The sequence below is a fragment of the Podarcis vaucheri genome (assembly GCF_965113315.1).
Source record: "Podarcis vaucheri genome assembly, chromosome: 10".
Lineage (NCBI taxonomy): Eukaryota > Metazoa > Chordata > Lepidosauria > Squamata > Lacertidae > Podarcis > Podarcis vaucheri.
In genome coordinates this window covers 70,617,132-70,735,630 of record NC_138748.1, presented here as the reverse complement: position 1 = coordinate 70,735,630, position 118,499 = coordinate 70,617,132, and the positions used below count along the sequence as shown (strand labels likewise).

Below are 118,499 nucleotides of genomic sequence, written 5' to 3'. Positions count from 1 at the left end.
AAGAGACCAGCATGAGTTTGACCCAACTGCGGGAGGCAGTGGAAGACAGGTGTACCTGGCGTGCTCTGGTCCAGGGGGTCACGAAGAGTAACAAGTAACAAACAGAAACAACAAACCATAAAAGCCGTAGATTGTTTGATTAGTCTGTGGTTAAGCAAACTAAGGCCCAGGGGCTGGATCCAGCGCAATCGCCTTCTAAATCTGGCCTGCGGACGGTCCGGGAATCAGCGTGTTTTTACAGGAGTAGAATGTGTCCTTTTATTTAAAATGCATCTCTGAGTTATTTGTGGGGTATAGGAATTCGTTCATTGGTTGTTTTTTTCCAAAATACAGTCATACCTCAGGTTGAATATGCTTCATGTTGAGCACGTTGGAGTTGCGCTCCGTGGCAAACCGGAAATAACGGAGCACGTTACTTCCGGGTTTCGCCGCTCGCGCATGCGCAGACGCTCAAAATGACATCACGCACATGCACGGAAGCAGCGAAAAGTGACGCGCCCGTGCACAGATGTGCCATCGCTAGTTACGTTTGCTTCTGGATGCGAATGGGGCTCCGGAACGGATCCCGTTCGTATCCAGAGGTACTAATGTATAGCCCGCTCCCCACAAGATCTGAGGGACAGTGGACCGGCCCCCCGCTGAAAAAGTTTGCTGACCCTTGCAAAGGCCTGTGAGAAGAGGAGTGTTTCTCGCTTGGCACCTAAAGAGATATAGCTGAGACTCCCTGGGGAGAGCATCTCACTTACGGGGAACCACCACCAAAAAGGCCCTGTTCTCGTGTTGCCAACCTCCTGGCCTCTCAAGGAGGGGGAACGCCAAAAAGGTCCTCCAAAGATGATCTCAGGGTCCGGGTCGGTTCATATGGTGAGAGGGTTGCGGTTCTGAGCCATTTGAGCCTTTGTAGGTCAACACCAGCACTTTGAATCGGACCCAGAAACTAAGAAGCAGCCAACGCAGTCGGGCCAAGATCGGTGTAATACACTCAAGCCATCTTGCCCCTGTGAGCAACCTGGCCGCCAAATTCTGCACCGGCTGAACTTTCCAAATTGCTCTGAGTCTGGTGCCCTCCAGATGTTTTGGGTAATAATAATAATAATTTATTATTTATACGCCGCCCATCTGGCTGAGTTTCCCCAGCCACTCTGGGCAGCTTCCAACAGAATATTAAAATACAATAACCTATTAAACATGAAAAGCTTCCCTAAAGAGGGCTGCCTTCAGATGTCTTCTAAAAGTCTGGTAGTTGTTTTTCTCTTTGACATCTGTGGGAGGGCGTTCCACAGGGAGGGTGCCACCACCGAGAAGGCCCTGTGCCTGGTTCTCTGTAAACTCACTTAGCGCAGTGAGGGAACCGCCAGAAGGCCCTCGGAGCTGGACCTCAGTGTCCGGGCAGAACCATGGAGGTGGAGACACTCCTTCAGGTATACTGGACCGAGGCCGTTTAGGGCTTTAAAGGTCAGCACCAACACTTTAAATTGTGCTCGGAAACGGACTGGGAGCCAGTGTAGGTCTTTCAAGACCAGTGGTATATGGTCTTGGGGGCCACTCCCAGTCACCAGTCTGGCTGCCGCATTCTGGATTAGTTGTAGTTTCTGGGTCACCTTCAAAGGTAGCCCCACGTAGAGAGCATTGCAGTAGTCCAAGCGGGAGATAACCAGAGCATGCACCACTCTGGCGAGACAGTCTGCGGGCAGGGAGGGTCTCATCCTGCGTACCAGGTGGAGCTGGTAGACAGCCACCCTGGATACAGAATTAACCTGCGCCTCCATGGACAGCTGTGTGTCCAAAATGACTCCCAGGCTGCACACCTGGTCCTTCAGGGGCACAGTTACCCCATTCAGGACCAGGGAGTCCCCCACACCCGCTCGCCCCCTGTCCCCCCAAAACAGTACTTCTGTCTTGTCAGGATTCAACCTCAATCTTGTAGCCGCCATCCGTCCTCCAACCGCCTCCAGACACTCACACAGGACACTTCTCCACCTTCACTGGTTCTGATTTGAAAGAGGTAGAGCTAGGTATCATCCACACATTGATGAACACCCAGACCTAACAATTCCCATCATGGAGTTGTAGTCTAAAATGTCCAGGTTGCTGGAGGCAGTGCTGTAATAGGGTTCAAGGGCGAGCAAGAAGGGGGTCTACTGCAGGCATTTTTTCCCAAGGGACCCCACGAACTGAAGCTGACGCTGCTCTTGATTTTAATAAAATAATAATAGTAATAGTAGTAGTAGTAGTAGTAGTAGTAATAATAATAATAATAATAATAATAATAATAATAATAATAATAGCAGCAGCAGCAGTTTTAATGAGGCTGCTTTTTGGAACATCCTACTATTTCACTTTGCGCTTGAATGAACGGAATGGGTGGCGCTGTGGGATGCGGGTGGCGCTATGGGTTAAACCACTGAGCCTAGGGCTTGCCGATCAGAAGGTTGGTGGTTCGAATCCCCACGACGGGGTGAGCTCCCGTTGCTCAGTCCCTGCTCCTGCCAACCTAGCAGTTCGAAAGCACGTCAAAGCGCAAGTAGATAAATAGGTACCGCTCTGGCAGGAAGGTAAACGGCGTTTCCGTGCGCTGCTCTGGTTCGCCAGAAGCGGCTTAGTCATGCTGGCCACATGACCCGGAAGCTGTCTGCGGACAAATGCCGACTCCCTCGGCCTATAGAACGAGATGAGCGTGCAACCCCAGAGTCGGTCACGACTGGACCTAATGATCAGGGGTCCCTTTACCTTTACTAGTTCATTTTGCGCTTGAATGAACGGAATGGTTGCAAAAATAAAAATAAAAAGAGCTGTTCCATTTTTCAGGTGTAGACTCATGTTGCTTTCCCCCACCCCTTAAACTCTCTATATTACTATCCTTGTCAAATCTGCAAGCGTTACGAGTCTGCAAAACAAGCAGTTCAACAATAATCAAAATGCCTCAGTGTTTACATGTGATTCCTAGGTTACAGGGAAATGTGTCTGTTTTGATCTCAAAAGTTTGTGTTTTTGTAGCAAGGGATTTGAGAGCCCCGGAACAGAGCCTTATTCTATTGCTCTCTTCAGCAGCATGAAGGCATGACTGTAAAGACGCAGGGAGCGGCCTTCAGCCAAATTAAATCCTTTGTCCATCTGGCTCCACATTGTCTCTGTTCAAGACACAGGTTTTTCCCAGCCCTTCTCCAAAGATGTCAGGATTTTTGCATAAAGCAAGAAAACCTGGCACTTTTGCCAAAGGTCAGAGCACAAGGGGGAAAATCCCAGCCACACAGAACATAGGAAACAGCCTGCATCTCTGCTGCTGCCGGAATGTCGTTTTAAAACTGTGTTTTTAAACTGTCACAAACCACCTTGCAAGCCCCCTTCTGTTAAAAGCCGGTCTATAAATATCAAGCGAGGAAAAAAGCAATACGTTTTTTAAAAATCTACAGCTCCAGAACTATTGGGTCTGGCTCACCAAGCCTACTTTGATAAAATTGGCTTCGGAGAGTCTTTTTGCAGACGGCATCTTGCCAAGAAGAAAGTCGATCGGGGCTGGTTTCAAGAGGTCTGAAATCACCTTTCCTCATTTACTCAGAAGGATGCCCTCCTGGGGAGTCACTCCAAAGCAACTGATTCCCGGAGAGCCATACTACAAGTTTTGCAGAATGAGGTGGTGGCATCAGACTGCACCCAGAGGGTGGCATGACTGGGCATTTGCCCAGCTGGCCCCCAGCAGAGGACCAGCTCCTTTCCTTTTTTAAAAAATATTTTTTTATTGTTTTCCATTTTAGCAATCCAATCAAGTCACATTAATTATTCCAAATTATACAAGCACATATCATAAAGTCCAAATATTTTGCCAAATTATAAATTTTTGTTGGGGGTTCCCATGCTTTGAGTTCAGTGGGGTCCAATCATCTCATATTTCTGCTGCTTTTAGTGTTCACCAGTCCCATCTTTCGATCTTCTTGTTATTATCCTTCTTATTAATAGCCTCTGAGTTGTTTCCACAGGCGAGTTAAACTAAACAATATTATGCTTCTGTGTGAACTTTGTATGACTCTCCCTTTTTTTATAGCTGGTAAGTCTTTTGTTTGCAATAAATCCTCACACGCTGGTATTTATACCGAATCCATCCAAAAATCCTCCTCGGGTGGCAGACGCCATCTTTTCTCAGTTCCGATGAAATAGAATCGAGGCGTTTGCTCATTAATTTTCCCAGACAGGTTGCACCATAAATCAGTCTTTCCAGGGGAGGATTTGCCAAGTCGAACTTAGAATACAATCATGATAACAGAGCAATGGCTCGCCTCCCCCTATGACTATCAATCTCTGCAATGGCAACAGGGTGAGCTCCCAGCTCCTGCCAACCTAGCAGTTCGAAAGCACACCAGTGCAAGTAGATAAATAGGTACCGCTGTGGCGGGAAGGTAAACGGCGTTTCCATGCACTCTGGTTTCTGTCACGGTCCTTCGTGCGCCAGAAGCGGCTTAGTCCTGCTGGCCACATGACCCGGAAAGTTGTCTGCTGACAAACGCTGGCTCCCTCGGCCTGAAAGGAGGAGGAGACTCTTAAGAGTCCCATGGACTGCAAGAAGATCAAACTTCTCCATTCTGAAGGAAATCAGCCCTGAGTGCTCACTGGAAGGACAGATCCTGAAGCTGAGGCTCCAAGACTTTGGCCACCTCATGAGAAGAGAAGACTCCCTGGAAAAGACCCTGATGTTGGGAAAGATGGAGGGCACAAGGAGAAGGGGACGACAGAGGACGAGATGGTGGGACAGTGTTCTCGAAGAGACCAGCATGAGTTTGACCAAACTGCGGGAGGCAGTGGAAGACAGGAGGGCCTGGTGTGCTCTGGTCTAGGGGGTCACAAAGAGTGGGACACGACTAAACGACTAAACAACAAAACAACAACAATTTTAAAGTAAGTGATAAAATGTGAAGATTTTTATGGTAAAAGTAAGAGTGATTTTAAAAAATGGTTAAAAATTATGATATATGTAACCTGCTAAAGATGAGGTAAAATGAAAATCAGATAGGGGGGCCTGGGGGAAGCCCACCTAACAATGTTTAGAAAAAATAAGGATAAGACAAGAATTTGTTTGTATTGTTTGTTTTTCTGTTTGTGTTGTTTAGTTGTGTTATAAAATGAATAAAAAAAATTGGGGGGGATTCCTGCATTTTAGGGCGTTGGACTAGATGACCCCTGGGATCCCTTCCAACTCTACAATCCTATGATTTACTGAAATTTCAAAGAATGCAGCCCAGCGCAGGACATGAAGACAGAAGAGGGCCTTTCGGACAAAAGCCGTGCTGGAGATTTGTGAGTTGGTTTGATGGACGGCATCTGCCTTTGCACGGGAGACGAGCTCCATCTGGTGTAGATCTGCTCAATTTGCAACGGTGTCAAGACCACGAGGCGCACTCCTGCCTCCAGATCCTTTTCCAGTGCTTTGCTTTCACGCGGGTGGCGCTGTAGACTAAACCACAGAGCCTAGGACTTGCCGATCAGAAGGTCGGCAGTTCAAATCCCCGCGACGGGGTGAGCTCGGTCCCAGCTCCTGCCAACCTAGCAGTTCGAAAACACCTCAAAGTGCAAGTAGATAAATAGGTACCACTCCGTTGGGAAGGTAAATGGTGTTTCCGTGCACTGCTCTGGTTTGCCAGAAGCGGCTTAGTCCTGCTGGCCACATGACCCGGAAGCTGTACGCCGGCTTCCTCAGCCAGTAAAGCGAGATGAGCGCCACAACCCCAGAGTCATCCACAACTGGACCTAATGGTCAGGGGTCCCTTTACCTTTACCTTTAACCTGAAAAAGCAGAATGCGGGTGGCGCTGTGGGTTAAACCACAGAGCCTTTTGGGCTTGCTGATCAGAAGGGCGGAGGTTCGAATCCCCGCGACGGGGTGAGCTCCCGTTGCTCGGTCCCTGCTCCTGCCAACCTAGCAGTTCGAAAGCACATCAAAGTGCAAGTAGACGAATAGGCACCGCTCCGGCAGGAAGGTAAACAGCGTTTCCGTGCGCTGCTCTGGTTCTCCAGAAGCGGCTTCGTCATGCTGGCCACATGACCCGGAAGCTGTATGCCGGCTCCCTTGGCCAAAAAAGCGAGGTGAGCGCCGCAACCCCAGAGTCGTCCGCGACTGGACTTAACAGTCAGGGGTCCCTTTACCTTTACAAGGCCGCGATGTGCACTCCGACCTCCAGATCATTTTCCGGTGCTTTGCTCTCACAACTGCTGGGGATCTCAGAGGTTGCAGCAAGAAGAGGCAGCAGTGCCTAGCGGTCAAAGCTCGGTTAAAAAAAAAACGGGGAAGTACCAGTTGGCCTCCTCTGAACCTCAAACTGTCCTGAGGCTGTCCCACCGTCTTGCCTGGCTGGCGTCCCTCCCTGCGCCAGCCCTTCGAGGCTGACCCCATCCCCGGTCCCCATGGATTGCTCGAGCCCCGGGCAGAATCGCCACATATAGACTCGCCACCTGCCGCTTCGGGGACACGTGGCGCCCTCCGTACAGTGTCCACGCTATTTATAGCAGCATTCTGCACAGATTAACACTCGCTCGACGAGAAGGAGCTGGGTTATGGGCCTATAAATACATCAAAAGGCCGGTGAGCGAACTGGGGAGGAAGAAACCAAGTGTTGTGGGAGGAGAGGGGCGCATCCGGGGACAAAGGGGAGACCCTTCGCAGAATTGTGGACTTTTGGTTGGGATCCCCAGAGGTCATCTAGCCCAACCCCCTTGTGCGTTTGGAATGGGGCCAGAAGATCAATTACAAAGCCAAAACCATCTACACTAGAATATTACCGTATTGGCCCAAATATAAGCCGCAGTCCCCCCCCCCTAAATTCCGACCGTGAGAAGTTAAAGCGCAGCTTAAATTCGCGACCATGTCCAGAGGCAGCTGCAGGACCGGCTTGAGGGCATTTATATTTTTCAAAATATAGTCCGGCCCCCCACAAGGTCTGAGGGACAGGGGACCGGCCCCCTGATGAAAAAGTTTGCTGCTGGTGGACCTGTGATAAGGTTAAAAAAAATTGGGAATCAATTTATAATGAACTCAAAAAAAATATTTCGGTATACTTTTCCCAAAAGACTGGAAGCGTGTCTATTAGGTTTAATAGGAATGGAAATCAAAATGGGAGACCCAAATCTGTTCATGTATGCTACGGCCGCCGCAAGAACCCTCCTGACCCAAAGATGGAAAACACAAGACCATCCAGAAGTGGCAGGTGAAGTTGACAGAATACGCAGAACTTGCCAAATTGTCAGGAAGGATCTGCGACCAGGAAGACCAAAGATACCAAAATAATTGGTAGATACCAAAATAACAATGCCTTATGAGGAACGGCTAAGGGAGCTGGGCATGTTTAGCCTGGAGAAGAGGAGGTTAAGGGGTGATATGATAGCCATGTTCAAATATATAAAGGGATGTCACATGGAGGAGGGAGAAAGGTTGTTTTCTGCTGCTCCAGAGAAGCGGACACGGAGCAATGGATCCAAACTACAAGAAAGAAGATTCCACCTAAACATTAGGAAGAACTTCCTGACAGTAAGAGCTGTTTGACAGTGGAATTTGCTGCTCAGGAGTGTGGTGGAGTCTCCTACTTTGGAGGTCTTTAAGCAGAGGCTTGACAACCATATGTCAGGAGTGCTCTGATGGTGTTTCCTGCTTGGCAGGGGGTTGGACTCGATGGCCCTTGTGGTCTCTTCCAACTCTATGATTCTATGAATTGGAGTAAATTTATTGAATATTTAAAGGAGAATTGTAAAGAGGTCATGACACTAGCAGGATTGACATAATAACTTCAATGTATAATAGTATTATTATGAGAATGATGTGTGCGATAGAAAGGGGTTAAATATACCGATTGCAGGGGGGGGGAGTCACGACTCGGCAGAGTCAAAGGAAATGTATGGCATTAATATGGTTTGTTGGAAAAGAATATGTAAGGAAAACAATAAAAATTTACTTGAAAAAAGAAAGAAAGAAAAGGTTTGCTGACCCCTGCTCTAGACTTCTCTTAGAATCATAGAGTTGGAAGAGACCACAAGGGCCATCGAGTCCAACCCCCTGCCAAGCAGGAAACACCATCAGAGCACTCCTGACATATGGTTGTCAAGCCTCTGCTTAAAGACCTCCAAAGGAGGAGACTCCACCACACTCCTTGGCAGCAAATTCCACTGTCAAACAGCTCTTACTGTCAGGAAGTTCTTCCTAATGTTTAGGTGGAATCTTCTTTCTTGTAGTTTGGATCCATTGCTCCGTGTCCACTTCTCTGGAGCAGCAGAAAACAACCTTTCTCCCTCCTCTAGGTGACATCCTTTTATATATTTGAACATGGCTATCATATCACCCCTTAACCTCCTCTTCTCCAGGCTAAACATGCCCAGCTCCCTTAGCCGTTCCTCATAAGGCATCGTTTCCAGGCCTTTGACCATCTTAGAGCGGGGACACAAAAAGGGCCTCAAATGACGACCACTTCCCGTGGGGAGGAAGCGGCTGGGCAAGAGACTCTCCCCCTCCAGTGATATATCCCACTGCTGACACCAATGAAGTCCCCCACCAATGTGCCTGAGCTCTCACGGAAGGGGGAAACGGCTTCCGAGACACAACGGAGGAATTTTAGACCAAATCAAACCCTGGCAACATTTATGCCCTTTAGAATCTCCTCTCAGCCCCTCGACCTCAGAAACACGGCTGGTAGCAACACAAGACAGAGCCTTTTCCGCGGCTGCTCCCATATTGAGGAGAGATTAGAGTCTTTCCCTCTTTATTATCTTTCCATCGGCAGACTAAGACCTTCCTGTTCAGCCAGGTCTTTGGAAACCTATGTCTAGACAACGCTGATGCCTGGGCTGCTGTCAGAGTAAATTATATTTTCAGTTCCTGCTTTGAGGCATTTTAGCGATCGTTTTCAACTAGCTTGTTTTTCTTACTTTGCATTTATCATCACCAGCATCAAACTTATTCCATGCTCTCCACCAGTCGGTCCCAGGGAAGGTTATAACAATTTAAAATTCAGAATTGTAAACAGGCTTGGGCTCCATGAACCACTCTCCATCCCTGGCTGGTTCCAACAAGAACCTTAACTGTTAAGAACAGATGCCTAAGTTTGCATATATATTTTTCCTTCTCCAACCCCATTCCTTTTTCCTTATGTGCTGTGTCTTTTTGGCTTACCGCTATTTTCTAGCAGAGTTTTCAAATGTCAGGAGCTGCCTTGAAACCCAGCTCGGGAAAATGTGGCATATTTAGACACTAAATAAAATTGCAGTAAATCAGTAAACCAATTCATTACACACAAACAAACAAACAAACACAAAGGCCAGGACTGACCTTGTAGTCTCTGAATCTGCTTCGTGAAGGTTTCTGCCTGCTGTGCACTGGCAAGTCTCTCGTCTTCCAGCAACCCTGCCGCAGGGAGAAAAAGCAGAATAAACTGTTGACCTCTTGAGGAGGCAGCCACAAATTCAAGAGCCAGGAGTTCCCTCTCTTCAGCTTCTCAAAAGCAACATGCAGATCACCTTCCTTGCTATGGCTCCTCTGTGTTACACAGCTGTCTCTCCGAAACCCTGGCTTCTGTTACAGAAGCAAAGTGAAATCTTGGCTGGGGAACCAAGGCTGAGCTTGGCAGTCCCTGCGCAATGTTGCTTAAAAGCTGCCTGCACCTTTACCATTTACAGTGGTGCCTTGGTACTCAAACTTAATCCGTTCCGGAAGTCCGTTCCAAAAGCAGCCGTGTGCCTCCTGGCTGGGGAACCAAGGCTGAGCTTGGCAGACCCTGCGCAATGTTGCTTAAAAGCTGCCTGCACCTTTACCATTTACAGTGGTGCCTTGGTTCTCAAACTTAATCCGTTCCGGAAGTCCGTTCCAAAAGCAGGCGTGTGCCTCCTGGCTGGGGAACCAAGGCTGAGCTTGGCAGACCCTGCGCAATGTTGCTTAAAAGCTGCCTGCACCTTTACCATTTACAGTGGTACCTTCGTCCTCAAACTTAATCCATTTCGGAAATCCGTTCCAAAACCAAAGCGTTCCAAAACCAAGGCGCACTTTCCCATAGAAAGTAATGCAAAATGGATTAATCCGTTCCAGACTTAAAAACAACCCCTAAAACAGCAAATTACCATGCATTTTACTATCTAACAAGACCACTGATCCATAAAATGAAAGCAATAAACAATGTACTGCAGTCACACAATCAATCAGTAGCTGAACTGGGTTCCACACAGTCACAAAAACCACTGGCGGAGGAAAGGGGGTGCGTGGGGTGAGGTCCACCCTGGGTGTCATCCCTGGGGGGGTGATATTGCCACGGGCGCCAACCCCCCGGGACGCTAGCCCCTCGCCCTGCCCCCATGGGCGGCTAGCCCTGCCCGCAGGAGCACAGCATGTCTGCCCCTCTGGGTGCCAGAGCAGCTAGCTCCGCCTCTGAGAAGACCAAAACTTAAAAAGCTGCAAAAACACAAAATAAATAGCAAAAGCAGACAGATCTCAGCGTAACACTCAAAACAGAAGTGTGGCACTCAGATCGGAAGTGTGGCACTCAAAACGGAGCACGTTCGGCTTCTGAAAAAAGTTCGCAAACCGGAAGACTTACTTCCAGGTTTGCAGGGTTTGGGTTCCTAGCTGTTTGTGTACCAAGGCGTTTGAGAACCAAGGTACCACTGTATTAAATTCTACTTGCTGGCTTGTGGGATAAATTCTGAGGGAAAAGAGGCTCAGGAGAAATTCCAACACAAACCCAGAGTGGAGTCCCTAAGGCGGCTGGATGGCACCTTGTTAGAGTTGCCATACATCCAGAATTTCCCAGACATACCCGGAATACTGCAGATGAAAGCAGTGTCCGAGCTGAAATTGGCTAAAGTCTTCTGTCAGGATTTTCACAATAAGAAACCAAACAAACCCCTCTGTTGCAAAGAGAACGTCAGCAATGTCTAGGCAACACGATGACCATGTACATACGCAATAGACAATCTTTTATAGAATTCCTTCAAACCATAACAAGTCCAAAATGAAATCTTTAGTCTCAAAGTCTCTGGAAATCTTTAAAAGAAGCGAGGTACCAGGCTTTGTACGGTGAAAGACTGTTAGGATATTTCCGTTCCACCTTAAAAGGGAGCAGGACGTTTGTGTCACAGCCTGCGTATTTCCTGTTCACAGGATGTTTATGTTTTCTATTGCTTTCATTTCTCTCTCTGTCGGAGACACTGACGCAGGCAGTCATGTCTTTCTCTGTTCTGATCAACGCTGAATAAAGCTTGTAAATAATGCTCTCCTGAGTGCGACTTTTGGCTGTGCAATTATCTGCTGATAAGAGTGTGCATGAGCTCTAGAATGTGGCAAAATATTTTCTAGAGACTCATGTCGCTAATCGATGATACTGCGTGCCTACGGGAGATCGATGGATCGTCCGGCAAACGGCTTGGGGCCATGATGGACTTTATCTCCCTGGCAGTATCCCAACAAAGACAAGCTGTGAAGCTTTGTGTATTCAGCAAATATGATGTCCAACGCTGAACAGTGATTCTGGATAATGACTACTGTTTCATAGAATTCTTCGTCAGTGTAGTGGGAGGGTAGAGAATTGCTTCATAAACCCATCTTATTTCGAATGAATGTATGTAAATGAAAATATCAAATGCTGTGGAAATAATGTAGTCACAGCGAAGCAGAGTGGGGGGGGGTCTTGTCATCTGGGCAGCCCAAGACCCCCATATATACGCCCCAGTCTTGAGGCCTGGGGCGGTCCCTTCGGCCACCACACATAACTCCTGGCAAGGGCCTTCATTCTCACTACCCCTGGGTGTGTCTCGTGTAGGGCTGTGAGGACCCTTTTGCGGAGGGGCTGGGGAACAACGACCCTGCTTCCCCATAACAGGCACCCCTTGTGGGCTGACAGTTCATGTTTGCGGGTTGTGTAGCCGGCGAATTCTGGCCTGGGGCTGCTGCTGGGCCATCCCCTCCACACCCAGTCCAGGACCCGGGAGATGACCCTATCTTTCTTGGAATGGTGTGCAACTTCTTGTGCCTGAATGGGGCGGTCGGGAAGCAGCTCCAGGCTCATAACCTCTTGTGCAGGTGCTGGGTCGGGGCCTGTTTCCGGTAGTGGTAGCCTGCTGAGGCCGTCCGCATGGCCCATCGCCTTCCCCGGGCAGTGAATCAGTGCATACTGGTAGCTGGCAAGGAAAATTGACCACCTGAGGACGCGAGGAGACAGCACTTGGGGGGTCTGCTTTTCGGGGGCAAACAAGCCAAGCAACGGCTTGTGGTCAGTCACCACGGTGAAGGGCCGCCCGTACAAGAAATCATGGAATTTTTTTACTCCCTTCACGATTGCCAGACCCTCCTTGTCGATTTGCGAGTAGTTCCGCTCGGTTGCGTTGAGTGTCTGGGAAAAGTACGCCACCGGTACCTCTTTTCCATCGACTTTGTTGAATTAATTAAGCTAAAAAGTATTGATTGTGCAACGAACTGTGACTGTTTTATTGTGTTATTCTCTTCCTTAGAGAGTCGGGCAAACCGCTATACTACCACCCATTTTCAGAACCATAAGCCAATCTGTGCGAACGCATACCAAAGAGCAGATATATAATCTAACTTTTTTGCATAAGATTTGTGCAAGCAGATCGTTCCACAGGTGGGTCGTCTGGAGGAAACTGACACGACCTGAAAAAAGTGGCAGGTTCCAGGGACCCCGCAGCCCTGAGGCAAGACACCCACCTTGCAATTCGAGGGAATCCCCTTCGTGCTTGAGGGCCACCTCCCGGACTTCTTCCAGCTCGTCCAGCAAACGCATCACCTGGGCTCTCAACTCCCGCTGCTTCTCCTCGTCCAGCTCATTCTCGTCGTCCGAAGAGTCCAAGTTCCTGACCTCCACCTCATCATCCTCGTCCTCCTCCTCCTCCTCCTCTTCATCTTCCTCATCTTCCTCCTCCAACTCGTTTATTTCGACATTGGGGGTCTCCACCTCACCTGGGAGGAAACATGCCTCTGTCAGCAAAAGGCAGAACGGGAGAGGAGAATCGTAGAGTTTGGAGGGACACCCAGGGGTCATCTAGTCCAACCCCCTTAGAGCACTGAATCCCTTGCAGTTGTCTGTCCAACCTCTGCTTATAAATCTCTAAGGAAGGAGAGTCGGCCGCCCGCCATGTTAACACAAGCAGCTTTCGCCATCTTCTGGCAGACAAGCAGAACTTCAGCAGGAGGCAGGTGTGTGGGAATGTTCAGAGAGGCAGGAGAAGATATATTGTTTATCAATATCCTTCCTAACTTGAGCTAGCAAGTTCCTTTACTTAGCAAAGTTTCACATTCCCCTTTTAAACGCACAGCGGATAACTGGTTGCATGCTTGTGTAACCCTCTCACTATCAGGTTCCTGGTAAGTTCCCTTAAAGGTAAAGGTAAAGGGACCCCTGACCATTAGGTCCAGTTGTGGCCGACTCTGGGGTTGCGACGCTCCTCTCGCTTTACTGGCCGAGGGAGCCGACGTACAGCTTCCGGGTCATGTGGCCAGCATGACTAAGCCGCTTCTGGAGAACCAGAGCAGCACACGGAAACGCCCTTTACTTTCCCGCCGGAGTGGTACCTATTTATCTACTTGCACTCTGGTGTGCTTTTGAACTGCTAGGTTGGCAGGAGCAGGGACCGAGCTACAGGAGCTCACCCTGTCGCGGGGATTCGAACCGCTGACCTTCTGATCGGCAAGTCCTAGGCTCTGTGGTTTAACCCACAACGCCACCCGCGTGCCTCTTAAAAGAATAAACACACCACAATCTTGTGTAAAGTATATAAAAGAAGTTTACTCACATCATCAGTTCACAGTTGGATCCCTGAAGGCAGACTTAGTTACAAAGTATATACATGGGGATCTATCCCATATGGGGATAACCCCAGTGTCCTCTGTTGGCTGGAAGCAGGAGGGGGAGAAACCTGGAAGCAGGATCTGACCATAAGAACACCCCCCTCCCCTCCTGGGGTTTCCAGCAACAGGAGGGTGCCTCAGACTCTTGGTCTATCCAGCCCAGTATTGTCTGCACTGGCCAACAGCAGCTGTCCTAGTTTCAGATTGAAGGCATTCCCAGTCCTACCTGGAGGTGACAGGAATCGAACTCAGAACCTTCTGCAGATCCTCTACCTCTGAGATACTGCTCTTCCCCATCTACACTGTCATTCTGCCGGCTTTTAAAATCACCCCCTCCATTTACGCAGGCTTTTCCCTCGAGTTCTCCAACCCAGACTTCTGTTTTAATTACCGTGTTGCTCTAACGGAATTACTTCCTTGCCCATTTTAATTATGGGTGCCTATACTGTAATAATTCTAATGGAATAGCTTTATCGTGCATTTTAATTACGGGTGTTTATATTTTAATATTCGTGCAATTGGTTTTTGCGCTTGCAAAGCTATCCTGGCTTTATGCTTTATATAAATTAACGCATCAGCAACAATTTCTCATGGATTTGCACTCCGTTCTGCAAACCTCTGAGCGGCAGCTGCGTCACAGGCCCAATTTTAAAGTTAGAAATAAAAGAAAGGGGATCTTGTTATCTCCCGCTTGGACTACTGCAATGTGCTCTACGTGGGGCTACCTTTGAAGGTGACCAGGAAACTACAACTAATCCTGAATGCGCCAGCCAGACTGGTGACTGGGAGCGGCCGCCAAGACCACATAACACCGGTTCTGAGAAATCTGCATTGGCTTCCAGTACGTTTCCGAGCACAATTCAAAGTGTTGGTGCTGACCTTGAAAGCCCTAAACGGCCTTGGTCCAGTATCCCTGAAGGAGCGTCTCCACCCCCATCGTTCAGCCTGGACACTGAGGTCCAGCGCCGAGGGCCTTTTGGCGGTTCCCTCACTGCAAGAAGCCAAGTTAGAGGGAACCAGGCAGAGGGCCTTCTTGGTAGTGGCGCCCGCCCTGTGGAACGCCCTCCCATCAGATGTCAAGGAAATAAGCAGCTATCCCATTTTTAAAAGACATCTGAAGGCAGCTCTCTTTAGGGAAGTTTTTAACATTTAATGCTGTATTGTTTTTAACACTCGATTGGGAGCCACCCAGAGTGGCTGCGGAAACTCAGCCAGATGGGCGGGGTATAAATAATAATCACAGTGGTACCTCTGGTTACATACTTAATTCGTTCCGGAGGTCCGTTCTTAACCTGAAACTGTTCTTAACCTGAAGCACCACTTTAGCGAATGGGGCCTCCTGCTGCTGCCGCGCAGCTGGAGCACAATTTCTGTTGTTTCCGGGTCACCTTCAAAGGTAGCCCCACGGAGAGCGCGTTGCAGTAGTCCAAGCGGGAGATAACCAGCGCATGCACCACTCTGGCCAGACAGTCTGCGGGCAGATAGGGTCTCATCCTGCGTACCAGGTGGAGCTGGCAGACAGTTGCCCTGGACACAGAATGGACCTGTGTCTCCATGGACAGCTGAGTCCAAAATGACCTGGTCCACCTGTCCTGGATGCTTGAGCTGAGATTCCTGCGTTTCAGGGGGTTGGACTAGATGACCCCTGGGGGTCCCTTTCAACTCTCCAATTCAATGATTCCAAGACAAGCCGCCTGGATCAGGCCAACAGCCCATCGAGTCAAGAACTCTCTTCTCTTGGATGCGACCACAAGAGCCCTCTTCCCTCCCGCAGCTGACATTCAGAAGCTTGGCTGCCTGTCTAAACCTCTTCACCTCCTCCACGAATTTGCCTAACCTCCTTTGAAATCCCTGTGGCAGGGAGTTCCACAGGTTAACAGCACTGCGTGAAGAAGGGCTTTCCTGTATCTGTCCCTTGAACTTCTGCCTGCTGCAGTGTCTGCAGGGTGGGGCAATCTGGGGCGAGGCTGGGGAGGGCCGGGCAGCCCCCTAGCCCCACCGGGGTTCTGTTATGGGGCACAGACCACCCAACGCATGTATCCCTTATTGGGATACATTCTTCCTAAGGCCTCCACAACCCCACAAGTCTCCGAAGATCGCATCCTCGCTTCTTTCTTGGAGGGTTATGTAACTGGGTCAGTTGGGGGGGGGGAGAGAAATCGGGTGGGCAGCTGGAGGGGTGCGGAGAGAGAGATGCAATTCCCCTTGGACAAAGAGAAGCCCTTTTCTCGCTGCAGCCCTTTTAGACACAATTTCAAGGGGGTGGGGTCCAGATGGAACCGGGGAAGGGGGGCAGGAAAACGGACTAACTCCTCAATGATCAAAAGGATGGAGCGTCCAGAACCTCTGTGTGTGTGTGTGTGTGTGTGTGTGTGTGTGTGTGTGTGTGTGTGTGTGTGTTAGAGACACACAATTCAGCCGCATTTCCAGAAAACCCACTTTCCCCTACCCCAAACACTCTCCAGAAAACTCCCGTTTTGCATTCCTTTTTCTCCACCGGTTTCCCCCCAAATCCTGTTCTCCAAACGGGGCCGGGACTCCTCAAGAGGTGTATATTTGGGGAAAGGGTCTCGGGTAGCAAAGAGACTGGACTTTCCACCACATACCCTCCTCGCCCGCCGGATGACATAACCACCGCCCGTGATGTCATCAGCGCAAGGTGTGACTCTATATTTTTTTTGCAAAGAGAGAGATGGGTGGGGAAGGGTCTCAGAGGGGGAGGGCTGCGCGTGCCCCTGAAGGTGGGCACAGGACGGGGGGTGGGGGGAAGGGCAGCCACAGGTGGAAAGTGGAGAGGGGGAGGGGGAGAGGGGGGTGGGACGGGGAAGGAGGGGAGGAGGGAAAGACCCCGGAGAGGTGAAGGCGCTTGGAAGGGAGACGGATGGAGGGGACGCAACGGAAAGGCTGCGGTGATGCAAGGGGAGGGGAGCAGGGGGGTTGCGGGGGTCCTTGCGGGAGTTGGAGCTGCGCCCCCCTCCTCTCCATCAAACCGCCCCCCATCACTGACCTGCTCTCTCCGTCCGCCTCCCAAGCAGCTGCGTCTCAGCTGCTTCCATGGCCGTTTCTGGAGCGAAAAAGCAGACGGAGGGGGGGAGGGGAAGCAGGAGGCGGGGGAGGAGGGGGAGGGGGAGGAGGCAAGGCCCACCCCCAGGCTGGCGGAAGGCGCACACACAGAGAGAGACAGAGGGCTGGCGCTACCCGGAGCCCATCCTCACAACCCGGGCTGGCGCAACTCAAACGCAACACCTCTTTGGCGCGCTCGCGCCGGTACCCAAAGATGCTTTCTGTTGCGCGCTGGAAATCGGTACCCAGGAGCGCGCAGCCGAGCTTTTGGCCGCCCGGGTGCCCAGCGGGAAACATCGGAGGCGTCTCCGGCTCGCCATTCCGCGCGCGTAACCGCTGTGGAGGGCTCGCAACCAAGCGCAAAACGCGCACATAAATGGACACCCGGCCGTGGCGTTTCTGGCGAGGCCTGCTCTTTAGCCAAAGGTTAAAACCTCACAACTTCAGAGCCACCGACACGCTTGTGCATTTGCAGGGGCCAGCGCATACACTCGCACATTCTGGCAGATGGCCCGAGCCGGGGAGCATCAGCGCGTGGCTCTCCCCCCAGGCTCCCGGCACTCAGACATGCCCCCAGACACGCGCGGAGCGCTCGAAATGCGCATTCCCATATGGCGAGCTCTGCTATTCCCAAGCGCAAGCGCTCGAATCGACGCGCAGCAAGGAGCAGGCGGGGTTGTCCGCTTGGCACGCAACGGTAGGGGGCAAGCTCAGCACCAGCCGAGACCCACAGCCCAGCCCCACATCCTGGCAAATAGAAGGGGAAGAAATGGAGGCAGTGGTAGATTTTACTTTCTTGGGCTCCATGAACAGTGCAGATGGTGACGAAATTAAAGCCTGCTTCTTGGGAGAAAAGCAATGACAAACCTAGACAGTATCTTAAAAAGCAGAGACATCACCTTGCCCACATAGGTCCGTATAGTTCAAGCTATGGTTTTCCCAGTAGTGATGTATGGAAGTGAGAGCTGGACCATAAAGAAGGCTGATCGCTGAAGAATTGATGCTTTTGAATTCTGGTGCTGGAGGAGACTCTTGAGAGTCCCATGGACTGCAAGAAGATCCAACCGATCCATTATGAAGGAAATCAGCCCTGAGTGCTCACTGGAAGGACAGATCGTGGAGCTGAGGCTCCAATACTTTGGCCACCTTATGAGAAGAGAAGACTCCCTAGAAAAGACCCTGATGTTGGGAAAGATGGAGGGCACAAGGAGAAGGGGACGACGGAGGACAAGATGGTTGGACAGTGTTCTCGAAGCTACAAACATGAGTTTGACCAAACTGCGGAAGGCAGTGGAAGACAGAAGTGCCTGGCGTGCTCTGGTCCAGGGGGTCACGAAGAGTCAGACACGACTAAACGACTAAACAACAACAACAACGGGCACACACAAACACCCAGCACACAAACTTGAAGCACCTGCGCGGAGCTCCTGGGAGAGGTTCAAATCCACCTGGCTGGTGGTGACCTGGGGGGGCAGTCTCTGCCTCATAATAATAATAATAATAATAATAATAATAATAATAATAATAATAAATTTTATTTATATCCCGCCCTCCCCAGCCGAAGCCAGGCTCAAGGCGGCTAACAACAATAAAACAGTATAAAAGTATAGCATAAACAACACTCTAAAATCATTCATTATAAAATTAATTAATTCAGGCCACTGGCAACCATTGGGCCAGAGCTCCGCGAAGATTGCCGAGGGAGGGAGTCAGGCTGTGCCCTGGCCAAAGGCCTGGTGGAACAGCTCTGTCTTGCAGGCCCTGCAGAAAGATGTCAAGTCCCACAGGGCCCTGGTCTCTTGTGACAGAGTGTTCCACCAGATCGGAGCCACAGCCGAAAAAGCCCTGGCTCTAGCCTAACTTCTCTTTGGCCTGGGACCTTCAAGATGTTTTTATTTGAAGACCGTAAGTTTCTCTGTAGGGCATACCAGGAGAGGCGGTCCCGTAGGTACGAGGGTCCTAGGCTGTATAGGGCTTTAAAGGTTAAAACCAGCACCTTAAACCTGATCCTGTACTCCACCGGGAGCCAGCGCAGCTGGTATAGCACTGGGTGAATGTGATCTCGCAGCGAAGACCTCGTAAGGAGTCTCGCTGCAGCATTCTGCACCCGCTGGAGTTTCTGGGTCAGTCTCAAGGGCAGCCCCATGTAGAGCGAGTTACAATAATCCAGTCTGGAGGTGACCATCGCGTGGATCACAGTGGCTAGGTCAGGGCGGGAGAGGTAAGGAGCCAACTGCTTAGCTTGGCGGAGATGGAAAAATGCCACCTTTGTTATAGCTGCAATCTGCGCCTCCATGGAAAGGGAGGCGTCGAAGATTACACCCAAACTCTTAACGGATGGTGCTGGCACTAATTGCACCCCCACAAGAGATGGGAGTTGCCCCCTCAATCCCATATCGTCCCGCCCCAGCCAGAGGACCTCTGTCTTCAAAGGATTTAACTTCAACCGGCTCCCACGTAACCATCCAGCCACAGCTTCCAGACATCTGGTCAGTGTGTCTGGGGCCGAGTCAGGATGGCCATCCATCAACAGATAGAGTTGGGTGTCATCAGCATACTGATGGCAACCCAGCCCAAAACTCCGAACAAGCTGGGCGAGGGGGCGCATAAAGATGCTGAAAAGCATCGGTTTCCTAGTCTAAACTAGGATGGCAGCCTCGAACTAGTGACTGTAGTGAAGATCTACATCAGGAACAAAGTGTGGGAGGAGCCCCTACTGATCCTGCCGCCTGAGGCAGTGGGCCGGCCCTTTGTTGTTGTTGTTGTTGTTTAGTTGTGTCCACCTCTTCGTGACCCCCTGGACCAGAGCACACCAGGCACTCCTGTCTTCCACTGCCTCCCAGTTTGGTCAAACTCATGCTGGTAGCTTCAAGAACACTGTCCCACCATCTCGTCCTCTGTCTCAGCCTCAGCTTCAGGATCTGTCTTTCCAATGAGCACTCAGGGCTGATTTCCTTCAGAATGAAGAGGTTTGACCTTCTTGCAGTCCATGGGACTCTCAAGAGTCTCATCCAGCACCAGAATTCAAAAGCATCAATTCTTATGCAATATTTTTCTTTACAGCATTGGACTTTCACTTCCAGGCATATCCGCAACTGAGCGACCTTTCGGCTTTGGCCCAGCCGCTTCATCAGCTCTGAATCTACTTGTACTTGTCCTCCACTCTTCCTCAGTAGCATGTTGGACACCTTCCGACCTGAGAGGCTCATCTTCCAGCGTCATAACTTTTATATGCCTGTTGTCTTTGTCCATGGAGTTTTCTTGGCAGGGATACTGGAGTGGCTTGCCGGTTCCTGCTCCAGGTGGATCACATTTGGTCAAAACTCTCCACTCTGACCTGTCCATCTTGGGTGGCCCTGCACGGCATAGCTCATAGCTTCTCTGAGTTATTCAAGCCCCTTCGCCACGGCAAGGCAGTGATCCAGGACCTGTGTCCTATACAGCGGCGTAGCGTGAGTTGTCAGCACCCGGGGCAAGGCAAGTAATTTGCGCCCCCTAACCCCTAACCTGCCGCGTCAGGTGATCTGAGGCGAGTTGCCGCTGGCGCTGCCGCCCAAATGACGCCGCTTGCCCGGAGGAGGAGGGGGGCAGAGAGGCAAGGAAAATGCAACATGGCCCAGCAGCTGCAGCAGCAGCAGCGGGGCTGTGAGGAGGGGCTGCCTGGCGCGCCCTCCGCAGCCCTGACGCGCGGGGACCGCGGCGAGCGCTGAGAGCCGCTGCCAGCTTGTCAGTTCCGCGAGACATGGGGCTCTGCTACAGCCTGCGCCCGAGGCTCTTCGGCGACTCCGGAGTCGGCGAGCGCGCCCCCCCCCCAGATGCTGTGCCCGGTGCGGCCGGCCCCCCCTGCACCCCCCACACTACGCCACTGGTCTTATAGGGATGACTGTCTGACTGCAGTCCGGGACTATGTCTGCGTTTGCCACTGTGTCCAGCAGGGGGCAGCAGAGATCATGCGACAGCGGCTGGAGGCGGCAAACACATCTTTTCAGAGGTGCAAAACAAACTTAAAGAGCATTTCAGCTCTGAGCCTGCAGGAGACACAAAATCTGGGCCTACCCCAGGGGTAGGCAACCTATGGCCCAATCGCCTTCTCAATCCATCCCGCAGACGGTCCAGGAATCAGTGTGTTTTTACATGAGTAGAATGTGTCCTTTTATTTAAAATGCATCTCTGGGTTATTTGTGGGGCATAGGAATTCGTTATTCCCCCCCCAAAAAAAAAAATATAGTCCGGGCCCCCACATGGTCTGAGGGACGGTGGACCGGCCCATGGCTGAAAAAGGTTGCTGACCCCTGGCCTACCCGATGCCCTTTTAAACGTGTTGTGAGAAGGGGTGTTCCTGGCTTGTCTTTGTTCTTATTTTTATTACAGTGGTACCTTGGGTTACAGACGCTTCAGGTTACAGACTCCGCTAACCCAGTAATAGTACTGCAGGTTAAGAACTTTGCTTATGCTTCAGGTTACATATGCTTCAGGTTACATACTCCGCTAAACCACAAATAGTGCTTCAGGTTAAGAACTTTGCTTCAGGATGAGAACAGAAATTGCGCGGCGGCGTGGCAGCAGTGGGAGGCCCCATTAGCTAAAGTGGTACTTCAGGATAAGAACAGTTTCAGGTTAAGAACAGACCTCCAGAATGAATTAAGTTCTTAACCCAAGGTAAAAGGTAAAGGTAAAGGGACCCCTGACCATTAGGTCCAGTCGTGGCCGACTCTGGAGTTGCGGCTCTCATCTCGCTTTACTGGCCGAGGGAGCCAGTGTACAGCTTCCGGGTCATGTGGCCAGCAGGACTAAGCCGCTTCTGGCGAACCAGAGCAGCGCACGGAAACACCGTTTACCTTCCCGCCCCAGTGGTACCTATTTATCTACTTGCACTTTGACATGCTTTTGAACTGCTAGGTTGGCAGGAGCAGGGGCCGAGCAACGGGAGCTCACCCCGTCATGGGGATTTGAACCGCCGACCTTCTGATCAGCAAGTCCTACGCTCTGTGGTTTAACCCACAGCCCCACCCGCTTCCCTTAACCCAAGGTACTTAATTATTTATTTTGTGGTTTTGGTGTTGCAATTTTACATATGAACCACCCTGAGATCTACAGGTATAGGGTAGTATACAAATTCAATTCATCACCATCGTCAGTGTCTATGGCACCTCTCTCCAAACACAATCCCCTCTCTCTCTCCCTCTCCCTCTCTGACCTTCAAAGCACACCCCTCTTCCTTACTGTCTGGAGGCTGCTCCATCAGCGGATTTTCAGTTCCCGGGCCAAATCTGAGATGATTCAGAAGCTCTGGCACCCTGGTCCAGAAGGTCACATTCTGAACACCTTCCCCTGTTCTCCCGCACCCCAGCACAGGCAGCCTCATAGACAAGCTGGAGGCACACTTGCACAGAGCATCCTTCTCACCTGAGATGCCGCTCAGAGTTCTAGATTCTGCGTCTCCCTGGCAACGGACCACACAGCATCCCTGAGGGGAAGCGGGGTTTCTGCACGCCTCACTGCCTCGGTAGCTGCAGAGAGGTCCAGCGTAACAAGGAATGGTCCATAATGAAGGAATATCTCAAAGGGTACTGCAATAATAAATGCTTTCTGGCTGATATTGAATGAGCCATGCAGTAAAAAGTATTTGTTAGATAAAGTTAAATTAAGTTAACGAAAAACAACTTCACACAACTGTGTAAATAATAGATTAATTGTAAATTAGTACAATGGGCATAGTCGGAAATTCCTTTTCTTTGCTGATTTAAGCGGTGGATAACATTATGTCTTTGCCTTTATTCACACTTTCATTCTTCTTCTTTCTCTTTGTTTTTTCTTTCTTCTGTTCTTTTCCGTTCTTTTCTTTTTATATTTACAGTGATGGTTTCTGGGGGTTTTCCTGTTATTATTCTGTCTCTCACAGCTACAATAAAGCTACCATTAAAATTATGGACTGGTCATTTCTTCGTCAGAGGGCAAACGGGCAAATTTAGCAGGGGATCAAATACTTGTATATTCTTTATAATCTTTATAACATAGTGAATGTTATTTTGTTCGTATTGCATGTGTTTTAAGAACCTGTTTGTCTAATAAACTCTTTTTTTAAAAAAAGGGGGGATGTGAAAAGGAGTACTTTAAATTGCAAAACAGAAAACTCAATAAAAATTATATACAGAGAGAGAGAGAGAACTCGCTCGTCGTTCTCAAGAAGAAGAAGAAGAAGAAGAAGAAGAAGAAGAAGAAGAAGAAGAAGAAGAAGAAGAGTTTGGATTTGATATCCCACTTTATCACTACCCTAAGGAGTCTCAAAGCGGCTAACATTCTCCTTTCCCTTCCTCCCCCACAACAAACACTCTGTGAGGTGAGTGGGGCTGAGAGACTTCAGAGAAGTGTGACTGGCCCAAGGTCACCCAGCAGCTGCATGTGGAGGAGTGGGGAAGCGAACCCGGTTCCCCAGATTACGAGACTAACGTTCTTAACCACTACAAGCACCTGCTGTTTCTGCTGTTATTAAATGCTTAGCTTTGGGGCACACGATGGCTGGAAATCTACCCTTTCAGACTGATGGAGCAGCTCTAGGATGCTGGAAACGGGGGACCCTGCCAGGACTTCGGACCATGACACCCAATGGGGCTGGCAGACCCCCAACTGTGCCCCATTACAGTGGTACCTCGGGTTACATAACGCTTCAGGTTACATATGCTTCAGGTTACAGACTCCGCTAACCCAGAAATAGTGTTTCAGGTTAAGAACTTTGCTTCAGGATGAGAACAGAAATTGTGCTCCGGCGACACAGCAGCAGCAGGAGGCCCCATTAGCTAAAGTGGTGCTTCAGGTTAAGAACAGTTTCAGGTTAAGAACGGACCTCCGGAACGAATTAAGTACTTAACCCGAGGTACCACTGTATAGGTTTGTGTTCTTCTCATGTATACTTCCAATTTCTCCTCCGGAGAAAGCCTGAGGTATCTGTTGAGAATCCCTTTTTCGCGACTGGAGAAATACCAACGAAAGAACAATGGCAAGAGAAGTTGATGAACTATGCAGAACTGGCAAAAATGATAGATAGACTAAGAGAAAAAGAAAACGGATACTTTGAAAAAGATCGGGAACCATCCATATTATTTTTGCAGAAGCAAAGAAAGTCAATAGACTTGATGGCAGGATTTAAATAAACATTCACATCATTAGCATTAGAAAATGTTTAGAAGATAGCAAAAGGTGATGGTGTACTCACTGTTATTTTTACGTCTTTAGGTTTGATGTTATGTTATTAATAACTTTTTTCTGTTAAGAGATAGCAAAATGGGTGAAAATAGAAACGAACCAGAATCAGAAGTTGGGGGAAGCCTTGGAGGGGAGGGAGGGAGGGAGGAATACCATATTTTTGGCTCTATAAGACTCACTTTTTCCCTCCTAAAAAGTAAGGGGAAATGTGTGTGTGTCTTATGGAGCGAATGCAGCTATCCCAGAAGCCAGAACAGCAAGAGGGATTGCTGCTTTCACTGCGCAGCAATCCCTCTTGCTGTTCCGGCTTCTGAGATTCAGAATATTTTTTTTCTTGTTTTCCTCCTCCAAAAACTAGGTGCGTCTTGTGGTCTGGTGCGTCTTATAGAGCGAAAAATACGGTATATTTGCTGAAGCAAAGAAAGTTAATAGACTTGATGGCGGGATTAAAATAAACATTCACATTATTAGCATTAGAAGACAGTGAAAGATGATGGTGTACTTACTGTTATTTTTACGTCTTTAGGTTTGATGTTATGTTATGAATAACTTTTTCTGTTAAGAGATAGCAAAGTGGGTGAAAAGATAAACGAACCAAAAGCAGAAGTTGGGGAAAACCTTGGAGAGAAGGAATATATAGTGAATGTTAAGAAACTGAGATGTGTGTAATGAATGAAAAAGAAAAATGAATAAAAATTTAAAAAGAGAGAGAATCAGGAAGAGTGGAATAAATGTAATGATTATTTAGTAAAATATGTTAAGTTAAACTAACTGAAAATAGCTTGCAGATACTTAATGGGCTTAGGATTTTATTTGTGTTAAGTGATGAATTAATATGTTTAATTCCATAAGGTGAAGATCTAAGGATGTTAATGTTTAAGTTAAATTTCATAAAAATTGGGATTTGGAAAACGGTTAAAAGGACATGCAATGAAATTCAACCAAGGGGAAGCGAGGAAGTCACTTAACAAAGTTAATAACTGCAATTTTCAATAAGGCTATGATTTATGTTTGTTTGTCTTGTGTTTTTGTTTGCTTGTTTATAATATTGTAAAACTAATAAAAAAATGGGGGGAGAGAGAAAAACCCTTTTTCTCTCGGAGATTGGGGTGCGCGCAATCGTAGATTCACACAGCTGGCAAGGGAGAAAACCAGCCAGCGTCGCGTCCAGGATCAGGCCCTGCCAGGGCAGAGAGCGTCCCATTATCCAACGAGAGCAAGGGCAGTGGAGGAGAGTTTGGGGTAATCACTTTGTCCTTAATCCCTTCTCTATCCCCCACCCCTGGGTCAGGGGGCTGGACCGATCTGCCTTAAGCCGCTTTCCACCTGCTCATCCTTCCTGGGGAGGGGGCTGGCCTGCCTCCCTGCCCTAGACGGCCCCCCGCCTCCATCTATGGGGACAAGATCCAGGAGTCTGGAAATGCCTGGGACTTTTTAGTGTAGACCAGATTCATAGAAAGGGAATCCCCAAGGGCCATCTAGTCCAACCGTCAGCAGATTTTTTCTGCAGGGGGCCGGTCCACTGTCCCTCAGACCTTGTGGGGGGGGGGGCGGATTTTATATATATATAACCGAAAAAAAAGAAAAATTACAAACATCAATTCAACATCCATATTCATTTTCTAACTTAAACCGATTACACAACTAAATTAAGATCTACCTAATTGCTCTAAACTTCTCTTTGCTGTATACAAATACAACACAGTTAGAAATTTCATATTAAAGCTTTTATATTATAAATAATATTTCAAATTCCCCTATACCCCCCGTTCCCCTTCACCCAGGTGTGATCTTATTTTATTTTTACTGCTTCCATCTTGTTGTATTGTTGTAATTTAATCATTGTTCAGCTGATTCTTTTATTATTTCCTTGCTTACCCCTGAACGTTTTACACGCCAGACTATATTTTTTTGGGGGGGTGAGGGGGAAATGAACAAATTCCTTTGCCCCACAAATAACCCAGAGATGCATTTGAAATAAAAGGACACATTCTACTCATGTAAAAACACACTGATTCCCAGACTGTCCGTGGGCCAGACTGAGAAGGTGATTGAGCCGGATCCGGCCCCCAGGCTTTAGGTTGCCTACGCATGGTGTAGAGCAGGCATGTCCAAAGTCCGTTTCGGGGGCCTAATCTGGCCCGCCGGTCTGTTTAATCCAGCCCCTGTGGCAGTTGTTTATTTTCTGAGATAAAATCCTAAAAAAAAAGTTCAAGAAATTCAATCCTATAAAAAAGGTCAACAAATTTGGTCGGCCCTTCAGTTCATCAAATCTGGCCCTCCTTGAAAAAGGTTCGGACACCGCTGAGGAAAGGAGAGTAAAAAGGCAACAGGATGGGGGCTTATAAAATTATGCATGCATGGAAAAAGTTGAGATTCCTGAATTGCGGAGGGTTGGACTAGATGGCCCTTGGGGCAACACAATGACCAAATACAATGATGCGATATCAATATACAGTGGTACCTCTGGTTACGTACTTAATTCGTTCCGGAGGTCCGTTCTTAACCTGAAACTGTTCTTAACCTGAAGCACCACTTTAGCTAATGGGGCCTCCCGCTGCCACCGCGCCGCCGGAGCACAATTTCTGTTCTCATCCTGAAGCAAAGTTCTTAACCTGGAGCACTATTTGTGGTTTAGCGGAGTATGTAACCTGAAACATATGTAACCTGAAGCATATGTAACCCGAGGTACCACTGTACACTCTTTATATAATATGAAATATATGAAATCACATAAACAGAAAACTTATGAATCTCTGAAACTCACAAAATATGCACTCTTAATGGATTCTCTTGAAAACATAAAGCCAAATAAAGATAAGTCTTTCAAAGGTTCATAAGTTTTCTGTTTATGTGATTCCATATATTTCATATTATATAAAGAGTGTATATTGATATCGTATCAAAAGGGAAATTGGGCCTGGGCAATTGGTTGCCCGACAGGTTGGTAAAGGTAAAGGGACCCCTGACCATTAGGTCCAGTTGCGAACGACTCTGGGGTTGCGGCGCTCATCTCGCTTTATTGGCCGAGGGAGCCGGCGTACAGCTTCCGGGTCATGTGGCCAGCATGACTAAGCAGCTTCTGGCGAACCAGAGCAGCGCACGGAAACGCCGTTTACCTTCCCGCCGGAGCGGTACCTACTTATCTACTTGCACTTTGATGTTCTTTCGAACTGCTAGGATGGCAGGAGCAGGGACCGAGCAACGGGAGCTCACCCCATCGCGGGGATTCGAACCGCCGACCTTCTGATCGGCAAGTTGTAGGCTCTGTGGTTTAACCCACAGCGCCACCCGCGTCCCTATACCCATCAGGTATACGTCTCCTTTAAAAAATGGCACCCCTCGAATAATCCTGTCTTTTCTCAGGCACTCGAAGAAGGCCAGAAGGAACCCCACAGCTTGCTTAACACACACAAGCACACATAACGGTGGTTGTGAAAGAGGAATCTGGCACCATTTGCAGTGCCCCTGACCTCCTTACCCACTGGTGGGAAGCCGCCCAAGGATCGGAAATGGGATTGACCCAATTGGATTACGAGGCCAATGTTTCCTCCCTGGACATCCTACCTCATGCAGCTTCTCTGGGGCTTCCTGCCACCGTGTGCCCCTTTCTCAGGGGCACAGAAATGGGGGCACCTTTGCCAGCTGGCAGCTGGCAGCTCCCTCAACCTGCCTTTGTCCCCCAAGGTGCTCCCAGACTCTCGTGCGGGATGGAGATTGTAGGTTTGCCCAGTTAGAGGGGATAAAACAGGCTCTGTGTCAGAGAGACAGCAAATCCATTTCAAAGAAAGAAAGAAAGAAAGAAAGAAAGAAAGAAAGAAAGAAAGAAAGAGTGTTTTTGGAATTCGGAAAGCGATGGAGAAATGCAATGAAGGGTGTGTGGGAACAAACGATTAACAGAAAGGTGTGTAAACCAAATTGGAATGAACGCTCTGTAAATAGGCTTCCTGGAGCAGCCAAGAAATAACATACCCTCTAACATTTCTCTGAACGTCTTATATTACATTTTCTCATTTCTCTGGGACGTCTTATATTACAGCCAAACCTCATTTCTAGAACTCCTCCGTTTTGGAACGTCTCAGCTCCCAAACACTGAAAACCTGGAAGTAAATGTTCTGGTTTTCGAACGCTTTTCAGAACTCAAATGGCTTCCGAAGCGTGTTTCTCTTTTTCCTCCATTGAAATTTCTGACAGCCCTTTGATTTTCGGCTTTCGAATGCTTCAGAAGTCGAACGGTCTTCCGGAACGGATTACGTTCATAAACCGAGGTTCTACTTTATTACAGTGGATGCTCGGGTTGCGAACATGATCCGTGCGGGAAGCACCTTCGCAACCTGCAGTGCTGTGTCTGCGCACGCACAGATCATGATTTGGCGCTTCTGCGCATGCGCAAAGTGCGATTTAGCACTTCTGAGCATGCACAGTTCTGAGTAACCAGTTCTGGTACTTCCAGGTTCAGCGCAGTGCGCAACCCAAAATTGCGCAACCAGGAGCGTCTGTAACCTGAGCTTTGACTATTATTATTATTATTATTATTATTATTATTATTATTATTATTATTATTGCCCTGCCCATCTGACTGGGTTGCCCCAGCCACTCTGGGTGGCTTCCAACATATATAAAAACATAATGAAGTATTAAACATTTTTTTAAAAAACCTTCCCTATCCAGGGCTGCCTTCAGATGTCCTCTAAAGGTTGTATAGTTGCTTATCTCCTTGACTCGGGGATCACATAACTCCATCCCCTCCAACATTTCTCCGATGGAAATAGGGACCTCCGTGGAAAAGTGGAACATTCTGGGATAAAATCAGAAACCGGGATGGCTTCTGTAAGTCCCGGACTGTCCCTGGAAAATAGGGTCTGAAATTATCCTGCGGAACTCACCGCCCCAAGGCTGAAGAGTGGGCAGCAGATTGCTGGGTGGGTGCAGCTGGCCACAGCGGGCAGGTTTTGCTGGCCCCCGGAAACCCCAAGCCGGATATGGGCACAAGATCCTGGCTGAAAATTTGCCCACTTTATCCTCCACAGCCACGAACATTTTTCTCTATCTCTGCATGTTCCTTGTCCACGACCTACATTCAGTTCCCAACTATGTGAACAAATCGCTGGAGGAAGTTTTTGGCAGAAAGGCAACCACGGCGTCTGGTACGCAGTAGAAATTTCCTGCAGGATCCTGGGCTTACAGGTGTTATGGCTCCCCTGGGGGAGCGAGAGAGGCAGGTAGACCTGGAGAGCTGAGCACTACTTGGCCCTCGCTTGACACCTGATTCCCCATGCCAGTCTGATGCCTGTTTATATCCCCTTTGGCATTCATAAGAACATGAGGAGGTAAAGCTAAAGGACTCCTGGACAGTTAAGTCCAGTCAAAGGTGACTATGGGGTTGTGGTGCTCATCTCGCTTTCAGGCTGAAGTAGTGGCATACATGTTGTTGTTGTTTAGTTGTTTAGCCGTGTCCGACTCTTCGTGACCCCCTGGACCAGAGCACGCCAGGCACTCCTCTCTTCCACTCAAACTCATGCTGGTCTCTTCGAGAACACTGTCCCACCATCTCATCCTCTGTCGTCCCCTTCTCCTTCTGCCCTCCATCTTTCCCAACATCAGGGTCTTTTCCAGGGAGTCTTCTCTTCTCATGAGGTGGCCAAAGTATTGGAGCCTCAGCTTCAGGATCTGTCCTTCCAGTGAGCACTCAGGGCTGATTTCCTTCCGAATGGAGAGGTTTGAGCTTCTTGCAGTCCATGGGACTCTCAAGAGTCTCCTCCAGCACCAGAATTCAAAAGCATCCATTCTTTGGTGATCAGCCTTCTTTATGGTCCAGCTCTCACTTCCATACATCACTACTGGGAAAACCATAGCTTGAACTATACGGACCTTTGTCGGCAAGGTGACGTCTCTGCTTTTTAAGATGCTGTCTAAGTTTGTCCTTGCTTTTCTCCCAAGTGGCATACAGAAGTAACCTTTATTGACACCTGGGAATTTCTGTCTGAACCCAACAAAAAGAACTCTAGGTGGTTGTTTTTTTTTGGGGGGGGGGTACTTTTAAACATTTTTTTCAATTCCTTATGGATTACTTCCTGATACTCTTTTACCCTTTTAAAAGTCCACTACATTTTAAAGGGCCTTCGTATGCCAGCTGTCCTCGCTGAAGATTATCTTTGCCATCCATTTATTTGTAGGTTGCCTTTCCCTGGTTAAAGCCATGCTGGAGGCCACTTAGAGCATAAAAATCATTGGAAAGGTTTAAAAAAAGGTAAAGGACCCCTGGATGGTTAAGTCCAGTCAAAGGTGACTATGGGGTTGCAGCACTCATCTTGCTTTCAGGCCGAGGGAGCCGGCGTTTGTCCACAGGCAGTTTTCCTGGTCATGTGTCTAGCAGGACTAAACCACTTCTGGTGCAATGGGACACCTTGATGGAAACCAGAGCACACGGAAACACCATTTACCTTCCTGCCGAAGCGGTACCTATTTATCCACTTGCACTTTGACGTGCTTTTGAGCTGCCGTGTGACGCGGCAGCTAAAAAAGCCAATGCAATTCTGGGCTGCATCAATAGGAGTATAGCATCTAGATCAAGGGAAGTAATAGTGCCACTGTATTCTGCTCTGGTCAGACCTCACCTGGAGTACTGTGTCCAGTTCTGGGCACCACAGTTCAAGAAGGACACTGACAAACTGGAACGTGTCCAGAGGAGGGCAACCAAAATGGTCAAAGGCCTGGAAACGATGCCTTATGAGGAACGGCTAAGGGAGCTGGGCATGTTTAGCCTGGAGAAGAGGAGGTTAAGGGGTGATATGATAGCCATGTTCAAATATATAAAAGGATGTCATATAGAGGAGGGAGAAAGGTTGTTTTCTGCTGCTCCAGAGAAGCGGACACAGAGCAATGGATCCAAACTACAAGACAGAAGATTCCACCTAAACATTAGGAAGAACTTCCTGACAGTAAGGGCTGTTCGACAGTGGAATTTGCTGCCAAGGAGTGTGGTGGAGTCTCCTATTTTGGAGGTCTTTAAGCAGAGGCTTGACAACCATATGTCAGGAGTGCTCTGATGGTGTTTCCTGCTTGGCAGGGGGTTGGACTCGATGGCCCTTGTGGGCTCTTCCAACTCTAGGATTCTATGATTCTATGATATGATTCTATGATTCTATGATAGGTTGGCAGGAGCAGGGACCGAGCAACGGGAGCTCACCCCGTCGCGGGGATTCGAACCGCCGACCTTCTGATCGGCAAATCCTAGGCTCTCTGGTTTAACCCACAGCACCACCCGCATCCCTATCCTGCAAGGTAAAGGTAAAGGGACCCCTGACCATTAGGTCCAGTCGCGGCCGACTCTGGGGTTGCGGCGCTAATCTCACTTTATTGGCCAAGGGAGCCAGCGTACAGCTTCCGGGTCATGTGGCCAGCATGACTAAGCCGCTTCTGGCGAACCAGAGCAGCGCACGGAAACGCCGTTTACCTTCCCGCCGGAGCGGTACCTATTTATCTACTTGAACATCTTGCTTTCGAACTACTAGGTTGGCAGGAACAGGGACCGAGCAACGGGAGCTCACCCCGTTGCAGGGATTCGAACCGCTGACCTTCTGATCGGCAAGTCCTAGGCTCTCTGGTTTAACCCGCAGCGCCAACAGCGTCCCTATCCTGTGAGGTGGGCTGGTGTTATTATCCCCGCATGGCAGGTGGTTTACTGGGGTTGGGAGAAAACGACCACCTTGTGAGTTCCATAGCAGAGGAACGACCCAAAGTGGTTCTGTATCCAAGGGCTACAGTTCTGCAGGCTGTTTAAATAGAGTTGCTGTATCTCCAAAAGTGAAAATCAGGTCAGAGTTGTTAAGCTCCCGCTGCCCCCAAGTTGTTGAGTTTCTGTTATTTATTTCTTTATTTGGGAACCAGAGTTGTTGAGCTTCCATATCCCTAACTGCCCGATGTGCACAGTTCTCCTCCTGCTCTAAAATTATATCTCAACCCATTTCCAAACATCTTACTTCAGCCCACATAAGCTGAAAAAGTTACCTGGGGCTCGTCCGGGATTTGAACCCGGGACCTCTCGCACCCTAAGCGAGAATCATACCCCTAGACCAACAAGCCAGCTGCCGCTGTGGCCTGCCAGATGTTGCCATTTGAAAAGACGAAGCACGGCAAGCCGAGAAACCACAAAGCATCCTATATTTACGTGTGTGAGGTTTGGAAACCATATCCCTGCAAACAGAAATAGTGAGAGGATTAAGGCCTCATGGCCTGTTTGCTGAGTCTTCTTCTGGAGGGAGACCACCCTGGTCTATTTAATGAGCATCTGTTCCGATTTGCTAAAGCCCACCCCAAAACAGAGACAGTCTGACTGTGAAATATACTCGGAGTTGAGTGTGGATGTCATGCTCTTTATTCAGCTCATAGTGGTGAGGAGGAATGGAAGTTCCCCCGAAATATCTGCTTTATATACATTATTTACACAGTGGGCCCCACGTGATTGGCTAATTCCAGGATTCACCTGTAGGCCAATCAGGTTGCGGATTCACTTCCACCTGGAGCTGGATTGGGTGGCTCCTGTGAACCAATCAGACTGCTGCATTCTGGACCCTATTGTTCTTGGACCAGTCAGACTGCTGCCTTTTGGATCCTATTCAACTCAGTACATAACACCCTGGAAGCCAATCTTTTCTAAAAGTCAAAATTTGCTAAACACACTTCATGCGGCGCATGGTTAACCTGTGGAACTCCTTCCCACAGGAGCAAGTGAGGGCCACCAACCTTCAAAAGAGGATGGGACAAATTCATGGAGGAGGAGATCATCTGTGAGCTTTTTTTTTTTTTTTTAAGGAACATCTCCCCCCAAAATTACATTTTTCTTTGATTTTTTTAAGCCTCCCCCCCACAAAATAAATCACTCTACTTGCAATATGTCCAGCTTTTCCCAACCGACATCCACACAGCAAAATGCCAGGCTGCTCCCCTTGTTTTAATGCAGTTTAATGAAAGGCTCGTGATTCATAGACTCATAGAACTATAGAGCTGGAAGGAACCCAAAGGTCATCTAGTCCAACCCCCGGCAGTGCAGGAATCACAGCTAATAATGGGTCCAGAAAAAAGCACCGTTGGACTGGTGTAGCATCCAGACCAGAACTGCCCACTCCAGTCTGTTAACGGAGAAATCTGAGGGCTCCCTTGGACAAAAAACAAGGACACCAGCCAGGAATCCCAGAGCAAAACAGCAGCCAGGAGGCTTGGTCTTTATTGAAGCCTGTCGCGAAAGGACTCCCACCTGCCACCAAGTGGAACAAGATGGAAGCCCAGAACAAAAGAAGACCCCAACTTTTATTAGTTGCTAATCCCCCGAACTACATCCCTAAGACTACATCACAACTACATCACAAAAAAGGTTGAGGGAGGAGTTGTGGAGGTAACCTGAATATCTTGTCACCTGGCTGGTCCCCCCTTTCCCCCTCCCATGAGTCATTTCCAGAGGACAAAGGGGAGCTGGCAGTTTCCTGCCCCCAGAGGGAAGAGCTGATCATTGTCCTTTGTTCCAGTCCATGCTGAATCCACTCCCATATGCAAGTCCTTTGTGACCTGGATGGTCTTCGGTCTGGGACCATCAAGTTTGGCATGCCAACTGGGATGGGCTCCTGAGGACTACGCTTCAGGGATTATGGCTGTCCTGTATCAAACCACCCCCTTTGATAGTCCTTTCTTCATGGAGCAAAATAAAAGGGGACCGGTGTAGATCCGATGTACGGTTGTTTTTCTATGAATTTATAACAGAAACGTCGAGTGTCGTGCTTGTACAAACTGAATGATTGGGGGGGGGGGTTCCTGCAACAAGTCTTACCCAACCTTGGTGATGTTGGGATACTGCCAGGGAGACAAAGTCCATCATGGCCCCAAGCCGTCTGCCGGACGATCCATCTGAGGCATCTAATCATAAGCCTGCATTTTATTAATGTTTGATCAGGTTCCTAAATTAAATGGGCTTAGATTTTCAAATGTTTCATGCCAGGCAAGAAGACTAGCTGTTTAGAGAACACTGGCAATGTTTTCCTCCTAGACAAGGGGCCCCTTGATTGATAGCAGAAAACAATTCTCAAAGTCGTAAAAGCTGGAATTACAGACTGAGAGTGAGGACACTGACCCTACATGTTACAGAAGATAAAAAAGGCAGAGATAAACATAATTAGGAATGAGTAAATAGTAAAATAATACCAATGTGCCTCCCAGTAAAATGAGCCAGATCTTCTTTCTAAGGTTAAAAGGCCAAGACCAAATGGAGAAGCATCTAGCTGGCAGAGAGAGAGCATTTTTGGGAAGTCTTTTTTTAAAGCTGTTTCTTTCTTAAACTGAGAGAGTTAGAGGGCAATAAATGTTGGGAAGAGCTAATGGGAAAAGCAGCTGGCTGAAGGGGGGGGTGTAAACTGAAGAGGCTTCTTTTGAAACTGTTTTAAACTGAGTTCCTTTTTCTACTTTACAAAGGCCTTTTTCCTTTTAAGAGGCTACCTGTGTTGTGTATTAAATATATTGGCTTAAATGTAATTATGCAAAGGATTTAAGAAATGCTAGATTCTTATTTCATATAGTTGTAAGAGTTGTATTTATCCTGAAATTAAGTCAGCCACCAGCCTAGCCCCCCTGCCAGACAGGAAGACGCCATCCAAGCAGTCCTGATATATAGTGGTCAGGCATTTGTTTGGAAACCTTCAAATGAAGGAGATCTTTCAATGTTGATGTGAAACTCAAGATCCTTGACATATGTTTAAGATAAAAATTTAAGATTAACCATTTGTTTTAGAAGGCAATAGGGCAAGGAGGGCAAGAGGTGAGCTGGTAATTAAGATTCCTTGTTGAGACACATGTTAGATATATTACTACTTATTTGTCATTTATAGATGTAACAATATATAGCTCTTTGTGTTCCATATAAGGACAGGAGGATATGGGTGTATCTTTTAGGATTGGTTATAGCAATCAGCCAATAGGAAATTCAACCAGGCTGATTGGACAGAGGCAGCCAAAGGAGGAGCAAAGGGGGCTGGATTAAGGGAATATAAGTGCTGGCCATAATGGCAGGAGGCCAGGCCAGAGCTTGGTAACCATATACCACTGTGCCTCTCATTTATTTGTCTGACAAATAAAGTATTATTTTAATTTCTCTATTGCTGCGTTGAATATTTCATTCCAGCTAAGCGTTAACCACAAGCAGGGTGCTACACATCGATCTCCCGTAGGCACGCAGTATCAGCAATTAGCGACATGAGTTTCCTGAAATAGCTTGCCACATTCCGGAGCTCATGCACACTCTTTATCAGCAGATAATGCACAGCCAAAAGTTGCACTCAGGAGAGCATTATTTACAAGTTTTTATTCAGCGTTGATCAGAACAAAGAAAGACATGACTGCCTGCATCAGCGTCTCCAGACAGAGAGAGAAAACGAAAGCAACAGAAACATAAACATCCTGTGAACAGGAAATACGCAGGCTGTGACACAAACATCCTGCTCCCTTTTAAGGTGGAACGGAAATATCCTAACAGGTGACACCCGGCATGTCCAGAAATTATGGGAGTTGTAGTATGACAAATGTGGAGGGCACCAGGTTTGGGAAGCCTGACCCGCTCTGACTGGCAGTTTCCAGAAAGGTTTTCTGCTGAAACGAAAATTCAGACAGATCTCTTCTCTGTGGCCTGTGGTCCTTTCCCTCAGGGGTGGTAAATGGTTGTTTTTTTCCCCTAGCAGAAGGTCCACATTCCCTCCTGCACAACTTTTTGGGGGCCACATGCTTGTGGAAGCAAAATCAGGAAGAGCAAACCAATGTAAATCAGATGCCAGTGGGAAACCTGCCATCAGGATTCGAACACAAGACCGCTCTCCTCTCCTGTGGTTTCCAGCAACCGGTAATTTCAGAAGCATTTCTGCCTCCCAACTGTGGAGGCAAAGCATAATAATAATAATAATAATAATAATAATAATAATAATAATAATTTATTATTTATACCCCACCCATCTGGCTGGGCTTCCCCAGCCACTCTGGGCGGCTTCCAACAAACATTAAAATATAGTAACCTATTAAACATTAAAAGCTTCCCTAAAGAGGGCTGCATTCAGATGTCTTCTAAAAGTCTGGTAGTTATTTTTCTCTTTGACATCTGGTGGGAGGGTGTTCCACAGGGCGGGCACCACCACCGAGAAGGCCCTCTGCCTGGTTCCCTGTAACTTCGCTTTTCGCTTGGAGGGAACCGCCAGAAGGCCTTTGGCGCTGGACCTCAGTGTCTGGGAAGAACGATGGGGGTGGAGACGCTCCTTCAGGTATACGGGATTGAGGCCGTTTAGGGCTTTCAAGGTCAGCACCAACACTTTGAATTGCGCTCGGACACGTACTGGGAGCCAGTGTAGGTCTTTCAAGACCGGTGTTATATGCAGTGGCGTAGCATGGGGGATGCAGGGGGGGGCCGGCCGCACCGGGCACAACATCTGGGGGTTAGGGTTAGGGGGCGCAAATCCACGGGTTAGGGGGCACAAATCCACAGGTTAGGGGGCGCAAATTACTTGCCTTGCCCCGGGTGCTGACAACCCACGCTACGCCACTGGTTATATGGTCTTGGCGGCCGCCCCCAGTCACCAGTCTAGCTGCCACATTCTGGATTAGCTGTAGTTTCTGTTTCACCTTCAAAGGTAGCCCCACATAGAGCGCTTTGCAGTAGTCCAAGTGGGAGATAACCAGAGCATGCACCACTCTGGCGAGGCAGTCTGTGGGCAGGTAGCTTCTATTATTTTTCTAATCCAATATTTAAGATACTGGATTTTAAATCAGGTGTGGCCAAACTTGGCCCTCCAGATGTTTTGAGACTACAATTCCCATCATCCCTGACCACTGGTCCTGCTAGCCAGGGATGATGGGAGTTGTAGTCCCAAAACATCTGGAGGGCCAGGTTTGGCCCTTCCTGTTTTAAATTGTAGCAATCCGCCCCTGGGACCTGGTGTCGAAGGGCCAATAACAAATCCAATTCTTGGTGACCAGGGAGAAGAGTCGGTGGAGGAAGACTGGAAGAAATTTAAGGACTACTTGCAGAAGCACTGTAAAATTAAGGAATGTTAAAACGATGTCTGATGGAAAATAAGTGGTATTGGTAAAAAGATTTCTAAGAAAATGTAAATAGGGATTTATAATTGGAAAATTGATACTTATAATAGGTTAATATCTTGAGTGAGGATAAATGCTAGAGGGTAAGGATTTGCTGAATTTAATATCTGAACTGGAATACAAAATGGGAGGTGAGAGGAGGTCAAGAAACTAGTGAATGAAGTATAAGATATGAAAATACTAATCTATTTTCTGTTTTGTTATTTGGTTCTTCTTTTTGTTCTTTTTTTCCTTCTTTTCTTTTGTTAACTGTTTTCGATTGTGTATTTTCTATGTGTTTTGTTTTTGTATTTTTATATCTTTGTAGTTTTTCTTATGTTTAAATTTTGGAATTTTTTATTGTTTGTGAAACTTTAAGAAACATTATTATTAAAAAAAACAAAAAAAACAAATCCAATTCTTGAATTGTCAAGATTCGAACTGGGACTTCTTGATCTGTAGCTCTGTTTCGTCCAAAGAGAGCCCCATCCTTACACGGGAGTAAATAACTCCCACTGATCTGGATAGGAAAAATGGCCACGAAAAAACACCCATGGCAAGATGGCAGCTGCAACGGATACTTTATGTGAATAAGTTAGCAAAAAATCCAGATAATTTCCCCCAGGTTAGAAGAAGTCTCAGCGCATCTTCCTCTCACTTTCCTTGATACAACCCCCCCCCCTTAATCTTTCTAATTAGAATGCAATCTAATTAAAATCTCAAAGAGGAATGGAACTGTGTAGAAGAATACATGGCCAAAAGATGCTCCAACATGAATTTATTGATCTGCATAGACTGATTTCACAAAGTTAAGCTAAGCTAAGCAGATATATAAGACCAAACTTTCAATTATTAAGACACAAAAAATTACAATCTCAATAATAAAGTTACAAAATAATAACAAGGAAGTCACGCACAGGGCAAGGAATAAGAAATGGATCAATGTTAGTACATAATGGAATGTTAAATTTACGAATATAATGTAGATGTATCATCATGTAAAGATTTCATATATCGCATTGCAACATTAAAAATAAATAAATAAACTCTTAATCTTTTGGAGAAGCGGGTTTGTTGCACAAGTCTCCCTAATCAACTTTAATTGCACAACCTGAATTTGCCGGCAAGCGATTGGATTGTGGCCAAAAGGGGAGGCCGGCCATAAATGATTGCCCCCGGGTGATCTGCACTGGTAAATCTGGATTTTCAGAAAAGGTAATTGCATTTGTGGTTTCAACTTGTCTTCTCCTTTGCCTAGTCGGAGTTCAAAAAGTAGGGCTCGTCCGGGATTTGAACCCGGGACCTCTCGCACCCTAAGCGAGAATCATACCCCTAGACCAACGAGCCAGCTGCTTGCAGTCCTTCCAGATGTTCTTTTCAGTCCGGCTGGTAATTTGCAGGCTCAAATTACCTTCTCTCTGCATGTGGCAGGCAAGGAACAGGGTGATGTGCCACATTCCCATATGGCGCTCACATGCTCATGTCCACGTTGCTCGGGAGCAAAGCTCTTAACCCCTTTGGCGCCGGGGAGAATTGGGCAGAACGGATTCCGCAAAGTAAATGGGAATTTAACACACATCTTAAGCCACATTTACCCCTCTGCCCTTAAAGGGGGGGAAGTCCCATTTATTCGGGGTGGGGGAAAGGGGTGGAGGAATAAGCAGAGCATGAGGCCAAAATCCCAAGCAAGCTCGCTACCACTTGGGTTGCCAACTTTCTAACCAGCCTCTGTTGCTGTGCTTTTAATGAGGCAGTTTAGTACGCCAACATTCATTCGGTTCGCAAGTTATAATACAGTGGTACCTCGGTTCTCTTTACTTTCTGTGGGAAAGTAAAGAGCATTACTGTGCATTACTTTCTGTGGGAAAGCGCGCCTCGGTTTTGGAAAGCTTTGGTTTCGGAACGGATTAAGTTTGAGAATCATAGAATCATAGAATCCTAGAGTTGGAAGAGACCACAAGGGCCATCGAGTCCAACCCCCTGCTAAGCAGGAAACACCATCAGAGCACTCCTGACATATGGTTGTCAAGCCTCTGCTTAAAGACCTCCAAAGTAGGAAACTCCACCACACTCCTTGGCAGCAAATTCCACTGTCGAACAGCTCTTACTGTCAGGAAGTTCTTCCTAATGTTTAGGTGGAATCTTCTTTCTTGTAGTTTGGATCCATTGCTCCGTGTCCGCTTCTCTGGAGCAGCAGAAAACAACCTTTCTCCCTCCTCTATGTGACATCCTTTTCTATATTTGAACATGGCTATCATATCACCCCTTAACCTCCTCTTCTCCAGGCTAAACATGCCTAGCTCCCTTAGCCGTTCCTCATAAGGCATCGTTTCCAGGCCTTTGACCATTTTGGTTGCCCTCCTCTGGACACGTTCCAGTTTGTCAGTGTCCTTCTTGAACTGTGGTGCCCAGAACTGGACACAGTACTCCAGGTGAGGTCTGACCAGAGCAGAATACAGTGGCACTATTACATCAAGGGAAGTTGCAATTCGGCACTTCTGCGCATGCATAAAGCACAATTCGGCACTTCTGTGCATACGCAAAGCGCGATTTAGCGCTTCTGCAAATGCACAAACGCCCAAACCCGGAAGTGACCATTCCAGTACTTCCGGGTTCGGCACGGTGCGCAACCCAAAATCACACAACCCAAAGTGTCTGTAACCCAAGGTATGACTGTACTCGGAGGGAAATAATGTGTGCTTCAAATGTACGGCGTGTGCATTGATAAAGTCGAAGGAATTCAGTTTCCAGTAGTGGGGTGGAGAGTGAATGGGGAGAGAGAGAGAAGACCGTTGAGGAAGTTGGGTTTATTTGGCCTGGGGAAGAGAAGGGGATACGAAAGCAAAAGGCACAACTGTCCCATTTCAAGCGGGACACCCCAAATTTACAGAAGCCGCCCCAGCTTCTGATCCCAATTCTGGATGTCCCATTTTGGGTTCCTATGCTATAGCTGCGATTCTCTCTCTCTCTCTCTCTCTCTCTCTCTCTCTCTCTCAAATTCAGTTTTACATATAACAATTAAAATCACATGTAAATCATAATAAAAAATACATAGGATTCTCTGAATCCCTTGACGTCCCTCCATGGGTTCCATAGTTATTTTTTGCCGACTGCATCGTATAACATTCTCCATATTTCCTGAACGCTCAGTTCTCACCATAGTTCTTGTCACACTGCAAGCGGTTTTTTTTAAAATCCTGCCAACGTTTTTAATTGTTTACAGTGTTCTTTTTTTTAGTAAGAACCATCCTTTACTAAATTTATTATCGTCTTGGTTTCTGATCTTCCCGGTCATTTCCGCTCCAGCTGCGATTCTCCGCATCGCAAGGGGGTTGGGATAGATGACCGCTGAGGGTCCCTGACTCTACGATTCTACAAAGTGCTTCCTGGGAAGCGAACGGGGGAAATACGGCTCTGCGTCACCTTGCCCTCTGCCATCCCGAAGAGTCCCTCGCAATCGGCTCCGATCTGGACAGCAAACGAGATTATCCCCTGAGAGGGGCTTAAGGGACAGCAGGTAAGGGTCTTAGATGCCCTCAATCCTCCAGTTTGCCTCTGGGATGATCAGGATTAGTGCCTGATCCCAGGCCGAGCCTCTAAGTGGATTGCCCCCTCCGTCCTCCTATAACAGGAGGGCAGGGGCCGCTCGGGCAGATCTCGGTCCCCGCGGCGCCACCAGGGACGATGTCCGGCGAAGAAGACTTCTACCTCTTTGAGAACATCTCCAAGGTGGGTCCTTGGGATGGACCCCAGTACCACATCGCCCCAATGTGGGCCTTCTACTTCCAGACGGCCTTCATGGGCTTCGTCTTCTTCGCCGGGACGCCCCTCAACGCCATCATCCTGGTGGTCACCGTCAAATACAAGAAGCTCCGCCAGCCGCTGAACTACATCCTGGTCAACATCTCCTTCGCCGGGTTCCTCTTCTGTGTCTTCTCTGTCTTCACCGTCTTCCTGGCCAGCTCGCAGGGCTACTTCTTCTTCGGCAGGCACATCTGCGCCCTGGAGGCCTTCCTGGGCTCGGTGGCAGGTAAAAGCCCCAGAGGAGGAGCGGAGTAGAATAGAGTTGCAGTGTCGGTTGGGTCCCCCAAAGGTCATCCAGCCGAACCTGCAGGGAATGGCAGCGGAAGAACGCCTGGCCTTTGTTGGGGATTCTGGTTCACGCCTCCTCTTCCTTGCCTTTTCAGTACACTTAAAGGACTCCCAATCGCAGAATAATAATAATAATAATAATAATAATAATAATAATAATAATAATTTGTTGTTCATACCCTGCCCATCGGCTGGGTTACCCCAGCCACTCTGGGCGGCTCCCAACAAAAGATTTAAAATACATTAAAACATCAGACATTAAAAACTGCCTTCAGATGTCTTAGAAGACATCTGAAATGTCAGATAGTTGTTTATTTCCCATCTGGTGGGAGGGCGTTCCACAGGGTGGGTGCCACCACCGAGAAGGCCCTCTGCCTGGTTCCCTGTAACCTCACTTCTCACAGGGAGGGAACCGCCAGAAGGCCCTCAGAGCTGGACCTCAGTGTCCAGGCTGAATGATGGGGGTGGAGACGCTCCTTCAGGTATATCAGAATAAAAGACTTGGAGACTTGTGAGGGAGCTCCAAGGTTCATCTAGCCCAGCCCAGAGAATCCCCAAATAACCCCCGACAGCACTACGCTGCAACCCACTGGAATGCACAAGGACTGTAATTCCTCCCCTTGCGTTTTTCCTTCTCCCTCCCCGTCCCTTTTTCCTTGCGTGTCGTGCCCTTGGGGGCCTGGCCGGCTGCCGATCTTCACCAACCCTTGTCTTTTTCTGTCTTCCCACCCACCCCAGGGCTGGTTACCGGCTGGTCCTTGGCCTTCCTCGCCTTCGAACGCTACATCGTCATCTGCAAGCCCTTCGGGAACTTCCGCTTCAACTCCAAGCACGCTCTTCTGGTGGTGGCAGCGACTTGGTTCATTGGCATCGGAGTCTCAATCCCACCCTTTTTTGGGTGGAGCAGGTGAGGTGGAAAAGGAGGGAGTCTTCCAAAGCCCAAATTGGGGAGAAGGTCCATAGACTGGAAGCCTGTCTCTCTCTCTCTCTCTCTCTCTCTCTCTCTCTCTCTGTGTGTGTGTGTGTGTTTGTGTGTGTGTGATTTTTATTGGTTTTACATCTGATCACAGTCAAAATAAATTAAAATATTTTAAAAAATTGTCCAGTAATAACAGTACATAATAATAATTTATTATTTCTACTCCACCCATCTGGCTGGATTTCCCCAGCCACTCTGGGCAGCTTCCAACAGAACACTAAAATACAGTAACCTATTATACATTAAAAGCTTCCCTAAACTGGGCTGCCTTTAGATGTCTTCTAAAAGTCTGGTAGTTGTTGTTCTCTTTGACATCTGGTGGGAGGGCGTTCCACAGGGTGGGCGCCGCCACCGAGAAGGCCCTCTGCCTGGTTCCCTGTAACTTGGCTTCTCGCAATGAGGGAACCACCAGAAGGCCCTCGGAGCTGGACCTCAGTGTCCAGGCTGAATGATGGGGGTGGAGACGCTCCTTCAGGTATACTGGGCTGAGACCATCTAGGGCTTTAAAGGTCAGCACCAACACTTTGAATTGTGCTTGGAAACGTACTTGGAGCCAATGTAGGTCTTTCAAGGCCGGTGTTATGTGGTCTCGGCATTCTCTCCCAGTCCCCAGTCCAGCTGCCGCATTCTGGATTAGTTCTAGTTTCCGGGTCATCTTCAAAGATAGCCCCATGTAGAGTGCATGGCAGTAGTCCAAGCGGGAGATAACTAGAGCATGCACCACTCTGGTGAGACAGTCCGTGGGCAGGGAGGGTCTCATCCTGCGTATCAGATGGAGCTGGTAGACAGCTGCCCTGGAGACAGAACTGACCTGCACCTCCATGGACAGCCGTGAGTCCAAAATGATTCCCAGGCTACGCACCTGATCCATCAGTGGCACAGTTGCCCCATTCAGGACCAGGGAGTCCTCCACACACACACACACCCTGTCCCCCAAAACCTGTCCCCCCAAAAACAGTACCAACTAAGTTTGCTCCTGGATAGTTTTTTTGCTTATTTATTTATTTATTTCGACTGCATCAGGCCAACATGGCTACCTACCTGAATATACCGTATTTTTCGCTCTATAACACGCACCCAACCATAACACGCACGTAGTTTTTAGAGGAGGAAAATCCGTAGGCATGCCACCTGTAGGCATTCCCTCCATAACACGCACAGACATTTCCCCTTACTTTTTAGGCCAGGGGTCTGCAACCTTTAAGACAAAAAGAGCCACTTGGACCCGTTTCCGAAGGAAAAAAAAACTGGGAGCCGCAAAACTCGTCATTATAAAAATAACTTTTTTCTCACTTTTTTATTATTTCTTTGTTTGACCCCTCAGAATTACTCCTCCTCATAGAAATAAACATTAAATTAACAAGTTACCTTTTTGTGTGTGTGTGTTCTTCACTCCCCTTCAAAACAGTGACCAGCGTACATGCCCCCTTTCAATGCAGTGACCAGCGTACATGCCCCTTACAATGTAGCGGGCGGGAAGGTGACGTTGGGACAGTGCATGACTAACGCATGCACCGCCCCCATACGATGTCACAGCCAGTACAGCGCCCGCCACAGTGGGGAGTGTTGGGGCGCACAATGCGCCTCCTCCCCTCGCTAGTATCCGCCCTGGAGCCGCGGCAAAGGTGTAAAAGAGCCACATGCGGCTCCGGAGCCGCGGGTTGCAGACCCCTGTTCTAGGAGGAAAAATATGAGTGTTATGGTGCAAAAAATACGGTAATCACATTGCGTAACATCATACCTTCTTATTTTATCTCTTTGGCTCGTCTTAGCCTAACGACTTCCCTCCCTCCCGTCTGATGGTTCACAAAACTAAACTTTGCATCTTTACATTTCGCCTCGTTTCCTACCCTTGTATCACCATTGCCTAAAACACTATATTACTCCAGCTGAATAGGTAGCAATTTTATCTTACAAATCTTCAGATAACCCTGCCAGTGATGTTAATTGCTTCCAGTTGTCTTTCAAGTATAACATAAATTTGTTCCAGTCCTTTTGGAATGCTTGGTCTCACTGGTTCCAGATTCTTCCCGTCGGTTTTGCCAGTTCTGCAAAATCCATCAGCCTCATCCGCCTTATTTTGCGGGTAACTCCTGTTGTTTCCATCTTTGGGCTAACAAAATTCTTGCCGCAGTTGTTACTCATAATTTTTTATCTTGTCTCGGTATCTCTCTACCCACTATAGCCAATAAAAAACGCTTCTGGTTTTTTAACAAAAGTGTTTTTGAACATTTTCTTTAGCTCATTATATATCATTTCCCAGAAAGCTTTTACCTCTTTACATATCCACCACGTATGGTAAAAAGTACTCTCCTTTTCTTTTATCAGAGCTAAATGATCAGACAACAGCAAAGTTTGCTAGGTTTATCGAGGGTGCAATGAGATTAAGGGCCACTATCTGAACAATAATATTGGTCATTTGATTGCCCTTTTTACCCATTTCTGTCTTTTTATTTGTATATATTGCTTGTTTTCTGTTGCCATGGCCGTTGGCTAATGCGAATAAAGTCTATTATTATTAAAATTACCCTCCTTTTCCTTACATTTCCAACATTCAGTTTTAGTTCTGTACATTTAACTGGTGTTAACACCACCTATACATCATTTCCGCAACTTTTTCCTGAAGCATCCTGCATGCTGTAAAATTAACACCTTCATTCCACAACCTCTCCCGTTCTTCTAACTGTATATTACGGTCTGTGCAGGAGTGACTGAAAGTAGTCAGCAAGCTTCTGAGTCACACAGGACGCTTCTTCTTCAGGGTCTACTCTAGAGGGAAAGGCTGCTAGTTATGACACGTCTATGGACCGGTTGTGAGTTTGCTCCTGGTGCAAAGGTTGCAAATGCTGTTCTTCCTTGGAACGCTGTTTGGATCTGCCTCTAGCACTGAACAGATCACCCAGATCCCTTGCTGGGAGTTCTCCCCTGAGCAGGGCTGCCATATTTCAAAAAGTGAAAAGTGTTTGAGCTGCTTTTATGAGAAATTGGCAAAAACAGCACTGCCAACATGGGCTGCCATGTCCGGATTTTTCTGGATGTTTTCCGATATCCAGCCGGACACTTCTGCAGACTGAAATACTCCAGATATGTCCGGGATATTCCGGACGGATGGGAACCCCACTCCTCAGTTCTTTCAATGCCATCTCCTCATCCTAAACACATAGGATGGGGACCCCTGGCTTACTAGCAGTACACGGGGGAAAAATCTAGGGGTCTTGGTGGAGCGCAAGCTCTACATGAGCCAACCATGCGATGCAGCAGCAAAAAAAACTATTGCGATTCTCGGCTGCATCAACAGAAGTCTAGTGTCCAGGTCAAGGGAAGTCATAGTCCCATTCTAATCTTCCTTGGTCAGATCCCTCCTGGAATACTGTGTCCAGTTCTGGGCACCACAATATAAGAAGGATATTGGCAAGGTGGAAGGTGTGTAGAGGAGGGTGACAAAGATGGTCAAGAGCCTGGAAATGACGAAGCTGTTGTTGTTGTTGTTTAGTCATTTGGTCGTATCCGACTCTTTGTGACCCCCTGGACCAGAGCACTCCTGTCTTCCACTGCCTCCCGCAGTTTGGTCAAACTCATGCTGGTAGCTTTGAGAACACTGTCCAACCATCTCGTCCTCCGTCGTCCCCTTCTCCTTGTGCCCTCCATCTTTCCCAACATCAGGGTCTTTTCCAGGGAGTCTTCTCTTCTCCTGAGGTGGCCAAAGTCTTGGAGCCTCAGCTTCAGAATCTGTCCCTCCAGTGAGCACTCAGGGCTGATTTCCTTCAGGATGGAGAGGTTTGATCTTCTTGCAGTCCATGGGGCTCTCAAGAGTCTCCTCCAGCACCATAATTCAAAAGGCGATCAGCCTTCTTTATGGTCCAGCTCTCACTTCCATACCTCACTACTGGGAAAACCATATTTTGGAAATATGCTCCTACAAAGCCAATGTCCTCCCCTGACCCCTGCTCCTCTGCCTTTCAGGTTCATCCCTGAAGGCCTGCAGTGCTCCTGCGGCCCCGACTGGTACACAGTTGGCACCAAGTACAAGAGCGAATACTACACCTGGTTTCTCTTCATCTTCTGCTTCATCGTGCCCCTCACCCTCATCGTCTTCTCCTACTCACAGCTCCTGGGTGCCCTCCGTGCCGTAAGTACCTCCTGCCCAGCTCCTCCGACCCCTTTCACAACAGCCTTGCGAAGTAGGGTGAGGCGAACAGGGAGCGGTGAGTGTCCAAGGTCGCCCGGGGAGCTGGCCATGTGGAGATTCGAACCCTGGTCTCTCCCAGGTCCTAATCCGTCACTCTAACTACTACACCCCTCTTCCCAAGAGTTTCCAGGTACATCAGGAAAGCCCTGATGGACCTCAGGTGGATGTTGGCATCCCAGGGGCGCAGTTTCTTAGGAGACGCTAAAGAGACAAGGGCCACTGCGACTGGATCAAACCCAGGACAGTGGTACCTCGGGTTACAGACGCTTCAGGTTACAGACTCCACTAACCCAGAAATAGTACCTCAGGTTAAGAACTTTGCTTCAGGATGAGAACAGAAATCGTGCAGCGGTGGCAGCAGGAGGCCCCATTAGCTAAAGTGGTGCTTTAGGTTAAGAACAGTTTCAGGTTAAGAACGGACCTCCAGAACGAGTTAAGTTCTTAACCCGAGTTACCACTGTTCTCGCTGTGTGCAAACAACCATCTAAATGGGCAGCCTGTAATTAATAATAATAATAATAATAATAATAATAATAATAATAATAATTTATTTATTTATACCCCGCCAATGTGGCTGAGTTTCCCTAGCCACTCTAGGCGGCTCCCAATCAAGTGTTAAAAACAGTATAGTGTTAAATATTAAAAACTTCCCTAAACAGAGCTGCCTTCAGATGTCTTTTAAAGATAAGATGGCTGCTTATTTCCTTGACATCTGACGGGAGGGCGTTCCACAGGGCGGGTGCCACCACCGAGAAGGCCCTCCGCCTGGTTCCCTGTAACTTGGCTTTTCGCAGGGAGGGAACTGCCAGAAGGCCCTCAGCGCTGGACCTCAGTGTCCGGGCAGAACGATGGGGGTGGAGACGCTCCTTCTGGTATACTGGACCGAGGCCATTTAGGGCTTTAAAGGTCAGCACCAACACTTTGAATTGTGCTCAGAAACGTACTGGGAGCCAATGTAGGTCTTTCAAGAGTTATGTGGTCTCGGCGGCCGCTCCAAGTCACCAGTCTAGCTGCCACATTCTGGATTAATTGCAGTTTCCGGGTCACCTTCAAAGGTAGCCCCATGTAGAGCGCATGGCAGTAGTCTAAGCGGGAGATAACTAGCAAGCAAATGATGAAATTGTATAAATGCATGGGGAATAGAAATTTTTTCGGGATGAGAATTGCAGATACCTTTCCTCAAGTCTCCAATTCACCCAGCCTCTGTTGGCATCATGCTTTCAGCAGATTAGGAAATCAAACTACCGTATTTTTCGCCCTATAAGACACACTTTTTCCCCTCCAAAAATGAAGGGGAAATGTGTGTGCGTCCTATGGGGTGAATGCAGGCTTTCGCTGAAGCCTGGAGAGCGAGGGGGGTCGGTGCGCACCAACCCTTCTCGCTCTCCAGGCTTCAGGAGACCCCGCCGCCAGCCCCGCAAGCTCCGGGGACAGTGGGGAGGCGCAGCGGATCTTCCTGCTGTCCCCGGACCTGATCTCAAGACGGGCGGCAGGGAGAAGAGCGCTTCTCCCCGCTGCCTGCCCCGCAAGCTCCGGGGACAGCGGGGAGGCGCAGCGCATCTCCCCGCTGCCCCCGGACCTGATCTGAAGGCGGGCTGCGGGGAGAAGAGCGCTTCTCCCCGCTGCCGGCCCCCCAAAAAAACTTCATGCGTCCTATGGGCCGGTGCGTCCTATGGGGTGAAAAATACGGTTATCCCGTTTTGACAACACACCAGTAACTACCAGGATAACTTTTTTTTGCTGCCATTTCCAGAAGCCCTCTACTCTTCCCGAATTTGTCTAATCCTCTTTCAAAGCCAGATAGGTTGGCAGCCACTCCTGTGGCAGGGAGTTCCGCCGTCAGCTGTCTGATAGAACCACCCCCAAGGCGCTAGGCCGCACCCCACCCTACGGTGCTCCTGCCTGGCCGGCGATAGCCACCGAGCGAACGCCTCTGCGTAGTTCTGGGGGCATCGGCCACCCGTTCACTGCCGAGCGAGCATTGCAGCGGGTCAGGCTGGATGGCCTTTGGGGAGCCCCTTCCAATTGCTACAGTGCTACAGCTCTGGGAAAACGACACGTTCCGGGTCCCTGCCCTCCTTCTCCAGGTAGCCGCTCAGCAGCAGGAGTCAGCCACGACCCAGAAGGCCGAGCGGGAGGTCTCTCGGATGGTGGTGGTGATGGTGGGGTCGTTCTGCCTCTGCTACGTCCCGTACGCCGCACTCGCCATGTACATGGTCAACAACCGGGACCACGGCTTGGACCTGCGATTAGTCACCATCCCCGCCTTCTTCTCCAAGTCCGCCTGCGTCTACAACCCCATCATTTACTGCTTCATGAACAAACAGGTGAGTCGCCAGCCAGCCGCTCCGCAGGCAGGGAAAGGGGTGCAAAAACGTGGCGGGGCTGCAAGGTTGCGATTCACTGCCGGCATCCCAGAGACAATGGAGTGTGCTTTCAGGGGTCAAATCGCTGTGGAATCGCAACTCTGTTTATACCCCATCCATCTGATTGGCTTGCCCCAGCCACTCTGGGCGGCTTCGAACAACAACAACAACAACAACAACAACAACAACAATTTATTTATACCCCGCCCATCTGGCTGGGTTTCCCCAGCCACTCTGGGCGGCTTCCAAGAGAACACTAAAATACAATAACCTGTTGTTGTTGTTGTTTAGTCGTTTAGTCGTGTCCGACTCTTCGTGACCCCCTGGACCAGAGCATGCCAGGCACTTCTGTCTTCCACTGCCTCCCGCAGTTTGGTCAAACTCCTGCTGGTAGCTTCAAGAACGCTGTCCCACCATCTCGTCCTCTGTCGTCCCCTTCTCCTTGTGCCCTCCATCTTTCCCAACATCAGGGTCTTTTCCAGAGAGTCTTCTCTTCTCAGGAGGTGGCCAAAGTCTTGGCGCCTCAGCTTCAGGATCTGTCCTTCCAGTGAGCACTCAGGGCTGATTTCCTTCAGAATGGAGAGGTCTGATCTTCTTGCAGTCCATGGGACTCTCAAGAGTCTCCTCCAGCACCAGAATTCAAAAGCATCCATTCTTCGGCGATCAGCCTTCTTTATGGTCCAGCTCTCACTTCCATACATCACTACTGGGAAAACCATGGCTTTAACTATACGGATACAATAACCTATTAAACATTAAAAGCTTCCCTAAACAGGGCTGCCTTCAGATGTCTTCTAAAAGTCTGGTAGTTATTTATCGCTTTGACATCTGATGGGAGGGTGTTGCACAGGGCAGGAGCCACCACCGAGAAGGCCCTCTGCCTGCTTCTCTGTAGCTTTGCTTCTCACAGAGAGGGAACCGCCAGAAGGCCCTCGGAACTGGACCTCAGTGTCCGGGCAGAACGATGGGGGTGGAGACGCTCCTTCAGGTATACTGGACCGAGGCCGTTTAGGGCTTTCAAGGTCAGTACCAACACTTTGAATTGTGCTCGGAAACGTACTGGGAGCCAATTAAGGTCTTTCAGGACCGGTGTTATATGGTTTCGGCGGCCACTCCCAGTTACAGTCATGTTGCCGCATTCTGGATTAGTTGTAGTTTCCAGGTCACCTTCAAAGGTAGCCCCACGTAGAGCGCATTGCAGTAGTCCAAGCACGAGATAACCAGAGCATGCACCACTCTGGCAAGACAGTCTGCGGGCAGGTAGGGTCTCATCCTGCGTCCCAAATGGAGCTGATATAAAAACACAATAAAATGTTAAAAAAAAAAATTTAAAAAAATCGCAGTCCAGGTGTCTTTCAGATGTCTTCTAAGTTGTCTCTTTGACTTGGGGATCGCATAACTCCATACCCTCCAATATTTTCTGATATTTCCCACTTAAGGAAAAGTGGGACATTCCAGGATCAAATCCCTGGAAAATAGGGACAGGGACACACACACACACACACACACACACACACAAAATATTTTCTGTTTTACAATTTAGAATATTCATTTAAACAACCTTAAAATATCAATGATTTCCCTTCTTCTCTTTCCATGGTTCATTTTGCATAACATAAATCCCTGCATGTTTTACAAAAGCTATACCATTCAGTATTCCATTATTACATCCATCAAAACGTATTTACACTGTTGAATTTATCTGAATGCTGCCAACGTTTTCAAGTGCACACAGTTTGCCCCCATGTTGTTGTTGTTGTTTAGTCATTTGTCGTGTCCTACTCTTCGTGACCCCCTGGACCAGAGCATGCCAGGCATTCCTGTCTTCCACTGCCTCCCGCAGTTTGGTTAAATTGCCCCCATATCTTCAATAAACATTTTCTAATCTCCTTTAAACGTATTTTCTTCTTGCTCTCTTATTCTATATGCTAGATGCGCAAGCTGCACATATTCCATCAGTTTAAGCTGCCTTTATTCTTTGTTAAGGACGCGGGTGGCGCTGTGGGTTAAACCACAGAGCCTAGGACTTGCCGATCAGAAGGTCTGCAGTTCGAATCCCCGCAACGGGGTGAGCTCCCGTTGCTCAGTCCCTGCTCCTGCCAACTTAGCGGTTTGAAAGCACGTCAAAGGGCAAGTAGATAAATAGGTACCACTCCGGCGGGAAGGTAAACGGCGTTTCCGTGCGCTGCTCTGGTTCGCCAGAAGCGGCTTAGTCATGCTGGCCACATGACCTGGAAGCTGTACGCCGGCTCCCTCGGCCAGTAAAGCGAGATGAGTGCCGCAACCCCAGAGTCAGCCACGACTGGACCTTTTTATTCTTTGTTTGATACCTCGCTCGTTTTCCGTTTTTGAGCTAACATCAACTTCCTTTCCTCGCCAGTTCCGGGCTTGCATCATGGAGACCGTTTGTGGCAAACCCATGACCGACGAGTCCGATGTGTCCAGCTCAGCCCAGAAGACAGAGGTGTCCTCGGTTTCCTCCAGCCAGGTCAGCCCCAGCTAAGGAGAGCGTGCCGGGGGTCCCGAGAAGGCGAGAGACCCTCCCCAGCCCCCCACAGCCGGGCCCAGGATGTCCAGGGGGGAGAGAGGGCCGAAAGGGTTCCTCCACGGTTCGGACGCAGGGCAAAGGCCCGGGACTTCAATACCCAGATAATTTGGTCTCTCATAGTTTCACACGGGCAAAACGGACTGGCTCAATCAAGCAAAAAAAGGACAGCTACGGTCAGATCGTGTCTCCGGGGGTTACTGGTGCAGAGTCGTCGGGCAGAACCACTCTCATTTCCTTCTGAATTTGGAGATGTTCCAGAAACTAAACCGCCAGATTTATTTAAGACGATTTCAACCCTTAAAAATTGCTGTTGCGCTCAGGTTAAGTTGTGGGAAACGGCACGTTCAAAGAGCCAACTTGGGGAGGGGGGCGGCAGGAAGATGGCGGGCATTAAAAGTTAAGAGGGGCCAGCTGTGGGAATTTATCCGAAGGAATTAAAACTAGGAAGCAGAAGGCGGTGTGAAGCCAGCCTGCTGAAACCCTCATGGAATTGCCATGTCCCCTTCAGGGTTTTTCGGCAGCACCTTTCAAAGCAGCAAGCATGAGGCCTAGAAACTTGCTTTTGCAAAGCGAGCCGCCGCACGGAAGCAGAGAGCCCTGAAGTGTACGGTCAGCTCACAAACTGCCCTGCGTGTAATGACCGCAACTCCTGTCTACGCATCTAGGGCCAGAATGTTTAGATGCCAGACCCAGAACCCCACAAATGACAACCAGGAGGATAGAGAGAAAGAGGTTTGGGAATGAGTGGTGGTGAGGACAGGCATTGAAGGGGGGTTGGACTAGATGACCCTCTGGGTCCCTCTACGATTCTTTGATGGGGCAGATGGCAGCGAAGTAGCTGGGAAGACTTTAAGAACTGGAGCTGGGGGGCAGGAGCTGTTTGATGGCTGCTTTCAGGACAGGCAGAGGCAATATTGGGAGCAAGAGTCCTCCTTAAGCCATAACCAGGGGGTGCAATCATATTGTCACCCCCAGGAGCTGTGAAAACTGGACGCCCTTTAGTTTATTGCGATATTGTGCCCGGGCGGGGGGAGAGCTTTTTGGATCTCCTGCTTCAGAGACCAAAGCATTCCTTAGGAGCATCCATGCTCACTGTTCCAGAAGGAAAATGGGACCAGTCTTATCTGATGGGGGAGGCAAAATGACTGATGGGTTGACAAGGAAAGCCCAGTAGAAGCAAAGGAGGAGGAGATGAGGACCAGAAGCGCGAAACTGCTTGTTTGAGAAGAGTATTTTCAGAGCATCCCAGCTTGAATCCCCAGCCCAGCTAATTAAAACTTTCTAATTAAAAGTGGAAGGTCTGGGAAGAAACTCTCACTGCCTGAGCTTCTCTCCCAGATAGCGTCTCTCTATCACACACGTGCAGACAAACGCACTCATCCCTTTTGCAAAGGATCTGTAGAAAGAGCCCATGGAATTCAGGCAGATCCGCTTGGAAGCGCGTTCTTTTTTAATAGATGTGAGCTGCGATTTGACAGTGGTTTGGGGCTCTCTTGCTCAAGATGATGATCCGTAGGAAGGCTCAGTGGCAGAAGCCCTCAAGAACGCAGCGGCACCACGTTGGCAAACCTAATAATAATAATAATAATAATAATAATAATAATAATAATAATAATAATAATTTATTATTTATACCCCACCCATCTGGCTGGGCTTCCCCAGCCACTCTGGGCGGCTTCCAACAACATATTAAAATACTGTAATACATCAAACATTAAAAGCTTCCCTAAACAGGGCTGCCTTCAGATGTCTTCTAAAAGTTTGGTAGTTGTTCTCTTTGACATCTGGTGGGAGGGTGTTCCACAGGGCAGGCGCCACCACCGAGAAGTCCCTCTGCCTGGTTCCCTGTAACTTGGCTTCTCGCAGTGAGGGAACTGCCAGAAGGCCATCGGTGCTGGACCTCAGCGTCCGGGCAGAACGATGGGGATGGAGACGCTCATTCAGGGATACTGGACTGAGGCCGTTTAGGGCTTTAAAGGTCAGCACCAACACTTTGAATTGTGCTCGGAAACGTACTGGGAACCAACGTAGGTCTTTCAAGACCGGTGTTATGTGGTCTCGGCGACTGCTCCCAGCCACCAGTCTGGCTGCCGCGTTCTGGATTAGTTGTAGTTTCCAGGTCACCTTCAAAGGTAGCCCCATGTAGAGCGCATTACAGTAGTCCAAGCGGGAGATAACCAGAGCATGCACCACTCTGGCAAGACAGTCCGCAGGCAGATAGGGTCTCATCCTGCATACCAGATGGAGCTGGTAAACAGCTGCCCTGGACACAGAATTGACCTGTGCCTCCATGGACAGCTGTGAGTCCAAAATGACTCCCAGGCTGCGCACCTGGTCCTTCAGGGGCACAGTTAGCCCATTCAGGACCAGGGAATCCTCCACACCTGCCCACCCCCTGTCCCCCCAGAACAGTACTTCTGTCTTGTCAGGATTCAACCTCAATCTGTTAGCCGCCATCCATCCTCCAACCGTCTCCAAACTCCCAACTCTTTCCCATTAAGCTTGGAGCTCCTTTCCCGCCAGGGTCCTCAGCTCTGAAGCCCCATTTCCACACTGGCAGAGCCCTCCTAAAATTGCATGCTCTCCGCTAGAAAGCAGGCTGGTTGTTACGCCAGCCAGTGCAAGCCCTGTGACTTCACCTTCTCAAAATACCGCTGTGATGTTTCCGGAGCAAAGAGTGGCAGTCGTTGGGTGCTCGACACTCCTTGTGAGCTTTGCGAAAGGATCAGTTCATCAGAAGCTGCCTTGCACTGACTGGAAGCAATGTCTAGGCAACACAACGACCATGTACATATGCAATAGACAATCTTTATAGAATTCCTTCAAACCATAACAAGTCCAAAATGAAATCTTTAGTCTCGAAATCTTTAAATGAAGCGAGGCACCAGACTTTGTACAATGAAAGACAAGCTGTGAAGCTTTGTGTATTCAGCAAATATGATGTCCAACATTGAACAGTGATTCCGGATATTGACTACTGTTTCGTAGATCTTCGTCAGCGTGGTGGGAGAATATAGAATTGCCTCATAAACCCATCTTATTTCGAATGAATGTACGTAAATGAAAACATCAAATGCAGTGACTACGTTATTACATAAGCACCACTGTTCCACGTAGAATTCTGCAAAACAGTAATCAATATCCAGAATCTTGAACATTTTTAAGGATTGTACGAAATGTATGTTTGTATGTTTGTATATGTGTATTAATGATGAATTCAAATTTCTAATAAAAATTTTTTTAAAAAAATCAATATCCAGAATCACTGTTCAGTGTTGGACATCACATTTGCTGAATACACAAAGCTTCACAGCTTGTCTTTCATCTTATGAAGTCTGGTACTTCGCTTCATTTAAAGATTTCCAGAGACTTTGAGACTAAAGATTTCATTTTGCACTTGTTATGGTTTGAAGGAATTCTATAAAGACTGTCTATTGCGTATGTATGTGGTCATCATGTTGCCTGGACATTGCTGACGTCCTCTTTGCAACACAGGGGTTGGTTTGGTTACTTATTGTCGCACAAACTGGCAGCATCTCTTCCGGTGAGCGTTGCTCCCAGCCCTACATTGGAAATGTTGGGGGCTGAGGCTGCGCCCTTCTGCATGCAGTGCAGCTGTTCTGCCACTGAGCTTTGACCCACAAGTAGAAACCCAGGACGCTTGCCTCTGGCGAGTCAGACCAAGTGGTCCATCTCAACAGCGTTGTCTGCACAGACTGGCAGCATCTCTCCCAAAATTTCAGGGGAAGTTAGAGTTGCCTTCAGGGATCAAACCTGCAACCTTCTGCATGCAGAGCAAACGCTCTCCTCTGCTGAGCCACACCCCTACTCGCAAGGAATATGGGCAATACCCGCTCTGCACATGGCTGGGGTAGGAAAATGATCCACAGAGGAAAATCTTGGGAGAAGGGTCCAGGGCAGGGAATGAGTTGGACGCAGGCTTGGGTTCGAATCCCAGCTCTGGCATAAGCCTGGGCACATCAGTTTCCCCTTTGTAAAGAGAGCACGATCCTGGTCTACCTCGCAGGGATGTGACTATCAGCTCTGTGTTGAGAGAGTTGAATCCCAAGCACTAACAAGATCAATACACCTAGTTTCCAGAAAACTTTCAACTCTTTAAATTATTTGGCAGTTTGGTGGATGGGAGCGTCTAAAGGGTGATGCAAGATTTGGTAAGAATACTTTTATTACTGTCAGTAACCCCGTCACTTATCGTGCGTTGCAAGGGGTTGGACTAGACAATTCTGTGATTTGAACCCAGCACAACGTCCTGCGTGTTATTATCCTGGTACCCAGGATGCAAAGTAGACGAGTAAGTTACAAAAGACTGACGAATCCGAGGCCTCGATTATAATCTCCCGATAATGGACAGAATCTGTTCTTTCCTCCCAATGCAGAAGATATTTTTTAAAAAATATATAAATATACAAAGCATGTATAAAATTCACAACGGAACCTACCACGGCTTGTATACCTGCCTTTCCACTTCTGTGACTTTGCTTTGAAATAGAAGAACAAGGACCTGAGACAATAAATCCAATGCAAACGTTTCAACGCAATGCAACTTGGGAAAGGAGTTGTGGTGTCCTTCATAAGGTGGCTGAGACACACACAAAACACACACACACACACACACACACACACACACACAACATACACACACACACACACACACACACACACACGAGACCTGCAAAGAACAGGGAAATGGCCGGGTTTATGCTTTCCGATAATCAGGGGGTTGCAGTTACACATTCTCAGGCTCCAAATTTCACAGGACACCTACTTAAATCACACAGCAGGTAGATCTGTGTGGCTATTAAATCAAAAGGACACAACAGGGTACTGGATTAGGCCAATGGCCCACCCTGAGAACAGCACCCTGTTCTCACATTGGCCAACCAGCAGGTCTAGGAACATGGGTGGCGCTGTGGTCTAAACCAGTGTTTCCCAGCCTTTTTTGGGCAAAGGCACACTTGTTTCATGAAAAAAATCTCGAGGCACACCACCATTACAGCCCCGTGACGTCAGCGCGCAGCGTCACACCGGGAGGGACATGAATTGCTAGCAAATAACATAATCACCTCCTTGAGGGCTGGCTCATCTTCTCCGAAGGCAGAACCCCATTAATTAACAGCACAGACTCACACCATAGCCAAGACGAGGGGGGAAAACCACAGTCATGCACATGTGGGGGCTAAATGAGGACGAAGACCGGGCAGAGAGCAGGGTTCAAATCACCCCACCTGGCCAGGACAATCCCTGGGTGCTCCCTTGGGCCACTCGCCTGACCCACCTCGCAGGGCTGTTGTTGCGAGGATAACACGGGGAGAACCACGCGCGCCCCCGGGAGCTCCTTGGAGGAGAAAGCGGGCGATGAATACAATGCACGAAATATATGAGAGGCGACCAGGTTTTGCAGGTGAGGGGCCCCCGCCAGCCTCCGCTTCCAACACTCGGCGCAACGACGCCGAAGTTTCCCCCCGGGCTCGGCTCGGGGAGCAGCGCGGCTCCCCCCCGGCTCCCCTTCGCCCTCCCGGCTCTCTCTGCCGCCCACTGGGGACCCCCCTCACCTGCCAGGTCCGGAGCGCCGGTGGAAGTTGCATGCATGCATGCAGGGCGCCGCGTTGCCATTGCATTGCACTGCACTCCATGCAACGCCTGCATGCATGCATTGCCTTGCACCGCCCGCCAAGGGGTCTCCCCGCGGTCCGATGCGTCCCCTCCGGCGCGGATGCAGCATTGCAAAAATAAAAAACCCCCGACGCATCCCTACCTGGGGGGCAGCCTCCGCCTCCGCCGCTCCGCCTCCGCGGGGATCCCCGGGCTCCATCCTGCCGCCCAATCTCCGCGGAGGCGCAGGCAGGCTGCGCGGGGTCTGCGCGGAAGAGCCCCTGCCCGCCCGGCCGCCGCTGCCGCGCTCATTCCATGGCCGGGAGAAGAGCGCTTCAAACAAAACGCCCGGCCCGCCAGGCCACGCTGGGAAACGTAGTTTGTGCACCCCGCGCGGGCGCGGAGCCCAAGGGTGAGGGGACTACGGATCCCGGCAGCCCCCGCGCCGGGGACGGAGGGGGAGAGGCCAGGTGCAGGGATGGAGGGACGGGTGGGCGAGCGAGTGAGTGAGTGGCAGCCGCCAAGCCTTGGCCGAGAGCCAGGAAGGGCCTCCCCGGAGGAGGAGGAGGGAGGCGCAGAGAGGGAGAGAGGGAGGGAACCCCAGGGGTCATCTAGTGACGGCGCCCCAATCGAAAATTTGACTTAAAAAAAAAAAATCTTTCGAATTTTTTTATTTTTCCCGCGGCACACCAGGCAACATCTCGCGGCACACTAGTGTGCCGCAGAACAGTGGTTGGGAAACACTGGTCTAAACCACTGAGTCTCTTGGGTTTGCTGACTGGAAGGTTGGCGGTTCAAATCCCTGCGACGGGTGAGCTCCCGTTGCTCTGTCCCAGCTCCTTCCAACCTAGCAGTTAGAAAGCAAGTAGTTAAACAGGTACCGCTGCGGCAGGAAGGTAAAACAACATTTCTGTGTGCTCTGGTTTCCGTCACGGTGTTTCATTGCGCCAGAAGTGGTTTAGTCATGATCTGGAAAGCTGTCTGTGGACAAACGCCGGCTCCCTCGGCCTGAAAGCGAGAGGAGCACACCAACCCCATCGTCGCCTTTGAGTGAACTCAACCGCCCAGGGGTCCTTTCTTTTTATACAGCTCTATCATGCGAATTCTTACCTTCTCGATTGAGCCAGTCCATTTTGCTCACCTTTTCTCTGAATGAGGAAGCTGCAAATACAGCAACATTTCCCCGTAGCAGAGCCAGTGCATCTAGGAGACACATCACCAAAAGTCAACTACCGAAGGAGCGTTGTGCTGCTTGGGAAAGCTCTGCATCCCACTCACTGAACATCCTATTAGGAATGAAGATCTCTCCTCCCTGCTATCCAGATTTTGTCCCCAAGCTAGATTTTACCAGAGTTCAGGCTTTCTCAGTAACATCTTCACTATATATCTATATATCTATATCATATATCTATATATCTATATATCTATAGCTAGCTAGCTATAGATATATCTATATATATATAATCTCTTATCCAAATTTTATCTTCCTTGCAAGAGAAACTTTAAAGTTTCTTTTTCAAGTATTGAAATTTAGTGAGGTTACAAAGCAGCAGACAAGTTAATGAATAGCTCAATTAGTTAGAGGGACGTGGGTGGCGCTGTGGGTCAAACCACAGAGCCTAGGACTTGTCGATCAGAAGGTCGGCGGTTCGAATCCCCGCAACGGGGTGAGCTCCCATTGCTCGGTCCCTGCTCCTGCCAACCTAGCAGTTCGAAAGCACATCAAAGTGCAAGTAGATAAATAGGTACCGCTCCGGTGGGAAGGTAAAGGGCGTTTCCGTCCGCTGCTCTGGTTCTCCAGAAGCGGCTTAGTCATGCTGGCCACATGACCTGGAAGCTGTACGCCGGCTCCCTCGGCCTGTAAAGCGAGATGAGTGCCACAACCCCAGAGTCGGCCACGACTGGACCTAACGGTCAGGGGTCCCTTTACCTTTTACAATTGGTAAAAGTTCCCTGCCCTGGGTAGATCACTGCTAGTTTTTTAATAGTGGGAGTAGATTGCAGTTTCTTGGGAGTTGGACATGTGCAGACTAGATGATCCCCAGGGTGCCTCCCCTTGTATAATTCTACGACTTAAAAATAAAGAGAGGACTAGTTGTGTTTAAAGAAGAGGGGGTCTGTCAACCACCAGGAACCATGCTAGTCAAAGAGAACCTCTCGTAGTTGGGAGATGAACAACGCAGACGTGCTTCTTCGAGCTGGGAGAGGGATTTTGAGCGAGAGGCGGCTTGGGCCTGAAGCGCAGCCCAGAGTTCGTAAGCAAAGGAGGGAAGATTCTTGAAGCCCACACGACAGCACCAGCAAAGATACAGAGCCGCGAGGGATGTAAACAGTTTTTATTAAGACACCATCTTTATGTTGTACATTATATAAAACTCCATTTACACTCTACCAAAAAAAAGTCTCCTAAAAAGGTGGACCATGAAGAGCTTTGGGGCATGCGAGTAACGAGTTTCTGTGGCCACCAGGTTCATATATTTGCTTTGATAATAAAGATTGTGCAAGGAGGTAACACGGCGGAGTATAAAAATCAAGATACACGTGGCAGAAAGCCCCGACTTAGACAGAATTCTGCTTCAGCCATTTTTTTCCTGCGGTGGGGATGAAGTTTTTTGTGTGTGTTTTTGTTTTTCACAGCACACATCTGCACAGCAGCGCCCCTGAAACTTTGGCTCATCAGTGCTAAAAAGAAGCATCACAGGCATACGTCCCCAAAGGTACCTGCTCCCGATATCGGTCACGCCAACAGAGCTAGGTAGGTTGCATGCACACACAAGCAAACACCCCCCCCTCGCTGCCAAATCTGCAGGTCAGAATTTCCGGGGTGGGGTGGGACATAGGCTACAGGGGAGAGGAGAGGGCTTTTGCTTCAGAGTGAAAAAATGCAAGCGTGGGAAGGAAATTGCAATTGCAGTGCACCTTCGTTAGTGTTCAACAAAGAAGCTGGGACGCCAACAATGGCAACAGCTCCCTTTCCCCACTCAAGTCTTCACGTCTGGGCAAGGAGAAGCAATGTTTCATTAACTCGCCGCCCCTCTCCATTCTCTGTGGCGAAGCAAATGGGACCGAGATCCTCTACACGGGCGTTTCGTTCTCCCACCGTCTGGCACTTTGCTGGACCAGGATGCACCTCCTTCCCCGAAACTGGGAAATGGGGAATGCCCTGCTGTTTCGTTATGAGCGGAAGCCCAGGCTCACGACACGCTCATCTTACGAAATCCTGGATTCTTTCAGCGCCTGGTTTCATGAGCACTGCTTTCCTGTTCCCGGCACCAAGTTTATTAACTAAAAGGAAGTGGTTAGTTGGAATTGACAGGTAGTGTTTTGAAGATTTCTGCCCTTGGAGCTGTCCTGGCTCAAAGGAAATTTGGGGGCGGAGGAACTTTACCAAACCACTCATGATTATGACAGTTATTTAGTGCAGGCCGGAGGGAGAGATTGGCCTTTAGTGTTCAAGGGGCTCACAGGGGGAGGTGTCTTAAGCGCATAAAAGCAGCCTATCTTAGCCTGCTGCCCTCCAGACATTTTGGATGAGAAGCTCGGAGACCATCACACAAAACCTTTGGAGAGTGGCAGGCTGAGGAAGACAGGCCTGAAACCCTGGGACCAGGTCCCAGCAGTCGGGCTGAGCACTGATCATGTTCTTATTCAATGGGCTTGTGGGGGGAGCCATTCCTGGTGGGCTGGACCCAGAAAACCTGCAAGAGCAAACTGGTGCTAGAATGGGAACTTGAGAGCGTCAGCTTCAAAAGGCAGAGATCCTACGTTGCACCCTGGGACCCGAGAGGAAGAAGAGAGGGCGTGTGGTTTGCCTTTTTTGAGGTAAGGAGAAGGCCCTCGCCCAGGCAGACTAGGCAGCTGGGGGCTTAGAAGCCCACCGGGAGATCAGAGCGCTGCTTGGGGAAGGTCTTTAATACTGCACACTGCTGCTGAATTTGCCATGCATTTTGCATAAAGGGCACAGATTCCCTCTCTACGTTTAGGCGCACGTTTTCGCACCGGGGTTCCTTTTTGGCAGGGAAGCCTGATTTTAAAAAAAGAAAAGGTAAAGGCACTTCAAAAATGAAGGACTTCCATGTGGGTCCGACTGCCACATTATTCTCCTGGTCTGCTTGACGCCCGTACGGCATTCGCCCACTGTGCCCTGTCTTGAGACACCAGCTTCTCACTGCTCTAAGCAGAGGCAAGCCCAGGCAAGCAGCAAGCTGAACCAGGAACATAAAAGGTGGAGATGATTTGACTTTCATAACCAAGTCCGGGGGGGGGGGTGAATGCCCTGAATGGAGGGTTGTAGCAGCACTGGCCAAAGTCCTCTACCCCATCTGAAAGGGGGCTGGATGATCCCAGCTCCTGGGGGCAGCAGAAGCACCAGGAATTAATACTTGGGGCAAAGCAGGGATGCCACAACTCCTCTTGTTGAAGGGTGCCATAACGTACAGCCTTCGGCGAACCTTGCTAACTCAGGTGTGGGAGGTGCATTGTGGGAAAATCCTCTTTCACTGAAAAAGATAACAGTAGTAGGTTGAACGGGAAGCATCTGCTGTTGAAATTCTCTGCTAGGCCCTTCGAGACGGGCTGGAGGCAATCACCCCAGTTCAAAACAGTAATAGGGGGAAGAAACAAGAACACGGAAGCTTTCTCGTGTGTTTTTCCATGGCCCTCCTTGTTCTCTGGCATTTTGCGATTGGATTTTGTAGCTAGGCACACACACACACACTCACAGGGGGAGGTCAGTTAGGGGGAGCTAGTGTTGCTCTAGGGCTAATGTTTCAGGATATGCATTCTTCATCTCACACGGGACCAAAAATGAAATCCAAAAATAAAACAGAACTTGTTAGACAAAAAAAAATTAAATCCAAAAATGCAAATCTATAAAACAAAACAACCCATTTGTCGCAAATTAAAAGTTGCTTGTCAAAACACTGAGCTCCCGTCCCCACGGGAACAAGTAGCAAAGGAAGGACGGGAGAGGTTTATTCTCGTTTTTTCCACGCTGTTGCCTGAAACTGCCAGTCTCAGTAGTGAGAGAGAGTTCTTCGCGTTATCCTGGAAACCGTAAAAAATAAATTACTTTCTTCCTCCTTTCCTCCTCTCCGGCTTAGAACTCGTCGTGCCGTACTAAGGCTTCCCCAAAGTCCGTAGCCTGGCTGCCCACAAACAAGTCATACTTGTCCACAATTTCTTCTTTGCTGAGTTTGCCATCCTAAAGAACAAAAGGAGAACTCAGGCGCTTTGGCAACTATTCCTAATGAGTCCTAATGAATGTTTAAGAGGGACAATCGCCCAAGACATTCCCACAAGCAAACCCTGTCGAAATAAATGGAAGCTCTTGTGTGGCTTCCATTCATTTCAACCGGAGCTGATCAGGAAAACGTCTCAGAGGACTGGGTTTCTGTTTAGCTGCAGCAGCCTGATAGTTGACATACAGAGCAGGGAAGGAACAGGTCCCTGCCCCAACAGGTATACAGTACGAAGTGCACAAGAGAGGGCTGGGATTTTCTCCAAGGAGGAGATATGAGCTTCCATCCCTGGCAACTCCAGGTAGGGCTGGGAGGAACCCTGTCTAAAATCCTGCAGAATGTGTGTCAGTCCATGCAGACAGTACTGAGCTGGATGGACCAATGGAATGAGTCAGAACAAGGCAGCTTCCTAGGAACTGTGGCCTGGTCCCCTGGGATCTGCTGAGACAGGCCTCTCGGCACCTGGGCCTCAACGACACCCAGTGATGTGGAATTCCAAAGCCGGTCGCTCCGCAAAAGGGAGCCTGTCTGGGACCGTGCTGAGGAGGGCTGCACTGAGGAAGAATGGTAGGAGCCACCCCCTCCCCCCTGCATCTTCTCAGGAGCAGGAGGACAGTATAGATTTGGAACAGTGGCTTGCAGAGGGGCATAGTTCAGAAGGCAGAAGCTGGGAAATACTGGATGGGGAACAACTAGGAGAAGAAACACTGGAAGGGAGAGGGTTAACAGATCCACAGTCTCTGGACAGCCTCCCTCCACTCTCCCCAAGGTCAAGAAGAGCTCGGAAGGTTTCAGAACAGAAAGCACAGAGGGTGCTACCAGCTCAGATTACAAGACATAGGAGTGACGTAGATTAATAGGGGCAGATGGGTCGTAAGCTTAATTGGGAGCACTGCCATTCTGGGTGGACGCTTTCTTTTGTCCTTAGCTGTGTTTATTAAAGAAACAAACTCAGGGTTCAGCAACCTACAACCCATGGGGGTCGTTTAAACGGCCCATGAGCCGCCCCCAAACTGAGCCACCTCCTTGGCAAGTCTCTGCGCGCTGCGCTAAAGCAGCGCAGCGCAGAGTGGGGACTTGTTTCCATGGCACCGGAAATCGGGTCTGGACCGGAAATCGCGTATGTGCAGACGCGATCCAGCCCACGGAGCGATCTCTGCGGGAGTGAACCGGCCCTGGCGAGGTAAACCTTGCCGACCCCTGAATTACTGTATTTTTCGCTCTGTAAGACGCACTTTTCCCCTCCTAAAAAGTAAGGGGAAATGTTTGTGTGCGTCTTATGGAGCGAATGCAGGCGGGAGGCTCTGCTCAGCGCTCCCTTTAAAGAGCCGCGTGGAGCGTGTGTGCCGCTCTTGGGGGCTTTTCCTCTTCCCCAAGAGGGAACCCCCCACACACACGCTCCGCACGCTCTTTAAAGGGAGTGTGGCTCTTGGGGGAGCCTTTATCCTGCTGCCCTGAAGAGGCTTTGCGTGGCTATCCCAGAAGCCAGGTCCCTCTTGCTGTTCTGGCTTCTGGGATTCAGAATTCCTTTCGTTTGATCTGCTCATTTATGGCCACGGGGGAGGAAGAAGATTTCCCGAATCCTGACAGAGCCTCACCTTGTTCTGATCCGACTCGTAAACAAGGTGCCGTGCTTCTGCCTCGGCGTGATCATAGTCCGAAGGGAGGATCCAGTCCTTGGTCTCCTCCTTGTCCATCTTCCCGTCCCGGTTCTTGTCCCGGAACTCTACAAATTGCTCTCGCTCCGTCTTCACCCACTCAGGCTCTTCGGCGTCGCCGTCATGGCTGTACATGTCGCCTGTGGCGAAGGGGGAGAGAGGCAGAGAGGACGTGAGGAATCCAGGCTGAGATCTGATAGACTGATGGATATTCTCTGGGGATCGAAACCGGGAAAGGGGGGGGTGCGAGAGTTTTGGAATCCAAAGGGTGTATAATTATATCTTGTTTTATGTTATTATGTTTTTTTCTTTAATTAGTTTAAAAATTGGGAAATTTGTGGAAGGGAATGTGGGTCGACCTTAGAAAAGGATGTAAATGATGAGCATCGTGGCTTAATTGAGGTTTATAAGTTAAATTTGATTAATTAAGAAGAATTAAGTAAAATATTAATAAGGTAAAAGTTGGAGACAAGAACTTGCTGAGTTAACTACTGGAATCAGGAAGCAAGAAGGAGAGGTGTGGGGAAGTCTGGGAAAGTGGTTAAGGAAATAAGGATTTGAAATTATGCTTGTTTGTCTTTGTGTTTGTGAGTCTGTGTTAGGTATTGTGTATGTTTATATAAACTGTGAAAACCCAATAAAAATTTTATTAAAAAAAAAGAGAGAGGCAGAGAGACAGGCAGACAGACACTGGGTCAGGCTTGAGAACCTAAGGCCCCAAATTCAATAGATAAATTCAATAGATGATAAAAATAAATAATATTGCAGCAATCACACAAAAAGAATCTATTGCGGAATGCAACATAGAGACTCCAAAGCATATATACCGTATTTTTCGCACCAAAGGACGCACCGGACAATAGGACGCACCTTGTTTTAGAGGGGGAGAACAAGGAAAAAAAATCTCCCCCTCTCTGCTCAGCGCCCCTTCAGCGAAGCGGCAGGAGGCGCTGCACAGAGAAGGGGAGAATTTCCCCCCTCTTGTCCCCCCCCCCAAAACAAGGTGCCGTTTAATGTGCGTTCAGTCGCCTTCAGGCGGCTACCTTGGAAGGCTGGAGAGCAAGAGGGGTCGGTGTGCTCTCCAGGCTTCAGGTTCCTTTCGACCTGCTCTTTGGTGCTGGTGGGGCGAAGCCCACCACCAGCCCCAAAGAGCAGGTCGGGGAGCAGCGCACAGGCGCGCGGCTAAAGAGGCTGCTGCAATAGCTGCGTGTTACCTCTCCAACCGGGAGAGGGTCGCGGGGGGCTTCTTTAGTCCCGCGCGCACTCTCCCGGCTGGAGAGGTGGCGCACAGCTAAAGAGGCTGCTGCAATAGCTGCGTGTCACCTCTCCAGCTGGCAGAGGGTCGCAGGGCTATGCTGTCTTCGCTCCATAACGTACACACATTTCCCCTTCATTTTTGAAGGGGGAAGAAGAAGAAGAAGAAGAGTTTGGATTTGATATCCCGCCTTTCACTCCCTTTAAGGAGTCTCAAAGCGGCTAACATTCTCCTTTCCCTTCCTCCCCCACAACGAACACTCTGTGAGGTGAGTGGGGCTGAGAGACTTCAGAGAAGTGTGACTGGCCCAAGGTCACCCAGCAGCTGCATGTGGAGGAGCGGAGACGCGAACCCGGTTCCCCAGATTACGAGACTACCGCTCTTAACCACTACACCACACTGGGAAAAGTGCGTCCTATTGTGCGAAAAATACGGTAAATTCAATAGATAATAAAAATAAATAATATTGCAACAATCACTAAAAAAAAGAATAAAAATCTATCGCGGAATAGTGCTATGCGAGGCTGATAACAATAATGACTCTTAAATCACCTGGATCAGCAGCCAGCCTGGGAATGAGATTATGCAAGGTAAGGGGAGGTGAGTATCAAGAAGGGAGCACCTTTTTATTTTAAATGGTCTAGCCAAGAATCTTTTCCCTTTTGCCAAGATGCCGAGGAACACAAACTTGAAAGACACATCAGTATTAATGAAACTGGGAGGGACTGGGCAGCCAACCCATAACCAGCCCTGTTCCTCTGGGGTGTGACTGCCTCTCCCAGTTACCATAATAATGGGGAGGATTTCTTAATTTAATTCACTACCCACCCTTCATTCCAAAAGTGGGTTGCAGCCATTTTAAATGCAGCATTTTAATAGTAAGTTTGAGGAGCGACAACGAGAACCTGAACTAAGGGAGGAGGAGGGAAGTGGGAAGTGATGTCTGGCTCACCTATGTATTCTTCCAAGTCGATGAAGCCATCCCCATTCTTGTCAATGTCCTCCATAGTTTCCTGTTGAGAAAAACCAACGTCAGCATCGCAGGTTAAGCTCAGGTGGGACCTATGGTGCCCCTTCTTTGCCAGAGAGCAAAGAGAAGCGAGCATAAGAAATGCTTTCCAGCGGGCAAGAAGAGAGCCATAGGATCGATATAGAACAGAGACCCCTAGAAGGGAGAAAAGGGGTCAACGTCCCAAACCACCCACTCACAGTACAAGTTCAGCAACCTCTCCTTCCACACATGACCCAGAGGTGGCAATGATAAGCTGACCAGAACCAGGGTGGATATGATTTAAATCAATTCCATTTAAATCACTAGTCAGTAAGACTTGATTTAAATCATTTTTTTTTACAGGAGGACTCATTCTTGCTGGTATAATCTTAATATTTGCAACCAGATGGAGGTTTCATTTTTGGAATAATAAATTTTCAGAGCAGTTAATCAAAAATGACTGATTTGGTTGTACTATTAGAAATGCATAGAAAGATAATTATGAAATTATTATGAGATTTAATAAGTTCACTGTTTATATTTGGACAGCTTTTCTGCTGTACTTTATTGGAAGGAGAAGAAAAATCATTTCCTTAATAACAATTTATTTAACTAAAACATAACATTATAGCATATGTTTCCATGTTTGTTAACTGATGTGGTTAAACAATTTTTTAAAAAAAAAAAAAACATGGACTGAGTTTTAGTACACATGAAAAACTTAAAACAAATCCTTATTTCCTGATTCTAGCCTTTGGACTAGAATGTAACTTTTAAATAGAAAACTATCTGTAGAAAGATTTTTCCTCCAAAAGCATTTTATTTAAAAATCCGATTTAAATCTACAAAAATCTGATTTAAATTTTAAAAAATCTGATTTAAATAAATTAAAAAAACAGATTTTTTAAAAAAATAATTATTATCCACCCTGACCAGAACATATTTCAGAAGCAGCATTAAAATGGTTTCCTAAGCCTTTTGAAGACGGGATATGGGTGGCAACATGTCACTTAAATACAGTTATACTTGCTCCCTGGCTTAAGTTAATCCATGTGTCCCTGCGTGGTACCCACCTGCACAACTATATCCTTCATGTATTCATATTCTTCAGGATGCAGGAAAGCAGTGAACTCTTCCTTTGTAGCAATCAGGTCGCCGTCCTTGTCCGCCATCTTGAACCTCCGCTCATCTCTCACCATCATCTGCTTGTAGTTAAAGCCATCGTCAGGGTCGGGGTCGTCTGGGTGGCAAGAGAAAGGTTGCGTCTGCTTCAGTACCAGGAGATCACTTGAGGGGTAACAAACCTCACCGGTGTTATCATTACTACTGCCGGAAGTGCAGTTTGCGCACGTTTACTGAACATGTCACAGGGCACACTGTTCAGGGAAAACGGCGGTAGAATAACTGCAGCCCAGCAAGTTCTGCAGCACCCTTTCCAAGAGCAAAACGTTGCTGAAGGTCCCTGGAGTTCCTCAGCCACAGAACGGCCAAACCAGGCTCCAAGTGACCATAATTTCTTACTAGCAAAAATGGTTGACTCTTTGGTCACCCTCCTGCTTTAAGGCACCGTATTTTTCGCTTCATAAGACGCACCTGACCGTAAGACGCACCTAGTTTTTAAAGGAGGAAAACAAGGGGGGGGGAATATCCTGAACGAAACAGTGAATGTGTGATTTTTATGGTTCATGCTGTGGCCACAGACATGTGATCTGATGGTGAATTTGGGGTGACCCAATGCAAAAATCCAGAGGATCCATGTGGATCTGTGCTTTGTAACCACGTTTTTGCGTCACTGCAGCCCCAAGAAACAGTGGGTGCGTGATTTTTTTTGGTGCAGGCTGTAGCCATGGACATGCTATGTGATCTGATGGTGAATTTGGGGTGACACAATGCAAAATTCCTGAGGATCCTTGGCTTTTACCTCCCCCCTCCCAGGCAGCCTCCGCTAGTGTCCCTTATCTCCCTCCCGGTTGCTTACGGATCAGCTGCTTCCTTTCAACACTCCCTTCCCTCTTGTTCGCCTTAGTGTCTTTTCCTTAGCTGGAGCAGTTTTTTGCTCCTCCTTTTCTTCTAATTTCTCTCATTGCTTTGGTATTCCTGTCTCCTCTCCTTGCAAGTTCACTGTCTTTACCTCCCCCTCCTCCCCTGGCAACCTCCTTTATCAGCAGCCTTATCTCTCTGATCGCTTACTGATCAGCGCTTTGTTTCAACACCCCCTTCCCTCTTTCAGGGGAAAAAAAGCAAGATCTGCTTTTCGCCCCTGGGCTCCAGGGACTACACATTTGCTGCATAAGACCACAGACATTTCCCCTTACTTTTTAGGAAGAAAAAAGTGTGTCTTATGGACTGAAAAATACGGTATATTTTAACCACAGCAATTATTTCATTTCAAACCAACTGCTAGAGATACATAAAAGAAAATTTATTATCTGGGTATCAAAATTCAAGTAAAAGCCCAGAGCAACATGCTATATTGCAACAATGAAGGCTCTTTTCCCAAGTCAAGTCAGGGAAAGCAGGATAAGCAGGAAGGTGTGTTTGCAATAGGCTCAGAGCTTTACACACTAGCTTTCCCCCCCCCCCAACCTGGTGCCATCCAGACAGTGCGGACTACAACTTCCATCAGCCGTAGGCAGCATGGACGTGCTAGCAAGGGCTGATGGGAGTTGTAGTCCCAAAGATATGGAGGGCACCAGCATGGAGAAGAATGGTTTGGGTCAATGCTAGTGAAGAGATTTTTTGAAAGACCCCCGTCCCACATTGCAGAGTGGTGAGTTCCTGGACACTGCAGCTGAACCCAGAAGTTAGCCTTGCACTGAGTGACATTTCCTCCTCTGCAGACGGGAAGGGCGGGCTCCTGGGCCAGGGTTGGGGATACCCGTGACCCTCAAGATGCTCCTGGACTATGTGACCACTGGCCGTGGCAGATGGGGCTTGGGGGAGCCGCAAGTCCAACACAACCTCTGGGGGGCTTCTCTCCACCCCCATCGTTCTGCCCAGACACTGAGGTCCAGCGCTGAGGGCCTCCTGGCGGTTCCCTCACTGCGAGAAGTCAGGTTACAGGGAACCAGGCAGAGGGCCTTCTCGGTGGTGGCACCTGCCCTGTGGAACACCCTCCCACCAGATGTCAAAGAGAACAACAACTACCAGGCTTTTAGAAGACATCTGAAGGCAGCCCTCTTTAGGGAAGCTTTTAATGTTTAACAAACTACTGTATTTTAATACTTTGTTGGAAGCCGCCCAGAGTGGCTGGGGAAGCCCAGCCAGATGGGCGGGGTATAAATAATAAATGTTATTCTATTCTATTCCCAGGATGCTCCGCTCCTTTCTTAGGCAAAGGCCTTGAAGAGCTCAAACACAACAGGAGATTTAACATTTACAGCCGGTGGTAGCACTCAAGAGAGTTACCATTAAGACCACGTCGCTACGCTGTATTTATCAATGAAGCAGAGGTGAGATGACGGATCTCCAGTCAAGTTCCAAGACTTCTAGGGCTTTTTGCACCTCCTCAATGTAAGTTGGCAAGGGACCATTTTCAAAGGAGAGAACTGCTACCTCTCCCATAACATGGGATTCTATCCTGTGTTAGAAACTCAGATATATAAAGCTAGGCACCAAATGGCTCCTTAAATTAGGGTTACGGTCGCCCAAACTGAATGCCTGGTTGCCATTTTGGGGCCAGATGGCTCAAAAGTCGTATTTCTCAATGTGACTTTTTGGTTCCTGATTGTGCAGCTAAAGTATAACGGACAGAATTCTGCAAGGTGTGTTGCTCGTGTGTGAAAACTGCCAAGATCCAAAGATCTCCAGGCCCGCACCTCCAGATGGTGGCGACGTCAGGCGCTATCCGGGCATTTTTACTGATAGCCAGGTGCAAAATGTGCCTGGCGAGTTTCGAACGCTGATTCTATCAGCAGAGGCGCATCAGGCCCCAGCTCTAAATCATTAGGCATTTCAGGCTTCCCATGGCCTGCAAGACCACCCTGCCCACCCACCCCCTTTCCTGCTTCATTGGCAGGAGATCAGGATAACTGCGGCTCTGGCAACTTGCCCCTTACCCAGGTAAGTGCCATAGGTCACGTTTCTGTACTCATCCCAGGAGATTAATCCATCTTGGTTCATGTCATACTCCTGCCACTGGTGCTCTACATTGTCATAAACGTACTTCTTCTGCGCCTTCTTAATCCAGGCCTTCAGCTCCCCCTCGGTCACAAACCCATCCTTATCCGTGTCTATTTTACTTACAATCATTCTACAAGACAAAACAAGCAAGTTTCAAGACGCCGGGCTCCAGAAAGCAGTTGCCCCAAGAGCGGGGGACCTACCTAAGATGTAGCCGTAGGTGGCATTTTTATACTCTTCCCAGGAAATGAGCCCGTCCTCATTGAGGTCGTGCCCCTTCCACTGGCGCTCTACATCCTCGTAAATCCAGCGCTTTTGGGCAAATTTAATCCAGTCTTTTAGCTCTTCAGGAGTTACAAACCCGTCCTTGTCTTCATCTATTTTACTTACAATCTTTCTGTAGGAAATGCAGAAAAAGCCGGCAAGAGTTAAAAGAGACAAAAGTAAATTAAATTCCTGGGCCTACCCAGAGGGGGGGGTCATGTGCCCTGCTTGGCAACGTCTATGGGGCAACCCAGTAGGAACGCGGGTGGTGCTGTGGTCTAAACCACTGAGCCTAGGGCTTGCCGATCAGAAGGCTGGTGGTTTGAATCCCCACGATGGGGTGAGCTCCCGTTGTTTGGTCCCAGCTCCTGCCCACCTAGTGTTCGAAAGCACATCAAGTACAAGCAGATAAATAGGTACCACTCCGACAGGAAGGTAAACAGCGTTTCTGTGCGCTGCTCTGGTTCACCAGAAGTGGCTTAGTCATGCTGGCCACATGACCCGGAAGCTGTCTGCGGACAAACGGCGGCTCCCTCGTGGCGCTGTGGGTTAAACCACAGAGCCTAGGACTTGCCGATCAGAAGGTCGGCGGTTCGAATCCCCGCAATGGGGTGAGCTCCCGTTGCTCGGTCCCTGCTCCTGCCAACCTAGCAGTTCGAAAGCACGTCAAAGCGCAAGTAGATAAATAGGTACCGCTCCGGCAGGAAGGTAAATGGCGTTTCCGTGCGCTGCTCTGGTTCGCCAGAAGCGGCTTAGTCATGCTGGCCACATGACCCAGAAGCTGTATGCCAGCTCCCTCAGCCAGTAAAGCGAGATAAGCGCCACAACCCCAGAGTCGGCCACAACTGGACCTAACGGTCAGGGGTCCCTTTACCCTTTAGCTTTATGGGGCAACCCAACACTGGGAGGAGCAAGAGCCCTTCTGCTACCAGGGAGAGGGCACCTGTAGCCATCTTTTCTTGCTGGGACTCCCTTCAACCACAGCCAGTCTGGTCAACAGTCAGGGAGGATGGGGGGCTGCAACCAACACCCCTTCCCTGCCCTCTTCTGTACAGTGGTACCTTGGTTTTTGAACAGCTTAGTTCCTGAACAACTCAGAACCCGAACGCTGCAAACCCGGAAGTAGGTGTTCCAGTTTTCGAACTTTGCCTCGGAAGCCAAACGTGCTCCTGAGCTTCCGTTTTCACTGTTGCACAGCTTATCTGAGTCCCCCGCGTAGCAATTAAGGCTTCCTTCCTTCAGTTTTAACCTTAAGCAGCAAATTTAAGTCCCCCCTCCATCATAAATAAGGCTTTTTTTGTCCCGTTTTTACCCTTAAGCAGCAAATTTCAGTCCCCCACAATCGTAATTAAAACCTTCCGTTTCTGATTGCAGTGTTCTGAGGTGATATTTGGTGTTTTGTTTTTCCTGGGTTTTTTGCATTTTTGTTTCTGTGGCTTTTTTCATTTTTGTGTCTGTGGCTTGTTTTTCATTTTATGATTGGTTGATTGTGTGACTGCGGAAATGGATAAAAGCCCCCCCCCCAATCCAAACAATGACTATTATCAGTGCAGGTAAGAAAAAAAATTAATTTTAATTTTTATCATCTTATTTATTTTATAGTACAGAACATTGATTATTACTTTCATTTTATGGCTCAATAGTCTCGTTAGATAGTAAAATTCATGTTAAATTGCTGTTTCAGGGGTTTTTTTTAAGTCTGGAACGGATTAATCCATTTTGCTTTCTATGGGAAAGCGCGCCTTGGTTTTGGAACGCTTTGGTTTTGGAACGGACTTCCGGAACGGATTAAGTTTCAGAACCAAGGTACCACTGTATTAGGAAGGAACAGACTGAAGCTCTAGTGTTTGACAGCCTTGTTCAACAGCAGTGTGGCAGCTGCTCTTCTTTGAGGCCCAGTGGCCTCTGAAACCCTCAGCAATTTATATGGACCTCTCACGACAGCCCACCTCCCCCTGCATCCACTAGTAACCAAGGACCTGGCCTGTAACGCCATGAAAGCACGGAACCAGATCCTGCCAGATGCAACCCATTATTTGGCACAATTAAATTGACTTTAAACATTAACTTGCATTTAACAGCCCTGGTCTCAGGAGCCCTGAGGCAAGGAAAGCCACTCAGACACACACACAAAGGCTTCCTCCTTGCTCCAGGCAGCGGCCCCAGGGATCTCCGGTCACAGCAGCAGCTGCTGGGAATCAATAAAGTGAGTTGAGTCCGGGAGGGCAGAGCTAGGGAAAAGGAGGGAAAGGGCGGCAGCTGCCACCTCCGCTGAGACGCTCAAAAAGCAGCCAAGATGGAGGCAAGGGTGGCGGTGGTGACGGTTGGTTTTGAAACTCCAAGGTAAACGCATGCTACCTTTGTACTGTGTTAAAAGCACATTTCCTTTGCGGAGTGTCCGATTCTTTCCCTTGACACCTGACCCACTAACAGGCAAGCTCTCGAGGGCCAGGCGTTACACTTGGGCTGTTCTCCACCCCTTCGCTATCCTCCACTTGCATCAAAGCATGCTGGTGAGGGATTTAACTGAAACCCGACCCACAAGGAAAGGTCGGACGAGGTGGCAATTCTGGGCAAGAGGCGCGAGTCCTAGAAAAGTCGCCTGCAACCTGCCTGCCCTAACTAGACGACGACTCACCTGAACAGCAGGACACACATCCTGCTACTCTAGAGCAGCCTTCCCCAGCCTTATCATCAGCCCTTGCCAGCGCAGACAGCTGCTCTGGAGAGTGTTCCTGTGATGTAACGTGAACTGGAGTGCTCGGCGCCCAAATTTCTGCTAGACCTACTGGCTTTGCTCAAACCCTGCTTGTGTGAGAGTGTAGGGTGCCACACGCACTAGTGGGTGACAGTCTGGATACCCTTCTTCTTGCCCTGACCCTAATGGGCACCTGCCTGTTGGAACAACACAGCAGCACCCTCCTCACAGCTGCCAGAGAAAGGGAAAAAATTCTTGAATCAATTCTCTGGCACAAACGAGAACGTCACAGAAGTGATGCAAGCCTGTACTACTGTGCTGGGCTGGACAAACAACCAGGCTCTTTGGCCAAGGCCCCCACAGCGGTGCGGCATGTTCAGAAAGTCTTGACAGTGAGGGGCTAACGGGGCAAACTTGCAGGATTTATTTCCCAAGGAGAGGTTTTCCCAAGTCTGCAGCAGCAGCAGCAGCAGCAGCAGCATAAGAATGCTCAGCCAAATATAACCACAGCTGTCACTCCTGTTACTTGACACTTGGTCCACGGGGTGGGTGGGGGTTGCAAGGTGCGGGGCAAGGCATTTCCCACTGCACTGCCGAGGGAGAGCCATTAGCCCCATCAAGGTCACAGCCTTCTTGAGGAGCTAATTTGAACAAATGCGATGAAGCAAGTTACGGTATTAGCACTGCTATTCTCCTCGGCATGAACTCCAGGGCCCTGGTCAAGACTCTCGCCATGGGCACAAATTTATTAACAGTGGTACCTTGGAAGTCGAATGGAATCCATCCTGGAGGTCTGTTCGACTTCCAAAACGTTTGGAAACCAAGGCACGGCTTCCGATTGGCTGCAGGAAACACATTTCCTTTGCGGAGTGTCAGATTCTTTTCCTTGACACCTGACCCACTAACAGGCAAGCTCTCGAGGGTCAGGCGTTACAGTTGGGCTGTTCTCCACCCCTTCGCTATCCTCCACTTGCATCAAAGCATGCTGGTGAGGGATTTAACTGAAACCCGACCCACAAGGAAAGGAAGCTCCTGCAGCCAATCAGAAGCCGCGTCAGACATTCGGGTTCCAAAGAACGTTCGCAAACTGGAACACTCACTTCCGGGTTTGCGGCGTTCGGGAGCCAAAACGTTAGACTCGCAAGGCGTTCGCGAACCAAGGTACAACTGTACTGTTAATCAGCAACTCGGTAAAAGGTAAAGGGACCCCTGACCATTAGGTCTAGTCGTGGCCGATTCTGGGGTTGTGGCACTCATCTCGCTTTATTGGCCGAGGGAGCCGGCATACAGCTTCCGGGTCATGTGGCCAGCATGACTAAGCCGCTTCTGGCGAACCAGAGCAGCGCACGGAAATGCCATTTACCTTCCTGCCACAGTGGTACCTATTTATCTATTTTCACTTTGTGCTTTCAAACTGCTAGGTTGGCAGGAGCAGGGACCGAGCAACGGGAGCTCACCTCATCGCAGGGATACAAACCGCCGACCTTCTGATCGGCAAGTCCTAGGCTCTGTGGCTTAACCCACAGCACCACCTGCGTCCCAATCAGCAACTTAAGGGGCACTTAATAACAAGATGCACCTGCACAGATTTCAATGAAATCTTTGGGGAACCTTTGGCCTCCAAGGTGTTGCTGAACTACAACTCCCATCAGTACCAGAAAGCGTGGCTGATGGCCAAGGATGATGGGAGTTGTTGTTCGGCAACATCTAGGTCAAAGGCTCCTCACACCTGCCGTAACTCTGTAGATACTGACCTGGGAATAATTTCCGTTTAATTCATGCCAGCTTACTTCTGAGAAAAAGTCGCTAGCTTTGGGCTGCAAGTCTGTCTAAAGGAGGAATGGGTAACTTGAGGATTTTCAGGTGCGGTTGGGCTCCAACATCTACCAGCTGCAGGTAGCATGGTAAATGGTGAGAATCCCACAATACCTGGAAGGCTACAGGCTCCCTACCCATGGTCTAAAGGCAAGGACAGTTGCTTAGCTGGACTGTGCATCAGAGGCCCATGGGAGTTGGCTTGTGGGGAAGGCACACAACAGGCTGCAGTGGATCTGAGTCACCCCCCCAAGCAGCCTTCCTATGTGAAAACCATCAAGGTTTCCTTACCCCAGCCTCTCCTTGCTCTCTTCTGGCGTCAGCTGGTCAAAGGTCTTGGCCTCATCTGCACCCAGGAAGGCATCGTGGTCATAGTCGAAGTTCTGTGCATCGTCATGGACCTTGTCGCTGAGCTGAGGTTCGTGGTGGATGCGATCCTTCTTCTCGGTGGGTTTGCTCAGAACGCAGGCGGTCCACAGGGACAGGTACAAAACGACCTGCCGAACAGCCACAACCATGGTGATATCCTTGGGAAATTAAACACAAGGGCAACAGTTAGCTTGTTTTAAGCTGAAGGTCTTCAGGCTTCCCATGGGCACCATCAGTCACGCCACACAATTGCCCTTCTGCTAGATACTTCCAACTGCAGCAAAAGAACGTTATAATTAGCTGGCTGCCTGATGCCACTCGTCTTAATTAGCAAGAAGTGATGGCATTTGTGATCACCATGTTGACTGTGCCCATATGAATCCTGAGGCTATTATTTTCTCATGGTGTAGAGGCATCAACAACTAGCCAGGCACACACTAATACGTTGGGTTAAGCTAAATGTAACTGACCACACTGCCCTCCTGCAAACAGGCAATTTTGAAACTACAAAAAACGGAAGTCATGTCTTATTGGCTGTGTAGGTGTTTAGAACTAGAGAACTACAGCCAAAGACTTGGCTAGTTCATTCTGATCATGCCTCCAGAAGCTCCCTTTTTCATCCACCCCTCTGCTGCAAACTGCACACAGCTCCTCTGTCCCAGGGTCCCAGGTGACCCTCCATTAGGACAAGGGAACAGGAAGGAGGAAGATACAGGCTTGCAAAAGCAGCCTTTGCCATCAGCTGGCTGGAGTTGATCGATGTTGTAGTCCAAAACACCTGGAGGTCACTAGATTGGCAAAGGCTGAGCGGAGGGAAGGAAGGTAGCTCCGTTGGCAGAGCATGCCACTTCTTAATCTCAGTGTTGTGGGTTCGAGCCCCACGTTGGGCAAAAGATACCTGTATTGCAGGGGGTTGGACTAGATGACCCTGTGGACCATTCCAACTCTACAATTCTATGATTCTAAGGATACAGCACTGGCTGACAGGTGGAAACTGAAGGAGGCAGAGGACAGAAAGAAGCAGGGACACAGAATAAAGACACAAGTGCTTCTTTATTGGCCCCTCCTTCCCTCAATTCTGCCTCCTCCATAATCCATTCATTTCCAGTTCTGCCTTCCTGGACTCCCTGTATCATATATTATCATGATTACAAGTACACCTTACAAACATGATTTCACATGATTACAAGTACACCTTACAAACACATATTTTGAATACAATTACGGTACATATCTGACTTCCTCCCCCCCCTTTTGTGTTTCCTTTTCTACTTTAGATTTTTAACACTTTACTCCATTTTTTCTTCCTTTTATCTTGGTTATATTTTTAACTGTTTGACTTAAGTTAATCCTACTAATGAACTTATTTGCATCCCTGAACCTTTCAGATATTCTACAAATTTTCCCATTCTTTAATCATTCCCCCCCCCCCCGGTTTCATATTACACCCATCAGTTTTGCCATTTGGCATAGTCCATCAATTTAATCAGCCACTCTTCCTTAGTTGGTATAGCATCATAGCATCTTATTTCCACTTCTGGGCAAACACCATTTTGGCTGCGGTTGTGACATACAAAAGCAAATTTTTAAGGTCCTTCAGAATCTCTATACAGTGGTACCCCGCAAGACGAATGCCTCGCAAGACGGAAAACCCGCAAGACGAAAGGGTTTTCTGTTTTGGAGGCGCTTCGCAAGACGAATTTCCCTATGGGCTTGCATCGCAAGACGAAAGCCCATAGGGAAATGCTGGCGGTCGGGAGCAAAGACTTTCGCCCACAGCCGGCCTTCAGAAGAGGACCTCTTCTGAAGGCCGGCAGGGGGCAAAAGTCTTTGCTCCCCCCCCGCCTGCCTTCCCCCCGCCTGCCTTCCCCCCGCCTGCCCCGGGCGATCTTAAAATGCTGGCGGGCGGGAGCGAAGCGTTCGCTGCCGACCCCCAGCATTTTAAAATCTCCAAGGGACAGGAGAGAAGTCTCTGTCCCGGGGAGATTTTAAAATGCTGGGGGTCGGGAGCGAAGCGCGTTCGCTGCCGACCCCCAGCATTTTAAAATCTCCCCGCGTCCCAGGGAGGTTTTAAAATGCTAGGGGTCGGGAGCGAAGCGCTGCCGACCCCCAGCATTTTAAAACGCTGTTCCGAAGGGGGGGGCGGGAACAGCTGCCCCAGCCGCCCCACTTCGGAAAGCTGTTCCGAAGTGGGGCGGGGGGGCGGGGACACCTTCTGAAGGCGGGCAGGGGGCGAAAGTCTTTGTCCCCCCTGCCTGCCTTCCAAGGGGCTTTTAAATCGCCCCGACAGCGGAGAAGTCCTCCGCTGTCCCGGGGTTTTTTAAAATGCTGGGGGTGGGAAGAAAAGCCCTTGTCCCCCCCCACCAGCCTTCAGAAGAGGTCCGGGGACAGACTGTCCCCGGACCTGGTCTGAAGGCGGTTTCCCTAGGAACGCATTAATTGATTTTCAATGCATTCCTATGGGAAACTGTGCATCGCAAGACGAAAAAACCGCAAGACGAAGAGAATTGCGGAACGAATTAATTTCGTCTTGCGAGGCACCACTGTATTCATAATCCCTAAAAGAAAAGCTTCCGGTTTTTTACTAAAGGTTATCTTAAACATTTTCTTCAATTCATTATAAATCATTTCCAAGAAGACTTTTACAGGACCACCACATATGATAGAAAGTGCCTTTCTTTTCTTTACACCATGGGTAGGCAACCTAAGGGCCGGGGGCCGGATCTGGCCCAATCGCCTTCTCAATCCAGCCCACGGATGGTCCGGGAATTAGCGTGTTTTTACATGAGTAGAATATGTCCTTTTATTTAAAATGCATCTCTGGGTTATTTGTGGGGCATAGGAATTTGTTCATTTTTCCACAAAAAATATAGCCCGGCCCCCCACAAGGTCTGAGGGACAGTGGACCGGCCCCCTGCTGAAAAAGTTTTCTGACCCCTGTTTTACACTTTCAGCATGTGTTTGAGTGGATTCCCTGTATCCTTGGCCCACACCTAGTAAGAATGTTTTCAGGCTAGTCGCCTGTGACTTCTCCGCACATGGCATGCTGCTGTTCAATGCTCATTTCTTTAATCTACCATAGCATCATAGGTGTACAGCCTATGGAGGGTTTGCTTGCAGATTCATAAACTTCAGGAAAGTATTCAGCACAACTGAGTAAGCCCTTTTGGAATTCAATGCTGGTGCTATGTTACGTTCTTTTTTAGGCTTAAGAAGAACTCCCTCTGCAATGTTGTGAAATTCCATCTTGAAGGAAGATTCCGCAATGAAGAACACTAATAATAACAATCTCCTCTTTTTGTGACATACCTACAGCAGCTAGGAAATGCTCACCTAACCTAAAATGATAATAAAAATGTCATCAGGCAAGAGCCATCTGAGAACTGAAGGGGAGTGTTTTCCTGCCAACTACAAAACACTGTGGCAGTACAGAATTTGCTCACCGTTATGGAATTTCAACAGCTCCATGCATAAAGGGATACACAATTTATAGTCTCACCCAGCCCAGGGAGAAAAATCACATCACAGGGAAAAGAGAGGAGGGGATCAGAGTCACCAAGCTGTTTTGGCAAATGCTTAAGATTATGGGGGAGAGATTCACACCCCTACCTGCTGCCAAAGCCATCGTATATATTCTATGTACGCGATGCGCTCGAAGGGGTTCTGTGCAACTTGCATTCCAGTAGCAAGACTTTAAACTATTTATAGCGCATCTTCCTCCACCACCACCGCCCTTCGGATAGCTGCAGAACTAGCTCTGCAAAGGCCACAGGGCTCCCTATAGCTCCCCTGTTCCAGAATGAGCCACCACAATACCTCATGAAGGCCTGTGTGGAATTGACGCAAGGAAAACTAACGTGAGAAACCTCTGTGCATGCCTCACTGCAACCCAAGCAGTCTTTTAATCTGAAAGAAACAGGGCTGGAAGGTCTCAGGGGGCTGGCTCCCTAGTAATGTAAAACATTCTTCAGAGAAGTCGGAAAGTCCAATTACAGTTTTATCTGGCCCTGTGAGCTAAGCATTTCAGCGGCACATTATGTAAGATGTCTCTTCTGCCTTATGTATAGAGTCAGTTTGCTGCTCCTGTTCAGTACTGCCAACATTGGCTTAGCAGTGGCTCTCCAGAATCTCAGGCAAAGGTGCCTTTCCCTGTGACTTAAAGGTAAAGTAAAAGGACCCCTGACCATTAGGTCCAGTTGTGACCAACTCTGGGGTTGCAGGGCTCATCTCGCTTTACTGGAGGAGCTGGCATACAGCTTCCGGGTCATGTGGCCAGCATGACAAAGCCGCTTCTGGCGAACCAGAGCAGCACACGGAAATGCCGTTTACCTTCCCGCCTGAGCGGTACCTATTTATCTCCTTGCACTTTTTGACGTGCTTTCGAACTGCTAGGTTGGCAGGAGCAGGGACCGAGCAACGGGAGCTCACTCCCGTCATTGCGGGGATTCGAACCGCGGACCTTCTGATCGGCAAGTCCTAGGCTCTGCGGTTTAACCCACAGCGCCACCCGCGTCCCTTTTCCCTGCGACGTACAATTCTGCAATTGGAAAGGCCAGGGATTGAACCTAGGACCTGGTATGCATCCTCCATTTCTGAATATGGTTGCTGAGGGAGTGGGAGAGCGGTTTGTCCCTGCACACACATTGGACTTCAGAGGAAGCACTTCCTCAGCCCCATGTGACTTACAGAAAGATGGCTCCACTCTCCTGATGGACAGCTCCAATTACGCCCAGAAACCAAGACCAACCAAAATGCATGGAACACACCATTCACAACTTTCGCTGACCTGGAGCTCTGCAGAGCTCAAAACTCTGCTGCCCTGCCTTTCCTTGGACCACAGTCCCCACCCTACAAGCACTCTATCATCATCATCATCATCCACCTTTTTCCCTAACAGGACTCAATGTGGCTTACAGATAAAAACAAGAACTGCTAAAAACATAGAACAGATTTAATGGAAACAATGAAATTTCTCCTTACCTGACACAAAAATGGCTTGCCTCCAACCAGGTTCTACTTAAGAGTAGCAGACCCATTAAAATCAGTGATGGCCAAACTTGGCCCTCCAGCTGTTTTGGGACTACAAATCCCATCATCCCTGAACACTGGTCCTGCTAGCTAGGGATGATGGGAGTTGTAGTCCCAAAACAGCTGGAGGGGCAAGTTTGGCCACCACTGCATTAAATTTAATGGACCTAAGTAAATCACATCTATCACTTTCAATGGGTTTACTTGGAGTAGAATATCCAATACATTTTAGTGTTCCCATGTCCTCCAGGCGTTTCTGGTTATCTTTTTGTGACCCTGATCCTGTGACATACCCTTTCTGATGCAAACTCACACTCATTTTGACAAAATAAAAAAATTCCTTCCAGTAGCACCTTAAAGACCAACTAAGTTAGTTCTTGGTATACCAAGAACTAATAGCACCTTAAAGACCAACTAAGTTAGTTCTTGGTAAACCAAGAACTAACTTAGTTGGTCTTTAAGGTGCTACTGGAAGGAATTTTTTTATTTTGACTATGGCAGACCAACACGGCTACCTATCTGTAACTCATTTTGACAAACACACTTTCTCCCTTAGTTCATAAAATCTGGTGAAAGTTACACTGGTCAAGACTTTTCAGCCTTCTACAAGCTCAGGCAAGCTCCCACGACACACACAAACACTTCCTTTTACAAGGGGCCAAGTGTGTTATGGCATTGCCTGGGGATAGAAAGCAGAATCAGCCAGGAACTTTTCTGGCAAAACAGCCGGGCCTATTCCTATGCATACTGAAGTGGCAAACGTCAGTGATATTTTGCCAACAATGAAAGTCTCCTGTTGAACTTGCCTTCCAGGCATACGCCACTGGCGCCGGGGCCTGCAACCGAACGTGCCCAAAACACCTCTCCAAACATAATTTCCTTGTGAATTGGCTACTCGTATCCAAGCAAGCTTTGCCTTCCCATTAATGACAACTTAAAGTCAAGGTGTTACACAGAAGTCCATTTATAATTAGCCGACTTTATTGCAAGGAGCACAACAATTATATATAGAATTAATCGTAACACATCTAACCTTGGCTGGCAAGATTGAAATTTACATGGCTCCCTAGTACACACGGGGTGGTTTTGCCCAAAGAGTATTCCCTTTGGGGGAAAAGTTTTTTCAAACAATTAATCAAATGATGGGACAATTGGTACAACCAGACCCAAAAGTAGCTCTGCTATCTTATTTTACTCCTCATATTAAGAACATAACCAACAAATACCCAATCTTCCATTTATTAACTGCAGCTAGATTAGTGAATGCAAAATTCTTTTGGAAAACTTTAAATGCAAATCTTTTAGAAGCCTGTATTTTGAAAGTAGAGACACTGTGCTTATGGACAAATTGACCATTTCACCAAAGAAATATCGATCTGGGAGGAGAAAGATTCACAACTTCTATACAATATGATATCCTTTTATTGACTTTGTTAGAGCATTAGATAATGCTCACGAACTTGTCAAGCTGCATCCGAGTTACACCCATTTGCATCATGCATACAGGCCCCCCCCAATCTATTTGTATGAAACAAATGACTTCACAAGAGGGTCAGAAGTCGAGTTCAAAAGGTTTACGAGCTGCGCCGGCACAACTGACGTCCCTTTGTTGTGGCACACAACAAAGCTTTCTCTCCCCTTTCCCTTTCCCACCCTCAAAATCAGCTACAAAGGGTTGAGGGAGCAGATTTTGGGGGTGCGCAGAGGGAGGAGAGGGAATGAAAGTTCCCGCAGAACTATGCGCACAGGGCATTGGATACAACCCATTATGCTCACATTAAGGCCAGATTTCATTTTTAAAACATGCTATTATTAAAAGCAATGACAAACCTAGACAGCATATTAAAAAGCAGAGACATCACCTTGCCAACAAAGGTTTGTATAGTTCAAGCTATGGTTTTCCCAGTAGTGATGTATGGAAGTGAGAGCTGGACCATAAAGAAGGCTGATCGCCAAAGAATGGATGCTTTTGAATTCTGGTGCTGGAGGAGACTCTTGAGAGTCCCATGGACTGCAAGAAGATCAGACCTCTCCATTCTGAAGGAAATCAGCCCTGAGTGCTCACTGGAAGGACAGATCCTGAAGCTGAGGCTCCAAGACTTTGGCCACCTCCTGAGAAGAGAAGACTCCCTGGAAAAGACCCTGATGTTGGGAAAGATGGAGGGCACAAGGAGAAGGGGACGAAGGAGGACGAGATGGTGGGACAGTGTTGTCGAAGCTACCAGCATGAGGGAGGCTGTGGAAGACAGGAGTGCCTGGCGTGCTCTGGTCCAAGGGGTCACGAAGAGTTGGACACGACTAAACAACTAAACAACAACATTAAAAACTGGCATGCATCTGTAAATCCAATTTTACATTTATTCTGAAAAGTCAGTTGTTCTGTTAAAAAAAAAAAAATCTACGCTGCCTAAAACCGGCTGAGGACTCCAACTGGCTTACTCCTACTTCCAATTCTTTTTTTCCAAGGTATTAGGACTATTCTGGCTGTTAAAACCACAACATATTAGACCAGCACACAAACACATGCCTTAAGCAAATTGCCTGTTTCTCCAAGTATCTCACACAATGAGCTGTTTATATCCATGAGCTATGAAGCACAGCCCAGAACAGGAGACAGCAATCTCAATCGCACATCCAATTTGCAATGTGCCTGCACCTTGAATTTTCTGTCCCCAAAACCCATCATTTTGAGCTATGACACAAAAAGGAGGGGATTCTAAGGGACACGGACAACAGGTCGTTGATAGGGGGGGTTTGGGGGGAGCAGAGTGATTGGAGGGTAATCACTATACAAAGCAAGATGGAGAAGCTTTTTGCATCTCTTATCTCAGAGATGGGCAGACACGCTGTGGCAATTGTCATGTTGCATGCTCCAAACTCATCGTGACATAGTAGATTGGAGGCTTGTACAGTATTTAAAAAAACAGTTTTGACAGGCAGCACACATAAACCTGGCTTGCGGGAGAATTGCAGCGTGGTAATCCTCTCAGCGCGCACACAACATACAAAAACTGGTGCAATTTAAGGATGGGCAATTGGCCCACTCAACTGAAACTGGTGTGCATTGCCGGAGGTCAAGCTTTCAGAGTTCAGCTAATAGTGCCTTATCCGGCAGCCATATAGATACTGATCTCTTGTAGCCTTCCCTGAAGCATCTAATTAGAACTGCAAGAACTGAACGGGTCTTTGGTCTATCTGATCCGGAAGGGCTCTTCTGGTGTTCTGGTGTACTGAAAGAGCCACCAGGCAGCGAACAAAATTTGCCAGGCGCCAGGCACATTTTGCACCCAGTTGTTGGCCACTTGCGACCAAGTGAAGACGCTCCGATGGTGCCTGACGTCTCCATCATCTGGAGGTGCAGGCATGGGGATCTTTGGATCGGGACTGTTTTCATACACTAGCATCTGCAGAATTCTGTTATATTTTTTCTGCACAATCAGAATGAATTTCAGGAACCCCAAAGTTGTATTGAAAAACATAACTTTTGAGCCATCTGGGTCAAAAAATGGCAACTAGGCATTCAGTTTTGGTGACTGTAACCCTGGTTTAAGGAGCTATTTGGTGCCTAGCTTATATATCTGAGTTTCTAACACTGGAGGTAACTGGGAAGGGCCAACTTCATCAGCTGAGCTATCTATATATGGCATGACACTCCAGACACTTAAAAAGGACTCTGTCCAAGAGAAGCTGGCCTCCTGCCTAGGGCTGGAAAACCATCTCGGATATCTAGGCACCAGGAGGATGCATATATAATTTTAAAGAACTAGCATCAAATACTTTAGCTTTAGCTTCACACAAAAATCCTGTATACTAGTACCATTCAGATTTTTTAGCTGCTCCACAGCCAGAGGCAATTGAAGTGTTGTACAATAAAATAAAATGGGATAAAATACCAACAACGCAGACTCTGAAAATCATAAAACCAGTAATATTTCAGTAATGACTGGGTGACATTTCAAGGAAAGTATTCTTAAATAAACAAACTTTCATTAGCTTCATTCAAGTAAATGCGAGTTCTCTTTCCCTCTATTACTTATTCTAAAAACAGCACCTTATGAACAAGTTACCAGAACGCAGGAAGCCCCCAACAGCACTCAGAATACTAACATCAAGTAACCTGCTTCTCCCATTGTTTCATCTTGAGTGAAACAAATCTAAGCAACAGCCTGATCGCCCAACATATATCCAGATGTGGTGGTCATTCACAATTGCCAATAATGTGTACAATGTACAGTGGCCTGAGAGTGACCTTAAAATAGCAAACAGTGCTATCATACCCTGCAAATATGGACAACTGCTAAACATGGGAATAATTCAGGGCAACCACTTTTGAAACAGCTTAGAGCACAAAGAGTCACTTAACATAAGCAAGCTACCTTTATCAAAGAGTGGATTTTTACACCCACTGATTGCACATTTATGGATGAAAATAGCCTTACAGTGGTGCCCCGCAAGACGAATGCCTCGCAAGACGGTAAACTCGCTAGATGAAAGAGTTTTCCGTTTTGGAGGTGCTTCGCAAAACGAATCTCCTATGGGCTTGCTTCGCAAGACGAAAATGTCTTGCGAGTTCCTGCGGGGTTTTTTCCCTCCCCCCTTTTTCTAAGCCACTAAGCCGCTTATCAGCTGATCCGATAAGCCGATAAGCCGCTAAAAGCCGCTAATCCGTCGATGGGCTTGCTTCACAAGACGAAAAAACTGCTAGACGAAGAGACTCTCAGAACGGATTCTTTTCGTCTTGCGAGGCACCACTGTATAACCTCTTAGTGACTCAGAGTACAAAACCAAAGAATTTGTTACATCAGACTAATAGAGTATGGGATCTCATATACATGATGTTAGATAGCAGCCTTCCCCATCCAGATGTTTTGGACTACAACTTTCATCAGCCTCAGTCAATGGAAGTTGTAGTCCAGAACATCCAGAGGACACTAGGTTGGGGAAGGTGATGTCACAGTGTGCTTGATTCTGTAGCTGTTTTTAATCTTATATCTACTGTGAATGAATTTGTCTGTCAAGGGCTATCAGTCACGATTACCAAAAATGAAACCCCCACATTCAGAAGGAGAAAACCCCCAAGTACCAGCTGCTAGAGAAGACCATTACCTTCACGCCCAGATAAACAGCTGGCTACTGTCAGAGAAATAATGACAAAGGTTTGTGCAGGTGATCAATCCATGCCAGCCAGTCCAGGTGAAAACTGCACATAGTATACAGTGGTACCTCGGGTTACATACGCTTCAGGTTACATACGCTTCAGGTTACAGACTCTGCTAACCCTGAAATAGTGCTTCAGGTTAAGAACTTTGCTTCAGGATGAGAACAGAAATCGTGCTCTGGCGGCGTGGCAGCAGCAGGAGGCCCCATTAGCTGAAGTGGTGCTTCAGGTTAAGAAGAGTTTCAGGTTAAGTACGGACCTCCAGAACAAATTAAGTACTTAACCCGAGGTACCACTGTATTATGATGAGCAGAGCATCAGTGTTATACCACAACACAAGCTCTTTGGAAATGTTGCTGCCTTCAGTGGCACTTCCTCTCTCACTCCCTGTTTCCCATGCCAGGGACACAGCAGGCATGAAAGTGTTTAAAACGTGTGAATTGAATTTAAGTTCTTTTTAACTCAGGAGTGGAGATCCCCAAGCTCTCTCAATTATCTTGTTGCACACCAGTTCCTAGGATTCAAAGCCGGAATGGTCAATGATGAAAAATCACAGGTTGCTCACTCCAGTTCCAAAAGATCACACACACACACACACACACACACACACCACCACCACCTGGTGTTTCCAGAGTGGAAGTCACAGAATAAAAACAGTAAAACAACAGTACCCCAGGATCAGCATCTTTCAATGTACAGTATATGTTCTAGAAGAGCAGCCATGTTAGCTATAACTAACTAACTAATAAATAAATAAATATAATTATTTATTATTTATTTATACTCCGTACATCTGGCTGGGGAAACTCTGGGCACCTCCCAACCAAATATTTAAAAAATATACAGCATTAAACCTTAAAAACCTCCTTAAACAGGGTTGCCTTCAGCTGTCTTCTAAAAGTCAAGTAGTTGTTTATCTCCTTGACATCTGACGGGAGGGCATTCCACAGGGCGGGTGCCACCACTGAGAAGGCCCTCTGCCTGGTTCCCTGTAACCTCACTTCTCGCAGGGAACCGCCAGAAGGTCCTCAGAGCTGGACCTCAGCCCAATAAAAAAAAAACCACCAACATTCGGTAGCTGTAACTTTCACATCATGCCCAAACAAAAACGTGAACTAGATGGACAATTAGCAAAAACCCAGTAAGAGAAGTTCCTATATGCTTGCTGTATACTTGCTTCAAAACAAACTGCCCTTGAATTCCAAGTTATCACTGGGTTGTTCCTTGTCTAATTCGTCAACTGTTCTGTATCTTTCGAAATACCCCAAACCATCCGGGAAGAGCTTGTACCTCAATGACAGAGTACACTGAGTGCCCAGGGTCCAAGATTCAATGCCCAATTTGGGGGCATCTCAGGGAAGGAGGGCCAGGAAAGCCCCTGCCATTCATAGTGAGGAATACTGTACACAGGACTACGTGAGCCAATGGTCTGTAATTATACAATGAAGGTTAAACATAAGAAAATCCAGTTTAATGGATGAGGCTAAAGTCCAGCATCCCGTTCTCACAGAGACAGACTAGATGCAGATCAACAGTTAGGGCTGTACAACAGTTAGGACTTATCCACACTTAGCTTTTGCCCTGTTCTTTCCAGGTACACGACTTTTTCCTGCAAAAACACACACCCTTTTCAGTGCTCCATGAGAGCTAATGTCAGTTTGGGTTTTGTGAACTGCTGTTTGCTCCAATTGAGCTTTAAAGAGTGGGTTTCCTTAGGGGGAAAACTGTGGCAAAAAGGGAGTGGGTGGGCTCAGATACAGAACTTTAAAGTGTGGACCTGCTTGGAAAGCAAAGGAAAACTAAGTGTGGGCAAGCCTGAATGCGCCTCCTTTTTAATCGCAGCAACAGGTATTCAGAGGCATACTGCCTGCAACAGTGCAAGCAGAACATAGCCGCTGTGGCTAGTAAGAGTTGATACACCGTATTTTTCGCCCTATAGGACGCACCTAGTTTTTTTGGGGGGGAAATCAAGGGAAAAAAAATTATTTCCCCCCCAGGTTTGCGCAGCCACCCCCAAGCTAGAAGAGGGAGACGGAGCGCTCCATCTCCCTCTTCTGCCTTCAGGGACAGCTTGCCCCGCTGTCCCCCGAGTTTGTGGAGCTGGCGGGGGGAGAAGCAAGCTTGCTTCTCCCCCCCCCAGCCTCCAGATCAGGTCGGGGAATAGCGGGATGGCGGCGCTCCGCCACCCCGCTATCCCCCGAGCTTGTGGGGCTGGAGGGGGGGGAGAAGCAGGCTTGCTTCTCCCCCCGCCAGCCTCCAGATCAGGTCGGGGAATAGCGGGGTGACGGCGCTCCGCCACCCCGCTATCCCCCGAGCTTGTGGGGCTGGGGGGGGGAGAGAAGCAGGCTTGCTTCTCCCTCCCACCAGCCTCCAGATCAGATCGATGAATAGCGGGGTGGCGGCTCCGACCCCTCTCGCTCTCCAGGCTTCAGCGAAAGCCTGCATTCGCCCCATAGGACGCATACACATTTCCCCTTCATTTTTGGAGGGGGAAAAGTGCGTCCTATAGGGCGAAAAATATGGTAACCTCATGGAGGATAAGGTTCCTATATGGTTCATTTATTTATATTAATTTGTTTATTTATTACATGCTTCTCTCTTTGTGTCTGTATACATATGTATGTTGCAGATTTTTTTAACACACAGGAGAAGAAAACACTCAGCGAAGTCACGATCAAACTGATCAACAGGAGGTTCAGAACCAAGAAAAGGGCACTTCATAAACCGTAAGCAACTTAATAAATTTGCTGCGTTTTACCTTAAAAAGAAAAGCCCTTTCCTTTAAAAATGGTTAGTAAAGACAGACCTGACTCGAGTAGTCTTTTTGTTAGACCTATCACAATTGCACAGCCCAGAGGCAGGATGAACCTGAGACCAAATTAGAGGGTGGGGTGAATCCTGACTGATGGGCAAATTGACAGGCGGACAAAAGAATTGACACCTAAGGGCGTCATAGAGCAGCTCCCCAAGCCTGGCGCCCTCCAATCGTTCTGGGCTACGACTTCCATCGGGTGGGAAAAACATCAAGGGAGGCCCCGCTGGCGGACTGCCCAGTTATTGCTGTTTATTAATTTTATATGCCGCCCTTCATCCGAAGATCACAGCGTGGTTTGCAGAATAAATTATTATTATTATTATTATTATTACCCCGCCCTCCCCAGCCAAGGCCGGGCTCAGGGCGGCTAATAAGCAATAATAATAATAATAATAATAACAACAACAACACAAATACAGAACAAAACGGGACGCAGCAGCTGACCACCAGAGAGAGAGAGAGAGAGACGACCATTGGATAGGAAAACAAGACGTGGGCCCGGGTGGCCCCCGGGTCTGACCCTACTTCCGTGCCCCTGCGCTTAAACACGCAAGTCCCCAGGCCGTCGGGAGGCGATCATAAGGGACCACAGGAGGCACGTCTTGGCTGTCCAGACTCCTCGGCACTGGGAGCCTTTTGTTTCCCCGGAAAAAAACGCTCTCGCTTTCCTAGACCATCCCCGGTCGCATTCACACGTGAATCTGAACCCGGGTCAGAAGCGGCTCCCGGGTCAGAACAGCGACACCCCCCTCCTCTGGAGGAGCACGTGCTCGCGAGAGCGCGCCTCCCCGCTTTATCCGCTCCCGAGCTGGCCCCGTTACCTTCCCCCTCCTGCCGCCGTGGCCGCCGCCGCCGCCTCGGCTCCCTCCGCTTCTCCCCCTCACGACGACCGGAAACGGCCGCGCCAAAGGCCAACCCTCCCCGCCCCACCTCCTCCTGGCCCTGCAGACCAATCAGAAGCCGCCATCCTTCCCTCGCGGCTTTACCATTGGCCTTCGCGGCTCCTTCCCCATCCCTCCTCCCTTCCCTTAGCTGGGCAAGGCGGAGTGGGTGGGAGGAGCCGAAGGGGAAGCGGCTGGGAGCGGATTGGCTGGAAAGCGCCACGTCCTCACGCCGCGCGCGCTCCGGCTCTGCAGGGAGACACGCTGAGCCGCCCTCTTCCGAAGCCGGCCCTCCGCGCGCGCATGCGCCGAGCGGGAAACGGGCGCGTGAGGGAGGCGAGCGGGCGGCCGTTGGAAAAGGCGGGAAACGCGGGAGGCGCTGAGGCGAGTTGCTTTTTCCCGTCAGGAAAGGGGAAAGGGCTCCTCAAGAGGAGTTTCCCAAACGTGGGTCTGCAGTTGTGCAGTTGCTATCGTGGTAAATGCAGATTTCAAGTAAAAATGGAAAGGTGAGGGTGGTGAGCTATAATAATAATTTAATAATAATTTAGTATTTATACCTCGCCCATCTGGGGTACTCCTGAGTGAACAACAACAATGCCATAACTATATATATATATATATATATATATATATATATATATATATAATTTTTTATTAGCTTTTTTAACATATCATTCTCAACAGTAATGAAACATACTTTTACAATGAGGCATCTGATGAAGACCTGCCTTTTTAAAATGAGCTTAAAAATATATATTTGTAAATGTTTGTATCTCTCATTCTCTCATGCCAGGCATAAACCAGCTGAATACTCTGGCAGCTGTTTATCTTCCTGTTTAAGGGCCCCTGTTTAAGCAAGTGCCTCAGGGTTGTAAAAGGAAATTATAGGCTAGGAGCAAAAGGTCACACTGACCATACAAATTACAGAATATAATCAAGCTGCAAAGGCACAATTAAGAAGTTTTATTGTTTAACAGAAGACTCGAGCCACATCTTCATAAGGTTAAAAAGGGCAAGAGCTAATGGGAACAGCAGCTGGCTGGGAAAACCGAAGAGGCTTCTGGAAACTGTTTTGATTAAATTCCTTTTTACTAAGTTCCTTTCCTTCTAAAAATCTATCTATGTTATGTATGAAATATATTGACTTAAATGTAATCATGCAAAGGATTTAGAAAGTAAGAAATGTTAGATTCTTATTTCATTGATGGTGTGTGAGAAGGTGAACCCAAGATCTCTGTTTAAAATGAAATTAAGCCATCTGTTTTGCAGTGAATAGGGCAGCAGGGGCCAAAGGTTATCTGGTAATTAAGGTGCCTGGTCAAGGTAAAGGTAAGATATATGGCTACTTGTCTGCCATTTATAGATAGAAGGAAATATAGCTCTTTGTCTCCCATAAAAGGTAATAGGAAATGGGTGTATCTTTTATGATTGGTTCTAGCAAACAGCCAATAGGAATTTCAACCAGGCTGATTGGACAGAGGCAGCCAAAGGAGGAGCAAGGGGGCTGGGCTGAGGGAATATAAGTGCTGGCCATCAGGGCTGGAAGGGCAGAGCATTGGTAACCATATACCACTGTGTCTCTCATTTATTTGTCTGACAAATAAATTATTAATTTCTCTATTGCTGCGTTGAATATTTCATTCCAGCTAAGCATTAACCACAAGCAGGGTGCTACAACATCTTATTCATTTTTTTTGCCTTCCATCCATCCTGTCTGAAAATTTTCCAGTCCAATCTCTCAGTATGCATTTCTTATCTTCCCTATTACATTTCAAACTCATAACCAATATCGCGTATCTTTTTCTACTTTGTAACACTTCGTATATTTCTCCTTACAAAACTTCTTGTAGTCCTAGTAGCGTAATTTGTTGATTATGGTTGCTCTTCAAATAATTCATATACTTCTTCCAATCTTCTGTAAATCTCTGGTCCCGCACAATGCCTTAACTCAATGGCAGTAATTTAGCAATCACAATAATTTAGGCTCCTCTTCTAGGAAGTATCACTAAACTGAAGGGGATTTACTCCTGAGTAGACATGCATAGGCTTGCCCTTGCTACCTCACGTTTTTAAACAAGTGTTGGGGAACCTGCTGTGGCCCTTAAAAATTATTGTTTTGGGGGGGTGGAAATACCTTATTACGTAATTTTCTATTACAATAATCCAATAGTAGCCTCATTATAACAATGCCAAATTATAATACAATCCCAATCATTCAGATGCCAAATTATATAATTCAGGTGGCCTCCCACATGCTAGAATTGATGGTTTGGTTATTCACTTTGTTTCTGTGTTCCAAAAGCTTACTCATCTCAATTACATTTGCAATTACAATTTCGTATTAACAACATCCATTCAAAATTGACACATTATAAATCTATAGGTGAAACATTCAAACTACCAGTATATCCTTCTTCCTCCTGTGTGTGACATTTTTTTCTGTCCGTGGTGTTCCTTCCTGCCCTTGTAAAAGCCCTTAAGAGATTATTGGACACCAACCTTTAAAATATATCTGCATTTTTAATACAACTCTGAGCCGATTTCCTTACTTCTTGCATACATTTGCAGGTCACATAGTTGTGTGGGAAAATTGTGAACATGGGTGAGAACTTTAAAGATCTCTTCCAAGGGAGTAGGAAAATATGCATCTTGGCCGAGCTATTTAAAAGCAATTTATTTTGCAAATACGGCTTCACCAAGGGATAAAGTTCCAGATGCACTTCATGATCAACATCTCAGAAGATTCCAACACTGTCTTTCTTCAAGAGGTTGCTGACGTCCCATTTGATGGAAGGGTCCACAAAATATATATGATTATAAATGATTAAAACCCAAAGAAAGCCTTGACTTCTGAAGTTACAGGTACACTTGTGTCTCCCTATTTCCACAGAGCCTGCTACAGCTGAAGCTTTTAACCATACTTTCCAAACTTATGAAAAGAAAAAGGGAAGGCAGTACTTGTCGGTGGCCATACAAAGGCATACGGACCACAGGAAACCCCCCCCCCCAACAGACTGAGAGCTTGTTTTAGCACTAGCATCATATGTTCTTGATACATAATCCCACTTAGCATTCTCACCTCAGCATTTTGCATTATATGCTGTTCCCTGTCTGCCCCATGTATTACGGAAGTCCAGTCTGAAGGGAACCCATGGCGTAGATAACTGAAACTGTTTTCGACTGTGTAGAGCAGGCATGTCCAAAGTCCGTTTTGGGGGCCTAATCCGGCCCCTGTAGCAGTCTTATCTCCTGGGGTAAAATCCTAAAAACAACTTCAATCTTTAAAAAAAAGTTCAACAACTTCATTCCTTAAAAAAGCTCAACAACGAAAAAGGTCAGCTCTCACACATGTTTACTTCATCAAATCTGGCCCTCTTTGGCACACCAACCTAAACTGGCTTAAAGGCGTTCCACACCACCAAGGGCACTTGCGCCTGCCATGACAAAGCTGAATTTAAGAGCACCCACGAATTGCACACTTTCTCCTTGAAGATGAATGTTCTGGTCCTCAAACACTCTGCACTTCAATCAGAAGAAAGCTGCATTCGCAGAGCCCAGACGATGCTTGATTTCGGCATCCGTGTCGGCCCTTGTGGAAATATAACTGCCCAGGTAGGAGAGGTGATCAACACTTTCCAATGTTACACTGCTGAGTTGGATTTGTGGCTCTGCAGAGGGGTTGTTTTGTGCTTGTTGGGGCAGCACTTTGGTTTTTTGGATGTTGAACAATATGCAAAGCTTTTCATAAGCTTCTGCAAAGATATTTAGGATGGTTTGGAGGTCATCCTCTGAGTGTGCACATACGACGCTGTCATCAGCATATTGAAGCTCTATGACAGAAGTTAGGGTAACCTTACTCTTTGCTTTCAGCATAGAAGGTGAGTGTAACACATTGAGCACCACTGCCCTGAACACAGGAACCAACCACAAGGCATCCCCAGTTCTCAGCCAAACTAGAGGCTAGTTAAGGAAACTGATTGCAGATGCCCTCAGTCGTGTCAATCACCACTTTGGATAGTTGTTCCTCTCCACTAGACCTTTTCATCAAGCAACTTATTTTGATGGTGGTTGATTTCTACCAACCGGAAAGCTCGCAGCACCAGAGCAACCTGCAAACAGATGCCCTTCAGGATGTCCAATAAAGGGTAGCTGAGGTTACGGATACTGCAGAGGACATTCAGGAGGAATTTCAGCAGGGGCTGCAGGATGCTGTTGAACAAAGCAACGAGGAAGGGTTCCAGCATTTGGTCTCCCATTGTAGTTAAGAGGTCAACCACCAACACCTGAATGAAGAGAAGGGAACCGTCAGAAGCAGCTGTTTCTTGCAAAAGACATTAACTGTGCAACTGAATACCTCAAGCCTGCATCCTTGACACACACGTCCTACATCACCTAATGGACAGTTGTGCATCACATCAAAGATGTCCCAAAACAAGGAGTGTCAACAGATGGGTCAAGTATCAAACGCCTCAAAAACAGCATAGGCATAATGAGTAAAATCATTAAAAGCCTAGAATTTGTAACAGATGAAAAGGACAAAACTTTCCTTTCTGGCCACCATAAACTAAATAAAAATTTAAACGCTGCCTTGTTCATAGGAGAGACTTGAGTCTCCAGGAGAAAGCTATTTTACAGAAAAAGCCACCTCTGAGAAGACCTTTTCATATGGCCCTCCTTGCAGTCCAAACTTGGCACAGAGATAGCAAGCCTCAAGACATCTGAGGTCATGGTGGAATATGGGGTGAAGCTAGTCTTTCAGGCACTTCGGAGCCTTGTTCTTTAGGAGTTTTTAAATATTACTCTGGTTGTATATACTCATTTGAAACTGATTCGCAAGGCAGTAAAGAACGCTACCTGGATAGTAGAAAAATGAGTTGTAAAGGAAATGAAAAATACTTTCGGACTACATAATGGCCACTTCATTATGTTTAATTAGAAAGTCACTAGGCATTGCGAGAAAATAAAGAAGCAATAAAAATACTTTAAGGCTAGAAGCACCTCTTGCTATTTTGTGGACGGGATTCAGTCATGGGCACACTGCACCATTAACATGGATTTGGCATTCTTGGGCAACCAAACTCCCCCACCCTGAGTTTTGCAGTATGGAAAGTGATGGGGAAATGTGCTGGAAATCATGGGATGATCAATGCCTAATGTACATTGTAATTGAAACAAATTATCCATGAGCAGCTGACATCTAACCTCCTGGCAAACATAATTCAAACAAATCAGGATTATTTGATCAACCAAAAAGTTACTCTGACCTTAGTCTTATGTTGGGATGGGGAATAAAATGAAAATGCCAGAAGACAGTAGGGATGATGGGAAAGATCTGGGGGGAGAGACCCCTGTCCTCTTTGTGTGCAGCAGAATGAGAAGCTGCAGTGGTGGAAGGAGAATGTCCTTGGCTGCTGGATACATCCAAATTTAGTATTCTGTTACATAACAATCTATGCTTAAAACAGAGGTGTTTTTTTAAACCAGAGGTGGGCAACATAATCTCATGTGGCAGCAAGAAGGGGAGAGAACTGGAGAGGAAAGTAGGGGGGGCAGTAAGGGTGTCCCACCCGCCTACGGCTCTGACCTCACCTAGTGTGCAGCTGCCAAGAAATCACCCCTGAGGAAATGCAGCCTTTGAAAGCAGAAGAAAGGTCCACATTTCTAAGCAGTCAAAAATATACGCCTAACCCCCCCCCCTTTTTGGCAAGGAAATGCCCATTTCTGAAATAAGAGCCAATGCAGAGTTGAGGTAGAGTTCTCTCACCTGGAATATGGATTTGTTGAGAAAATGGACCAACTCTACTGTGAAAATGATGGGTACATTAACAAGGATCTTCAGGACACCAAATAATTCTCTCAAGCCTTTCTGAATCGTCTTCTCAGCACTGTCCAAAATTGTGAGGCAGAGGGAGGGGGGGAAAGAGAGAGAGCTTCAAAGCCTGGCAAGAAAGAACAGTAGGCCTTGCTGGGATTTCCTTCCTTTCTGAGCCATTATACACCATCCCAGAGGCAATAGGCTATGGCTGTGTCCAGGGTTGTTATTTAAGGGGCATAACTCAGTGGCACAGCACCCTGTTTTGCGTGCCAAAAATCTCAGGTTCAGTCTACAGGTAGGGCTGGGATGGACTTGCCTGAAACCAGTGCTTTTTTTTCTTTAAAAAAAAATGTTTAGGGGTACTCTCGACTCAAGAAAATCACCATTTTATAGTTCAAATCGGGGGAAATAAAAACAGTAAATGGACAAAAGTACAAAGATTCACAAAATGTTTAGGGGTATGTGTACCCCTGTGTCCCCCCAGGGGAAAAAGCACTGCTTGAAACGCTGGAAAGTCGCTGCATCAGTGTAGGCAATACTGAGATAGCTGGACCAGTGGACATAAGGACATCTCTAATGAAACAGACCAAAGGCCCATCTAGTTCCAGCACCCTGTTCTCACACTAGGGGCATCTTCCTTCCTCAGTTTTACATATGCTAGTTACCTTTCAGCCACCTTCAGCATGTAGACTGTATCCTGATCTCTTCTAGGCTGGAAATAATGTTGATCTTCATTGTCCGTACATGTGGCTGAAACGTCAAAAAATTAAAAGGATGCACTTGAGCATTAAAAACATTACATCTGGAAGGAGGACACAGGGTACGGTGCCTTGCATTCAGGTCCATACTCAGGCCCAGCAATTGCTATTAACATAGCAGAGGTTGCCCTCTTGTGGCAAAAGAGAGATAACAAGAAGTACATCACAGCAACTTCACTGAAAAGCAGATGTGGAAAAGACAGCGGCCGTTCTCTACTTGCTATCCTGATCCACAGAATGCATCTGTTTGCACTAGGTTACTAACAGGTTACTAACAGGCTAATTACTAATTAGTTAGTTACTAATAGGTTACTAACAGGCGTGTTCTATTATTACGACAGGCTACAGGTAACAGCTAAGCTAAACTAGCAGCGCAAACAACTCCCTTGCAGTAGGAAGGTTGACATTTCAGCACACAATAAAATACACAAGGGTAACTAACCGATATGTATGTGAGTTCCCACCTCCAAGGTTTTTTGTGGGCCCTCAAGGCCTCCTCAAATTGAAACTTTTTTTTGTATTGTGCCTCTAGGTCCCTTCACTGCAACACTATGATGCCAAAAGGGGGGGGCAAGGTCTGCCCAAAGTTGACCGCCAAGAGCCCCCCAAATTTGTCAATTTTTATATAACAATATTTATATTCTCAAAATCCATATTTTACTGCCCACTCCCATGTTCTTGCACTTCAACTATACCCCCTTTAAAAAGTGGCACAAGGAAAGTTGACCATAAGTCAGTGCAGCCCCCTTGCCTGGAAAAGAGTTAGTCATCCTGCTTTAGAGGCTAGTTGTACCTTTTCTGGCTTAGAATTGTCTATAATTTTTATTGCAAGTGCTGCCTGTTTAATTTTTATGATCCACTGGCTTTTCATCTGCTGCTTGTCCCTTCCTTCCTTCCTTCCCTCCCTTCCTCTCTCTCCTCCACACAGTTTGATTGTTTTTGCTATATTTTTATTATTGATTTATTTCATAAAATTTACAGTGGTGCCCTGCAAGACGAATGCCTCACAAGACGGAAAACTCGCTAGACGAAAGAGTTTTCCGTTTTGGAGGTGCTTCGCAAAACGAATTTCCTATGGGCTTGCTTTGCAAGACGACAATGTCTTGCGAGTTCCTGATGGTTTTTTCCCTCCCCCCCCCCTTTTTCTAAGCCGCTAAGCCGCTTATCAGCTGATCCGATCAGCAGATAAGCCGCTAAAAGCTGCTAATAGCGCTAATCCTTCAATGGGCTTGCTTCGCAAGACGAAAAAACCGCTAGACGAAGAGAATCACAGAACGGATTCTTTTCGTCTTACGAGGCACCACTGTATATACCACTTGATTATAAAAAAACTCAAAGCAGTTTGCAAAAAGGATATACAATTTTATAGAATAATTAAAACAACTATTTAAAACAATAAAGTCAACAATAAACTAAAAACAATAGAAGCAGCAATAAGCTACAAACACATCAGCATTCTAGGCATCCGGGTAGGCCTGTCTAAACAAAAATGTTTTTAGCAGGCGCTGAAAAGAGCACAGTGAAGTCGCCTGCCTGATGCCAATACGCGGAAAGTTCCAAAGATCAAGTTCTTACAAATGTGGAACAGGTCTTATGTGGCACCTACATTATTTTTGTTAGCTGCCTTGAACTTAAGGAGTGTTTAGTCCCAGGCTTAACCTGCTTAGCATCCTTTTAGACTCCTTTATTCCCCTGTGTTTTTGTTGGAAGCCGCCCAGAAAGGCTGGGGCAACCCACTCAGATGGGCTGGGTATAAGTAAGAAATAAATAAATCATCATCATAAAAGGCACCTGGGCTTTGGGTGGAAAAATAGTTGAAGAGGAGCTGCAAACCCTTCACACACGGGTTCAGATCGGAGCATTTTCTGTTCTCCCATGACGAGCTTACATTTTGCTCTCTGGCTTCCAGCATTTCCAATACACATGTCACATTTTCTGCATGCAGTTATCAGCAGGAATCATTTCAAAGTGTTCCCATTACATCAGAAGAAGCCCCGAGGGAACCCACACGATTGTGATGCAATTTCAAACAACACCTTGCTTTCCTCTTCCTGAAAACCCACTCTTGCTGCCAGGGATGTCCCTCTGCAAGCCAGGGCAGAAACCAGCACAGCATTTGGCTTCCTGTGAAACTGTGCAGTTCAGCCTGACACAGTTGAAAACACAAGAGGAAAGGGTGTGGTGTGAATAGGGCTGGCCCTACCATCAGAGAGTGAAGCAGCCGCTTCAGACAACGAGGGAAACAAGGCGGTCTGAGCCAAGTGTGCTACATGGGTTGCTCTGGGCTTCTCAAGGACCCTCCTGACATCCCTTGTACTGTCCATTCAAGAGTATTTCTGCTCATGATGGTATGAGCGGTGGTTATTTGCAGCCCCATCATCAATACTGTTTGCACCTGCAAAGGTTTGGGGCAAGCACGGTGCTTCATTTCCAAGCAGCACATGGCCTGCAGCTGAAATCCTGCAACTTTTTCTACAGCAAATGTTCTGCCATGTTTGTCCTCCTTTTGTCTTGCTATGGTGCAAGGGTGACCCTCCAGATAGCATAACATTGGAGAAGCATCGCTGAGCAACTAACAAAACAGAATGACGTCTGGAATCCGAGACCAGGGAGAAGAGTCGGTGGAAGAAGACTGGAAAAAGTTTAAAGACTATTTACAGAAATATTGTAAAATTAATGAATGTTAGAAAAATGTTGGAATGAAGCTATATGGCTTTAGTAGAAATGTTATAAGGAACTAAGTATAAATAGATTAATAGAGTATTAAAGGAAAAAATAAGGTTAGAATGTGTTAAGATAATTATAGGATAGAAAACAGAGGAAGATGGAAAGGAATTGCTGAAACAATTAACAGAAGTGGAATACAAAAAGGGAGGTGTGAGGAGGTCGTTGAAATAAGTGAATGAAAGATAAGATATTGAAATTGTTTGATGTTGTTTGATGTGTTTTTTGTTTTGTTAGTTTAGTGTGTTAGTGTTATGTAGTGTTTTTGTATTGTATTGTATTGTTCTTTTTTTTGTAGTGTTTAAATTGTTGGAAAAGCAATAAATATTATTTTTTTAAAAAAAACAGAATGACGTCTGGACGGTCCAGTATAAATCCTCTCTAAATGCACTTTTTTTACATCAGTGATGTGTTGCAGAATACACCTGGGGCGGGGAGCACAATTCTTGGAGAAACCCTGAGCTAGCCTCCTGCTTTCAGTTCAGATGCAATGAAGATGCCCCATAGCTAGTGCATAGCTGTCAACATTTCCCTTTTTTCAAGGGAAATTCCCTTATTCCGAATAGGATTCCTCGCAAGAAAAGGGACAAGTGGACAGCTATGAGCTAGTGCTAAAGGAAGAATCAAGTGCCAATCCAGTCGGCTTTTGAAGATGGAATGGTGGCCCCTCACCTCTGGCAGCAAAATATCTCCTGGGCCAGTTGTGGGTGCAAGAAAGCAGAGGAGACCAGGCAGAGCTCCTGGCAATAAGATAGCCTAGTATAACACCGAATAGTTGCAGGAATCATGGAAGTGTTCCAAGTCTGCTTAAGAGTAGGTGATTTAGTGGTTATAGTGTCAGACTAGGACCTGGGAGACCAGGGTTTAAATCCCCACTCGGCCACAAAGCTCCCTGGGTGACGTTGGGCCTAGCCTACACCTCACGGAGTTGTTGTGAGGATGAAAGAGGGAGAACTATGTAAGCCGCCTTGACCTCCTTAGAGGAAAGGTGGGATATAGATGACATGAAATAATAAAAATAAAAGTCTTTTGCCATTCATATCCTCCAGGCCTTGCTTGCATCTTCCTCCTCTCAACCAGTGAAGAGGAGGGGGGAGTTTAACAGGCAGAAAAACATGCAAAATGCGGCCAGCACCTGCACAAAGGACTGCAGACCTTGGATCTTCCAGGCCCTAAAGTAGGAGGCACAGAGCCTAGCCCTCCCTGGCTCCAGATGTGGCAAGGATCCACAAGTCTCTGGCAGACAAGCAGGCTCTCAAGCAAAAAGACCCTCAGAAACCCAGGGCGTTGTGTACATGCTAAAATAAGAAGAGGGGCACAAAAGGTTGCCAGCTCTTTCACTTCCTCTTCACGGTCCAGTTCAGAGGCCTGGGGCCCGCTTCCTTCCGTTCTCACGCACTGCCAGAAAGTTCCACTTCCCAGGGCCGAAGCAGTTCCCTTTGCCACTCGGGGAGAAAGAGGTCACATTCTGATTCACACAGCCTGGCAGCCTTCCAAGCTGTGAGACCTATTTTTATCACTTATTAGAACCCTCGAGGTTTATCCCCCGGGCACCAGGTGCAAAAAGCAGGTTCTCAGGGGGTGGGGCCAATGGCCTAGTCCACTCCCCCTCACACAGACACACACACACACACACACACACACACCCGTGAGCCATTCACTGGGATATGCAAGTCAAAATCTATGTTACTACAACTGGTGGGAGTTGTAGTCCAAAGTTTCTGGAGGGTGCCACGTTGGCGAAGGCTGCACTATAGATCAGGGACCCTGGCACAGTCACAATTAATAATCGTTATTTGATGGGTGGAGAGCATTGAAGCTGAAAGATAAGAAATAAGCACATGGCAGATAATTTATTTTGCCTGTATTTTCCTTGCTATCCTTAAACTACCGGGAGTCAGAAACCACCTTCAATCTCCTACAGAACAGTCGTCAGAAGAAGAAGAAGAGTTTGGATTTGATATCCCGCTTTATCACTACCCAAAGGAGTCTCAAAGCGGCTAACATTCTCCTTTCCCTTCCTCCCCCACAACAAACACCCTGTGAGGTGAGTGAGGCTGAGAGACTTCAGAGAAGTGTGACTGGCCCAAGGTCACCCAGCAGCTGCATGTGGAGGAGTGGGGAAGCGAACCCGGTTCCCCAGATTACGAGACTACCGCTCTTAACCACTACACCACACTGGCTCTCCGTTTAGCAGGAAATCCCATTCTACCTTCTGGGCACAATCCTTGGGGATCAAAGCAAAGAGTCAACTCTCTCCCTTCCCACTACTGCAGCACTGCAATGAAGGAAAATTAATTACTCTTGATCTCCAAGGATCCATCTCTGAAGATCAAGGTTGCTTCCAGACAACTTGTTTATTCAGCATATGATTTGTTTGCAGGGAATAATAGACTACGACATTTAACCAGGGCTCATTCTGCTGTGTCTGCAGGGAGGGTAGACAACATTGCGTCAAGCAACGGTCTTCCCACACTTTCCAGTGCATAAGAAAATCAGAAGAGCTTGCTGGATCAGACCAACGGCCTATCTGCTCCAACCTCCTGTTCTCTCATTGGCCAACCAGATGTCTTTGGGAAATCCACAAGCAGGATTCAATCACAAGAGTCCTTTGGCATGTGCCAGAAGAAGGGTCCAGGCTTTGGCCTATTGCAAAAAATGCACAAGTTGCTTTGCTTAATGTCAAGTGAATATTTCATTTACTGAAGTCTGTGCTTTGTCCTGCCCTGAACCTGTTACGCCATTCTGGCGGGGACCCGTTTCATCTCTTGCACAGCATCGATCAGAGGGTTACGCCCATAATAAACATGATTCTCATGCTTCCCTAGGAAGGAAGAGTCAGCCGCCCAAAGGAAGCCCTTGCACCCTGAATTAACTCCGGCTTGAGTGGCTATTCCCGGCTAATATCAGTTGCAACGCCTTGAGTTACCTTCTGTCTGGGTGCCTTTGCTGAGGGACTTCATCCCCTCTTGAGTTCTGGGTCTAAGCCAACCATCCAGGCTGCTCCACTCAAATCTCTCTTCCGTCTGGGGTGCCACCGACTTGGCCACCACAGGTGGGGGCTCTCCTGTGGGACAAGGACAGATTCAGGCTACGGCGCAAGAGGCGATTCAGCTACCAAAACCTTGAGGCCGCAGACACGGGCTATTTTGTATATTGAGGGCGTAAGAAACGGCACGAGGAAGGGAATGCCTCACCTGGCAGCCCAGCAAGGAAACTGGAACTTCCTTCGTGGATTGGGCCAAAGTGAATGAACAGTAATAAGCCGGGTGCCTTTCAGAAGTCAAGAACACAGGCGTGGAGGTGGTGGTCTCAATTATCTCCTTACAAAGATTAGATGTCACAGTGGGCAGGTGATGTTTTTGTGTGACAAACGGTATCCTCAAAATGAGTTTAGAAGCTGAGGGCTCTGACAGCAAATGCTTGATAGCATCAGTTCCTTATAATCTTCATTTCCCTGTTGATTCATTCATTCATTCATTCATTCAGTGCTAGACCCACTATCCCAATGCAACCAGACAAATCCCCAAGCCGCAGAGATGCAAGGATTGCAGCTCCTGCTCTCTTACAACCTGAACTTCCATTCTCCAGAGAGGCAACAGGAAGAGAGGCGTTGGGGGGGGGGAGAGAAAGTGACTACAAGACTCTGCAGGTGTATTCTGCCATGTGGTGCCTTTGCATGTGATTTTGCCAGCTTTTGCATGTGCAAAATAGCATGACTCAGATGCCACCCACATCCTCAGGCTCAGCATTACAGTGGTGCCTCGCAAGACGAAAAGAATCCGTTCTGTGATTCTCTTCGTCTAGCGGTTTTTTCATCTTGTGAAGCAAGCCCATTGACGGATTAGCGGATTAGCGCTATTAGCGGTTTATCTGCTGATCGGATCAGCTGATAAGCGGCTTAGCGGCTTAGAAAAAGGGGGGGAGGAAAAAAACCCAGCAGGAACTCGCAAGGCATTGTCGTCTTGTGAAGCAAGCCCATAGGAAATTCGTTTTGCGAAGCACCTCCAAAACGGAAAACCCTTTCGTCTAGCGGGTTTTCTGTCTTGCGAGGCATCCGTCTTGCGGGGCACCACTGTAGTTCCCAAGGCACATTACGGACTGTGGTTGCTTCCAGTTGGCATGTTTATCAAGTGTTTCATCTTAATTTGCCTACACAAAGTTTGTGGAGGCTATGTTCACTGTATACTGAGCATTCATTCCAACTGATGTCATGAAAAGCATCAATTATCCCACACTTACCACTGCATTTTCCCATCTCCAAAGTCCTTACCACAAAAAAGTCTGATTTTTTTTTTAATGCTTTTGGGTGCCAAGTTTGCTGTGCAAGACCAACGAAGTCTCCTGATCAAATTTGCAGATGACACCAAACTGGGAGGGGTGGCTAACACCCCAGAGGACAGGATCACCCTTCAAAACGACCTTGACAGATTAGAGAACTGGGCCAAAACAAACAAGATGAATTTTAACAGGGAGAAATGTAAAGTATTGCACTTGGGCAAAAAAAATGAGAGGCACAAATACAAGATGGGTGACACCTGGCTTGAGAGCAGTACATGTGAAAAGGATCTAGGAGTCTTGGTTGACCACAAACTTGACATGAGCCAATAGTGTGACGCGGCAGCTAAAAAAGCCAATGCAATTCTGGGCTGCATCAATAGGAGTATAGCATCTAGATCAAGGGAAGTAATAGTGCCACTGTATTCTGCTCTGGTCAGACCTCACCTGGAGTACTGTGTCCAGTTCTGGGCACCACAATTCAAGAAGGACACTGACAAACTGGAACGTGTCCAGAGGAGGGCAACCAAAATGGTCAAAGGCCTGGAAACGATGCCTTATGAGGAACGGCTAAGGGAGCTGGGCATGTTTAGCCTGGAGAAGAGGAGGTTAAGGGGTGATATGATAGCCATGTTCAAATATATAAAAAGATGTCACATAGAGGAGGGAGAAAGGTTGTTTTCTGCTGCTCCAGAGAAGCGGACACGGAGCAATGGATCCAAACTACAAGAAAGAAGATTCCACCTAAACATTAGGAAGAACTTCCTGACAGTAAGAGCTGTTGGACAGTGGAATTTGCTGCCAAGGAGTGTGGTGGAGTCTCCTTCTTTGGAGGTTTTTAAGCAGAGTCTTGACAACCATATGTCAGGAGTGCTCTGATGGTGTTTCCTGCTTGGCAGGGGGTTGGACTCGATGGCCCTTGTGGTCTATTCCAACTCTATAATTCTATGATTCTATGAAGCCATTTTAATTCCCCAATCTGAATTCGTCAATATATACCACTGAATTCCACCTGCAAAATAGTACCAGTGAAGGAAGGTTCTATTCCTGTTCCTTCACCAGTGGTCTTACTGTGCAACACTAAGCTGATCTACTCAAAGAGAAGTCCCAAAGATCTTAGTAGAACTTACAGCTTAGTCAGGGCAAGTTTACTACCTGGAAACTGTTAGTTCTGTAAGGGGAGCAAGGGGTCTGAATTCAGGGTATCCCAGTGAATACCAGTTACTGGAAACCACAGTAGAGGAGACTGCATGCCTGTGGAGATAACTTTGAATGCCATCAAATTTCTGTGACCTTAATCCCTCCTGCTCACCTGCCTCAACCACATCCTTTCAAAGCTTCTGCTTTGGGACTGTTGCCCGTCCCCCTTTTTTTAGGATTTACCTATCAAAACTTCATTGAAGCCATCAAATGGAAGATCCCTTTGGCCCTCCTTTCTCCCAGCTAATTTTTGTACAGGTTCGTCCACACTGACGTTAGCAGGGTTGTTCATCATGGTGGAGTCGCATCGACCAGGATTTGTCCATGTGCTGATAAGATTAGAAACAGAAAACCAGAAAGCATCATGCCACATTCAGTAAGTTAAACCTCAGGGGGACGCAGGTCGCACTGTGGTCTAAACCACTGAGCCTCTTGGGCTTGCTGATTGGAAGGTTGGCAGTTCAAATCCCCGCAATGGGGTGAGCTCCTGTTGCTCTGTCCCAGCTACTGCCAACCTAGAAGTTCGAAAGCACGCCAGTGCAAGTAGATAAATAGGTATCGCTGTAGCAGGAAGGTTAATGGCTCCCTCAGCCTGAAAGTGAGATGAGAGCCGCAACCCCATCGTCACCTTTGACTGGACTTAACTGTCCAGGGGTCCTTTACCTTTTTTACCTAAGTTAAACTTCCCCATCACTAAAATTCAAACCTGAAGGGGTTCCAATAGTCACAAGAGAACCACCTCCACAATCCTTTGCATCATTTCCACCGTGGTCCTACATCTTTTTAACCCATTTAGTTTCACAATCCCCTTATGTCATCTCCGAGAAACAATCACATACTGCCCAAGCTTTCACAAAGTCACTATACGATAATAAATAATAATAATAATGTATTATTTATACCCCGTACATCTTGTTCCAACAATGTGCATGAGGACTGCAAATTAGTTTTCATAAGAAGAAGAAAGCAGGTGCAGAAAACTGTAATAAATGTCCAGTCCTAACAAAAGAACATAAACACTGCCCTCCTGGATCAGAACAAAATGGCATCCTCTTCTCACAGTGGTCAAACAGATGTCCATAGGAAACTTCCTGCAAGCAGGATTCGAACACAAGAGTCCCTCTCCCCTCCTGTGACCTCAAGCAATGGGTATTCAGACTGGATTGCTTCCAACTGGATACAAGGGTAGCCCGCCCTCTCCTCCTCTATGAATTTGCCTCGTTTAAAGACAACCAAGTTGGTGGCCATCACTGCCTCCTTTATATTATATATATATATATTATTGAATTTCCTGTTTTACAATTTAAAATACTCATTTAAAAACTTGTTTACGCTGTTGAATTTATCTTAATGCTGCCAGCGTTTTCAGCTGTTTACAATTATTTCCCATATATTCAATAAACGTTTTCCAACCATTAAATTATTCTTCTTGTTCTCTTATTCTGTGTGTTAAGTCTGCGAGTTGTACATATTCTGTCAACTTAAGTTGCCATTCTTTGGTTGGGACCTCGCTCATTTTCCATTTTGGGGCTAACAAAATACGGGCCGCAGTAGTAGCATACATAAATAACCTGTATTGAGACCTGGGAATTTTCATCTGGATTATCCCCAACAGAAAGGACTCTTTTTTGGGGGAGAGAAGTACTTTTAAACATTTTTTGTCCATTTAAAAGGGTAAAAGAGTATTGGGAAATGATCCATAATGAATTGGCCATCCCTGCCTCTTGTGGGAGGGAGTTCCATAGGAGCGTTTGCCTTTACCGAAATGAACAAAACACAGCGCTTCATTGCAACTGAGCCTACCCATTCTGTTGCAAGAGGCCTTCTCCATTCCCCAGGCTGGTTCTTCTCCACCGTGGCTGCTGCTCATCTTCCTGGCTGCCAACAGAAGTTTGGCAACGTAACTCTTTAGGTAAAGAACGAGGAGGAAGAACCTGCCGGCATTTTCTTATGGAACGCTTAGCTTAAATGTGCAGCATGGATGAGCCCAGGGCCGTCTTTCCCCAGGGGTGCAAGGGGTGCGGGGCACCCGGGCACCAAATTCTGGGGGGCGTCAGCCGCTGAAGCCACCTAAGCTCTTAACCCATTCAAAGCATAATTAGCAAGCTTTGTGTATTGGCTTTTACATTAGTTGAACTTTTAAAGGTCACTTGTAATAACATGAAAAAGGTTTAAAAATAGATAGTTAAGAGTGCAAGATTTTGTGGACGTGTATAAATAAGTATAAAATAATGGAGCCAGGAGGGGGAGTTGGAAATAATAAATAATTTTGATCAAGCTAGAAAAACTATATATATATATATATATATATATGCAGGTTTTGGTGTCTTCGGGTGTCTTCCCGTGTAAGAGTCGGGGTGTCTGTGCGACGTTTCGACGAGGTCTCACTCGTCATCTTCAGGCTGGTGCTTTCGGCTTCTTGTTACTGGAACAGAGCAGAATCTGGTGTTTGAGTTCCTATAAATACTGTTGAGGGGTGTGGTGTATAGCCTCCAACGTTCTGGGCAGAGAGGAAGTTCCTAGATTAGTGTGCCTCTTCTTCTTTTGTTCCTTAATTACTTGAGGGATATCTTGAGTGATTTCATGAGTGATATTCTGAATACCACTGGGTGGGTCTAGGAACTTCCTCTCTGCCCAGAACGTTGGAGGCTATACACCACACCCCTCAACAGTATTTATAGGAACTCAAACACCAGATTCTGCTCTGTTCCAGTAACAAGAAGCCGAAAGCACCAGCCTGAAGATGACGAGTGAGACCTCGTCGAAACGTCGCACAGACACCCCGACTCTTACACGGGAAGACACCCGAAGACACCAAAACCTGCATTCCTGTACCCGTGAAAATCTACGAAAGCATATATATATATATATATACACACACACACACACACACACAGGTATTACCAAAATGTATACCTACTGTTTCACTAAAGGACTTTTGACTTTGTGCACTCATTTACCTAAGATGCGCTGCGCCAGCGGCAGCGCTTGTCAGATTCAACAATGGTGCTTGTCATTCTCAATGGCGCCGTGCACATGAAATTAACTCTTACATCAAAATATTATAATTCCTTCCTGTAGCACCTTAAAGACCAACTAAGTTAGTTCTTGGTATAAGCTTTCATGTGCATGCACACTTCTTCAGATACACTGTGCAAGTTTCTTGGTGAGGTTGATGGACTTCCATTTCATGCGGCTCAATGTGGTGCCTTCCATGGTTCCAGTTACAGATAGGTAGCCGTGTTGGTCTGCCATAGTCAAAATAAAAAAATTCCTTCCTGTAGCACCTTAAAGACCAACTAAGTTAGTTCTTGGTATGAGCTTTCGTGTGTATCTGAAGAAGTGTGCATGCACACGAAAGCTCATACCAAGAACTAACTTAGTTGGTCTTTAAGGTGCTACAGGAAGGAATTTTTTTATTTTGACTATGGCAGACCAACACGGCTACCTATCTGTAATCAAAATATTATGTTACGTATTGTATTGAGCTGCTATGCGGTAGCAGGGTGAGTGGCACCTTTGACACGACGAATGTTTCTCCTAAGTAGGTGCCTAAACAATACTTATAAGTGTGGTGGTGTTGTAGACTTAAGTAAGAGTATATTGTAAATGAAAATGCAAATAAAAAAGTTTTCTTTTCCCTTCCTTCTTTCATAAACAAGAGATAAGGCGTGGTGTCTGACATAAGCATAATAAAAATTAATTTGGGGGCTAAACTAAATTTGGGGGTGCTGGGGGGATGTTTGCACCCCGGCGGCGCATATGCTAAAGACAGCCCTGGATGAGCCATTACAATTTATTTTGTAAAATCACCTTGCACTTGAACTCCTGTACACAAGCACATGCATCTTGAGGGCAGCAGGTTCGCCAAGGCCGATCTAGACCCACAACTATCAGACACATGAGTGCACATAGAGACCTACCTCTGATCAAGAGCAGGTGCTGGGTTTTCCGCTATGGGGTCAACTCCACTCCCCCACATCCTTTGCTCCTCACCCGACGCATGCACAGCCGCCGCACTGAATTCCGAATGCCTCTTCCTGCTCGCCTCTCCCCCCATCGCTCTCCTCTTCCGCAGCTGCCTTGTCTATCAGCTCCTTTATTTTAAGGCCTCCTTTTCGTCATCGGAAAAAACGGTCTGGAGAAAAGGGGAGAGGGAAGGAGGAGGCAGATTCCTGGCTGACCGAGGGGTCAGCCAATCACGCTCAGGCCTTTCGGCTGGAAACCAGAATGAAAGACACAAGTCCCCAGTATTCAGCATAGGGGAGAAGGTGATCCGTGTGTCCTGCAAGCAGCAAGCGGCTTTCCAAAACAGGTGGCTTCATTGCTAGAAAACCAGGCAGGTCTGCTATCCCCCGCTGAGCTCAGCAACAGCCTCTGTTGGTGCTTATGCATAAGCAAGACACAAACGATAGAAATAAGGAGTTATGTTTTATCGTGTTTTTTATATTCTGTTGGGAGCCGCCCAGAGTGTCTGGGGAAGCCCAGCCAGATGGGCGGGGTATAAATAAATTATTATTAATTATCATTATCATTATTATTATTATCATCATCATCATCATCTAATCCAATCCCCAGCAATGCAGGAATCCTGCTACAGCCATCCCTGGGTGGGTTTGAACCACCAACTTTCTGATTAACAGCCAGGCTCACTGACCCATTGCACCACAGGAACTTTGAACTGGACAGGAGGTGCCACAAACCGAACCGGGGACCTTCTGCAGCCCCTCCCTAACAGAAGAACAGGAAGCTGCGAGTGAGATGAGTGAGATCGTTGGCCCATTAGCTCAGCCCCGGCTGGCAGCATCTCTGAAGTATTATTGAGGCAGGGATCTCTCCCAGCCCTACCGAGAGATGCCAGGGGTCACATGCAAAGCAGATGCTCTGCCACTGAGCTTGTGTTTAACATAGCTTTGAAATGCAAAGTGATGAGAATGCTGCCTCCTGATCCTCTGCTTTAGGATCCCAGCCATTTTAAAAAAGGGGGGAATCCCCTCTCTGCAAAAAAAATGTGAGTCTGGGTGCAGCAAAAGTCAATCCGATTGCACCCCAACCAGCATATTCCCATATAAATACACACACACACACACACACACATATATATATATACACATATATATACACACACATATACATATACAAACACACACACACATATATATACATACATATATATACACACACATATACATATACAAACACACACACACATATATATACATACATATATATACACACACATATACATATACAAACACACACACACACACACACACACACACACATATATATATATATATACACACACATACATACAGTGGTACCTTGGGTTAAGTACTTAATTCGTTCCGGAGGTCCGTACTTAACCTGAAACTGTTCTTAACCTGAAGCACCACTTTAGCTTAATGGGGCCTCCTGCTGCCACCGCGCAATTTCTATTCTCATCCTGAAGCAAAGTTCTTAACCTGAAGCACTATTTTTGGGTTAGCGGTGTGTGTAACCTGAAGCGTAGGTAACCCGAGGTACCACTGCATAAATACACACATACATATAGCGTTTCCATGGTTCATTTTACATCTCATAAACCCCTGCATATTTTACCCAAACTATCCCATTCAGTATTCCTTGACTGCATCCATCAAAACCTGTTTCCCCTGTTGAATTTACCTTAATGCTTAATGCTTACCTTTTCAGCTGTATACAATTATTTCCATACAGTATATTCAACAAACATACAGGGCTCATTGGCATGCAGACCCCGTCTAATTAATAATAATACTAATTTATTTCCACCCCCAGCCAATTCCCAACACGCCCCCCCCCGCCATAAAGCTCACCTGCACCAGTGCCTCTCCGTCTAGCCCACCTCGCAGGGTGGTTGTGAGTGCAAAGGAGGGAACCATGCACACTCCGCCCCGAGGTCCTTTTTTGTGGGACGGGGAGCATGAAACGGGAAAGGCAGCAATTGCAGCACCAATAACCTCTTCCCCGGCGTGCAGTCCAGGTGCGCTTCGGTCCCTCCAGGACCCCCGAATGCAGCCCCGCTCAGCAAGCGGCACCTCTATACTTTCGTCTATCTGTGGGCGCCGTCGAGCTGCGCGCGCAGAAAGGCCGGAAACCGGGACCTTTCCGTCTTTGTCTCGTTGATTGGCAGGCCTTGCGCCCGCCTACGCCGCTCTGGAAATCCACCCGCCATTGGAAACTCAGTCCGCACGCGCGGCTCCGCGGCCACCAATCGCGGAGGAGGAAGGGGGCGGGGGAACAAGGGGGAGGCGAAGCCGAGGGAGGGAGGGAGGCAAAGGGCGTGGCTATGCCCTTAAAGGGGCCGGCGTCCATTCTCGCTTTCAGGTTTTGGAAGCAGGAATAAAGGTTTGGGGTGGGAAGTTAAAAAAGGCTTTAACAAAAAAACAAGGAGAGGGGTGCACTTTCTCTCTATGGCGATGCGCTGTCTGGAATAAGTCAGGTGGTTGCTGCCTTTTCTGTTCTGCACAACAGGCAGAAATCCAACTGGTGATGCTCCTCCCAGCATAGAAAAATACGACACCGTACATATGAACTGTATATGTTGCACATACTGGACTTTGTTTCAGTTACAGATAGGTAGCCGTGTTGGTCTGCCATAGTCAAAATAAAAAAATTCCTTCCAGTAGCACCTTAAGGACCAACTAAGTTAGTTCTTGGTATGAGCTTTCGTGTGCATGCACACTTCTCCAGTGCTACTGGAAGGAATTTTTTTATTTTGATACTGGACTTTGTTGTTGTTGTTTAGTCGTTTAGTCATGTCCGCCTCTTCGTGACCCCCTGGACCAGAGCACGCCAGGCACTCCTGTCTTCCACTGCTTCCCACAGTTTGGTCAAACTCATGCTGGTAGCTTCGAGAACACCGTCCTACCATCTCGTCCTCTATTGTCCCCTTCTCCTTGTGCCCTCCATCTTTCCCAACATCAGGGTCTTTTCCAGGGAGTCTTCTCTTTGCGTGAGGTGGCCAAAGTCTTGGAGCCTCAGCTTCAGGATCTGTCCTTCCAGTGAGCACTCAGGGCTGATTTCCTTCAGAATGGAGAGGTTGGATCTTCTTGCAGTCCATGGGACTCTCAAGAGTCTCCTCCAGCACCAGAATTCAAGAGCATCCATTCTTCGGCGATCAGCCTTCTCGATGGTCCAGCTCTCACTTCCATACATCACTACTGGGAAAACCAGAGCTTGAACTATGCGGTACCATTAAAAGGGAACAGATCTGTCATTTACAGCTTTCTTTTCCAGGGAAAAATCTTGCCTATGTTGTCTCCTCTCCTGTCCTGTGAACTGATATTTTGTGATTGCAGGGGGGGGGAAGTCATGGGTGTGAATTCTCCAGAAGCCTTGCCCTGAGAAGTTAGGAAGAGCCAGGCGGGGTGAATTTCCTGAATCCCTCACGGCCCCTGCACTTTGCACTCGAGGCAAAAGCGATGGCTTGGCTAGTGTGAGAAAGCTACTCCCGTAGACTAAGGTTACCAGATTTTGTTCAATGAATCCACTTTTCAACTTCAATGGATTTTGTATGGGGACTGATGTGTAAATCCGGGGACTGTCCCCGGGAAACGGGGACGTCTGGTAACCTTATGCCTCAACATTCCCGAGTCTTCCTTTTTTTAAAAAAAAGATATTTATTGAAAGTTTTTAAGATATAACAAAAAAAGAAAAAAAACATACAAAATAAAAAACAGTTAAAAACACAGATTAATTTTCAATAACATAACTTCCATACACTTATTTCCTTGGACCTCCTCATACCTCCCTTCTTTGTATTCCAGTTCGATTTGTTAGTTCAGCAAATCCTTACCATTAAACTTTTACCCATTTGTAAAACCTTTTTTTTTTCCATATCTCTTAAAGCATTACAGCTGGAAACCACTTAGTTTCTATCCAACATCCTTCTAACATTCATTAATTCCCGAGTCTTCCACTCCCCTTTGCCAGATACGGCAGTTACATCACCAGGGATTCTCTGCGTTGAGGGTGACTAAGCGTTTCTATATAGCACAAGGTGAAATAGCTAAACCGAGGGATGAGCAACACTCCCGATGCCACCTGCAATCAGAGGAAGATCTCTTCCGCAGAGTTGGGCCTCCAGCAAGTTCCCCTGACTTGTAGCAAGAAAATTCCCCCACCCGCAACCCACGGAACAATTTCCTTCGCTGTGGCATCTCCTGAAATGATTGAGGGCTGAGGTGGAAAACGGAAACACCTGCCATGTATATCTGAACAGCACAAATCCGTTTAACAGGGACCACTTGTAATTTTTAGGTCTCGGTTTTGGAGGTTCAGCCTAATCATATAACAGAATCGTAGAGTTGGGAGTCACAACTAAATAATCCTTGACAGATGGGCCGTCCAACCTCTGCTTAAAAATCTCCAAGGAAGGAGAGCCCACCACCTTCCGAGGGAGACTGTTTTTTTTTAAATTATTATTATTATTAATAATAATAATAATAACTTGCATTCACCCTTCATAGAACTGCAGACTTGTAAGGCAAGCAAATCATCTATTTTTTCCAAAATTTCAAATTTATTTTATAACACAACTAAACAACACAAACAGAAAAAAAAACCCAATACAAACAAATTCTTGCCTTATCCTTATTTTTTCTAAACATTGTTAGGTGGGCTTCCCCTAGTCCCCCCCCCTGTCTGATTTTCATTTTACCTCATCTTTAGCAGTTTACATATATCATAATTTCTAACCATTTTTTTTATCACGCTTTTACCATAAAAATCTCCACATTTTATCACTTACAAATAATACTGTTTTAAAATACACTGTCTTCTACTTCTAACCCTACAGCCTATATCCTCTTCCAAAGCTATTCTAAGATTTAAATATTAACATATTTTTTCAGATATTCTTTAAACTTTTTCCAATCTTCTTCCACCGTCTCTTCTCTCTGGTCTCGGAGTCTCCCGGTCAGTTCTGCAAATTCCATATACTCCATCATCCACCAAATCATCTAGTCCAATTCCATTCCTTCCTTCTCTGTCCAGCCACAGAAAGGGCCTTATCTGTCCAGGCAAAAACCCTCAAGGAGGGTGTGGGACAAGGCCGGTTCTGGCCTGGGGGGAGAAGATCTGGCCTGGAGATAGTTTCCGACCCCCATGCTTCATTACTGCAATGCAGTCTACATGGGGCAGCCCTTGAAGGTGTTGTGGCAATCACAGAGCGCAGAAGGCACCCGTGCGAGTGCTAACTGGTACAGCATTGTGAGATGTTATGGTCCTGAAAACTTAACAAGGTGATTTTTAACAGAAAAACATATGTACAAGACTGAAAACCCCAAATGCAAAGCAATACATCAGAGAAGCCACCAAGAAAAGATTCGGGGAAGACTTTCTGGCCAAACCAATGCTCACTGAAATCCATACCTCGAAGCAGGGCCTTCTTGGTGGTAGCACCTGGGTCATGGAAACACTTTCCCCCTGGGGATTAGGCCGGCACCTGGCACTGGGGAGCTCTTGGCACCGAGTAAAGGTAAAGGGACCCCTGACCATTAGGTCCAGTCGTGGCCGACTCTGGGGTTGCGGCGCTCATCTCGCTTTACTGGCCGAGGGAGCCAGCGTACAGCTTCCGGATCATGTGGCCAGCATGACCAAACCGCTTCTGGCGAACCAGAGCAGAGCACTGAAACTCCGTTTACCTTCCCGCCGGAGCGGTACCTATTTATCTACTTGCACTTTGAGGTCTTTCGAACTGCTAGGTTGGCAGGAGCAGGGACCGAGCAACGGGAGCTCACCTCTTTGCGGGGATTCGAACCGCCAACCTTCTGATCAGCAAGTCCTAGGCTCTGTGGTTTAACCCACAGCACCACCCGCAGCCCTTGGCACCGAGTCGAAACATGTAATTTTTAATTGTTGCAGAAATTTGGTCTGCTGGTTAAGGTATTTTAGCATATAAAGAAATAGGAAAATAGAAGTTAACTTACCTTGAGTCAGATTCTGATCCATCTAGCCAGTAATGTTGGCATTGACTGGGATTTCAGACAGGGAATCTCTCCCAACAGTACCTGGAGATGCTGGGATTTGAACCCAAGACCTTCTACATGCAAAGCGGCAGCTAGACTGGTGACTGGGAGCATCCGCCGAGACCACATAACACCGGCCTTGAAAGACCTACATTGGCTCCCAGCACGTTTCCAGGCACAATTCAAAGTGTTGGTGCTGACCTTGAAAGCCCTAAATGGCCTCGGTCCAGTATATCTGAAGGAGCGTCTCCACCCCCATCGTTCTGCCCAGACACTGAGGTCCAGCTCCAAGGGCCTTCTGGCGGTTCCCTCACTGCGAGAAGCCAAGTTACAGGGAACCAGGCAGAGGGCCTTCTCGGTGGTGGCGCCTTCGCTGTGGAACGCCCTCCCACCAGATGTCAAAGAGAACAACAACTACCAGGCTTTTAGAAGAGATCTGAAGGCAGCCCTGTTTCGGGAAGCTTTTAATGTTTGATGTATTATAGTATTTTAATATTCTTTTGGAAGCCGCCCAGAGTGGCTGGGGAAGCCCAGCCAGATGGGCGGGGTATAAATAAATTATTATTATTATTATTATTATTATTATTATTATTATTATTATTATTATTACTTTTATGTCCAGCACTTTCCCTACAGTGGTGGACATGTGTATTAGTTTCTTGTGTTTAGGTGGGTGCGATTGTTTTATATATTAGGCTCATTGTGACCCACCCTGTGACCATCCCCTAAAATAAATCTTTTATTATTATTTCTTTTACATTTCTCCCTCCTGCCTTCCCGAAGGAGCCCAGGCTGGATGTCCAGCATCATAAATAAAAGGATTTAAAATGTTACAAGAATTAAAACTGACTGATGACACATCTTCCGTATGCATGAAACTACTGAGCCAAGTCACCCCGAGATTGGAGTCAGGAGTCATCAGGATGCTGTTGACACCCAGTTCTACGTCTTCAGATGAGGCAGTGTAAAGGCTGAGCCCATAAGGGACCCGATGAAAATGGGAGAAGAGCCTTTTGGATCAAGCACAATGCCCATCGAGCCCAACATCCTGTTCTCACAGTGGCCAACAAGCAGGATTCGAACCCAAGACCATTTTCTCCCCTCCTTGGGATGTGGAAGCAGAGCATGGCCATTGGGTGTAATCTTCGACACCTCCCTTTCCACGGAGGCGCAGATTGCAGCTATAACAAAGGCGGCATTTTTCCATCTCCGCCAAGCTAAGCAGTTGGCTCCTTATCTCTCTCGCCCTGACCACTGTGATCCACGCGGCGGTCACCTCCAGACTGGATTATTGTAACTCGCTCTACGTGGGGCTGCCCTTGAGACTGACCCAGAAACTCCAGCGGGTGCAGAATGCTGCAGCGAGGCTCCTTACGGGGTCCTCGCCGGAGGATCACATTCACCCGGAGCTATACCAGCTGCACTGGCTCCCGGTGGAGTACAGGGTCAGATTTAAGGTGCTGCTTTTGACCTTTAAAGCCCTTCACGGCCTAGGACCCTCGTACCTACGGGACCGCCTCTCCCGGTATGCCCCACGGAGAGCCTCAAGGTCCATAAATAGCAACACCCTAGTGGTCCCGGGCCCTAAGCAAGTTAGATTAGCTTCAACCAGAGCCAGGGCCTTTTCAACACTGGCTCCGGTCTGGTGGAACGCTCTGCCTCATGAGACCAGGGCCCTGCAGGATCTGATTTCTTTCCCCAGGGCCTGTAAGACAGAGTTGTTCCGCCTGGCCTTTGGCTTGGAACCAATTTGATTCCCTCCCTCTCTTTCTTTTTTCCTTTCCTTCTCCTCCTGCGATGAGGCTACATTTTAATGTTTCAATATTTTAATGTTGTATTTTAATTTTGTTTTTAAGTTGTAATCATTCAACTTGTTTTTATTATTGCTTGTAAGCCGCTTTGAGCCTGGCCTTGGCTGGGGAGGGCGGGGTATAAATAAAAATTATTATTATTATTATTATTAGGACTCTCGCAGCCGTTGTCGCATACATGAAGATGTTTTTCAGCTTTTTTGGCAGATCTTTCCCTACAATCCCTAACAAAAATGCTTCATGTTTTCAAACAAATGTTAAATGGAACATTTTCTTCAATTCGTTGCATATCATTTCCCAAATTTTTAAAATTACATTACAACCCCACCACATATGATAAAATGTCCCTTCCTTTTCACCAGTTGGATTTCTGCCTGTTGTGCAGAACAGAAAAGGCAGCAACCACCTGACTTATTCCAGACAACGCATCGCCATAGAGAGAAAGTGGACCCCTCTCCTTGTTTTTGTTAAAGCCTCTTATAACTTCCCACCGAGAACTCCCAGAAGTGCAAGCTGGATTTCGAAGGGACAGAGGGACCAGAGACCAAATTGCAAACATGCGCTGGATTATGGAGAAAGCTAGAGAGTTCCAGAAAGACATCTACTTCTGCTTCATTGACTATGCAAAAGCCTTTGACTGTGTCAACCACAGCAAACTATGGCAAGTTCTTAAAGAAATGGGAGTGCCTGATCACCTCATCTGTCTCCTGCGAAATCTCTATGTGGGACAAGAAGCTACAGTTAGAACTGGATATGGAACAACTGATTGGTTCAAAATTGGGAAAGGAGTACGGCAAGGCTGTATATTGTCTCCCTGCTTATTTAACTTATATGCAGAATTCATCATGCGAAAGGCTGGGCTGGATGAATCCCAAGCCGGAATTAAGATTGCAGAAAGAAATATCAACAACCTCAGATATGCAGATGACACAACCTTGATGGCAGAAAGTGAGGAGGAATTAAAGAACCTTTTAACGAGGGTGAAAGAGGAGAGCACAAAATATGGTCTGAAACTCAACATCAAAAAAACGAAGATCATGGCCACTGGGCCCATCACCTCCTGGCAAACAGAAGGGGAAGAAATGGAGGCAGTGAGAGATTTTACTTTCTTGGGCTACATGATCACTGCAGATGGTGACAGCAGTCACGAAATTAAAAGACGCCTGCTTCTTGGGAGAAGAGCAATGACAAACCTAGACAGCATCTTAAAAAGCAGAGACATCACCTTGCCGGCAAAGGTCCGTATAGTTAAAGCTATGGTTTTCCAAGTAGTGATGTATGGAAGTGAGAGCTGGACCATAAAGAAGGCTAATCGCCGAAGAATTGATGCTTTTGAATTCTGGTGCTGGAGGAGACTCTTGAGAGTCCCATGGATTGCAAGAAGATCAAACCTCTGGGTATAGGGCAGCATAGAAATTCAATAAATAATAATCATTTTAAAAATCCTGCAGGAGGTAAAGAACTCACACACCTGAGGTTAGCATGAGGACAGGCAACTCCTTTCTCCTTCTGTGATGGAACTCCTATTTGGGGACTTCCCTGGCTTTTTTTTCCTTTTGGCCCATGTAGGACCAGTCTGAATAGCCTTGGTGAAGATTTGATGTTTTCATTCCGAAAAGTTTTTTATTTGAATTTCTACTGAAATGAGGCTGCATTTTAATGTTGTATTTTAATCTTGTTTTTAAGTTGTATTTTAATAATTTTTTAAACTGTTTTTATTTAATTGTTTATATCAATTGTTTTTATACATGGTGTTAGCCACTCCGAGCCCGGTCTTGGCTGGGGAGGGTGGGGTATAAATAAAATTTATAAAAGACCCTGATGTTGGGAAAGATGGAAGGCACAAGGAGAAGGGGACGACAGAGGACAAGATGGTGGGACAGTGTTTTCGAAGCGACCAGCGTGAGTTTGACCAAACTGCGGGAGGCAGTGGAAGACAGGAGTGCCTGGCGTGCTCTGGTCCAGGGGGTCATGAATAGTCGGACATGACTAAACAACAACAATTTATAATACTCCTCCTCCTCCTCCTCCTCAGGGACACGGGTGGCGCTGAACAGAAGGTCGGTGGTTCGAATCCCCGCGATGGGATGAGTTCCCATTACTCGGCCCCTGCTCCTGCCAACCTAGCAGTTCGAAAGCACGTCAAAAGTGCAAGTAGATAAACAGGTACCGCTCTGGCGGGAAGGTAAACGGTGTTTCCGTGCACTGCTCTGGTTCGCCAGAAGCGGCTTAGTCCTGCTGGCCACATGACCCGGAAGCTGTACGCTGGCTCCCTCGGCCAGTAAAGCGAGATGAGCGCCGCAACCCCAGAGTCAGCCACGACTGGACCTAATGGTCAGGGGTCCCTTTACCTTTACTACTACTAATAGTTAATCTGGTCCCTGTGGCTGTTTATTTCCTGGGGTAAAATCACCAAAAAAGCTCAACAACTTCAATCCTGAAAAAAGCTCAACAACTTCGGTCAGCCCTCACGCATGTTCACTTCATCTTTGCAAAAAGTTTGGGCACCCCTGAGCTGGGATCTGGGGCCCCTGCAGCCAAGGGCGCGCAGGCCCGGGGCTGCGTCCTGGCTGATGGAAGGTGGGGAGAGCCAGGAGAGCGCGGAGGGGCGTGGTCCGGGACAGGTAAGGGCCCTGACTCAGGTGAGGC

General features: G+C 47.6%; 4 protein-coding genes and 1 long non-coding RNA gene across 11 annotated transcripts in view; 2 read left to right on the top strand and 3 right to left on the bottom strand.

The window, feature by feature from the left end:
* The window catches only part of CCDC136 (coiled-coil domain containing 136), a 50,777-nt gene extending 28,475 nt beyond the window's left edge, over positions 1–22,302 (bottom strand). The window contains exons 1-3 of one of the 4 annotated variants that reach the window (XM_082239065.1): positions 22,108–22,302; positions 12,682–12,933; positions 9,301–9,375 (exon numbers count right to left, since the gene is read on the bottom strand). In XM_082239065.1, the coding sequence (XP_082095191.1) occupies positions 9,301–9,375; positions 12,682–12,933; positions 22,108–22,249 (469 nt within the window). In that variant the 5' untranslated portion in view covers positions 22,250–22,302. Of the gene's footprint in view, positions 1–9,300; positions 9,376–12,681; positions 12,952–16,828; positions 16,928–22,107 lie in introns of those variants that run through there. The other 3 variants (XM_082239064.1, XM_082239067.1, XM_082239066.1) reach the window with 3 other exon arrangements.
* Positions 22,303–40,869: 18,567 nt separating this feature from the next.
* OPN1SW (opsin 1, short wave sensitive) lies at positions 40,870–52,013 on the top strand. The gene is made up of 5 exons (XM_082239226.1): positions 40,870–41,221; positions 42,022–42,190; positions 46,226–46,391; positions 48,539–48,778; positions 51,198–52,013. The coding sequence occupies exons 1-5, from the start codon at positions 40,876–40,878 to the stop codon at positions 51,318–51,320; spliced, it is 1,044 nt and encodes a 347-aa protein (XP_082095352.1). The 5' UTR covers positions 40,870–40,875; the 3' UTR covers positions 51,321–52,013.
* A 7,286-nt stretch (positions 52,014–59,299) lies between these two features.
* CALU (calumenin) lies at positions 59,300–89,306 on the bottom strand. Of its 2 annotated transcripts, none has more exons than XM_082239248.1 (7): positions 89,213–89,306; positions 75,313–75,548; positions 70,448–70,641; positions 67,196–67,362; positions 66,084–66,144; positions 63,817–64,016; positions 59,300–62,181 (listed from the first exon to the last, which is right to left on the bottom strand). In XM_082239248.1, the coding sequence occupies exons 2-7, from the start codon at positions 75,537–75,539 to the stop codon at positions 62,077–62,079; spliced, it is 954 nt and encodes a 317-aa protein (XP_082095374.1). In that variant the 5' UTR covers positions 75,540–75,548; positions 89,213–89,306; the 3' UTR covers positions 59,300–62,076. The 2 variants fall into 2 exon arrangements, with proteins under 2 accessions (XP_082095374.1, XP_082095375.1); XM_082239249.1 differs by lacking the exon at positions 70,448–70,641 and adding an exon at positions 70,181–70,374.
* Positions 89,307–89,731: 425 nt separating this feature from the next.
* LOC309541514 lies at positions 89,732–92,207 on the top strand. The gene is made up of 2 exons (XR_014223782.1): positions 89,732–89,778; positions 92,163–92,207. It is a non-coding gene; the product is annotated as an uncharacterized lncRNA (long non-coding RNA).
* On the bottom strand, positions 91,932–110,154 carry LOC309541410 (uncharacterized protein). 3 transcript variants are annotated; one of them, XM_082239250.1, is made up of 8 exons: positions 109,914–110,154; positions 107,971–108,433; positions 105,851–105,925; positions 104,231–104,376; positions 101,499–101,636; positions 95,753–95,837; positions 95,037–95,157; positions 91,932–93,555 (listed from the first exon to the last, which is right to left on the bottom strand). In XM_082239250.1, the coding sequence occupies exons 2-8, from the start codon at positions 108,105–108,107 to the stop codon at positions 93,304–93,306; spliced, it is 954 nt and encodes a 317-aa protein (XP_082095376.1). In that variant the 5' UTR covers positions 108,108–108,433; positions 109,914–110,154; the 3' UTR covers positions 91,932–93,303. The 3 variants fall into 3 exon arrangements, with proteins under 3 accessions (XP_082095376.1, XP_082095377.1, XP_082095378.1); XM_082239251.1 differs by having other exon boundaries at positions 107,971–108,185; XM_082239252.1 differs by having other exon boundaries at positions 110,029–110,126.
* Positions 110,155–118,499: the final 8,345 nt, after the last annotated feature.

What these genes read in the sequence shown, in the direction of transcription:
- OPN1SW (XM_082239226.1), top strand. Translation starts at nt 40,876, where the DNA reads ATGTCCGGCGAAGAAGACTTCTACCTCTTTGAGAACATCTCCAAGGTG. An exon ending in CCCTTTTTTGGGTGGAGCAG is followed by an intron (nt 42,191 to 46,225) that starts GTGAGGTGGAAA and finishes TCTGCCTTTCAG; the next exon opens with GTTCATCCCTGAAGGCCTGC. An exon ending in TCCTGGGTGCCCTCCGTGCC is followed by an intron (nt 46,392 to 48,538) that starts GTAAGTACCTCC and finishes CTCCTTCTCCAG; the next exon opens with GTAGCCGCTCAGCAGCAGGA.
- CALU (XM_082239248.1), bottom strand. Translation starts at nt 75,539, where the DNA reads ATGGTTGTGGCTGTTCGGCAGGTCGTTTTGTACCTGTCCCTGTGGACC. An exon ending in CGACTTGGAAGAATACATAG is followed by an intron (nt 64,017 to 66,083) that starts GTGAGCCAGACA and finishes CCTTCGCCACAG; the next exon opens with GCGACATGTACAGCCATGAC. An exon ending in ACGAGTCGGATCAGAACAAG is followed by an intron (nt 62,182 to 63,816) that starts GTGAGGCTCTGT and finishes TTTGTTCTTTAG; the next exon opens with GATGGCAAACTCAGCAAAGA.
- LOC309541410 (XM_082239250.1), bottom strand. Translation starts at nt 108,107, where the DNA reads ATGGGGGGAGAGGCGAGCAGGAAGAGGCATTCGGAATTCAGTGCGGCG. An exon ending in GGCCTCTTGCAACAGAATGG is followed by an intron (nt 104,377 to 105,850) that starts GTAGGCTCAGTT and finishes TAATCTTATCAG; the next exon opens with CACATGGACAAATCCTGGTC. An exon ending in CAAAGGCACCCAGACAGAAG is followed by an intron (nt 95,838 to 101,498) that starts GTAACTCAAGGC and finishes TTGACGTTTCAG; the next exon opens with CCACATGTACGGACAATGAA.